Raw genomic sequence first — 142,518 nt, 5'->3', positions numbered from 1 at the left:
GAGGTGGCCGGGTGACTTAGGGGTCAAAGCACTGGGCTGCCATTGCTGAGCTTCTGGGTTTAAATTCAGGCAGCCACATCGAGTTGATGGTCTCATTCCAATCACCAATCACTGCACACAAAAAAAAACACTCATCATGGTTCGGCACTTAATTTTGCTAATTCCAGCTCTGAGAGTGAAACATTTGTTTGACTGTCATGCGAAGTAAAATTACTGTCAGTGGCAGAGTGGGAAAGTACTGCCCCCTACTTTGTGGTCTAGAAGGTTACTGGGCGGATATCTGAGGTATTTAAGTGGTACCTGCTTATGCGGGCTATTCTCTAACCATTAATTATTGCACATGTTTGAGATTGAGATAAAGGGTGACGTTGGCTAATGTATGAGTCAAATCAACAAGATGTACAAAATACCATACAGGAGTTCCATACATTTGATTGCAGTTATGAATGACGGGGCCTATGGGGCCGTCCATAAATGACGTCACGCACCTAGGGGAGGGGGAGGGGTCAGACATTTGTGACGATGTGTGACGAGGAGGGGGGGGGGGTGAGAAATGGGACGTCACATCAAAATGCGCAACTTTAAATAAATATAGACACGTTCTACTTAATGAAATAGACTTTTTTAATAAATGTTTTCTCCTACAACATCAGAGTGCAGCGCCACATTAAATACGCACTACAATGACAATAGTTTAAAGCGATTTGAAGCATGTTTTATTTTTGTGGGGGGGGGGGGCAGGGCTTTGTGACGTCATATTTGGGGGGGGGGTCTGACTTTTTGTGACGCCGTGTGATGAAGGGGGGGGGGGTCAAAAATCGTCCAAAATCGCGTGACGTCATTTATGGACGGCCCCCATAGCTTAAACCAAAAGGGGCACCTCCCACCTCCCCCCGCCCCAAACAAATGGTGGAAGAAACGGGAATTCAATTTATATTTGCTTGTACTGTACTTAATTTCGATTTGAAGCTTTCGTGACTGCAGAAATCCATACTCTTTGGTTCTTTCGGTAAAGTCACGTAGTTATTTTATTTCTAACTACGTGACTTTACTGTACTCAATTCTTTATATATAAAATCACCCATAATACAGGTTTGTTTTTGGGTTAGATCGCGTAAATATATAAATGCGTCGTTGAACCTGCCACCACCCAACACAGCCAATTAGTAAGGTTTGCCATGTAAACAGAACATGTCAATTCGTTACCGGTACAGCACATCGATGTGTTGGAAAGAAAAGCCACACCATTTACAAATTGGCATGTTCTGTTTACGTGACAAACCCTACTAATTGACCGTGTTGGGTGGTGGCGGGTTCAACAACACATTTATATATTTACACGATCTACGCCCCCCAAAAAACCTGTGTTATGGATGATATTGGTCGCGAAAGCCTACGTGTTAAACCAAATAAAATCATACTACAGTATTTGTAAATATTGCATCATTATTAAAACGTCAATATTCACATCTAGAAGTACAAGCAAACACCTTCGCTGTTGGTTTCATGATCAAACAAATGCTATTACGTATTTGAATGCAATAGCTTTGTGTGGCCTCTTATGTAACAAGCGCACCATTAAACCTATGTAAAACAAATACCATGTATGGGTTGTTTTTTGTGTACGTTTTATGTTTGGGAATGTAGGAAGATATTTTGCAACTTATTATTTTAGTTTGCCTCTGACAATTTCCAAAATACTCAAAAGTACGTATTCTTACGTGTCTCAGTGATGTATACACCTTGAAAATATACTTCACTTGGTATGATATAATAGAAGCACATGTTTCCATATGAAAAATCGCAATGCAAGGGAAAGTTCTTGTAAAATTAACAAAATAACCATAGCTTTTTTTTGTGGAAACTAACATGAAAGATAGCACAATGTTTTTCTTCTGATATTTTTAGGATACCCATTTTTTTAAACGCTGGACACGGGCACTTTACAGAGACGACGATGAAGTAAACTAAAGATCACGTGGGTTCACTGTACAGAGCAGTTGCCATGCACATGAACAGCAGCTACACCATCCATTTACATTGCATAATATGTAAACATAAACAGTATATCTGTACATTAATGGAATCGCATGGCGAATTCCTCCTGTAACTCGCTGTAAGCCACGTCGCTGATAATAATGAATGTCCGCCGATTTATTTGGTCTAATATGCTGTGCCGCAGGTGACAGGTTCTGCTATCCCCCCCATATCACCGCAAATTATTGAATTTCTGCTGGATTCAAATAGTTGCTCGTACATAGTGGCTTGAATTATTTACCAAACTGCCATTATAGCGATGACGTGTAAGTGATTGCTATGCTTTGCCTCAGCACAAGGAAATACACAAACTGAATCCGTGAAGACACATGGGTTGATAGAAAAGCACCACGTGTCAACGTACATACAATGATTGTCAGTACAGTCGTATGATTTTAACTGACGTAAGATGTGCCACAATAAAAAAAAACCAGACACCATTACTGACAGGTTTGTCAGACTTCAGATACTTTATTGGCAATTTTAAGTTGTCAAAATACAGCATTGTGCACCTTTGTATGCCATAATTATGTTACTAAAGAATTTAAATACTTTTTTTTCTAATCAACCGAAAACATATCCTCTCCGCACAAAGGAACAATGTGGCCAGCACCACTTTTGGCCACGTTTGTCTCCTTGTTTTCTGATGCTAACACACCACATGCGATACTCATTTTAGGCTGAGTAAACCTATTGGAAGCCCAAGACAGTTAGATATACGGTAGTAAACATCACTGGCGTTCAATAATTAAATTCAGATTGCTGGAATCACAGCACAGTGTGATATCATAGCACTGCCTACTAATTTAAAGCTATTTCATGCACAGTACTTTGCATATGTATAAAGACAACGAATAATAAAAGTGCTTTCGAAGTTTTCGTGACTGCAGCAATTACTCTTTGGTTCTTTCGGTAAAGTCACGTAGAAATAAATAAAATATTAATAGAATACGACGTTTCGATTGCAACACAAGCAACCATCATCAGGTACAAATGAATGAGACACACAAGCAGAGTGAGACACACACATGTGTGCCTATGTGTGTGTCTCTGTCTCTGTGTCTCTGTCTGCTTGTGTGTCTGTCTGTGTGTCTCCGTGTCTATGTTTTGTCTCTCTCTCAAATTTAGCAATCTTTGGAAGAACGTAATCAACCAGGTGGGGGTGTTGACTGTTGTGTTGGCCGACTCTCTGTGTTGTATTGCATTGTATTTCCAAGTTTACTAGGTTTGTTTTCTCATTCATTTGTACCTGATGATGGTTGCTTGTCTTGCAATCGAAACGTCGTATTATATTATTATTTATTTTTCTTTCTACGTGACTTTACCAAAAGAACCAAAGAGTACAACGAATAATGTAATTTTTTTAAAATATATATTTTAATCTACTGGGAAGATAGTAATATATTTTGGCAAACAGGATTAACTTTTATAATTCTATTATGATAGGACCATGGTCAGTTGCATAAAACACCTCTTTGCCATTTAAAGTGGGATTGAGAAAACATCAAATGCATTTTATTCAGTTGGCTACTGGTATTTTACATTTTTTAATGCGCTATAAGTCTGCAATAGTGCTGGTGCTCTTCAAGGTTGGCTATCCCCATCCACCATTAGCTTTCTATAAGACTACAGGAATGGGGAAAAGCTTTTGGGCTGAAACATGTATTAATTCCTGATATCTTGATCATTTTTTTTCGTTCAGTTTTTACTTACCGGAAATTTCTATCAGATGGACGATAAATACTGTTTAGATACGAGGAGATATTCTAGATATTTAACCCCTCATTAAATGTTGTCCAAAGTGCCTCATTGCTCAAATGAGCAATGAGGCACTAGTCATCTCTGTCAGTGGCTCTGCGTCAATGATGGAAATATAACGTTATCAAGGTGGGGTTAAGTCTCCTCGATAAAATTAATCACATGCAGACTATCCACAAAGTGAAACTAATCTGAATGACCGCAGGCATGGGTTGATTTGAAGTTGTGACCGTTTTGAGAATGATGTACTCTAACTACAGCATCAACGATTTATTCATTGTTTCATTAAGATTACAACCTAGTCCTGCTTTGTTACTTTTTTATCACACCAGCACAGGTGCTACTAAAAAATAAAAATAAATGTTTAAGGTGATAAACCATTTAATAACTGATAATTTCATGCAAATAATGTCCAGATTGAAGAACACAGCTTCGAGTCATTTATGGATTTCATAATAAAAAGCAACCAATGATATTGATTTATAATAAAGGTTTTTGGGTTAGATCGTGTAAGTAGAAATGTTTCGTAACCCTCCACCATCTGACACAGCCAGTAAGGTTTATCACGTAAACAATGCGCCAATTAGATATTGACTTAAAACGTTACGCTAAGAGATAATACAACCACCCTTTTCTTTAAATGGATTCTTGTCTTCAGGGACACCTTTAATAAGAGGGTCTTCTGCAGCATTTGCGTCCACATATTCCTTTATATCTTCAGCTGCTTTGGACACCTATGTTGAAAATAAGCAATACGGGCATGTTAGCGTTATTTCATTGCCAAGCAGAGCCTTTTCATTCGACAAATAAAAGGTAGCAAAGGTTTATTACCAGGAGCCGCTCAAGCTTAACCTCAATGTTAAGTTGTTCCACCTCCATCTGTGCAATATCTTTATCTGTTCTTTCTTCCATGATAAATGTATTGTTCCAGAAGATATTTGTGAACCAATCTGAGAGAAAACAAGCGTGAAAATTGTCCACAATTAATATTCATGCGCACAATAGTTATTCAAAACATAGATCATTTTCTCAATTACAAACTGCGACTTAATGAACACAGTTTACACAAATGAAAACCTTACATACCTCGTGATCACCTGTTCATGAAGAGTAATTCTTTACCATCCCGCACCCAGCAGTTCAGTGCAGGCTTTGTGCATGGCTCATCTTCGAGAATGCCCTCTCCCTGCTTCCGTGACTATTTGAAGGAGATAACTGTAATCCCCTTGATCTCTATCAATCCACTCATCAATTACCTAATTAGATGGAATAATTAATGGGTTGCAACAAAAGTACAAAATATAAACTCCATGAAATATTTTCAAAAGAAAATGTAGCTCTGTTGTTGTCTACGTGTGTTTTTTTGTTTTCATAGTTTAGCTTCAGCATCTGCGCTAATACATTGAATGCGTGGTGACTCTTCAACGTTTGGTCGATATTTACAAATATTCTGTCTACCATTGTCAAATCTAATTTTTCTCTCTGAAACAATGTTGTAGACATTTTGCTTGATGACAAATATGACCTACAAAAGGTGCGCTTTAACATTGCTCCTACGATGTTTCTGGGTTGTCCTAAGGACCCGAGAGATTACGGTAAGCCACTTTACCTCTTTGGATTGACAAAAGCTGATTTTTGCTTCCGTCAGAAGTTAATACCTATCGGTGGTTATACTGAGCCGTCAAAAATAGCCCAACAAGCCCTCTGTGTTGCACCACGATGTCTCCAAATACTGTATACATCGAAGGTATGTAGCTAAATAATATAATTGAACGACATGTCAAGAGCACAGCAAGCGAAGCATTGTGGCCTTCTAACCTACGAAGTTGTCTAAAAAGTACTATTCTAATTGACATAATAATTGATATGCTGATTAAAAATATATATTTCACTAATACCGTAACTTAAATATTCAGTTCTCATGAATGCCGAGTATATAAGAATACGTCTCTAAAACCACTTCTATTTGATGTATACTCTTTGGTTATTTCGGTAAAGTCACGTAGTTACAAATAAAATAAAATTGAAGCAAATCACGACGTTTCGATTGCAACACGAGCAATAGTCATCAGGTGTGACAACCACAGCAAGAAAAATTGCTGAAGTGGACGAGAGAGCTGCCGTGGCAAGAGGTCATCGCTGGCTGAACTGTCCACTGTAACATTTTACAAGGGGGGACGTGAGCTGCTCTAACCAGTTCCTGGACATGAAGCGAAACGTCAGACATCATGCTGAACAAAATACGGCACAACCTGAAAACACATCGTAGAGCTGTACAGCATAACTGATAATAATAATAATAAAAAGTTACGTACAGTACTAGTATGCTCCATATTTACAGAATACTGTGTTGGTCATACGTTTACCTCACACTGAATCAGTTCTCAAGATGCCACAAAACAGGGAAAGAAGATTTGGGAATATATTCTATACTTATTTTAAAAGCATTTATCAAATTGAAGGCATTCAACAAAGTATGCGTAACTGATGTTGGCATGGATTTTCTGATGTTTGATAAAATACATATAATTGAAATGTCTATGATTAATGCCACAGTTCTAAAGTTGTTACAATAATGTAACTCCTCAATCTTGATTTGAAGCTTTCGTGACTGCAGGAATCCATACTCTTTGGTTCTTTCGGTAAAGTGACGTTGGTAGAAAAATAATAGATCAAGACGATTGCTTGTGTGGAGATCGAAACGTCCTGACATTATTTTTTCTACCTACGTGACTACCTACCTTCCTCATATTTATACGGATAAGATCGTACAGTATCTTTCCAAGATTGGTTTAGATTCTAATCTCATAGGACTGGGAATGATTGTAACTTACCCGACCAAAACTGTTAACACAAATGTGCAAAAAACTGTATCACAAATATACATCTGAAATGAAAGTCCTTCCAATCCTCCTTGCCAATCCAGACCCAGCCCCTCACATCTGCTCTGCCAAATCTGCCCTGTGTTAAATCTATCCAGGTCTATTGTCCAATCACAGGACCAGAATGTAACAACAAATCCTGTTACTTTAGAGTTTAGAGCATGGATTAAGGACATCTATCATTAAACCACGACGCAGGCTCTGCACAGCATCTAGTTCTGCCAGTTTGATATGTTTCCTCATCCAGATTATCTTCCAACTGTTGTTTTAATTGCCTTTCTACTTTAATAGTTGTATTGGTTTTGTTGTAATAACAATTCCTCTCACCCACCGGGCAATATGAATTGTCACAATTCAGGGTCAAGATTTTGTTCAAGAATCAGTCATATTTTTCACCACTGAATTTCGATAACATACCTGATATGAAAAGCTATTTCTGGAATTTCAAGTGGACTTTTTACCCTTTCAAAAGTATCTATCTCACAAGCGCCATGATACCATTTTCCTGTTAGTCAAATGAAAATTATTACGTTCTCAGAGCCAGAGTTTAGCCAAATTAGGTTCAAAACCAAATGTAATGTTTGTCTTTTTGTGTAGTCATTGGTGACTGGGCTAAAACCATCAACTTGCTCCACGTGATAACATGACTTTCATCATCAGTAGCTGCCTGGATTCAAACCAAGGTCCTCGACCAGTGTTTTTTTTGGTCTTGCGTTTGGTAATGTGTTCAGGAGCTAAATGCCAATGTCGAGCGCTGCTAGCCATACGCGGGTTTCGGGAGAGAGTTCCCGCAGTTTTGCTATTCCTCCCTTAAAGGAGCGGAGATTACAGTGGTTTACCACCAAAATCCCAGACCAAATATTTAACTTGTCAGTACCACCTGAGGGTGGCATAACTTTTGTGGTTCCAATTTCCTGTTGTGGCCAACAACGATTAACCAATTGGTGGACTATAAATTCACTATTAACCGTACAAATAAATCGATACTACTAAGCATGTACCTTCGGTGGTTCCAATTTCTGCCTATGAACCATTGGTCACCTCATCACAAGTGGTTATGTCGACGTCTGCCGCGTCGACTCTTTTTTTCTACATAATTGCTGCTCACGTGAACACGTGTCCACTACTGGTAGTGTCTGGCTATCAGAGAGTTTTCCATTGCTCAGTGACCCAGTGGTCACAGCGAGAAGAGTCCACAGCGCTGCCAGGTCAGCGAGAGCAAAGCTTAAGCTGCATGGAACGAGACAGCAGCCTTCGTGAGCTGGACGCCGGCCGCGAGCTCCACGCCGGCGTCCAGCTTGCGGCCGGCGTGGAGCTCGCGGCCGGCGTCCAGCTCCACGCCGGCCGCGAGCTCCACGCCGGCGTCCAGCTCGACGCTGGCCGCGAGCTCCACGCCGGCCGCGAGCTCCACGCCGGCGTCCAGCTCGACGCCGGCCACGAGCTCCACGCCGGCCGCGAGCTCCACGCCGGCGTCCAGCTCGACGCCAGCCGCGAGCTCCACGCCGGCCGCGAGCTCCACGCCGGCGTCCAGCTCGACGCCGGCCACGAGCTCCACGCCGGCCACGAGCTCCACGCCGGCCGCGAGCTCGACGCCGGCCGCGAACTCGACACGGACCGGGAGCTCGACACGGGCCGGGAGCTCAACACGGGCTGTGAGTTCCACGTGTGCTCCACCCGGCTGTGAGCTCCACGCCGACCGTGAGCCCCACGCCAAGTGAGAGCTCCACGCCGGCTGTGAGCTTCACACAGGCTGGGAGGCTAAACACGGGCTGTGAGTTCCACGTGTGCTCCACATCGGCCGTGAGCTCCACACGGGCTCTGAGCTCCACTTCAGCTGTGTGCTCCACACGGGCTGTGAGCTCCATGCGCGCTGTGAGCTCCACGCAGGCCGTGAGCTTCTCGCGGGCTGAGCGCGTGATGCGTGCTCCATGTGCGCTCCACATCAGCTATGAGCTCCACGTCAGCTGTGAGCTCCACGCTCCACATCAGCTGTGAGCTCCACGTCAGCTGTGAGCTCCACGCTCCACATCAGCTGTGAGCTCCACGCTCCACATCAGCTGTGAGTTCCACATCAGCTGTGAGCTCCACGCTCCACGTCAGCTGTGAGCTCCACGTGCGCTCCACATCAGCTATGAGCTCCACGTCAGCTGTGAGCTCCACGCTCCACATCAGCTGTGAGCTCCACGCTCCACATCAGCTGTGAGCTCCACGTCAGCTGTGAGCTCCACGTGCGCTCCACATCAGCTATGAGCTCCACGTCAGCTGTGAGCTCCACGCTCCACATCAGCTGTGAGCTCCACGCTCGACATCAGCTGTGAGCTCCACATCAGCTGTGAGCTCCACGCTCCACGTCAGCTGTGAGCTCCACGCTCCACATCAGCTGTGAGCTCCACATCAGCTGTGAGCTCCACGCTCCACGTCAGCTGTTAGCTCCACGCTCCACATCAGCTGTGGGCTCCACATCAGCTGTGAGCTCCACGCTCCACATCAGCTGTGGGCTCCACATCAGCTGTGAGCTCCACGCTCCACATCAGCTGTGAGCTCCACATCAGCTGTGAGCTCCACGCTCCACGTCAGCTGTGAGCTCCACGCTCCACATCAGCTGTGGGCTCCACATCAGCTGTGAGCTCCACGCTCCACATCAGCTGTGGGCTCCACATCAGCTGTGAGCTCCACGCTCCACATCAGCTGTCAGCTCCACATCAGCTGTGAGCTCCACGCTCCACATCAGCTGTCAGCTCCACATCAGCTGTGGGCTCCACATCAGCTGTGAGCTCGGCGCGAGCCGTGAGCGCGCCACGCGTGCTCCACGTGCGCTCCACATCAGCTGTTGAGCCACCACGTGACTCTGCGTCAGCCAACCGCGTCGCGCCTGCTCAAGGTCACGCCCGCGACGTGGACGCCACTTCGTTCCGGCGGAGACATCGCGGCGCCTGCGCCTGGGCCTCCTCCTCCTCGTCCCCAGCCTGCGACCCGCAGTCATCGCCATCCACGCCGGGCCTTCCCGGTCTATCGCTCTCGCCCTGCTCTATCCCGTCCGTGCTGCGAAGGCGCTCCACGGCGGTCTCCGTCAAACGCCGATCTGCGCCTCTGCCCGGGTCGACTCGCGGCTGCTTTAGATCCTCCGATCCTCCTCATCATCATCACCGTCGTCTCGCGCAGTTTGCTCCGCGTTCTGCTCCGTTTCTCTCCCCCCTCCTCCTCTCTCCCAGCCAGCCAGCCAGCCCGCTCCCATCTCTTGCCCTAGTCTCTCGATTCTCTTGCCCTGGACTCCGCTCTCGTGTCTAGCCTCCGCTCTCGTCTCTCGTCTGACCAGCGCCTCGGCCGCGTGTGTCCGTGTCGTTCGTCCTCGCCGTCATGGTACGAGGCCGTGGGCCGGGGCCCTCGGGTGCATGAGACTCTGCTTGCTTCTACTGCTGCTTGTTCTCCTCTAACGGGCGGTGGTGGTGGTGGCTCTTTCATCAAGCGCAGCCCTGAGGAGTTTAACCTCACAGCTGTGAAGCGTAAACGCCATCTGGCTGTCGCTAGTTGTTGTTGTTGAGTTTGCCGTTTGTGGCTGATTGTGTTTTTTTTGTTCCCTTACACACAGCGCCGTGTGGTTTACGTTTAACACTTAACGCACGGTTGACACGCGCGTGATTGATGGCTGAGCATCGCGAAATAAAAAAAAAGAATTAACACCCAACAAACATCCTGTTGTTGCTGTCAATGCTTGTGACAGGTGAATTCGTGCCCGAGTTCGCATGGGGTGTGTGTGTGTGGGTTGTTGTATCTATGAGCGAGCCGTGATTGTCCCTGGGATTTAATTCACCTTGTCGCATGCGAATTTCGCGAACGCTGGCAACTTTGCACACGCGACTTTACCATATCCGCTGGCAACTTTGCACTCCACGTTCAGATGATAATCGTTGCGACGGTGATGACTTTGGATCGCATAAAGTCACCGTCGTTTGCGTTACAGAAAGTAGGTGGCTGACCTTTACAGAGTGTGCTAAGAGCTCCGGTATTCCCACATGGCTGCTTCTGGTGTCCTTCCAAATGCAAAACTACTCGAATTGGCCGTTCGTCCGAAGTTCGGGTCCGTATGTAGTCATGATCATGAAGAGTGAGGCTTTTGTGTGGCAAAGGCTTGAAAACTATTTTGTATATACTGAGATGTCCAGGACATTAAGCTCACGCGAAGCAGGTATGAGATCTTGGCAGAGGCTAGAAAGCTTACTGAGCCTACTCGTTTAAATGTAAGTATTTGCAGACAATAAAATGTGTGTTTTTCGTGGGTCTTGCTTTGTCTTAAGACCGTTATATTCCTATAACACCACACATAAGCTGTTATTTTCGCGGAAGTCATGTTCACTGACAAGAAATCCTCCGATCTCATTCCAGAATATCACGCAGATGTTACGCGTGACCATTGAATTTTTTTTTACGTTGAATGAAGACGATCAAATTTTAAACATAAGTCCACGTGACTTTAGAGATCGTTGCAAAAAAGTTGCACTGTTCGTCAAGTGTCTTGAAGCTTGCATGTTAATGCCAATGCGCATGTTGTGTTATGTAATGCATTGTGTAGAATGTAATAGCATAAGTAGTGTAATGTTTGCAATAAAAAATTGTAACAGTCTGTTAAATTGGAGATAAAGCCAACATTGTACCTTTTTACATCTGTCAGTGGGTTTTGAGGTAAATGACTTACAGAGTATGGCATGGGAGCATGGCCCCTCACCTCTCATGGTGGTGACTACGCATGTTATGCAGTGCCCTGTGGATTTCTGGTGAGTGTCGGATCACAGCATCTATGTGATGGTCAGGACATCAGGGTTCATCATTTTGATACCACTGCAAATGTGTCCACATGCCATTAAAACCACCCATGTTCGAATTGTATTGCAAGTGTGGCGTTCAAATGAAAGTATAATTGGACACAGTATTTTCTATCGGAATGTGGGACATTAAACAATGAGCGGATTAACACCAACATTGAACAAATGTACGCCTGATTGTCTTCAAGTTTTAAAAAATATATCAACTGTTTCTTTATAAAGGACACTATACTTTGGCCAATGAGCACAGGCTGTAAAGCTCACGAATTTGAAGGTTATTTTTATGAAAAGGGAAAAAATAAGTCCTGACTGATAAAAAAAACAATACACGAGAAATCAGGAAGCCAGAGGAGAAATTATACCCTTTCATGCTAAGAGGTAATTATGTACATGGAACGTCTAAAATACCGCGGGCACAACTTGTGACCAGAGGGTAACGAGGCAATCCTGTGCTAATTAACTTTTAAACAGTGAATTAGTACGTGTCTACCTAGCGGTCTGAGTTCAATACACTACATACTTAAAGCGCATGCCATGCTGCAATGCCCACAACAGATTTTTTTGTTCACAAATCTGATTGCAAGATATAACAAAATATATAAAATAAGTGGGTTCACGTTTCCACACTGTAACGATACAAAGTTGTCAATTTGAAGTCAATAACGCGTGTACTATCCAGTTCCTGTGTTATCGTCTTTTAATTGTGCAGGTGCAAATTACAAAACGGGCTGATCCTGCGGAGTTAAAGGATGTGTTTTTAAAGGTAAGTTCATTCTTAATAGCTAATACAGAAACACATTGGGGTTTATATCCCATATGGCTTAATCAAATGCATGTATTAAGTCAAGTGATGACAAAGCAATACACAAGTCTTAAACGATTGTATGGCTTTTCATGTCTAACCATGATGTGGAAATTCCACGTTTATATAGTTTGTGTATATATCGTAGTTTCCATAATGTATGTTAACTTAATGTTTTTTTAATGGGTAGTTTTAAAAGCTACATTAACGTATATACAGCATATGTCTAAAACTAAATCACTTGAAATGCATATGATCCCAGCGGGCATCAAAAGCTAAGCAGCATTGTGCCTGGATAGTGCTTAGTTGGGTGACCACCATGCTTAAATAGGTGTGGGCAGTAGATGGCATGCAGAAAAATATATCTTTCAGTATTCAACGATACGGAGCAATGTGTTTGAACATCAATGTATCCTAAATACTACAGGTGTAATTTTCACATTTTAAAGGTGGTGTAAGCAAAAATCATCCACACTTTTTGAGTAATATGACAATTATTAATATAAAATGTTTATGCTGGTACATGTCATTACAGTACAGGACTATCCATTATTCAATTGAAAGTCTTTGAATCCCCAATAATTCTAAGTCACAGTCGTTTGATTACTATTGCCAAATAAAGACAGTTATTAGATTTGTTTGGCAATATTGTTTTACTTTTAATAGGTTACAAGGTAATACTGTATATGAACCTTTCAATAGATATTTTCCGTCTCCAATGTAGTATTCACTGTGTATACTTTACTCGTAAACGTGTACCCTTCATTATCCGAAAATGTATTGTCATTTATACATTTTTCATGTAATATGCTCACATTGTCGTGTGGAGTTTGCAAGCCAGAATAGGAATGGGGAATATTACATGAGCCCAGCTGACTTTGTGCAGAGATTTCTGAGCATGAGCACAGAGGCAACTGCCAATCCTTCTTGGATCAAGTTTTTGGCTGGTGTAGCAGACCATAACAAGGATGGGTAAGTGCTCTTCTTTGAATGATGTGGTTCCTGTATAGAGGCTTTTGTAACTGGATGTCAAATTGTGGATGTCAAATTGTGTATAACCGGAAAGGCTCTCCACTCAATTCGTCCAGCTTCGAGAGTGTTTTTCGTGAGAGACTTAGGGGCCATCCATTTAGGACGTAACGCAAAAATCTGTCAAAACTTGACCCCTCCCCTCCTCCCTGTACGCACGCGGACTTTTTACACCCCCACCTGAGTACGTACGCTTGACGCACCCCCCCCCCCGAATCCTATAGAGCGGCCGATATTTAATCCACGTAGAAACGATCAAGGATTAATAATATTAACGCGTTTAAGCAAACAGTCCACCGCCAGACAATCTAACTCATTTGAAGGCCAATGTAGACAAATAATTATCTAGGCTTCACCCCCCCCCCCCCCGTTCTCCTGCGTACGTACATTGTCAGTAGACCCCTCCCTCCCCATACGCAAGCGTACACATTTGGATTAACCCCCCTCCATGTGTACGTACTAAATGGATGGAGCCTTATTAACTAACTTAATTCCTTTTAAAATGTATTTATCTTGCCATCAGAACACTGTTGCTGAGAGCTGCATCTGGTGCTCCTTTAATGAAATAAAAAATGTTTTTTACACGACTAAAAAAACGTGATAAATGTCATATCAAACACGCACAATTAGGGTGAGGTGCACGTGATCAAAAAGGGCGCCCTATGAATTCACGTTAGGTATCTAACCTATGAAATGCAAAGATGGTGAGCAGCCAAAGTCGTAGCAGGTGTCCATTCTGGTGCCCATGCTCCCAGACTATATCTCATTATCGTCCATAGCAAAGGTTGCCCTCTGGCACTGTGTCTACAGCATGAAATGTAGGCGGTAGGCGGTGCACCACCCAATGTGATATTTTTAGAAAAAGGCCACAAAAGTCACGTTACATCTACAATAATTTAAAACGATAACTCCACAGGTCAAACCTCCTCTGTGCATTGGTAAAGCTATTGATAGTACATCTTAAACATTTGTGTAAATGAGAGGATGGATTATAACACAGGGAGACCCTGCTATGTTCCAGATTCAATTGGCCACAGCGCTTGTTCGTTCAAACAATAATGCACCGCAAAGTAAATCGAGGCAACGGAGGTAACAGCTATGAAAAACAATATCGGGGGTTATGTGTGCTACTCTAACGCATGAGATATATGTATTTGGTATTTATAGAATTTTACACATTTTTGTTTGGTTCTGAAGTGTCCTGCACACACAGCACACTGTGCATGATAAATTAACGATACATTTCTGCTTGCATAAGCATTAGATCTGGATGTTTCGTCCCTATTCCCAGCCAGTGTTCCAACAATTATTTAGCAACAGAGACACTCTGTAGCAGTGAAGCCAGTGTCACTTGCATTTCTCCGAACGATAACGACGCTGTACAACTTTTTTCATGTTAAGAGACCCTTGCCACGATTTTCATCACAGTCTGCCTCATTGTATCTTAACTCCATTCTGATAATGCATCTTAGCCTATTCTACAGCTTTGACTACATGTGCAGACACTCTCTCCCAGTACACAACTTGCAAAGCCCCTAAGCTGTATCTGCCCCGATACTGAACCTCACTGCTTCTCAGCTTGCTCCTCATACGAAAAACCTCAAGTAAAGTCAATGGTACTCAAAGGAAAATGCAACCTTCTCACTCATATTTGTATCACCTTTGTGCGATCTTCTCTGTTTTATTAATGTTATTATTTCCCTTGTCATCTCTCATGTGACTATCCTCTTCCCTCAGGAATCAGTCGTATTTCCGTTGGTATGAATATTTGCATACCAGACATTTGGGGGTCTGTTCCTTTAATAATCCAGTGGCAATCTAGAACAATACGGCTTAAATTTGTATATAGACTGGAAACCTCCCGATGCAATGCTAGGTTTACTAATCCTTCTACAAATGTGTAATCCACTTATCATTATGTGAAGAAAAAACAGGTAGACATTGTCTAATCTAGATCTCATTAAGAGGTCGAATAATCAAGGATGGCTTACTACACTTAGTATTTGCTTATATTACAGGACAGTATATCTATGGGGTTGTCAATAGTGATCTACGATGATTGGAGTGTTTGCTTCAGCTATGCTTAATATCTAAATTTTAGAAATAAGAAAAGATCTTGGCAAAAAATACTTCATCAACCTTAATCATTTCATTACCAGACGTTTCGACGCCAGCAACCAATCTTGAAACCTTTAATTCCTCCCACAATTAATATAATCATCTTAGGTATTCCATTCCTAATAATGTCTATTATGGTTGAACATATGAATATCATTACGGAGAAAGCGATTGGAATCTAGTTTATGATTAGAGTAAACAATTGATATGTCTCAATCGTTTCTTCCAGGTTGATCTCCTTCCAAGAATTTGTGGCATTTGAGTCGGTGCTTTGTGCACCAGACGCAATGTTCATTGTAGCCTTCCAGTTGTTCGATAGGTCTGGACATGGACAAGTTACATTTGGTGAGATTTACAGGGTCTACGGGCACTCTAACAACTGAATGTGACGTTCTACATTTGAAGCTTTCGTGACTGCAAGGATCCATATTCTTTGGCTCTTTCGGTAAAGTCACGTATTTTTTTATGTTATTTTTATTTTATTATTTTTTCACCAACGTGACTTTACCGAAAGAACCAAAGAATATGAATGTGACGTCTTGGGCCTGTGTCTTGCGGTGGATGTGCTCTTCAATTACTATAAATAAGAAATATTAATGATTCTAATTTATATATACATAGTAATGTTTTGTTATATTGGTGATTGCTCGTATGGCCAGTGAGTTTGATATTGAAGTAAATGACATTTTAATTGAGGGTCAATGAAATACAATTTTGGATATATATCTCTCTAGCATCTAAATGTGACCGCATCTCAAGACACTGCACAGTAACAGTTGAATATGTATTTGATTGAGGGAGATAGGCAGTCATAGGCAGAGGGAAAAAATGGAGGCCCTGAGCCTGAACTTAACAGGGACAAGGAATAACAGCAATGATGGCTGGGGGAATGGAGTTCCAGACTGTCGAGGCTGCAGAGGAGTTAAGGCAGTTATACCACGTGGTCCATGAGTTTTTCCCTCTTTCATACTGCGAAGGGCATAGTTTACTTATTCAAGTGCGACATGTGTGATATCTGCATAACATTCCTCCACTTATATTTATTCTATACCATGAGTTATGGTCCCATCTTTCTCCCAAAGGGCTACTATTTGTGAATTGCTAATCGTCAACCTCGTTTTTTGCTGCTTTCATGCTCCCATTTCATTCCATGAGATCTGCATTCAAAACGATGAAATCAAGACACAGATGAGAATGGGTTGGAGTGATTATGGAATCTGAACTTGATCTTCCGAAGCTAAATGCCTTTGTGTCTAAAGCAGAAAGTCTATAATCGATTACGAGATAAGGATCAGAAAAATGTACACTGAGGGAGAATATATAATAAAAGCTGTAGCATGGATAAATACATGCTTGCAATTAGACAGAGAGAGAGAAAGAGGGACACATCTATTGGAGAACATATTGAGGTTTAAGACGTAACTTTGACTGTCAATAAAGTTGGCTTGGGCAGGAGACGTCGCGAGGCGCGATGATGATAGCCTGATAGCCAGCGGATGAGACTCACCATGGAATGTTAGGTAAAGGAGGGAACATGTCTGAAGAGACATCTGCTGCAGAGATGGAGTGGTTAAAATTAGATCGTTTTGCAGGAGCTAGGTGGATTGTTGCATAGTGGAATCGTGAGAACTGTTTTTGTGTTTAGTTTGTTGCCCTTTGCCCGAACCTCCGATTAACACGGTTGGCTACGTACGATGCGAAAGAAGTTCAACATACTTACATAGATGGATTACAGTAGTGGATTGATTACGGCTGATGATGCTGTATGTATGTTGAACTTCTTTCACACCATTTGTAGCCAACCATGCTAATTGTAGGTGTGGATGTTGAGGAGCGAGAGGAAGAGAGGGCTAAACTACAGTGTATCCTGGGGATAACGAGTTACAGTGTATACGTTATGTTTACCAATGTGTTTTGATAGTAACTATAACATTACTATTGGGTTACCAAAATTTGGAAATTATAGATGCAAATGTGTTTATTTAAAAGCATGTTTATGATTGCTGAAAAGTCTGAATCCACGTATGCTAAAATGTAGTGTTTGTGTGGTTTTTATGATCAGAAAATGTCAAGGAAATCTTTAGCCAGACCACCATCCACCAGCATATCCCATTTAATTGGGAATGTGAATTTATCCAGCTGCACTTTGGCAGCAGCCATAAGAAAAGTATGAATTATGATGAGTTCACACAATTTTTACAGGTATGATGTTTCATTTAATTCTTTATATTAGAATAATATGATCTCATTAAGTGTTTTGCCCATTATATTTTGACGAAACAGTATTAATAAGAAACGTGTATTTCTATTCGTATCCATTATTAAAATTTAGTCCACACTTTGTTCTATTTTCAAATCTGATATTGGTAGACAATTTGATATGAAACATAATAATTTATAATACATTTTCATAAATTGCAATAATTACACATTACGTGAAATATTTCATTCGCATGCTGTTGACAAAAGTACACTTGCCAAATTGTCCATTTTAGTTCCAATATTTAGAAAATACTTTTACTGGCAACACAAGATTTAGGCCTTTGATGTGTCATGCTCGTATTATGTTACTCGCGGCTGTGCCATATGCGCCTTGGCAGGAGTTGCAGCTGGAGCATGCACGCCAGGCCTTTTCTGTCAAGGACACCGACAAATCAGGCACCATCGCTGCTCTGGACTTCCGGGATATCATGGTCACCATTCGGCCACACATGCTCACATCCTTCGTGGAGGAAAACCTCGTTGCTGTCAGTTCTCTCAAATGTGTACACTTAGCATAACACCCTTTAGACGTACACAGTATCTACCACCACATATAAAACATCATCAGTTCACAACCTGTACATAATTAGTTTTGTCGGATGATTAACATTTGTTGTCCTTCCCACGCACCTCCGATTAGCACGGTTGGCTACGTACGGTGTGAAAGACGTTCAATACACACATACACTTCTATTTTAAATTTAAATCAATTCTTGATCGATACACAAAATCCCACCGAATGCTGCACCCCCCCCCCCCCCACCACCCGAGAGAGAAATTTCCACATTGAAAGCGTATGTGTCAATCCATTGTTTGAGCAGGGCCTCCCCATGCCGTGTGGCTAATGGGGCGTGTTTGGCCATACTTCAGGGAACATCCGAGAAGGTGCTGGGCAGTGCTGGCCTCACTAAACCAGTGACTGGACATTTGATATACACGGTTCACAGCCTCTGTGGCAGGAGCACACGTGGCCCTGTTATGTGACTTCGTCTGTCGCGAGCAGGCAGAGGCAAGGCATGTCGAGAGGCCAGGCTCGTTTTGAGGCTCGCAACCAAAAATCATCTTGGCCTTAACGCAAGACTTGACCTCTGATAACCACCTGCGTAGTTTATGTATTTACATATACATGCAGGTTTTGTGTCAAGTCCTAGGCTATGCATGTGTGTATGATAAAAGCATGCTGTGGGTGACACATGTGGGATATGTATTGTTTAATGACCCATGTATGTGTTCACAAATTTGGTACAACAACAATAACAAACTCTAGCAGTTAGCATTCTATACAGCATCATTAAACATGAAAGAAAGTAGGACATTGTGTGCAGTCCTTTGTTCTTAAAAAGGTATTGTCACATTCACTGTACTATTCAGTACAACAGGTTTAATATATCACATTTTGCCAAATTATCCAAACCACAAAAAAATCTCATTACACTGCAGTCGTAAAAGCTGCATATTAACTTCAAGAATGCATTAAAAAGATAATCAAATGCTGATGACACCTTGCACCCGAATGAATTAATCATCTAAAAGTACCCACCATCACACTTCACTATCAGGATGGAGATTATCTGTAAACCTCAATATTTCCTGAAGAAGACCAGTCTGCCAAAATAATGAAATCTTTATTTCCGCTCGGTGGCAATATATAATAACCCGTTATTAAATACCGTGACAGAATAACTGACAAATACAGTTGCTTAACTCATTTAGATATTCACAAGATAAAGTAGTGGTCTCAGCAAAAGGAATTTAACAATTTCTCTACCCACTCAGGAATTTCAATGGAGATGAGTACCACACAATGATCATTTGACTATGAGGACACTTGAATTTGACCTAATGTTGATACATTAATTGAGTGTATGTATGTACTTTGCTGCCTTCTGCCAGGCTGTTGGAGGCTTAAAAGCTCACAGAGTGAGCTTTGCTTTCTTCAACGCCTTCAATTCCCTACTCAACAACATGGAGCTGGTTCAGAAGATATACAGCACATTGGCAGGCTCTCGCATTGACGTGGAAGTTACAAAAGGTTTGCTTACGCATGGGGAGGGGCTGTGGATTTATCAGTAGAAGGAATGTGGGTTGAGATGGATGTGTGACAGTGACTTCCACAGTTCTTATTTAGTACTATAATGAGCCAAGAATGTCTGTGTGTCCCGTGCGTGACGTCACTCCACGTCGGCCAGCCCCCCTCATTAATAATTATGAACAGGTGATGTCACTCCACATCGAACAGCCCCCCTCATTAATAATCATTATAAGGTGACGTCCTCCAAATGGACACCCCCCTTCATTAATAATAATTAGCGGGTGACGTCACTCCACATGGGGGGGGGGGGCGAGGCGCCTCCTCCCCCCTCCTCGGCGTCAACTGACAACCCTCACGACATCACGTGATCTACGTAACGCTGTTGTTGAGACATCAAAGTAAAAAGGACGTCATGATGAACAAGGGATTATAACCTTAAAATTAAATAAGTCTGTGTCACCGCGGCATTACAAACTGCACACGCATTGATGCAATAAATATATCACGTCGCGGTCTGATTTTCGCTTGCAAGTTTCAGATTTACCGCAATACACCCGTCCTTGGACGGGCAAAAGGTTGGTTAACTATAATGATGTCCAAGTACGGTTTTACAAGTTGGGCTGTGCACTGATTTTGCCACACACTATTGTAGGCATCTTAAATTCCTTAATTCCTGAAGATGCCTGCAGTAGTGCGTGGTATAAGCTTCAGAAAAGACATTATGAACAAGAAGATGATCTCAGAAATCCGCATTTCGGTTTTAAATGTCATACTGTATACATATATCCAAGTTTAGAAATGATAGAATAATCTTTTTTTTTTAATGCTGTGCACCCCATTATAAAGTTTAACGTGTTTTATTTGTTTAGTTGTGAATGTTTACAAAATTATAGAGTTTAGCGTGTTGTATTTGCATAGTTGTGAATGTTTACAACTAGATTAAATCATACCAAAACATGTGGGAGGATGGCATGCAGAAAGCAATTGCTGTTGCGCGAATCTTCCACGACACTTTTCTTTAGTGAACCTCTCACCGAATTGTCAAACCAGCCAAATAAGGATAACTAAATGGCTCACGGTGCTAAAGGAAACCATAAAAAATATTCACAAATAAAATGCATCGTGGATTTATGTCATAAATGAGGCTTAATGAGAGCATTTTAAAGCCCTAAATTCTGACAATTTGTTTTTATACACCAAAGATTTGGCAACTCGAACGAGTAACCAAATGAGATGATGTACTATAATGGATTGTTTATGTCCCCATTTCAGAGGAGTTCATGCTTGCAGCACAGCGGTTTGGGCAGATTACACCGATTGAAGTGGACATTTTGTTCCATCTTGCTGATTTGCATGAGCGCAGAGGGTGAGTTTATATTTTCAATATTCACAGTTGTGCAAATACGGCTTTTTTTCTTCGCAGTTTTTCATGCAAGCTTCGTACATACTGTTTCAGCGTACTGTTTTATTCTAGGCAAAACATGTTAATGTTGAGGTAAGCATTGAAACAGAAATTCCAAGTACAGTACTCCATTTTCATTACCCTGACTTAGGAATTTCAGGATGTGTTCAAGAGAAATGCTCAGTGATAAAAAGAATTGTATTCCATCGTGTCTTGTAGACTTTAACTAAGTAGTATGCCCTGCAGGCAGGAATACACAATTTGACATCCAGTTACAACGTGTTAACCGTGAACAAATACCACACATTCATAACTGATCGCTTGTGGCCAGTTTGACACTCCTGTAAATAATACATAGGGCATAGATCATGATGTGAATTCGTTTTGAAAGATCTGGAAGAGATGTTTCATTAAAAAAGCTATAGTGGTTTTATTATAAATAGTTTCTCTTTTAAAACCAATCAGAATGTGTTTGTTTGTTTTACAAGTAGGGTATTGCAACGTGTCGTGGCTGCATGTTGCCGTGTCCGCGTGCAGGCGATTGTCTCTGATCGATATTGAACGGATTGCCCCTCTCGAGGAGGGAGCGCTGCCCTACCACCTTGCTGAGAAACAACGGCAGGTGTGGCGTCACGTGCACCCGATCATGAGGACATTCTTATTATTGCGTGTGGCCAATGGCGAGGCCTGCCTGCCTGCCACGAGATGGCTTCAGGAGAGGGTTTGTGTTGCTAGTTCTTCTCCGTTGAAGGAGCATAGACTACAGTCGTTTACTCCATGGTCCAGATATTGGGTTGCATGGCCACAAAAAAATAAATGCCCACAATCTTGTGGCTTGTCTTTAATTTTCCATCTATGAAGGAGATGCGCACATTAGCCCCTTGATGTTCTTGTCACGGTTGATGGTACACCGTGTAATGAGGCTATTGAATTACACAATCGCATTTACCCCAATGCAGCAAGGTCAGAACTTGCTCAAGTGATTTCAAAGGAAAATATTAACAACACTGAGTATTTTTCTTCGCATTTTCTCGGAAAATATTTCAAATCATCATACGCCTAGGACCAGGTTTTTTTCTTTGCCATGCATTTGTTTACAGGAACTGAATAGCCCCCTTTGAAATTAAACGTAATTAGTGTTGAACTTTTTGGTTGTATTTACATTAAAATCCAAACTTAGGTGTAATCCGCGAAAGTGTTTGAGGTAATTTAATTACTGCAATAACTACACCCAGAAGTTAATCTGAACTCAAAATAATTTTAATTTGCAAATATGCAAATATTACATATTTATTGTTAATTGATGACAGAAGCATCTATAAAATAAAATCCAATAAAAGTATTTATTAAAAAAAAATTACTTAGTCGAGTTGGACTGAAGCATTAATTATTGAAAACATTTTTCACTTTTCATCAAACTGTTTTTTTTATTTTTAGATATAAATTATTTTTGTCGATAAACTAGATTGCATATTTAAATACACTTAACATTAATATAAATATTCCTGGTTCTTTCGGTAAAGTCACGTTGAAGGGAAACAATAAATAATGTTTATATATATTTTATTGTTTCCCTTCAACGTGACTTTACCGAAAGAAGCAAGAATATGAATCACTGCATTCACGAAAGCTTTAAATCAAAAAATAATATTTTTATTATAATATTTTTATTATTTCATTGTTTCCCTTCTACGTGACTTTACCGAAAGAACCAAGAATATGAATCCCCACAGTCACGAAAGCTTTTAATGCAAATTAATATAAATGTGTTATTATTTACGAGCAGCACATATATATTTAAAAAACATACCCAATTAAAATACAGCAGGGATTTCCCAAATCCATTCCTGGCGCCACCACAATTATGTGCATTATTTTCACTTTAATCAACATCTACTTAAATGCAAAGTGAGTTAATATACCGGTGATGTTGTGAGTGGTAAAGATGGAAACCAGCATAGTGGCGGCACGAGGAAGACATTTAAAACATATTCAGTGCGAAGTTAGTCATGTTTTTCCTCTAAACTTTACCACCCTTCAGGATATGCTGACAATGTGTAAATTGTAACTTTTTAAAAATGTGATTTAGATGTGCAATATCTACATGGCATATTGGAGAAGTAACCACTTTAGTTGACCCATCTCAACCTTATATTGCCAGCAACTTGGTGGGGACTTGAGCCGACCCATTCTTTTGCAAGTCGGAGAATCGGCCTACAGGTTCATGCTGGGCGCTGTTGCAGGAGGTAAGTCAAAGTTTAGGAGGTAAGTACTTTAAGTCAAAACGTATCCACAATTACACAATAGCACTGTACACTACACATAGTGCTATTAACAGTGCTTCAGATTTATTCATAACAAACAGCAGAGTGCAACACCACAAATTACGAGACACATTACAATGCATGCAGTGAAACACAAATGTACATTTTCCAGTTAAGGCGAATCTCTTCCGACATTGCAATACATTTCTGCTTCATAGTGTTTTCTTCAACAAGTGAGAGAAACATAACAATTAACAATTTATTAACACCTTTTGATTGTGTATGTATTGTGTAAGTATATGCGCAAACAACGTAAGTATAACCAAAAATGTTGGTCTTAAAAAGCCAACAATCACAATGGGCCTAATTTGACTTATGATCAATCTCTATACATCATTATACACAGAAACACCAATTAGAAAGTGGGATTAAAAAAATCCTTGTAAGTTTTGTTTTATAATTGTAATGTTCCAATCTGGTAGCGTGCATAACAACATAATCCTTTAGACGTGTGTGTGTGTGTGATGCCATCATTGATCATCAACAGCAGGCAGATTACACTGCTCTAGAGTTGGTGCCGTCTGCCTGCTATAGAGTACAAGTCACACCACACAAATGTCAGCTGACGTCCCTCCTTGTTTGGTCGAGCTAAAATAAAACCGCAGAGACTGTGGCACACAAAGCATCACAGACAATATAGCAACATGGACATGAGGTATGTCTCAGTGGTAAAAAAAGGTGCGGGTAGTGATAAAACAGATAAGTAAATCAATGTCTCCTGGTATCTTAATTGACTCACACTCGATCATAATGGGTGGGTGCAATTGCGGTTTAAGTGCTTAGGCATCTAAAGAAAATGTATGGGATCGGTTCACTATACTACCCAAGCTAATGGGTAATCATCAATAGATTCGTGAGTGATATTCCTTCGCTCTGCCTCTAAATCTTTTCAGCACTGGGTGCCACTGCAGTGTACCCCATCGACCTGGTAAAGACGCGCATGCAAAACCAACGCTCGTCGCTCATCGGTGAGCTGATGTACAAAAACAGCTTCGACTGCTTCAAGAAGGTGGTGCGCTACGAGGGGATAATCGGTCTCTACAGGGGTAAGCACTCCGCGGGACAAGTTCAGATGCAACCCACAAGGCGAAAGAAAATGATAAACAACTTCGCATTTGGTCACTTTTGATTCCTGAAGGTGGTGGCGTCCCCTTGATTTAGTTAAGGGGTGTATTTTTTTATATATATGCAGCAAACATTTAGCAGTTTAACCTTCAAATAAAATAACACAAACTGTCAGCATTTGACATTTTCGTTTTGCCGAACTGGGAAGGTGTGAAGTGAATACGAATGAGTAGCCGTTGGTTTTCACACCTGATGATGACCGTTTGTGTTATAGTCGAAACGTCGTGAGAATTTAATTGTTTTATATATATTTATTATTTTATTGTTTCCCTTCAACGTGACTTTACCGAAAGAGCTAAGAATATGAATTACTGCAGTCACGAAAGCTTTAAATCAAAATTTAGTGTACGTAGTTTTACTCTTGTTGTTGATGTAACTTTCTGACCCGCCCCTACTGGAAATCTGTGAAAAAGAACTTCATATATTATTGGATTTTTGCAGGATAAATAAAGATCCTGATTCAAGTCTGATAACGTGGCAGAGGCTCTCATCACTTAGGAATAAAAAAACAATGCATAAAGATTAACATTATTTTCAGAAACTATATTTTTTCCTCAAAACACCAGTGGAGCTGATTTTTTTTAGGAATATACAGTATGCCTTAGTTTCAAACTATAGCCAACCAAAGATATTGCCATTTCAGTAACAAGCACTGAAATGTATTGCATAGATCTTTCTCATGACAGCAGCATAAGAGATTACGATGTTCAAATGATCACAACGCTTGTGCTCACACACTGATGATGTTCTTATATCAATAGGTTATCTGTTTATTTCCTACCGTTTTCTATACAGGACTTCTCCCTCAGCTTATCGGTGTGGCTCCAGAAAAAGCCATAAAACTCACTGTATGTACATCATTTAACAACTATGAATCTACTCACCACTTATGCTTTTTATTTATTTAATTGTTATACATTAAAAAAATAGATTGCTTGCAAACCACTTCACAGAAATGTAGTAAAATGCTGAATGCACAGTGAGTTGTGGTTTCCTTTAAAATATATTGACACAATGTGGATACAAATTAAACGAGGATGATAATTGAATAACAAGACCATTATTTTTGTGCAGGTAAATGACTTAGTACGTGACAAGTTCACCAAGCGTGATGGATCCATTCACGGATTTGCAGAAATATTATCTGGAGCATGTGTAAGTTTGTGCACAGAGATTGCTGTATACAAGTCTACTTTTAGAACTACTTTTTGTGTTAAGTTTGTCGTCCTTCCCCCGCACCTTGCGATGAGCACGGTTGGCTACCCACGGTGCTCAAGAAGTTCAACATACGCACATACAGATGCAATTGTGCCCAAACCACTGAACAGCCCAAGCAATAGTACACAGTTTTCTTAGTTGGTTTTCTGCAAGACATAAACACATCGGCTTCAAAAAGAGATATCACAAAATCACACAATCTGGCAGCGCTGCCCACTAGTTGGTGGCCCACGCAAGTTGAACATTACACAGACTGGCGATGTAATGTTCATGTCATTTCCTGTGATGATCCTGCAGGCTGGGGGCTCTCAGGTCATATTCACCAATCCCCTGGAGATTGTCAAGATCCGACTACAGGTGGCAGGAGAGATCACCACTGGTCCCCGAGTCAGCGCGCTCACTGTGATGCGAGACCTCGGATTCCTAGGCCTCTATAAGGTCAGGAACCGCCTCCACCTACACTGTACTGGCATGTCCCTGAATCATTAACGCCTAATCTGTGTATTTTTTTTATATAGTTGTGCTCGGTAGATATGTTCATATGTCGAATAAACATAGCAGACATCTCTAGTGTATGCTACTATGGGTGAACATACTAAGAATTTATTTTTTGTCACTGTTCTACGTAGGGTAAACGGCAGTCTTCTCTCTCTTGAGCCGATGGATCACTGCCACTCCGAGTTCTGCTATACCTCTCTGTTGTTTTTGACACCAACGATCAATCCATCTCCCCTGAGAATCTATGTAACTATGAGCCATCTCCAGCACAAATCCCTCATGGTTCTACTCCTACCTCTCGGACTGTGCATTCTGCACTCCCCCATACGAGGTCTGTTTTCCACCGCCGTGTTACCCACAAGGCTCTCTCCTTGGCTCCCTGTTTTTTTTTTCAACGTAACTTCTCTCTGGCAAAATCATCTTTGCTCATAATCCTGATCATTATGTTTATATTGATGACACCCAGCTCTGCATTGCCGTTTCCACCGTGAACCCAACCTCTCTGTCCACTTCACATCCTCGCTTCACATTTGTCACCGTTGCCTAAACATCTAAACGTTGCCAAAACAGTACTGTACTCATTAGTCTTCCTTACTTCCAGAAAATACTCCACTTTAAGTGAGTGCCTCCTAAACATTTGCATTGCACGAGCGAAGATTGTGCGAAGCCTTGGAGTTGTCACTGATCTAATTGTTCCCACATATTTAAATGCTGCGCAGCATCTACTGCATTCACCATCTCCTTACCCCTGCTGCTGCGGAAATTGTCATCCATGACTTCATTACATCCTGATGAGGCTATTGCAATTATCTCCTCTACAGCCTCCCCAATTCCCTCATCTCCAAAATGCGAATAACCCAAACTGCCTCTGCCAGACGTCTCCCTCACCTGTAAACGTTACAAGATCACATAAATGCTCCGATCCATCCATTATCTCCTAATCCATTCCACAAATCAATATCACACTCATCAAAATTCTCCATGGATTTGCTCTTGCCTGCTTCTCTCCTCTTATCTCACTCTACTCCCCTCTGCACATTCTCCACTCCAGCAACCAAGGTTTTCTATTGAAGCCCCTAGTCAACCTTCGCTCAGTGGGAGGTCAATCATTCTCCTCTGCTGGCCCCATTGTCTGCAACTCCCTTCCCTGAGCGATCCATACTGTCGACTTCCTGCACAATCCGATGATTCAGTGTTTATATAATATAAACGTTCACTTTCTGTACAGCACCTGAATATATGGTCACATTTATATGCTATGGAAATATAAATAGTATTCTAATTGTATTGTATTGAACACTATATATATACACACACGAGTCATGTTAAATACGATGAACAAATTATGATTTTAAGATTATTGCCCTGAATGTATTCTTACCTGCAAAATCAATAATGTATTAATATAACTAACATCTTTTTTCCATATTCAAAGTACAGTAATATAACAAACTAAAAAATAATATTTTACATCGATTGGCGAGGTGACGCCTCTTGTCCATAAATTGTCATAATTGCTAGGAAACCAATTGATCCTTGATCCATCTTCCTGCTCTATGGTGTTTAAAATAGCAATGTTTGTGCCACTTAAACAATACCTTGTTTTATTCCAATGCTATTTAAAACAAATTTAGAGAGTACTGTGTTCGTTTTTCACTTAAAAATCTGAGTTTCTACACGGGTAAAAAAAATACATTTATTTATGACACACTAGTCAAAATGTCCAGTATTTGGTGGATCCTGTGTTAACGTTGCACTTTTGTGGAATCCCTCACTCGCAGGGTGCCAAAGCCTGCTTCTTACGAGACATCCCATTCTCAGCCATCTACTTCCCCACTTATGCACACACCAAAAAGATGCTGGCTGACAAGGACGGGCGAGTTGGTCCTCTCCAGCTCCTTACTGCCGGAGCCATTGCAGGTGCTTCCACAGCAGATACTATAAGAGTAAAAATAATGATAATCATAATAAAATAAACAAAAAAGGAATTTCTGAAAAAGAAAAGTTGATATCCACATAATGCAGTGAACACATGGAATGTGGGAGTTTAATGTAAATCATATTTACCACTTAAATAAACCAATCGAGCTTTGACACAGGGGGTTTCTTTTATAGATTTCAAATGTTTGTTTTCTTAGAATGGGGTGGTAAGGCGAATTTAAAATTTCACTGAGATTAAATATCTCGACGGTTCGGCAGACTCGCCTTCTTTAGAAAATATTGAACTCTACGGAGCATCATACATATACTTAGTCGCTGAGCTTGCTTAATAGGTGCTGTAGGATCAATAATGCATTATCGATAATAATGCATTATTAATCTCTGCAGATTTTCATGTTTCCCGAGAGCTAGTCAGCCAAAACGTTGAGATCTTCCTTTTCTCTCAATAACAGTATATTTTTTTAAAAATCCGTCAACATTTTAAAATTACCTGTTATTTTATGTATGAGGGCATGACACCTTTATTCAAAATGAACATTACAAATGTATATACTTTTACTTTCATTATATCAGGAAAGATGACGCAGTAACAGATTATAAATTAAGGCAAAGAGTATTCACTTAGTGGTCAGTTTAAATGTGAGTAGTTATAGAATAAGCGGTCTTGGTTGTGAACAGATAACACAAAACATCAGTAAAGCTTAACGCCGGGTCCCCAGTTTTGGCATGGTTGTACTTTGGAATGTAGGAATGCCAGCGGCATCCCTAGTCACTCCAGCCGATGTGATCAAGACACGGCTACAAGTGGCGGCACGGGCTGGACAGACAACCTACAATGGCGTCTTCGACTGCTTCCGTAAGATCTTGCACGAGGAGGGCTGGCGCGCATTATGGAAGGGAGCTGGAGGTAATCCTACCATGCATCAATAAGTCACCATTGTAATCATCACCACCACGAGCCTTTTCACTTATTACCATATGCTTCATTGTATGAGTGTTTTACTTTTCGTCGATTTTAGCAATATGCCAAAATAATCAGATGGATGATATTAAGGGGTCTACTCTCCTAAAACAGTAGTGTGTCTATAATGTGCTGATGTCTTTGTATAATTAAGCTAATTAAATAGTCTAAGCAAAAATAAGTTTCAGCTCTTTATTCAGAAAACAAATATTTGTTTTCAATATATACTCGAAAGCATTGTATTATCTCAAAGTAAAATACCAGGCATTAGATTCTGGAAAAGACCAATGACGATCAATAACCATTGTGCCTAGCCTTTGCAGATTGTAAAAAAGCATTTAACTCAGTAGAAATTTATGCCGTCATCCAAGCTCTAACAAGCCAAGGCCTAACAAGCCAAGGGATAGAAAATATATATTTTAAAAAAGCACAAAAACTTAACAAAAATGGAACAGCTACACAAAGAATGACTTGGAGTACCAAAAGAGATTTCAGAAGGGGAGTCAGACAAGGTGACGCACTTTCACCAAATAAATTTACAGCGACATGCGAACATATTTTCCAAAAAGTTAATTGCAGAAACAAAAGCTTAAATATTAACGTAGAAAATAACAACCATCTCAGATTTCCCAATAACAGTCATTATCATATCCAATGGAAATAAACTGCAGGAAATGTTCAAACTTTATAAAGAAGGCTACAATGTTGGGATTATGATAACGACGAGCAAAACGATGCTCATGCCAAACAAATTCGCTAAACAACTGGAGATGTTTCTTGAGAGGGACAGTAACTGGAAAACACATGCATAACCCAGGACAGAGATTGAAGGCAGACTGGAGTCAAACTGATGAAACAGAGGCAGCCAAGAGAAGGTTGGAACATTTTTCGGAAGATGAACTTGACAATGAAAAGTAACAAAACAATTTGCCTCATGAGTAAACTGTTTTAATTCGTGCATATTACCTTCTGTGACATAAAGCTTAGAAAGATGGTCATAAAACATGGACAAAGAATGAAAAAAACATGGAGAGTTGCTTGGAATTTTAATGAGAGATAAAGAGGAAAACATGGATAAGAGAACATACGTGGCTGAAATACAACATTGAAACTTGTTAAAAAAAAACTAAGTGTGATTGGGCAGAACACTTCATTATAAAGGTTGATGGCCAATGATCAAGTATAATGACAGTATGCAGCCAAAGATGGAGCAAATAAATCAGCTCATGGGCTAATTGCAATTGTAGCCAGTGTCGCTTACCTGTGAAAAATTGCAAAATCATGAATTGGCAAATGCTTGGGGTGGCCTTCATCCAGCAGTGGATTGATCTCATTGTTGAAAATGATAATGAGCATTAAAACATCTGACCGAATCACCTTTTGGTTAGAATACACGATTCAAACATTGGCAGTAGCTTAATTCATATCATCGGCATAGCCCATGATTCATTTGGGATATATAAAATATATGCTACTTTGTAGGGAAGTTGACAGTGATTGTTCTAAGGAGGGACTGACACCATCCATAGGACTCTTGCAGTTGCACTCCTGCCTCAAAGCTACCAACAGAGATACGTAAGCACTGCCCTGCATTTCTTTGAAAAATTGAGACTTTAACGATGAAAAATATTTCTGTTAACCAAGTGTGTTTCCCTCCTGCTTAGCACGTGTGTTTCGATCATCACCTCAATTTGGTGTAACCCTCGTTTCATATGAGCTGCTGCAGAGATGGTTGTACGTTGACTTTGGAGGAATGTAAGTAAACGATATGTAAATCACGACATTACGGTTGACTAAGTTTATACATACATGCATGTTGTGTGTCCTTGAGGTTTATTTATTTTTATAATCCCCCAAAACAGTTACGCTTAAGTCAATGCCACCATTTTTTGGTTGCCATGTGCTGTAATTGCATTTTCATCATGAAAATATTGGTACCCATTCACAAGGCGCGTTTTTAATGATTGTGATGACAGAATAATGCTTTGAATGGACCCACCAATATAATCACACACTCTAGACCAACTAAATACTTTGTTGATTTATATGCACCCTTCGTACAGCATTCGTTGCATGCCTTTTCACGTGCCACTTTTAATTATGAAAATGTTGGTACCTGATCATAATATTTATGAGACAGTTTTTTTTTAATGATTGTCATGACAGATTCATGCTTTGAATGGACCCACAATTACAATCACATACTCTAGACCAACTAAACGCTTCGTTGATTTACATGCACCCTCCATACAGCGTTCGCTTAATGACTTTTTACGTGCCACTTTCCCCATTTGCAGCAAGCCAGTGGGCTCTGAACCCACACCCAAGTCACGGATTTCGAACCTTCCTCCACCTGATCCAAATCACATTGGCGGATATCGGTTGGCTAACGTCACCTTCGCTGGCATTGAAAGCAAGTTTGGCCTCTACCTGCCCAAGTTTCAAGCAAACACCCCAACGCTGTCTGCTGCTCATACACTTAAGCAGTAGATCTTTTTCAGGTATGAAATACAGTAATACAATGGTGCCACATTTTCAATTATTGCGAATTGCTTTCAGATGTATAGTTCTCGCAGTGCTGGTTCACACTCGGCTAATTCGTACAATACGTAACTACGTAGCGAGAACGATTTTTGTTTAAACTGCATTTTTGTTTGTGGGGGTGGGGGGGGGGAAATCAGAATGCCCACAAGAAAAATCCACGCATAGGTGACCAAAATTCAAAGTCTGCAAAGATAAGTTGGAATCCTACTTGCTGTATCGCCTCTTACAGGCAACTCAGTGTCCTTGCTTTGGGCACGCCATACAAATGATCTCGGTACAATCCACCAACACAGTGTGGGTTGGTGGATTACGACCACACGTATCACCACACTCGTCCTAACATACAGAGGGATAGGGCCACGTGTTTCGTTGGGATGTGACTTGACCGTGCTGGGTAGGGGTTTTGGTTTGGTTCAGGTTCCAACACATCTTCAACTGTATACAGCCGGTTGTTTAATGTTGATTATAAAAACGTATTTAATTGCTATATGTGATAAGTCCTCATAGCTCTTAACATGCAGAGCCTAATATGCATTTCGAAATGGTGGTATTGTTCATGGTGTTGTATTGATCTTAACATCTTAAAGATGAATATATATAGAATAATGCAGCAGTAGAACTCCAAAAATCCTCGATGAAAACTCACATATTTTATGATTGTCTCCCCCGTGAATTACAGGAGTTCCTGTGAACTGCAGAGGCGCTGTGATGTTTAGGTTTTGTGGTTAATTGGAAGACACATTTTTGGAGTTCTACTGGAACTCAATCCATCATTCTCTTAATGTGATAACTATATTATCTATAGTATCCAGAGAATGTTCAAATAATTTTGGCATTAAAAATACCGAATTGCAACTGTGCTTTGTGGTATTACAACCACGCAGAGGGATGTGTTGTTCACGATCCCCTTGTTGCCTGCTACTGTTTAGCAACTCTAGAGTGCTGTCCGTGCTGCATCACAGGTAGCATGCAGTTAAAATAAACAAAGGAAACAACAACAACAACAATGAAAACTCCATATTCACAAATAACACTGCGGCATTAAAAGGAAAAAAAATAGGCGACGTTTTGGGCAATGGCCCTTCTTCATTGCATATAAACGAAAGGCAACAAACAGGTATGTTGGGCTAGTGTGGAATATGGCTCTTATAGATTTTGTGGGAGCTTCGTAAATGTTCTATCAACAAATTACCTGTGACCATATCTCAATATAACATTGTGAAAGAGTTCCGCCGCATTTAAAATTACTTTTTATTCCAGAACTTCATGTAGGAACTATTTAACGAAAGCTTGGAAGTACATTTATGAATACGAGTGCGCGATACATTACTCATGTATGTGGAACTTAATAATAGGGAGGTCTAATGATGTAGATGCTCACCCCGAGCCCTCATTACTTTGATAGTGCATTGTCTTTGAGCTGTACGCCTTTTGGCGTCATCTGGTCGAGCACCAATTGGGTCGAGGCTCAAAAGAAAGCCGTCCCTTGGTGTGGACCAATCAGTTTCAAGGACAATGCATATATTATCATAGTATGTTTTTTGTTTGCATTTTGACTGCAGGTATTGTGGTTAAAGCAGACATGAATCCTTGTAAAAAGGTTTCAATTTTGTTGCCAGAAAAAAGGGGAAAACCCCTATTGTTATATTTTGGTACTGGCAAAGGAGGTCCAATGATATGTGGAACTTCTTTGGCATCGTACGTAGCCAACCGTGCTAATCGGACACCAAACTAAACACATAAAGCAGTTCTATAGAAATTAGTTTTCAATCCACAAGATTTAAAAGTGCATAGCTCCAGTGGCTTCCGAATATCGGAGGAAAGAGCGTTCAAGACGCACGCAAAAGCACGTCTTTGTTCGATGGCGAGCCAAAAGCCACTGCGAGGATGACTGGAGTTTGCGTGATAAATATGGGATATGTCTTCTCTTTAAGCCCCCCGAATTGACATTTCTTGTTCAATAGAATCACTCTCTTCCTTTTACTGATCCCCAGTATTCAAATCACGATCCCTCTATTTAGAACAGCAGTGACGCGTTCGTTGATTGTTGCAGATCTTTGCAGTTACCGCGGGTAAAATATGTTCCGTCTGAGTCACAGTGGATGTTGAAGTTCCCGTGACGTCAATCGAACAATAATTGGTTCATTGTTTGCTGGCGTCGTGGGCCATCTTTTACAAATGTTTAAAATTACTCGCAAAATTACTTCACGGGGAAACGCATAGCAATTGTCGCCTCCTAGTGCAAAAACGTAGCAAGACCCTCCTGAGAAGTCGAGACTCAGTGAGGCTTTCCTGGGAAAACATGCGTACAATATAAAGACCACGTCATATTTACCCAGTAAACATGGAATGTTGTAAAAACATTGGACCACCGTTGATCCAACGGTTCGAACCACATGCCAACGTTGGCCCAACTTTGACTATTTACTGGGTCGTAGCTTCATAGATCCAAATTATCCCGTAATTGTAATCACATGGACGCAATATAATAGTATTTTGTGACAATGGTATAATGGTTAATTTAGCATCTTAGGTGCACATAGAAAGATTAATAACATTACTCTCTTTTATAAGACTACAATTGGTACGTTGTATGATCTAGGATGACTGTGACAATATTTTAACATCATTATTCAACTTGAACCTGTCATACAATGTAATGAGAAAGTGCTTTTAAAGTAACTTTGTCTTAAAATCAGACAATATGGGTTAAAAAATAAAAATATCCTGTCGTATCCAGTTATAGAAGGATCACTTATTTATTAGTGTTGAAATGTATGGCATTATATAATTATCAGATGAAAACAGCTAATTATGAAGGACAGGTTACATGACGAGTTTTATCTACATCGCTTGTCTTCTAAAATTCTGCATGCTCAGCATTGTGTGTTTTGCTGTGGATATTCTTATGGCCATAAAGTGTATTTGTTGCAGTGGTTAAAATACAATTAAATGTGAAAGGTTATTGGGCATCTGTAAATTCAAGGTGCATCATTCATTTGCGCTCTGTTGTGTGTGTGCACTTTCAAAGGGTGTTGAATAACAAGTCGGTTTCAAAAGTGCTGTGTGTGCATCAGCTAATGTGCTTTGCTTTAATGCACCTGCTTCTCTTATCCACATATACGTCACTACTTATATTATATTGTGACAATACAAAATAAGATCGCACACAAAAAACACAACGCAAAATAAACTCATCATTTGACACCAACGAAGCCTTTTTTCAGATTTTATAAATATTGTTTTAATTGCCCACGTGTGTTTGTTGTACATGTTGAAAGCGAATTGTCTTAACTGTTAAGTTTAACAAATCTTGATTGGGTAGCTCGATTAATATGTAACCATTTGTGAAAAATGAAAATTATATATAATCTACAAATAAACCCCTATAAACTGCATTTCAAGTCAAGTATAGAGGAAATAGTTGAAGTCGTTGAGTCGAATCGGTTTGAAGGCATGGATAAGGAGCGCAGCTGCAAAATGATTGTTTATTATGTGGGAGATGCAGAGCAAGAGACACTTGACTTTGGCTTCATATATACTTCGCTGCCACAATTATGCGCGAAAGTCAAAAGTGTGTGGTAACCTTAAATGGCGCAGACGAAGGCTGCGTCACAAGCACCTCGTAACCTAACGTGTTCATTCCCCGTGTTGTTTCTTTAATCCAATTGTATATATATAAAACGAATTCGTAGGCCCATTTGAGCAAGAGATGACATGCAGCACACATCCAATGTCCTCAACACGGTTAACTTGCCAAGGTCTGTAACCAAGATTAAGAGGAGGATGCAACTCGAGTGAAGCGTCTTATCCGTAATCCTCTTATCCAGGAAATCTCTTCATTTTATTATCTGTGGCAGCCAGGGAAACTATGATGTTCTCACAATCAACGAATCCTTTTAATTAGCAGATTATTTTGCGCAATAAGATATTACTTAATTTACATCCCACAAAAAAAATCGTACAGCTCTGTGTGTATGTGCTGCTGGATGTAGACCTCTTTATGCCATTGCGGGTCATGGAGGGGGGAGGTTATTTGACCATACCTCACCACGCTGGTCAGTGCTGGGCACTATCGATGTGTGAGCATCAATGTACAGCCAGACAACGGCGTTTGCTGGCCACCCCTCTGCTGTCCACAACACAGCCCTGTAGCCTATGACGCCTGCTATGGGGCCGTCCATAAATGACGTCACGCACCTGGGGGGGGTCAGAAATTTGTGACGATGTGTGACGAGAGGGGGGGGGGGGGTTTGAGAAATGTGACGTCACATCAAAATGCACAACTTTAAATAAATATAGACACGTTCTACTTAATTAAATAGACTTTTTAATAAATGTTTTCTCCTACAACATCAGAGTGCAGCGCCACATTAAATACGCACTACAATGACAATAGTTTAAAGCAGAGCTTTGTGACGTCATATTATATTTGAGGGGGGGGGGTCTGACTTTTTGTGACGCCATGTGACGAAGGGGGGGGGGGGGTTAAAAAAATCGTCCAAAATCGCGTGACGTCATTTATGGACGACCCCTATGCAGGTGTGTGGAGCTGCCATCTATCGAGGCTCAGCCCAGCACCGTTTCCGAGGTCTGGCGGGATCGGGCGCATTCCGGCTGATTATAAATGGCTGAAACAATTGTACATTTGGCTCGTTAAACGCTTGTACGCGTGACAATTTTATTGATTTGGCTTACGTGGGGTGGCGGAGGGTGTTCACGACACAACATTGTGGTCCGACGACGACGATGATGATGATGTGGCCCTTAAACCCAAACATCAATTGCGGATCATATTACTGGCGGCGGGAGATCCTACGCGTTAGAATAACTTTTGAATGCTAAGAGAAGTAACGAGGGCTTTGGGCTTGACACGTCGCTTCGAAGGAATTGCGGATGGTGTGCGAGGAGGCACTCGTTTGAGTTGGGTGCCAAAGGACGAGGCCCTCCATCCCGCGGAGATGGAGCGATGGATCATTGCTAGCTCGCAGCGGGCGCTGCGTCAATTGTTGCATCGTGAGACTCTGAAGAAAGGCGGAGATATGCAGCAGCGGACGACAGATCGATGGATCATTGCTGATGTGGTTATGATGGATACACTTGGCGTGTCGTGGTTTATTCCACCACCGCCAGAAGGTGGCAGCACGGTATTTTATTTGTCACCAAAAAGTTGAAAATGTAAGTGGAACCAACTCCCCGGTCCCCTTGATTGATCATCGCCAATCGGTCAGCGGAGTCTCAACTTAAAATAAAGACAAATAATCCACTACTGTTCAAAAATATTAGCTTCACATTTGGCGAATTACTTTGAAATCCATTGGTTAAGGGCGCCTCGTAAATCTAAATTATTATAATTGTATACACATGGGTAGGTGAAGGTTTCACCTCCAATCCAACAACGCCCGTGACACGGCGTGGGGTGTAGCCATCATCCAGCAGTGGATTGACAAAGGCCTGTAAAGTATTACTTGCTGTCAACAAGTACCCTATTGCAAAGTGGTTTTCGCGCAGTGGTTAGCGCACTGCGCTATGAGCTAAGTGACATGGGCCACGGCTAACATCAGTGGGGACTGATATATCAACTGATTAAAACAACCCACATGACCGACGCAGTGAGATGGCGTGGGCAGATGCCCTTCATCCAGCAGTGGATGTAAAAATGTATATACCATGCTAGGTGAGGAGGGCGTGTGGGTGGAGGTTAGGGCGTGTGGGTGGAGGTGAGGTAGTTGTGGGTGGAGGTGAGGTAGTTGTGGGTGGAGGTGAGGGAGTGTGGGTGTAGGTGAGGTAGTTGTGGGTGGAAGTGAGGTAGGCGTGGGTGGAAGGTGATGAGGTGTGGGTGATGGGGTGTGGGTGGATGACATGAGGGAGCCACCCTTGCCTCAGGGATCTCACGCTAGGACCTTATTGGCTGGAGCAGCTCTTGTCTTTCCCGTCCATTATTTACTAATTACAGCTCATGCATTATTTCGTTTTAATTAGTGAATGCCTAGATCACCCTTATAGCCAGGCAGATCGGCAAAATGAAGGGGATAAAAGTGATTTCACATACATTTGGAAGTTTGCTTCACGGTGAGCTCTGATGAAGATGAGACCCAGAAGCTCTAGGCTGAGAATTGTGTGCCAGTACTGGAATGTTGGGCTCTTGCTGCTAATGTCTTGTCTCCAAACCTCTTTGGCTTCATTTGTGTGGGGCTGCTCCGTGCAAGAGAAGGCATCCTGCTGGAGCTTGGCCAAGGCCGAAGCACAAATTTGGTGTTGCTTGCCTTGTTCTGGTGAGCTGGGAGCTGCGATGAAATGAATCTGCTGTGCCTGAGGAGGCAATGCCTGCCTGTGTTGATGCAGTGGTCCAACCTGATTCCTCCAGGTAGTCTCCAACTGTATTCCACATGGCCATTTCAATGTGGAGACCACCAAATATGACGACATACTTGTCCTCCCCATGTGTCTGAGGCAAATTCCAGTGAATGTACTTTGCTAGGCCATACAGCGGCGCATCCACGGCCATAAGAGGAATTTAGCGAGGGTTTGGAAATTGTGTGGCTTGACGTTGAACATCTATGCCATGATTGACCATGGTGGATGTTGCTGCCTTTTCATAGAAGAGTGGCAAGAGTTGCGTGAGAGCTGCTTGCTTATCCTCCAAGTTAGTCATTTTGCAGAGATGCATGGTAGGCTGATCATGCTACATTGTCGCATTTTTTCAATTTCCTTTTCTTTATAAGTTCGAGTGCCCTTGCTACCACTAGGTCTACACCAATTGTCTCTGTTGCATTGACAAGTTTCGGCACCACTACTGTGGTTTCCCTGAGAGCAACAGCTAGCGATGAATGGCACTTCGTTGTGTCTGCAGAATGAAGTATAATTGCCTCTTGGCAATGTCCCATGTTCGACTTGGTTGGAGACTGCCTGTGCCATGGAATGAACCTTTAACCATAGTGCTTGAAGGGTTGTGATTCAGATTGGTCAAGGCACCAACAGTGAAGAGACCTTGACGTAGCTGAGAAGGCTACACAACACTTTCTTTCTCAGTATAGAGACAGACTGCAGTTTCCAACTGATTATCAAGCTGCAAGATTCGGTCATAGCTGACACTATGAGTTGTGTTATCAGGTTCTTTGATCGCGTTAAGTGTGTTAACATTCAGTCCAATGTCAAGTATTTCAGTAATTTTATAGAGACAAAATCATATTTTTACAATTGTTTTGCTTACATATGTGGCCATGACCATTGTGTGGTAATATTTGCAACACTGTTAATGTTGTACCCTTTCGTCACCTTCATGTGAATGTTTTGTTTACCAAAACAGGTTTTTTTGCGAATTTTAACAGTGTGGAATGAACAAAAATCATATTTTGGCTCGTAAAAAATGTCCTAATGACTTGTATTCGTGGATTCTAGTAAAAAACTTAAAGCATTTCCGATGAAGATCATCTAAGAAATATTATGCTTTTATCCACTCTGTCCCCATTTCATCAAAATCCGACCCTAAGCTGCCTGACTATTGTGCACCCAATCTTGTTAGATCTTAGAGGCTAAGCAGATTTGAGCCTGGATTATGCTTGGATGGATGACTGCTGGGTATTACTACGTGTTGCTGGAAGGTGGCCGGGAGACGGCAGTACACTACTGGGTCCAAGTCTACATATTGATTCAATAGGCTGGCGCTTTCTGCAAACTGAATCTGTGTGGAGCTTTGACAATAGCCCCATTGTATGCCTATGTTTTCATTCCAAAAACCTACAGTGAGGGAAAAAGTATTTGATCCCCTGCTGATTTTGTACGTTTGCCCACTGACAAAGAAATGATTAGCCTATAATTTTAATGGTAGGTTTATTTGAACAGTGAGAGAGAATAACAACAAAAAAATCCAGAAAAACGCGCCAAAAATGTTATAAATGGATTTGCATTTTAATGAGGGAAATAAGTATTTGACCCCCTCTCAATCAGAAAGATTTCTGGCTCCCAGGTGTCTTTTATACAGGTAACGAGCTGAGATTAGGAGCACGCTGTTAAAGGGACTGCTCCTAATCTCAGCTTGTTACCTGTATAAAAGGCACCTGTCCACAGAAGCAATCAATCAATCAGATTCCAAACTCTCCACCATGGCCAAGACCAAAGAGTTCTCCAAGGATGTCAGGGACAAGATTTTAGACCTACACGAGGCTAGAATGGGCTACAAGACCATTGCCAAGCAGCTTGGTGAGAAGGTGACAACAGTTGGTGCGATTATTCGCAAATGGACGAAAAACAAAAGAACTGTCAATCTCCCTCGGCCTGGGGCTCCATGCAAGATCTCACCTCGTGGAGTTGCAATGATCATGAGAACGGTGAGGAATGAGCCCAGAACTACACGGGAGAATCTTGTCAATGATCTCAAGGCAGCTGGGACCATAGTCACCAAGAAAACAATTGGTAACACACTACGCTCTGAAGGACTGAAATCCTGCAGCGCTCACAAGGTCCCCCTGCTCAATAAAGCAGATATACATGCCCGTCTGAAGTTTGCCAATGAACATCTGAATGATTCAGAGGACAACTGGGTGAAAGTGTTGTGGTCAGATGAGACCAAAATGGAGCTCGTTGGCATCAACTCAACTCGCCATGTTTGTAGGAGGGGGAATGCTGCCTATGACCCCAAGAACATCATCCCCACCGTCAAACATGGAGGTGGAAACATTATGCTTTGGGGGTGTTTTGCTGCTAAGGGGACAGGACAACTTCACCGCATCAAAGGGACGATGGACGGGGCCATGTACCGTCAAATCTTGGGTGAGAACCTCCTTCCCTCAGCCAGGGCATTGAAAATGGGTCGTGGATGGGTATTCCAGCATGACAATGACCCAAAACACACGGCCAAGGCAACAAAGGAGTGGCTCAAGAAGAAGCACATTAAGGTCCTGGAGTGGCTTAGCCAGTCTCCAGACCTTGATCCCATAGAAAATCTGTGGAGGGAGCTGAAGGTTCGAGTTGCCAAACATCAGCCTCGAAACCTTAATGACTTGGAGAAGATCTGCAAAGAGGAGTGGGACAAAATCCCTCCTGAGATGTGTGCTAACCTGGTGGCCAACTACAAGAAACGTCTGACCTCTGTGATTGCCAACAAGGGTTTTTGCCACCAAGTACCTAGTCATGTTTTGCAGAGGGGTCAAATACTTATTTCCCTCATTAAAATGCAAATCAATTTATAACATTTTTGACATGCGTTTTTCTGGATGTTTTTGTTGTTATTCTGTCTCTCACTGTTCAAATAAACCTACCATTAAAATTATAGACTGATCATTTCTTTGTCAGTGGGCAAACGCACAAAATCAGCAGGGGATCAAATACTTTTTCCCTCACTGTACCAACTAGATTGACGAAATATCCCACTGCGGGACCCTCCTGAAAACGAATATTAAGTCTCACGCTTTTCTGGATAAACAACATTTACATGTTCTTGGTTCTTTCGGTAAAGTCACGTAGAAGGGAAACAATAAAATAATTTAAAAATTATAATCATAATAAAAAATATAATATTTTATATTCGTAATAAAAATATAATATTTAATATTTTTATTATTTTTTAATTATTTTATTGTTTCCCTTCTACGTGACTTTACCGAAAGAACCAAGAATATGAATCCCTGAGTCACGAAAGCTTTAAATAAAAATTTAACATTTACCTGAGCAACGAAATACAGTACTGTACGTTGATACAGGTTTATGGTGTTGGATTTGATGCAAACTTAAAAACGTTCTCTTTTGGTTTATACCAAGACCTCATCATGAGCTATTTCATTTGAGCTCCAAGGATCCTAAGGAACTGCTGCACCTTCGTGAAAATTAAACATTTCCGTCACTTGAACCAGTGATGTATTTACCCTCATTACGAAGCATGTACTGTATTGTGAAAATTCCTGTACAGTCTTTACATTTTTAGTGAACATCTTATAGTTCAAAATAGCAATACGTCGTAGATCATTAATGTAATAAGGGTCACAGTTTCTCAAAAGTGTGTGTGTGTGTGCGCTGCTGTGCTGTTTGTTCTCCATGTCCGTTCATTGAGTGCATTCACCAGAGACAAAGCAAGGCGTGATAATGGTGCAAAACTTAATACAGCATTCCATTACTCATTTTCATTTTTAATCACACACATTTTTGATCATTGAAATATGTTTTATTAAACTAAACAAAATAAGAATATTTTTTTATTGAAAAAGATGGGTTCTTAAGTAAAAGGAAAAATATTGCATGTATTGATCCCCTGAATGCTGTTGCATATCAAAGTAACACACGGAAACGTGATCAACAGGGCAATGGTGGGGAGATGGAAACAGGTGTTAGCAAGGACACACAAGAGATGGTACATGAAAGTCGTACACATAGCCCGCACAATAACAAGAGCCACTGAAGGTGAACGCCAGAGACCTGGAGGGGGGATACCAACTCCAGCTCACCATCCAAAACCAGTGTCCAACGCAACCTCACCAACCACACTGATCATGTCACCCATGTTCAGAACGGTCCCACAGCTCCAGTGGCATAGCGTTGTTGTCATGGGCCCTGATATAAGGAATAACATGTGGGCCCCCTTATCCAATCCCCCCCCCCCCCTTCCCTTTTGATCTCTCTGTCTTCGGAGCACATTGTCTGGGCCCCGTGGAGTTGCACCACCTGCACACTCGATACCTCCTCCACTCCACAGATCGAAAAATGGCACAATTAGAGCCCAGCCCTATGGACCGCAACATAATCCTCTGGGATTCAAGTTCTTAATTATATATACGCTAACCAAGTATACGATTTGTGTATTCATGTGGATGTATAAATATCTATCCTAGTGTGTGTCTACATAAATTATATGTGCACACTTGAATGCATTTAGAACGAAGTACCGTACAGTAATTAAATACTTTACATCAATTTGTCAATCCGATATTGGAAAGGGAGGCCTCCCCATGCCGTGCTGGTTATGGGGATGTGTGCGACTATACTTCACCACGCTGGTCGATGCGGTTTCGTGAAGGACGGTGCACAGCCACTGATGTGCCTACGTGACTGAAAAAAACAAAGAGTATGGATTCCTGCAGTCACGAAAGCTTCAAATCAAGATTAAGTTTCACTCATTTGAGCAAGCACAGCGCCAAAAATCTGGGATTATTGTTTCACGTCCAGCTGTCAACCTGATAGTTCTTGCTCAGCTGGTTTCGTATCTGGAGGCTAAAACCTCAGTCCAGCCAATCAGACTTTGCCACAGCTCGGCCTGTACCCGCACGATGATGTGGGGCCGACCAGCGATATTTCATCATTTATCAATCACCACACCCAATACCCCAATTTTTCAAGCAAAGATAATAATAATAAAAAAACCCCACCTCATTGAAATCCATACTTCGAGGTTATAAATGTGCAAGAATTTGTGTTAAACGAAATTATTATTTAAAATGTACTTTTAATATAAGCTATATAGGGCATTGTTGTTCTCGTATGAGTTTCGAATCATCTGACAAGCTCTGGCATACCTTGGAGGCTGCCTCGTCTCTGCACGCCATTGGGGGCTTAATCGACTTGGCACGTACATATGCTCACATGCTGGAACACGAATGTACATTGCTAAAGGTGCTTGTCAGGACCTTTAATAAAGAAGGTACCATGTTTGCGAGACCTGCAGTACTACAGTTAATCAATTCTAAACCATGTCTGTCTGATACATTGGGGAACAGCAGCGCAGCACAGAGACAAAGGGCACTTCTCCAGATGCCTGCCTGAAGATGCTCATCTCTACCTAACCCTTTTATCAATCAACTACTTGATGCAGACCTCTACACGCCATGCTGCTCGTGAGGGTCATTTTACCAATGCTGGTTGGTGAAGACATGGCAGCATAGAAGCACTGTTCAGCAAATGATTTTGAAACACTTTCCTCTGCAACCCACAACATAGCACAGCGCTGCAGATGCCTATGACAACCTGCTTGTGCGTGGTGGTCTCTCACCCAAGTGCTATTCAGGCGAAAAGCTGCTTTGCTTCTGAAATCTGACGAGATCAAATGCATGTTGGGTGAATTCGGAAATACAATGATGGAAATTACGACTTTATCAAGCTCATATTTGCAAGAGCACTTGGTGTAAGCCACAGCCTAATAGTGCTTTAAACACGTCAACACATCTCAAAGCAAGAGCCTTCTGACTCAATGAATCTGTGTATTCGACTAATAATGGGTGGTCCTTGCTATTTTAATTCCACACACGTATGTCAGTGCTTCTCTGCACACATTTCATCCTTTGTTTCATTTTTTGTCAATGTCTACATTTGTTATCCATGTGGCAAAGCTGTCATTGTGCACAGATTGGAAACTTTCCTCCTCAGGCACAATGTTTTGCTGATTTTCGTGATCGAATTTCGTTTTTGTCAAAGCACAAATGGTGTTATTGTTTGTCTCTTGCATTAGTTTGTGTTCCTCCAATCTTGTAATTTTTATTGGAAAATTTGTTGAATGGACTTTTTGTTTTACTTGGGATTCCATTAAAAGACAGAAAAAGTCACATGATCAGGAGTCGTAATGTTGTTGTTAAGTAATATAATTTTGCTGGGACAGAACACATCATACCAATAAATAATGGCTGCTGGATGAGACTTTTATTGACGTGGCAGCCAAAGGAGAGCATGCACCCAAGAGGACATCCACTGCTGTAATAGTTATGAGATCAGTTTTGTGCGCAGGAGCTAGATGGATTGTGGCACTGTAGGACTATGAAGGATGGCGACCGCGTGAGGAGGCCTTCATCCAGCAGCATATTGCTCTTGGATGGTGATGAAGATAATGCATTATAAAATTGGTTACCAATGTAACAAAAAATGTGGGTACAGCTCATCAGTCGGTGCAAACCATGCAACGTCAATGTCAACATTGCATAAGCACACACAAACTCACGACATTCAGTAGCATGCCCAGTTGATGTTTTAAGTCACACGCTGGTTTGAAAATCTAGTGGCACGTGGAATAATGGACCCCTCTGGGTCCCTCGAGCCGCAGGCAGCAATATTGAGGGAGTATCCCAGAACTTGAGCAGGCATAAGCCTCGCGTTAGGGCTCGCCCGTGCCAGTTTCCCACAGTCATCAATTTATGGCACGAGGCCTCCAGCAGCTGTTCGACTTAAACCCATGGGTGTCTGAATTAATATGCTCGAAAAGTCCCACTAAAAGTTTAATTTTGATTTGGGTGAATTGATTGGCAAGGTGCTTTATTACGACTTTGGAAGCATTTTGTTCATTTGGCGGTTAGCACGGTTGGCTACGTACAGTGCAAATGGAATTCAACATGCATACATACGTTGGGGCCGACGCCAGTGGATAAGTGACACTGATAATGCCAAAGTAAAGGTGTATTTCTGACTCGTTCTCCCCAGCATCACGAGACAATAGACGGGAGGCTTCGAGTTTAATTTTTACTTCGGAACATTGGTATGAAAGTTCTTTTAAAAAGCAATTTCTGATAATTGCATTCGCAAGTCATGTTATGCACACTTGACTAGAAATCCAGAGGTCGCCGCTTTGGTCTCCTGGTATGACAAGTGAAAGAATGGGCCAATTACTAATATACCCCTGGCCTCCCTCCACCTAGAAGTATAATAGGGTACATCAAAGTTAGTCCATTGACAAGGTTACACGTGGTGGAGTAAAGTGTGGATAGTCCCAACTCGTCCGAGACGTCTGAAATAGGGTAAATACCTTCTGGAAAAACTGTCTTGAACTCCCTCGAGTATAGGCGCTTCTGCCAGCGGTGGCATAATCAAGCAACTGCAGGGCTAAATCTTTACCTTTTTAATGTACCCGATCAATTGTAAATATTTGCTCTTGTGGGACAGTTGGCCATTGCTGGAGGTGTGGAGCTGTGCAGTGAGCCACTGACCACACCATAAGTCTAGCTCCCTGGTGATGTGTGCTCAAACAGGTTTTTGTTTTTTAGATTAACAAAATATAAAGTGGCATTTCAGATACAGTGAACACAAAGCAGACCTAAAACACGGTAGGACCAACACCTCGGCCGTGGAAGATCATTGTTATAATTCAGTAGGCTCACATGACATTGACTTTTCCAAGACAGAGGTTCTTTGTAAGCCATCTGGCTACCATGAGAGATTCGTTCATGAGGCTATCCACATATACAAACAGAGAGACAATTTCAACCGAGAAGATGGATTCTGGCTTAGCAATCATTGGAAGGATGTGATAAACCATTTTGGGTCTTAATTGATTGTTCACGCTTATGGTGGCTTTCAGACCGCATCCATTATTTTCGTCTCCCCCCTCCCCTTTTCCGAACATAGATGGACTCGTCCATCTGAATAACTGCCAAATCGCTCTCCGTGGTGCTAACCTTAAAAAAACCGCCACTTTTTTCAAATTTTCTTGCTGTGGTTTTCACACCTGATGATGATTGCTTGTGTTGCAGTCGAAACGTCGTGAGAATTGTATTGTTTTATATTTTTATTTTTTAAAATAATGTAGTGCAGAGATGAAAATTATTAACATAAAAGGTCAATCGTTGATGTATTTACAATCGATAAACGCAGGCATGTCCTTAGACATAATTAAATACATGGCTGATTTTTCTTGCCATCGCTTTTTAAAATGACAACTTTAATGTTTTCTGAGAAGTCATGGCATTATAATTTCCCATACGATGCCCAGAGCAGGACTGTAGATGCTTTCACATTATGAAAATTAAATCACATCACGACTTTTATGTTGAACCCCAATATTTACAGATATTTTCAGGTGACCAAATATTATGATTAGCTTTTTGGATAAAATCCAAGTTGTCATAAGCGCTAAACCATGACTCAACCAAGTAACCCCAAGTGGTTTCACTCAGGGGGGAAACGCCCAATTGGCAGCTTGTCATTTTGCATTTCATATCTTATCTTCGCAAACACTCTGCTTCCCGCAATAATTACAAATCCCTTCACATTCAACCAATGGTTCCAGTGTGTATGCCTGAGCACAGGCAGGTGTAATCACCAAACCCTTTGCAGTATTCCTTAAGCCAGGGCTGGACCGTACCCCTGAGTTCAGTGTTCATTGACGTGCCATCCAATTCGTCCCGCACCTCCGATTAGCACGGTTGGCTAAATGCGAAGAGAGTTCAGCATGCATACATACACATGTCCCAAGCACTAGGTACGGTTAATAATATTCACACATCATATTCCTCATTATTACCATGAGCCATGGTCAATCCACTAAAAGATGACGGTCAGCCGACACCATACCTCAGGGTCCTGCGACACCACTGCCCGTCTGGCAACTGCACACGAGATGATGTCATGTCGCCTAACCTCCCGTGGCCACCTTCCCTGTGGCTGCCACTCAACCTGTCTCGTTCGTCGGCCATCATCCCTTCTCCGCCCTGTCCTGCCCAAGCCCAGTCTCCGACTCTATATTGTTCTCCGATGCACGTCTTCCTCTGTCTCTCGGCGGACAGCCGTTCCTAAAATGCCTGTTTGTGTACCTTCCGGATTTTTTTTTAATCAGTGTCCACGTTTCTAATTTGAGGTCACAGCTGGCATCACGGATGGATTTCTTCAGTCACATTAGTTGTGTTGCTTTTCGCAATCACAGTTAAAAAAAAGAAACACCCAATGCTGCTCAAATGGTTCCCTCTTTAGATTGTATAGTCCAGTATTAATCCAGGTCACTTGCAAATGAGTCTCATCCTGGTCTCTTGAGTTATCACCTGGTTAAACAAAAGAAACTTGAAACTAACCAGCAGCCAGCCTGTAGGCTCGGGGGTAATGCATCTTGCAGCATGATACCGACACCGACTCTACCCATCTCCTCAACAGCCGCTAAGCAGTTTCACATTGTGTGCAGGGATAGTATTGGCAAAACCTGACCCCATTAATACTTATTCAGTGTGATTCTATTTAAATGTACTGTATCTGCGTACTTTTGTACGGCAACACGTTGCTGGACCGTACAGCATTAACGTTCAAGTCATACCACTAGGAGGCATGACATGCCAACCTGATTCATCACTGCAGTACTGTCGTTCCATTAGAATTCGGTCAAAGCATAAATGCAGTTGGTCGTTCATGTAATTCTTTCACAGATTATTACAGCCTGCAGTATTCCATTTTTTTTTATTATACTATAACAGGGAACCTACGTTTCAGCATAAAATGTAAACGTATATATTTTCAAGCCTTGCCAACTTTTATGAATGCACATATCAATTAACTACGCGAGTACATCAAATGTCAGCTTGGGCAATCGTTTGTTTTTAAATCTGGAGATACGGTACATACTTGAAGCCCTCGGCAAACGTAGCGAACACAAATGAAATTGTAAAAACCACAACTTTGCAGTGACTTGAGGCAGAACAGCAGCCCCAAACCGGTGAGACGAAGGCCGCGAGCAGGCACCCACTGACGATTCGGCAGCCCGACAGCTCCCGTCACGCATGCATTTGATGTGGGAGTACACAACTGGATGAACTCGCTGGCCGAGCCAGCCCTGGCCACAAATCATTGCAATAAGGAAACAAATATATAAAAGTAAAAATTTCTGATTTTGACAAATCATTCACTAAAGTTTAGAATTTGTTCGAGCATTCACGTACATTTGTGCATGACATTTGAGGCTGGTGTTTTGTTGTATATCATGTTCACGTGCATTGTACCTCTGGGCTTTTTAAATACATCCCAACAATCGTGTTTGTCAGACGATGCATTGACACGTAATCACGTCCTTCTAGTCCCTCGGCCATTTGGGCTGTTGGGGCATGATTGTTGCCTTAACTGACATCTCCTTGCAGCAGTCTCTCCATTCCTCTCCGTGCGTTGCTGCCTCTCAACCGCGATAGCTTCCATCTTGTCCAGTGTTTGATGTCCAGTCCACACCACGGTCTTCCTCTTCCCCTAGCCCCTTCACGTGTTCCATCCTCCACTAAAAATATGTAGCTTTTCATTTGTAGTGTAATTGATGAACACTGCATTTTAGAATGCAAATCATGGAACCATTTTTAATATGAAAACTCCCACAAGACATGGAATATTGGTCGATATTTTAATAGTTTTTTTAAATATTAAAAGTAAACCATCTTGCAAAAAAATAACGTTGGCGTTGGATTTAAATAATCAACATTACCTGAACCTGTTTCTGAGAAGAACCCCTGAGAACTAACATGAATGCTTGAAGAATACCTTCATCTATTTGCAGTTAAAAACCTGAAAAAAACAATCGTACTCGTGAACAATATAAAATATCTAAACAAAGTTATACAACTGAAACTCTACAAGATACAATACATCTATTATTGATTAATTAAGCTAAAGCCACAAGAAACTATTTTGCAGCTGGTCCATTGATGCACCCAACAATCCAGAGTTCCAGAACAATATCCCCATGTGTTGCGCTTAATTTCTGCATCTTCAACTAGACCTGGTATTATGCTGGTGAAAAGACTTCCATCAACTCGCACTGCCTAAAGCAGAATATTCAGTGATAATGGAAACAGCTTATGAAAGTTAAACACAACAAACACCAGACACATTCCAATGCAATATAGCAGAGCAAAATGTTACACTGGTCAAACAAATTGGCAAAAACAATAACCAAATGGAAATTAAAAGTTTCATTTTTTTTAAACAAACGTATGCTCTGCCATCTGAGTTAGTTCAATGGTGCCATATGCAGGTAAAGACAAGATATATCTTCAGTGGCATTGTGTTGCTCATATTCAAGGTTATCCCGAGTCTCCGTCACCGCTAGAGCTACCATTTTGCATCTCTCTTCCCGTTGCCTCTCCCCTCCTCCCTGAGTTGGCAGCTTCGCCTTTAGTTTCCTTTCCTTCCACCCTTTTGAAATTAGTTTTCTCAGCTCTTTTCTTTTTGCCTCCTTTCACCTCCTTCTGCTCTTTCTTCTCCTCCTCCAGTGAAGGTGCTGCCTCTGTGGGAGGAGATCAGGAAGACAGCATGAGAATAGCCAGAACAGCTCAGCTAACAGCATACTTTTCCTGCCAGTAGCCTGTCACCACCATTATGTCCATGGCTAAAACAATGGGGGCTGGGCTGTTCTGTTTAACCATTGAGCACGTAAATGTGCTTTAATCATACAAGTAATTACCACAACATAAAATGATGGGCATGTAATTACATGGATTTGGACGATAAATTTAATTGGTACTAAAACTGTAACATCTTTGTGATGTAATCAAATAACTCAATGATGAAATAAACAAACTTAAAATAACTCAACATTCAATTACAAAGTATTCATGAGCAGCTTTAATTAAAAGCATACCTGGTGTTGAAAAATAGCTATTATAATACGTGTCAATCCACTGCTGTGTGAAGGCCTCCCCCAACCCATTATCAGTCATGGAGATTGTTTGATCAAATTGCTGCAAAGTGAGGGTTGATGAAAGGGGCGGCAAAACCAGTTCAGATGTCACTCGTTAGCGGTGTTGGCAAGGGCTGCAAATGAAACTGCACTTGCCAGGTACACACCAGGCTAAGCAAACCACTGCATGCCACTGTTCTCCCTAAGTCGATTTGGACCTGACTAAAACTATTTCGTATGCAGTACATGCAACAAAAAAAATGAAAGTGCGACCATGGTTTTTTTCCCCCATACAGAAAAAAATAGTGCAAAATGTGGTTCGGGAAAAGTGAATGTATAACTTACTATTTGTAACTATTAACTATTTTTATTTTACGAGGTAAGGCCTACTGAGCTATACAGCTCTTCTTTAGAAGCGACCTGGCCACAAATTATAGCTCAACGAAGTGGCCTATCACGTGGAAATTTATCGCAGCCAAAAACTCTATAACGCGTGTTTCTAAATGTAGCGGGAAAAACCGGAGGACCCGGAGAGAAATGTACTTGACCACGGGGAGAACATGCAAACTCTAAATATACAGGCGTCATGGTCTGGATCTAACCCACCAACCCCAGCCCCCCGCTATGTAGTGTACGCACTTGTCTGCTGCTCCTTGACGCTCTCCACCGCCACTTCGGCCACGGCCTCATTGGGGGACTCGGGAGGCGTCACCTTCCCCGTTGTGGAGCCTGTGGAGGAGGGGCTCTCCTCCATCTCTTGGGCAGGCAGTTTCTCTCCCTCTCCCACGTCGGTCTCCATCTCCTCTTCTGCGGCGGCTTCGGGTGTATCTCCGTTGACCGCCTAAACACACGTAAATATACGCAAGGTGCAAAAATTCAGCTTCGTCAGAAATTGCCTACAGCAATTAAACTGTGAGAAGTTTGACTGGACTCTGTGACAAACGCCGAAGATCGCGAAAAGTGGAAAGCATCTGTCATGGACATCATATCTAAGTGATGAGGATGACACTAGGTAATTAGAGAGACAATTAATTGGACTATGGTGACAATGATTAAGGTGATGGTATTTGACAGCTTACTGGTGCATCATCGGGCTTTGCTGCAGATTTTTCCACGGCAGCAAGTGCCGCGCTCGCTGCAGCCGCTGCAGCCTTAGCTGTAACTGCTGCAGCTGCTGCGGCCTTAGCTGCAGCCTCCTCTCTCTGCTGCTGCCGCAGGGCCTCCATCTCTGCCAGGATCCGCTCCAGATCCACCTCCACCTTCATGCCACACAGCTGAGGAGCAAACAACACCGACAACAATGCAACAGATTATGCGCGTGTGGGAGGCACATGCTTTGGCGACAAAATATTTATAATTCTTTTAAAATAACAAAAATATATACAAGTGCACTTGCCCTTTTCATTTCGCTGTTGAATGTTGATGTGTTTTCCAGAAATTTTCTCTTTTTCTCGAGGTGGCGTTCCTCAATCTGAAGAAGCTCTGCTTCCAATTTCCTCTGCAACAAACAAGATGGGACCCAGTTAATCTCTAGAAAGTCATTCAACCCATCAATCATGCCGATGCATTTGACCCAATGCATAGAGCAGCCGTGTGTAACCATTTTCGAGCCCGTGGCCAATATTGATAATCTCCTAGGATTGCCAATATTGATGAACGTGACGGCATGTTATCGGACGCAGCATCATATTCGAGAATGCAGCGCCACGAGGGAGATTCCCAGTGGGTATAGTTCAGAGGAATTGCGGAAAACAGCCCGCGCTCATTGTACTCAAGGGCTGGATAAAATCATGGCCCACGAGCGAACAAGCGACGCTGCTGTCGGGAGGGGCCTCACCTGGTGCACGGTGAGCGAGTCCACCTGGCGCTTGAGAACCTGCATCCGTCCGGTGGTCACCACCACGCGCACATCTGGGACCACGACCTCGCTGAGGACCTCATTGATGAGGCGGTGGTTCCGCTGAAAGCGCGAAGCCCCTAGGTGCTTTAAGGAGGATCCATCATCATGATCTGCGGAGACAAATCGGACAACACTGGTGATACATGTCACTTCATGAGAAAATAACAATACAAATAAGACGTCCAGCCTTTTGCCAATCCACTGCTGGATGGAGGTCTTACCACGCCATTTTGAGTGTGGGGTTGTTTGAACAAGCCTTACCACATTAGTCAGCGTGGGGTTGGTTGCAGTGGTGGAGGGGTTACTGCTCCACCCTAAAATATTAAACTATTATTCCTCTAGCACTGCACAGCAAAATTATGTGTTGGTGTTCTCAGCCATCCAAACCTCAGGTGACATGATCTAGGATCACAGCCAAGATTATGTTTTGAGTCCACATTTATGAATAGGTTTAAAGTGGGAATGTACTACAGAGTATGTGACTAGATGCTGACTCAGTTGTCAGAACCATGACTAACGTTAGGATCTGGGAAAGGTCTGGATTCACAGCAAGGCGTGTACCGTCTGGGTCATCGGCAGGCTGGATGCTGACATATGGGTCCACCTTCTCCATACGCTGCCTCTGTCGACTTTCCTCCTCCTGTGCCGCTTCCGCACGCGTCTTCGCGTTGATGTAGGCCAGGTATGTTGGTGAGGTGTGGTACGCCTTCATCAAGTCATTATACTCTATCTGAAAACAGCAAAACACACTTCATCAGGCGGCTCTCTAACCTGGTTATAAATAGAGTATTATTATTATCGTTATCGTCAATGCCATGTCAGAGATCTCTGCCAGAACAGTGAATTAGTCAACTGTTACAATAGCATGTTTTACATATTTCACCGCCATATGCAATTGAACATTCTTGATAATACAACCCGGGTCCCACTGGATGTATTATTTATTAACCATGCTATCCCATTGGAACTAAGGAGACTGGGCTCTTTATGGGAATCACTGAGATGCATCACTAAGCTGTGTCCACCCAGGAGCAGAGAGACATATTTGTTTACCTTTTCCGCTTCGTAGTCATTCAGATATTCCTGCTTGTCCTCCTCACTTAAGTCGCGCCACATGCTGCCGATGATTTTCCCAATCTCCCAGAGCTTCAGGTCAGGGTTGGCTGCTTTAACCTGATCCCAAACCTAAAAGAATCGACGAAGGAATTCATGTGACTCCATGAGCCATCGCAGCACTCTGCATGTGCCCGCAGCACGAGCTCAAGTTACCTGCAGCATGTACATTAGTTTTGTGGCAAAACATCAAGTGTGCAAAGTTATGCTGCGTCACTGTAGATGAGTACCAACCTTTCTGCTGTACCGCATGTAAGGCATGAGGGGCTTGTCTGGAGCCTTTGGGGCTTTTGGGACATTGATACCGCTGGCCTTGAAGAGATAAAAAAAACCCAAGAGAATAACATTTGCATAACTTTTGTTAACACAATCCATTAAACTGTATATGGCCGAAGCAGCAACTATAGAACACTTAAAAACACAATTGGTGAGAAATGTGAATTAATTTGCTTTAAGTTGTAACTTTTTGCACAAAAGCAGGGCTCTTTCCCATCCAGGCTGTAAGCATACCATGGATCTTGCATTGCTTCCTGCATTTCCTCCCAGCTTGTAGTTGTTATAAGCCAAGTGGCTGTAAATGTTGATGCCCACATATCCTGGTGTGCTCGCAGCTTGCTGTAAGAAAACAACACAAAGCCATTATTTCAAAAGGAAAAGGTAATATTGACAAAATCGCCACAGCTCTCCATTCAACCAAACACATGGGCGCAGGTGTGAGAAATTGGCCAAATTGATTGACCAAAGGTGCGGTTCTTTTGGCGCGCTCCTAAGGCAGCATCGGGTGAGCATTTATGCTTACCGATAGCGTCGAGACACCCGGGGCAGGAGAGGAAGCATACGGGATGCGCCCTGTGTGAACATGAAGACATAGTGTCACTTTTGCAACAGAAAATCTTACGTCAAACAGGCGGAACTTTCATTAGTGCATTTTTTTAGAAGTAAGAAAACAAAGTTCCTACTTGTAGTTCCTGTTTGTTCCTTAAAGCTCTTACATGAGATAATAAAAACTGATTTAACCAAAAATTCAGGAAAATAAATATCTCCTGTAGATGGGCTATAAATAGGATTGTTGGAGAAATAATTGTAATCTGGTTTCACATTAAATGTAGTCAACTGAGCGGAACTAAACGGTTTAACGTGTTCATGTAAAACTGTTAAGGCAGGCACAGCTGACATTTCAGAGGTTTATTATTTAGGTGCCGAGGCCACCCGAGGCAAAGTCTGCTGTAACTTTATTCAGAGCCCGTTACATATTAATCGGAAATGGAATCACAGTACTGTAGTTTATCCAGTTCAATTTCTGTGTTTTCGATGCCAATTCATACATCAGAATTTCTGTGCAAGGGGTGAAGAGATAATGCAGTTGACTCATCCACAACTCCTGTTACCCTTGGTCAAAATCTAACTGCACAGAGATTGCTTCTCCTGTTTTGCGTGATGTTTCACAGGAAAATTAGTCACCACCGGGAATTGGGAGACAAATTACTCCAAATTAATTTATCAAAGTAGACTAAAAATTCTACTGCTGTGGCTATTTAGCAGATAAGAAGATGTACGTGCCAAATTCTTGCAGATATCTGCATTTATCTGCAGCCTCCCAATGTGGATTATTGATGACTGCGGTGATGCTGTTGAAGACGAACACGAATCGAACGGCAAATGTATATTATCCGCGTACATTCACGGCTAGACAAGTGGGTCATGTTATCAGGGATCAATCCTCGCGTAAGATGATGTAGCCATAATAGCGGCAAATTGCTTTTAATCATGTTTATACGATCCGTGGCCACCCACCCCAACCCCAACTAACATATCACCACGAATGAGGAATTTACTGTATTAGCAACTTTGGTAGAGGTTTACACGGAAAATAAAATCTGAGCAGGCGACCCCCATGAATTGAGGGGAGGTTTGGATGAGAATAAGAAGCAGCTATAAAGTCTGCTTACTGGACATATTGTGGAATCCCCCTTTCTGCGATGAAAGGCACTAATCTTCGTCTTCTTTCAATTTCCACGAATCTGGATTATAAAAAAGACAAGAAAACCAATCACAGAGGCAGTAGTTGTACACTGAAAAACATCAACAAATAAGGTCAGCACAGCAGACATGTCACAGTTCAGCTGCCTTTTATTTATGGGCCAAAGTAAAACAAACTCCACACTTCCCTGAGCACGTGTATTTAAGCATTTAAATAGTAAACATTAAGGGCTGACCACTAAAACCATATGCGTATGTGTGTACATATATATTAAATTGTTAAATAATTAGCTATACCATTTATCATCAGCTGTGTTCTATCTACTGCTGGATGAAAATCTCCCCCAAGCCGTTGATATTTTATGGTCTCACGATGAAATTATCCATCTTGAGCCTGTACAAGAACCAATGCAATCACTCCATCTCCGTGGTGGACTACCTCCCTCTTGATGTTATTTGTCGACCAATGAACACCATCCCCTCTAGCCAAATTTACTTGCAGGTGTCGCGAAAGCCTACACGTTAAACTTGCAGATGTCACGAAAGCCTACGTGTTAAACTTGCAGATACACCATTGGAACCTCCTTTGCCAGTAGCAAAATATGATAATTGTTTTTTTACCCCTTTTATCTGGCAACAAAACTGACACCTTTTTCAATGCAAACATGACTCCTTGTAAAAAAATTTTTTAATCAATTATCAAACTTGCAGATGTTATATGATCTATGTGTTACTCTTCCTGTCAGTGTAATTCCATGCATGCACCTCTCCATGTCCTTTGTGCAATTTCAGCTTTTGCTCAATTTTCTTTGGCAATGTACATGTTTCTGTTAAAAATGCCACAAGCAAAGAATATACATTTCGATTTAAAGAATATTATTGCGTTATTTTATTTTATCAATATATTATTTTATTCTCATTCTACGTGACTATACCGAAAGAACCAATTAGAATATACACTAATTAAAAACATCTTTTTTTACGCCGCTATAGTGCAGTTATTGAGACCGACCGGAATGAAAACGATGAACTGGAGATTTGGATGAGAGCAGGTTGGTGTGCTTTTAAAAAACTTAAATTTCAAAATGAAAAGCTGCACTAAGAACCCGACGAACTCCGTCTTGGCAAGTGATATCGCAAACGGGGTCCTATCTTCCCTCACTTAACGCACACTGACCAGATTTAAGTATGGTTCAAAAGCCCCATAAACGGCATGGCGTGGGAAGACCTTCATCCATTGTTGGATTCAGAAGGGATGGAATATATTGGTACGAAACCAACATAGCAACAAGTGCCAATTTAGGGAGAATAATTGGCCATTTAGAGATAACAATTGGTGTGGGGTCCCAAAACACTGACCAGGGTGATACCACTTGCTATCCGAGCAAGCCAACTTTACATGCAGCAAATTGTTTCCCAAATCCGCATACATTTAAACGTCAATGGAACAAACAATTGAGACGATGAGATGGAGAGATGGACAAGATTAACTCTGTGGATACCAAGATAAGGCAAAAAAGAGACACAGGACGACATAGCAGTAATAAGAAGTGCCTGAGATGAAATAAAAGAATCTGGCCACTGTGGGACTTGATTTAACTCTGAAAAGGAATGGGAAGAAATAGGGGAAGGCGGAGCCCAGAGCAGTGGGAAGTTACGGACTGACGACAGCCCCTAAACAATGAGGGCTGTGGAGGGGACCTGGCGTTTGAGAGAGGGCACACACACACCCCCTATGGGAGATGAGCTGCGAATCAGAGGGCCTTTTGACCAGAGGTGCTTGACCTTTCCACAAACACACCCCTCACCATCCACGCCTGGCTTTGCATAACGGTACACGCGTGTCTGTGTCTACGGTAAAGGCAAGCGCAGTGTCCTTGTTTTTCAATCAATCCACAACGCTGGACGAGGGCCTCCCCCACGCTTTATGGGCGGCGAGATACCATACTTCACCACGCTAGTCAATGCGAGGTTGTTTGAACGTGTGTGGAGTGCGGTGTGTACTCCGTATGGAATTATCATATCACTTCTGTATCATCATCCACAGCGTGACCGCTGCAAAACTCCTTTCTCCCATCAAAATCCGTACTGTCGACCGACTTACTCCCTGGCCCCCGGCCATGCCCACGCTCAAGTTCTTCCGATGGCCCCGTTTCTCTCTCCAAATAAATAGGCGCACTCACTCTCTCTCTGTGCGACTTCTGGAGACGCGGCCGCATTGAGAAGCGATATAAACCCGCGCCGTGCTGCAACTTAAGACACGGACATTAAGTTCGCAGATGGGGGGGGGGAGGTCCCAACAACACACAGCGATGGTGGTGGCAAGACCACGGGCGAACACAACTTCTTCCTCATCAACCCCGACCCCTCCCCTCCCCCCCCTGCTGCTCTCGTCTCACCGACGCAACAATCACGAACATGACGACGGCCCCAACAACAACAACGAACCCAACAACAACAAAAACAAACAAACAAGTCCCACGTTTCCGCGCCGCTCACCGCTTCGTCCTTTGTTCTCCGCTGCCGGGGCCGCTCATTCATTCACGGTGCGAACGATCTGACGTCACAGTGCGTGATGACGTCACGAGCGCGAAACCTCCCCTTGTGCCGTACGAAAGATAATCTACGCGTGACGCAATCGCGTTGGCGTCGTGACGTGCTATTGGGGGAGGCGGGTGGAACCGCACAGGAAGAGGCCGACCTCAAGCGCGCGTTACGCCTCGCGGCCCGCGTGCGTGATGTCACGACGCAACATCGCACGTGCGTGCTGACGTCACGACGCACGCCCTCGCGGCGCGCGTGCGTCGTGATGTCACGACGCAACATCGAGCGTGCGTGCTGACGCCACGACGCACGTCCTCGCCGAGCGTGATGACGGCGGCCGTGGGGGGTGACGTCAGGACCGCGTGGTTCGCGACTTCCAGAAAGGAGTCACGTGACCTTCGAGCGACTTTTATTGCGAATTATCCTGACGCCTTACATTTTAATTAATTAAAAATACTAGAAAAATATATATTCGAAGTTTTAACTTAAATACACGCCAGTTATGTTGTGCACAGGAAGTGGATATTGCAAGGTAAGCAGGCGCCACGAACGAGCACGACGCCCGCAACTTACTGCATGCATCCTCTTTATCTCTTACACCTTCATGAGTGCTGTTTGTTGCTGACCGCTTGGCTGTTTTTGGACCTTGAGAGCCTCTGCTCACCGATCCGTGACATTAAAAATTAAACGCGCACCACATACAAAGGAGCGGTAAAGAGGCCATCATTTCGATTCCGTATCACGATTAAAATAAAGGATTGATTCTAGTTCTGCCGTGCCGTGCGTCTTAACCTTATTCTGATCATCGTCCTTAATGTGTACAACTTTCATGCAGGATTTTACGTAATGCAGTGCGTTTTATTTGAAGCGCACGGCCTCCCGTCGTGTGTGAGCGCTCGGATCGACAACGCCTCTCTGGGAACCTCGAGTAACGATGCGTAAACGACAATGCCGCGACAATAATCGATTCGTCTATACCGCCTTCGCGTGTTTTTTGCTTCTTTCTGATCGAACAGCTGCAGACAAACGACTGCATATAACATTTTTGCACTATTGCCAAATATTAATGTAATCGCACGGGAAATGTTTTGTGAAGGAGTCGGATACCAATGAATCGATTTTACCGGCCGAATCGATTCTCGCCAAAAAAAAACCTCGGGCCCGGATTTGGCGCCAAAGCGAGAGCGGCGCTTGGGAACTCGACGCCTCGAGTCAACATTAACATTATTATCATTATCATCAACGATATCAACACTCACGATCACAATCAACCGAAACAATAGTTCAACTATTTAAAAAAAACAAATCTGCGTCACGTCACGCACGGCAGCATTCGGCCGCGGTAAATAACCTGCTCCCGGCACGGTAACGTCGAATGGACCCGACTCTTGGTCAGATGTAGAAGAGGGGGTCCTTCTTTTAAAACGAAGTCTAGTACGCGACTTCACCGTTTTACTTCACCGTTTAACGCTTCACCCTGCATCATACTGCCGGTTGGTAAGCGCTTTTTTTAAAAAAAAATTCCGCCGAGTTTTAATTGAGGGGATGTGAGGATGAGCCCCGTCACGGTAACGTGGAGTTTAACGCAAGCGTATCGGGACCGACAACCGAAATGACATTGCCCATCATTTCATGTTGATTACAGAGACAGGAGAAGTGATGTGTTGCGGTCAGGACGATTTATGTAATTATATTTGTCTCGCAACTGGCGGTGGCCAGTATGTGGAATCATACCACTGGATTCGTGGATCTATCTGTAGTTCTAGATTTAAAGCTATCTGTAGTTGCTTCTAGTGTTACCGCATCAGATGTGTGGTGGGGTTTTCTCCCGGCACTTCGAATTTCTTGCGGCACTGATATATTTTAGCATTTGGCCAAATATATATAAAAAAAGTGCAATACAGTATACCCTTGTGAAAACTTAACCAAGACTTCGAGCTCTCCCTGTGTCCATCAAGGACATTAATCATGATTGTTGTGTCGTCGTCTTTGTAGGTCCGCAATTCGTGCTGGCCACTGCTTCTTAGTTGATGTGTCCAGGGCCTTGTATACGGGATTTTACTGTATTTATGTTGTATGGGATTTAAATGCTGCCCCACGGCAGCAGTTGTTATGCTTCGTATTACAAACCATCTGTTTTGAGCCATATCAGCCTAGATGTCTGTTTTAAAATTGTTACTACTCGTGAAACGATACCAATCATGTTAATTGCAAGGCGTTGTTCCTTGATAAAGGTCAATCTCTTGACTGGGGATGAGGCAGGGAAATCAATAATTGTGAGTTACCTAATTGTTATTCTTGTACTAGAATGCTGAATGGGAGGTTAATTTAATATATGAAATGTTTTTTTGTAATTTGGTAGAAAATAATGTAAACCTTTGCATGAATATTCTATCCTTATTTTTCCTTGTATTAAGATTTGACTTGATGAGGGAGGATGACAAAACGCAGTGCTGAGAAGCTATTTGTAAAGTTTGTTGAAGACAATGAAAATGAATCAAAATATTTCAAAGAAGCTTATGAGGTAAGGTCAAAATAATATACAGTCAACATGCTCATCGCCATTTAACTTGCAGTTTTTACTGTCAGCATCCAGGTTTATGTTAATGAGCGCCTGTTCTACTTAATAGAAAATCTGCAAAATTCAGTCGGAGTCGTTACTGCAGCGAGTGGATGCGGCGAAGGTGCTGACATTGAAGGAGAAGGATAGGTCACTCTATGTGTGCGACCCCTTCCATGGAGTCGCCTTTGACCACCTTGTCAAAGTAAGCAGCTTCACCGATCCCACCCAGTGCTGTCCATCAAACACCTCACTTTTTCCCTAACAAGAGTACGGGGAAGCATTAAAGTGAAGGATGAGGGCAATAAATGGATACTAGACATATAACAATTCACCTGTTCAATTTGTGGCCATAATTTGATTAAAAAAAATTGTTTGTGATTGTGGTGCTTGTACAATCCATAGTTATATGTATGTATGTTCAACTTTTTGCACACCGTATGTAGTCAACTGCTAATTGCGGGGGCAGGACAAAAAACCAAACACAAAAGGCAGTTCTAAAGAAAGCAATGAAAAAAAACCTCATAGTTGCATTAATCTATGCAACCAGTAGTTGTATGAACATATTATCTACAATAAAATATTCTTAGGTGTATGGAGAGTATAATTGATTTACATTGATGAATAATTACATTACTAGCAGGTTAATATGCAAATGTATTGTTTATTTGAGAGTTTATGATATAAACAATTTGAATGTGTGCCTTGCCCCCCCCCCCCCATTTGTCCCTTCTTCCACCACAACTCTCAACCATTTCCATTCCCACCGACTGCTGCTCAAAGATGGGGTGCCGAGTGGTGGGGCCACAAGTGGTGCTGTTCTGCTTGGACAGGGAGCGCTGCGTTCCAAAGGCTGAGCACCCTGTGTATAACATGGCTCTTGCAGACGCAGTACTGTCCTGCACCAACCTTGACAAGGATGTCCGTGTATGTCATGTTCTTGTGCACTAATATTAGCGTTGACAAACGTCATATTCATATATCTATGTGTGTGCATATATGTGTGAGATATTACAATTCACAAAGACATACGTATTAAAGGGGGAATAGTTATGTTCGAGGAAGATTTTTGGAAATGCTTTTTTATATTTTTTATTAAATCGCAAAGACCAAATAGTGTTTGTGGAGCAAAAAGATCCTTCCATCTGAAGGAGTGTTATGGGTTAATGGCATCGCAGAAACAAGAGGGATGTTGATGTAAAGATGCCTTCTTTCACAAATGGATAGACAATTGTGGATAATGAAATCAAGTGGAATGGATTACTCCTCTGCAGTCCCATAGCAATGAGGTGTTCTTGCAGCACGGAATGGAAGGAGTGTGCCGGTGATTATTAAAGCAACAGAGCAGTGTCATAAATCTTGATTTAAAGCTTTCGTGACTGCAGGAATTCATATTCTTTGGGTCTTTCGGTAAAGCCACGTAGATAGTTTCAAAGAAAATAACAAAAAACTACGACATTTCGATCGCAACACAAGCGGTCGTCATCAGGAAAAGGGGGTTAGCTTCTGAAGGCAAACTGTTTTGAAATGGGTGTAGCCCAAATGTCAGCAGCATGGGCAGGGCAGCTAATGTTAATGTAATTGGTGGGCGGCGACCGCGACGGTGGTGGGTTTTCCATCAATTAATGGGCTGCCAGGTAAAAATTAGCATGTTAATGTAAGATCGGTGAGCGGTTTCCACGGCGAGCGCGCTGAGGTGGCTATGTTAATGTGAGAGATTAGCATGTTAATGTAAGATCCCTGCGATCACTTGTGTTGCGATCGAAATGTAGTTTTTTTCTTTAATCCTATCTATATGACTTTACCGAGAGATCCAAAGAATAGAGCAGTGTCATATTTGGTATTTTAACAGTTGAAAATATTTTATAGAGGCTTAGGTGAATTTCAGATATTGAATGCACAAACCATGTGCTGCCGATTGTATTGTACATCCAGGAGGAAATGCACAGGCTGATAGGGCTGATGGGAGGCCGGGTGCTGAGGGACTTCACAAGTGCCGTCACCCACCTGGTGGCTGGGGAGGTTGGCAGCAAGAAGTACTTGGTGGCTGCCAGTCTGAAGAAGCCCATAATGCTTGTCTCCTGGATCACCACTTGCTGGGAAGCTTCCCAGGAGAGGTGGGCCACTGGATTTTATATTAGTGTAACAGCAACATGTACAAACAACTGTGTTAATCAATAGCTGGGTGTGATTAAATTAACATGCCAGGCCATAATCTGGTAATTACATTTTTAAATCATAATTATATTACCAATATGATTTGTATTTTATATACTTGTTCAACTTTAATATATTGGACGCAATTCAAGTGTTGATTTAAACCTGACCTAGGTATTTTAGCATTATGGAACCAAACATTTGCATCAATATGTAAAATTAGTTTATATCTGCCAAGCATGTGTAAGCGCAATTCACATATTGGCTGGCTGGAACACTTGACAGAAGCTGCTGGAGGCATCTTTGTGATCCACCACTTACTAAGTCAGATTCACATCTGCCAAGTTAAGACCAGTGGATCAATTGAAGTTTTAAAAGTATCTCCATGCCAAAATGGGCATTCCTTGGCTAGAATGATGAAACAATACTTTGTCATAGATTTCATAATCTCATAGAAACAGACCATGGCACCATTAAAATATATAAGCATATGCAAAACTTTCCTTTAAGGACACTGAGACAAGAGGCTTTCCTGTATTATTACTATTTTGTTACGTGAAACCATGGTGGTCAGGTATTAAAATGCCTTATTAAGCACATGCCGCATCCAAACATGGCTGGCCCCACCTTGATGGACAGTTTGCACGAAGAAATGCTAATGTAACAGTGTCAATGTTGTCTAGCACATAATCCCTAATTTGATGGAGCCACAGCAGATCTGTGATGGGATCAAAGTCTGATCTAATTTGGAGTGATGAATAGGACTGAGCAGGATTTGTGGGACACACCAACTTTGTGCCAAGCGTTTTTTTTTATTGGTCCGCCAGAAGCAGTGAATTGCATGCATTGTGTGTTAAACAGTGATTGGGGAAGCATTTGAAAATTCAAAATTCTTGTGAAAGAGATTTTCAGATGCTTATGCCATTGGTGTGTACTTGTTGCAGACAAATCTGGCAGCCCTAACCTCAACACGACTGTTTGTGTTCCTGGGCTACGTGTCCTTGTGTCTCAGGATGGTGTGCGGTACGGACAATGAGTGGCTAGAGAAGCACATGTGTCCACCACTGCAGGGCTGCATGCTGAGTGTAACGGGGCTAAGCACCCAGGAGAGACGGGACATCCAGCGCCTCGTAACCAAGCATGGTGGCACCTACTCTGGAGAACTCAAGATGAACGAGTGCACGCACCTCATCGTGCACAAGCCACATGGTTCGTAATGCATTTGTATTCTTTGAGAATTTTTTTATTTCATGCTGTTTGGAGACATGAAGAGGATTGCATTATTTTTAGGGCATACACACGTTATAGACATTATCTTAATAGAAGTAATTGGGCTTGGGCAGGACATATAGCTAGAAGGGATAATGGGCAGCAGTGGAGATGAATGATGGAGAGGCAGACAGAAGGAGGAACATGCCCGAAAGGATATCACCATGATTTCAGCTTGTGTGCTGGAGCCGGATGGATAAGAGATGACAGTTTGGGCAGACTTCCTTCATTGTCCTGGTGATGGTTGATGATGACGATCACAAATGCAGAGCTTTGCCTTGAAACCCAAGGATTAATTAAAGGTCTTTGTTGAGCATTTTTTCCTCTCCTTGCTTGCAGGGCAAAAGTATGAATTTGCACGCAAGTGGAACGTGGCGTGCGTGACGGTGCAGTGGCTGCACGACAGTGTGGAGCGGGGAGCGTGCCAGGACGAGAGTCTCTACTCCGTGCTGCCACTCGATGACATAGAGGGGGGGCCCCAGGAGCCGAGCACCTCCACACCCTCCCCCTCACGCGGCCGCCCTGGCTGTAAGGATCAACTATAATTGCATTTTGCTGTGGGTTGCTTTCATCATGGGCAAAATGCCAGGCACAGTGGCTGATGTAGTGTACTTTCACCTTAATCATGTGCATGTAATATGATTATGCTGCGGTGCTCCTGAAGTAAAGGGTGATTAACTTGTGATACCAATTGATTTCTAAAGAAGTGTTCATTCGCACATAATATGGTAAAAGGTAGTGGTGTAGCCCAACGAGAGCTTGTTCATATCACCACTGCTGGGAGAAGGGCCTTCTTTAAAGGGAGCTTGAGAGCCATTCTAGGGGGTACTTTGGCCTTTTCTTTCACGTTAGCCAGACGTACCCAGACTTTTTCCTGCCACAACCTGCCCATTGACTAACTGAAGTGTACCTATTTATTTAACGTCGTGGACTGAGGCAGAAGGATTTAAGAAACGTGTCCATTATTTCAACAATTGTTCATGAAGCCTGTCTTTGCCAGGCAAAAGTTTTCAAGAAATATAATAATTAACCTGATATGAATTTTTTACAGTTTTTATCGACAATCAAACGCTAACAACTGCTCCAAAATGTTGTATTTTTCCGCAAAAACAATTTGTTGACGACTTGATTCAACTTATATCTTTTACCATTTTCGAATTATTGAGATTTGACCATCATAAAATGCGTTTTTTTTGTTGTTAAAAACCGCTTTAATCTGAAATATCTCAAAAACAATAAATGATAGAAAAATAGTTCTCACTTTAATTGTATTTGCTGTTTAATGCTTTATCAAAGAAAAAAACGCAATCTTATATTTTGAACGGTTTCTGAATGACATGCACAAACATTTATGTGGCACTTAAAATCGAGATTTGAAGGCCTTAAAATGAAAAATGTTGGATTTTTAGTTGTTTTCTGTTAGTCCTAAAAGCTACTTAGGTATAAAATTTAGCTTTATTTATACAGATGCCACAGCATTACCGTCACTTGACGGTAATGCTGTAATGCTTAGATCATAAATCCAGTGAACTTCAAAGTATAACGGACCATTCATTTTACTTCTTGCAGCCTGTGCCATGTCAAACGTAAGCAGCATCTCGAACATAAGCATGAGTCGCATCAACGAGACGGTCTCCACCACATCCATGGCCACACGGTTGGAGGTGATGGCAATGGGGGCTCGGGCCGAGGTGGACGAGCTGGATTCCCTGGACCCTGCACATCTGTATGGCCTTGACTCTTTATTGGATGGCTGCAAGGTGAACATCATCGCTGCCAATTGCCGTTTTTCTGTAACGAGCTGACGGATGTTAAGATAATATATTGAAATTAGAGCTGACTTTGGTGTGTATGTAGTTGTGGTTTCCTGGTAAGGCTCTAATTTGGATTATGGGTTGTCACCAGCTTAGGTGTATGTTTGAGGTTAAGGTGATGATTATTTTAGTGAATTCAAATTAAGAGAAGGGATTAGTGGTGAAAAGTTAGTTTAGTATTTCAGAATTACATTAGTAATGGCATTTTAACCAGAATGAATTACCTTAAGCGTTTTAAACTTGCATGAACTCGTCTATAGAATCGAGAGCAACTTGCGTTAATTCCAGAGAAACTTACAACTTGATGGTCTGGATTATTTATGGTCGCATTTAGTTTGTTTTCTTGCTGGCACAGATCTTTGTGTGCGGGTTTTCTGGGAAACGTCTGGAGAAGCTGCGGAGGCTGGTAAACCTCGGTGGAGGAGTACGCTACAACCAGAACAGTGCAGATGTGACTCACATCATCGTCGGGGACCGTGGCCGGGAGCGGGATCTGACTCTTGTGCAGGAGAACTCCATGTATGTATCATACCGTACTCGGCAGGGCCGCAGCACCACGCAATCGTCTATCAAATGACTCAACTCACTTTAATTATAATGATCTTTATATGTGGTTTTTCGCATTAAAATTAATATTTGTGAACCTAATATATATTTTGTTTGCACATGTGCATGTACAGCCCTTTTGGTCGAACATGTTATGTATATCGTTTGTTGTTGGATTTGAATCACAGTTCCTATGATCACTTTTACATTGTTTTTGTGGCTTTATTTTGGTGATTTTGCGGACGGTCTGGCCATGTTTGTTTGTTGTAGTACAGAGTTGGCCTGATAACTTTAATCTACATTTTTTATGGTTGTTGAAATGCGGTGTGTTTTCTGGAAGACTTTGCTGTTTTTTCCATGATTTTTTCTGTTGCGTGTAGTCACTTTAAGATGCTTCTTGTTCATGTTTTTGTTATGTTGCGGTTGCACCCGAGTCAAGAGCCGCATGGCTCACAGGGTTATACCTAATAAATGAAACTGAACTGCAGGATGAGGACCTCTCCATGCCATGTTGGTTTATATTTGACCATACTTGACCACAATGGTCATTGACAGTTGGTGAAGAATAGGGAGCATTGACGTTGGAGGATAAAATTACAATCCAACGATGTATTTTATTGCACCGACTACCATAAAGCTCAGTAGCCTATGCATTGTAGTTGCCCAACCAAACACTATGCAAGCTCTACCCTGCCTACCTTCTGAGATCTTACAAGATAGGATGCATCGCGGAATATTTTTGTTTTAAGCTACGTTTGCTTTGTGTAGACTTATAACATAGTCACTATTTACTTTTGCGACATATAAATACTTGTAAGCTGTATAATGTTAATTTTACTTGAAAAACTCTACGATTACATGTTTCTGTGCAGGCGTAACGTCGTGACGGCCAAGTGGCTTGTAGACTGCTTCACCCAGCGCCGCCTACTACCAACCGAGCTGTACCTTCATCCCGACTACACGGCCCCAGAGGAGATCCTCCTGCAGGCCCCTTTGGCCCCCGTAGCCAGTGCCCCGAGTCAGCAGAGAGTGCCGCCCCTCACTGCGCAGGGCCCTGCAGGGCGAGGCCGTGGAATCCGCAGCAATGCCGGTGACGGGATGGAACGGACAGATGATGAGCTCATGTTGCAATATTCACAGTCAAGTACGTGATGCAGCATTTAAGTTACATACCCTATGTTTTTATTAACTGGTAATAGTTGGTCAATGAGTCATTTAAAAGTGAGCTCTGTCTCCTGATTATAGCATATAAGTCAACAACAAACAATAATGTACCATTTTGTTAACATCACTATTTTCATATTTGCTTGACTATTTTAGGAGACAATTTCATGGAATGTTTTCTGACTTCACAAGAGTGGCTTACAAATATTTTTGCAGTGGATATCCTTACACAATAGTATTTTTTGTTTTGGCTTTTATGCGTGCATCATTGCTTGTTTATCAGCCAAGAAAATGCTTTCGAATACCTTTTGTGTTATATCCTCAAGCAGCAGATGGCATGGTCAGCAGAAATGCAACAGACAGAACGTACACGGAAGAATCTCACACCAATACAACAATCATCAACGCGATGCCTTCCACAAGACTTTTGGCGAGCATGGCCACCAAGGGCGACTCGACGCTGTGCGAGGACTCAGGTGCCGGTATTTTCAGCGGCAAGCGGTTTGCGGTGGTGGGGTTCTCTGCAGACGAGGAGTCCGAGCTGGCACTGCTGGTGAGCGAGCACGGCGGGAAGATGCTGCCAAAAAATTCTCGCGCCGTGGCCCACTACGCCGTGGTGCCTCTGCTGGGCTGCGAGGTGGAGAACACTGTGCACGAGGTCGTCACCAACACATGGCTGGCAAGTCCCCATGACCCTTCTTCATTGGTTCCTTTACTCATGTTGAGGGCTCGGTCAACCAAACTGACTCTATTGTTTCATCCATACTTTGTTCAACCACCATGCTGCAGATCAAAACGTAGCTTTCTGCCTCTCCGCACACTATAAAACTGCTGGATTTGGTATTCCCTCTCGTCTCTTTTTCAGGATTCTTATGACCTTACTTCAATAAACGTATTAATGCTCATCTATTACACCTCCAATAGTCATGGTTTTCTGGCTGCTTTGCATTTTGGGCCATGGGGTCTGTGGTCAGCAACCAAGATAAATAACCAAGCGCCCTCTAAACCTTCAACGAGTGTGCCCAGTTTTGGCGTCAGCAGCACAAACACACTTAGCAGACTGACGTGGAAGCACACATTGGCATTGGTGTGTGTATTACGGGTAATTTGCTAAATTGTCTTTACTAGGCCTAGAATTATTTACCCGCTCCCTCTTCTGATGCATTTGTTGTTGGGTAAAACATATCTAATTTAGTGAATGAATCATTGCAAGTCTAATGTGCAGCAAATTTAATTATTAAAACGACATTTGTCCCTTTTCACCTATGCACTTTAGTGTTACATTCATTCCACACATGAAATGGCTAAATATTGTGTACAGTACAGTCTGTGATGGAGTTGGTAAAAGTAACATGGACAAAGTTTAGATTTAAAAATTGTTATCTTGCAACTCAACGTGCAAAAGGTTATGAAACAATTCAGCAAGGCTTTGTAACAGTATCAGGATGGTTATTACATTTATGTAGTGATGAAAGTCGGTTTATGTAATCTGGCTACAAGGCATGTATGTATCTGCTCCTGTCATGATTTGTTAATTATACATTTGGATCACAATTAGATTCAAAAATGGATTTTGTTTTTCGTTATGGTGACAGTAATACCTCTGGAGTGACTGTAGGGTTTGTGTGAAATTATATGCAACTTACAAATAAAAAAATCATGTTTCAGTCGTGAGCTTAAGAGTTTAGTTTAATCAAATAATGTATGCATCGTCTCTACATTCCAAATTTTTATTTTGTAGTTGTCTTGCCTGCAAGCCCTTCATGAGACTTGCATCTGTGTGCGCAATGTCTGATGACAGGTGATGTGCGTGGAGCAGCAAAAGTTGCTGGAGCTCAATTCCAACCCTCTGTTCACGCCTGTGCCCGTGCTGGAGGGACACTACCCACTGTCCGCCTGCGTCCTGTCAATCAGTCAGTTCACAGGGACTGAACGTGACTCTCTCATCTTCCTGGCTGAAAGACTTGGGGCAAGGTATTATGAATTCTGGATGCAAATGTACTGTGCTAACACTTATAATTGGAGGATGGTTGGATGAATGAAGGCTGTTTGGGGACCATATGACAGGAGCCATCTTCTTGTATAACTTTTGTTGAAATGTGTCACACATCACTAAAGCCATCGAGTTGTACATAAATGACATACATGAAACTAATATATTGAGAAATCATAGATAAAACTACATTTTAATTCAAAACCTCTCCACGTCACTCACCAATCTAAATATGATTATTATATCGTTTAACGTTTCCCTGATATACTCTCTCAACAAAGCTTTAACAATATTCAAACACTATTGAGAAGAAAGTAAGAGGGTCATTAACAATCTGTGGGCTATCTATAAATAGGTCACCCTGTAATAATTTCTTGTTGCTATATGTCTATGCAAGTGATTTTTTTAAGCACCGACTTTTGTGCCATGGCGTAGGGTACAGGAGTTTTTTGTGCGCAAGGCTAATCCCAAGAAGAACATGCATGCGAGCACACACCTCCTGGTGCGAGAGGCCAGCGGCTGCAAGTTTGAGGCAGCGATCAAGTGGGATCTACCAGCAGTGGGCGTGGGTTGGCTGCTTGAGTCGGCTCGCAAGGGATGTCGCGCCAAGGAGCACAGGCACACTGTGCGGCTCGGTGAGGGCTCACGCGTGTACACACAGCCATTGGCATTCACTGGAAAGTTTCACTGCCCTGATTTTTTTGTTAGTTTTATTCCGATTGTGCTATTGGAATCATGTCATGAGATGATGTATCTATTCGGTTCTCTGACAGAGCAGTGGCAGCCATTTGGGTGAGTGGCCCACAAAAGTGGATTTCATCAAGCCAGCTACCTCTGAGATCAATTTAAATTACCTCTGTTCCACATAATAGGAGACAGCACTTTCCCACCTGCTCTGATGATACTGAAGTTATTTTCATGACGGTCAAGTTTTTAATCCTCTTTCTGAAATTTAGCAGCCAAACTTAATCTGATTGTTTTTTTGTTTGCAGTCATTGGTAACTGGCCTAAGTTACCACTGCCCTTGAAAACCCAGTTAATCACAGGCACCTTTCTGGATTCTAACCCAGGACTTAGCTTTCTGAGCCAATTGACCACCTGGATTTTCTTTATGAAACAAACTCAGCTCCTTATTAAATTTAATAAACTAGGCATGTGATGTCATTTTTATGGTTGTACGAGTCATGTTTCTAAAATACGCAAATGAATTGCTAACCAAGTTTTGTTTGTGGCTAATATTACCAAGTTTACGTGAATTGAAATTACAGTTATATATTGCAGTACAGTGAGGGAAAAAAGTATTTGATCCCCTGCTGATTTTGTACGTTTGCCCACTGACAAAGAAATGATCAGTCTATAATTTTAATGGTAGGTTTATTTGAACAGTGAGAGACAGAATAACAACAAAAAAGTCCAGAAAAAACGCATGTCAAAAATGTTATAAATTGATTTGCATTTTAATGAGGGAAATAAGTATTTGACCACTCTGCAAAACATGACTTAGTACTTGGTGGCAAAACCTTTGTTGGCAATCACAGAGGTCAGACGTTTCTTGTAATTGGCCACCAGGTTTGCACACATCTCAGGAGGGATTTTGTCCCACTCCTCTTTGCAGATCTTCTACAAGTCATTAAGGTTTCGAGGCTGACGTTTGGCAACTCGAACCTTCAGCTCCCTCCACAGATTTTCTATGGGATTAAGGTCTGGAGACTGGCTAGGCCACTCCAGGACCTTAATGTGCTTCTTCTTGAGCCACTCCTTTGTTGCCTTGGCCGTGTCTTTTGGGTCATTGTCATGCTGGATACCCATCCACGACCCATTTTCAATGCCCTGGCTGAGGGAAGGAGGTTCTCACCCAAGATTTGACGGTACATGGCCCCATCCATCGTCCCTTTGATGCGGTGAAGTTGTCCTGTCCCCTTAGCAGAAAAACACCCCCAAAGCATAATGTTTCCACCTCCATGTTTGACGGTGGGGATGGTGTTCTTGGGGTCATAGGCAGCATTCCTCCTCCTCTAAACACGGCGAGTTGAGTTGATGCCAAAGAGCTCCATTTTTGTCTCATCTGACCACAACACTTTCACCCAGTTGTCCTCTGAATCATTCAGATGTTCATTGGCAAACTTCAGACGGGCATGTATATGTGCTTTCTTGAGCAGGGGGACCTTGCGGGCGCTGCAGGATTTCAGTCCTTCACGGCGTAGTGTGTTACCAATTGTTTTCTTGGTGACTATGGTCCCAGCTGCCTTGAGATCATTGACAAGATCCTCCCGTGTAGTTCTGGGCTGATTCCTCACCATTCTCATGATCATTGCAACTCCACGAGGTGAGATCTTGCATGGAGCCCCAGGCCGAGGGAGATTGACAATTCTTTTGTGTTTCTTCCATTTGCAAATAATCACACCGACTATTGTCACCTTCTCACCAAGCTGCTTGGCAATGGTCTTGTAGCCCATTCCAACCTTGTGTAGGTCTACAATCTTGTCCCTGACATCCTTGGAGAGCTCTTCAGTCTGGGCCATGGTGGAGAGTTTGGAATCTGATTGATTGATTGCTTCTGTGGACAGGTGTCTTTTATACAGGTAACAAGCTGAGATTAGGAGCACTCCCTTTAAGAGTGTGCTCCTAATCTCAGCTCATTACCTGTGTAAAAGACACCTGGGAGCTAGAAATCTTTCTGATTGAGAGGAGGTCAAATACTTATTTCCCTCATTAAAATGCAAATCAATTTATAACATTTTTGACATGCGTTTTTCTGAATTTTCTTGTTGTTATTCTGTCTCTCACTGTTCAAATAAGCCTACCATTAAAATTATAGACTGATCATTTCTTTGTCAGTGGCCAAACGTACAAAATCAGCAGGGGATCACATACTTTTTTTCCCTCACTGTAGTTAATTTGATACAAGGCATTTTTTGCCATTGTATGGCAGGAAAAAAAATACCAAAGTGTCTTCTATTTTCTGACAGAAACAAGAGACAACGGTTTCTGTTTGCACATTTAAAGTGTTTTAAACATTCAATGATGACTAATTATTTGCCTCTTTACGTGTATATTTCTTATGTATATATATGTTCACACAGCCCAAACCACAGAGCCTGGTACGCCAGTCAGTGCTGGCCAGAGCCGTGAACAGGAGATGCCCAATGCTGCACCGGTGGTAGACGCAGCACACACACCCACAGATTCATCGCTCGCACTGGAGTCCAAGTTTGTGACGCCACTGGACTTTAATCGTTTTCGAAGCAAAACTTTCCACAACGTACTAGCAGCGGAGAGGGATGGCACAGCATCATCTGAGGTAAATCATTTTGATTTCTCAGAATAAACAATGTTCTTTACAAATGTCAGATAATGTTAAAAATTCTCTAAGCTCGTACAACATTTTTTTTTATATCAAATGTTTTTACGTAAGTTAAATCTGTATTATGCTTTGTTTTCCTGTCCAAATTTTATATTTTCTAGCATCTAGGGTAATGTTATCTACACTTTTAAAATGTATTGATGGGCCACACGCTGGCGAAAACCCTGCACCCGTATCTACGTCTGGCATAGACACCAAGAAAATAGCTATTCTCACACATTATGGTCGGTCGCCGTCGTCGCGAAATTTTACATTTATATCCGTGTGAGTAAACAGGTGCAATTATTGGGCGGTAAGCATGTTGGCAGCCTCATCATGTGTGAATGCATGCGTACATGCACATGTCCATTTGTGCTGTCAAGGCAGCGGCCGCGATGGATCCGAAGGTGGGTGCAGTTGTCGGCAAGGCTGCCTCAGATAAGGACACTGCTCGGAAAGTGGCAGGCGGTGGCAGTGGGTCAGAGGCTCCCCAGGACACACCCTCCAAATTCCTCTGTCGAGACAAACTCATCAAGCCCTGCTTTGATGTGAAGGTACAAATGGATGGGTGTGTATGCATTCACCGGGGAAACATCTGCTCAATAAATTAGAGACATTCTATATTGTGCCAACAGACGTAACATGGCATTATGTTTACTTACCTATATATGACCCGACAAGTAGTTGTAACTAAATTTGTGGCGTGTGTGATAAACATTGTGATGATAAATGCATACAATGCATTTTTTACATTCACTATTGCTTAATTATGTTTATATATGTTTTCGTATAAAACTAGCCTTAAAATTATATTCATATCCTTACAATCTGAGGCAGCAGACATTATATGCCTTTTACATAATGTTCCATGAGAGCCGGTTCATCTTTGGCATGGATATGAATTGAGTAGTTACTTAAATCCATGAGAGGTTCATAGACTTAGATGCACATACAAACATTTGGAGAAGATTCCAAACTGGAGTGTTAACAAATTACCCAGTGTAATGAGAAACAGAAAGCTATGTTTCAACATTCTGTAACTCTGGCTGGACTAGGATGCTGGTAACGCGTTTAAACTCATCTGGGGGTTTTCATTTTTTTAAATCACCAAACTCACTTACACCTCCATTTTACAACCATTCAGTTGCATCATCTATTGGCTTGCTGTAAAGTCTGACTAGCTGCTAAAACAAAATCAATAAAATAAAACAATATCGTAAATATGAGTCCTATATACTCTATAAACCATATCTTAAACATTTAATGCACTTCGTGTGTTTATAATGCTAGATATATGTACTTACAGTTTGTATTGCTGCACTTTACCCATCCTTGAGGTTTGTTGATGCCGTGCGAGAAATAAAACAAAAACCGGGGGGACAGTAAGAAATACAAAAGGAACATGCTAGACACAGAAAGCAAGAGAGGTAGGGCAATAGAGAGGATGGGTTACACACAGCTGCAGGATGCACGGCTATGTGCAGTGCATGCACTGCAGCCTCGTGCTGTAGGTGGTAGTGGAGGCTAACTCGAATTATTTAAATATTTCGCCATCATTGGTTCGGCTAAATGTGAAATGTTTCTAGTCAAGGCCTGGCAAGCCAGGGTTTACAGTGTTAATAAAAACATGGATGGCAAAGGAGGAGGTGGGTGGTGGGATGGTCCAGTGGACAATTACTGATAAGATGCTCTCTTAGCTTTATCACAATTAATATTCAAGGACACTTGCAATTAGAGCCTAGATATGGCAATGTAATTTTTGGGGCTTTAATGCAGGGTCTGATGGATGTAGTTTGTGGCTCCCATCAGGACTCGCTCAAGGCCTTGGAGTCACCTGAGGGCGGGCAGGGTGCAGCTGACCGCTCGGCCAGCGGCACACCCCTGTCTCAGCTCTTCCGCAACAACCTCAACGTGGCCCTGGCCAACAGCACCCGGCCCGTAGACCCCGCCAGCCCCGTGTTGCCCAAGGCCGTGCAACGTGAGCAGGTATAAATTTTGATTTAAAGCTTTCGTGACTGCAGCAATTCATATTCTTAGCTCTTTCGGTAAAGTCACGTTGAAGGGAAACAATAAAATAATAAAATATATATAAAAACAAAAAAATTCTCACGACGTTTAGACCATAACACAAACGGTCGTCATCAGGTGTGTCGGTTTGCATAAATTTATTTTTAAACGGTGTATTTATTTATTTATAAAACGTCAGCGCCACGCGCAGCGATTTGTCAGTTTATTTAGAAGGACTAGGCCATCTATGTTCTGAAAAGAGGAGGGGGGAGACGGAAAATTAATGTATGCTGTCTGAAAGCCACTGTAAGCGTGAACAATCAATTAAGACCTGAAATGGTTTATCAAATCTTTCCAATGATTGCTAAGCCAGAATCCATCTTCTCGGTTGAAATTGTCTCTGTGCTTGTATATGTGTATAGCCTCATGAACGAATCTCTCATGGTAGCCAGATGGCTTACAAAGAACCTCTGTCTTGGAAAAGTCAATGTCATGTGAGCCTATTGAATTATAACAATGATCTGCCACGGCCGAGGTGTTGGTCCTACCGTGTTTAAGGTCTGCTTTGTGTTCACGAATGCGGTCCGAGACATGGCGTTTGGTTTCTCCAATGTAACTACTACCACAGAGGCAACTTAGTTTGTAGACACCAGGGTACTGTATGTCCGGAATCACATCTTTTACAGATGTGTAGTGTTGTAAGGACGAGCAGACTTCTTTAGGAGGCACACTCTGTTTATTGTATTATTTCCTTATACAACGCTTAACACACACAGAGGGATATTCGGTCCCCTCACCCAATACCCTAGGGAGGTACAGCCTCCGGACCTGGCGGGACTCACACATCTACCGCTAACCTCCTTGATACCTAAGGAGGCACAACCTCTGGACCTGGCGGGACTCACACGTCTACCGCTATCCTAGTCCTCCGGCTAGGACCTAGGGGAGGCTATCTGACCCACCGCTGGCCCGGTGGGTCCTGATCACTGGGTATGCCGAGCCTTAGCCCTTAGAAGGGCTGGGAGGCTGGTCCAGGGTCCTAGCTAGGCTTCAGCCCAGTCTTCTATCTTCGTGCAGGGAGAGAACTCCCCGAGGTCCGTTGGGTCACCTGTCTTATACTCCTTCGTGGCCAGGTAGAACCAATCATACATTCCCACGTGGAACCGTCTGATTGGTTCGTACCAAACCCTGGCCACGATTCGTTTCACCTCGACTGACCCCAACCGTTGTACCCAGGGGTAATGCTGCACTGCCCTGGTGGCAATGCAGGTTACACAACAGCACGTAGTTAACACCTCTACAGATGGAACCAGATCACGGATTTTATGTAATGTGTTGAAACGGACCTGGATCTTGTGTTTATTCAAGATTTTGGAGATCTTTTTTGTGATCCCCGCAATGTAGGGTAAAGTGGTGGTTTTGAAAGGCTCCTCAAGAGGGTCCTTCTTCATGGTTTGAGTGATAGCTTTGCGGATTGTATAGTCGGAGTAACCATTAGCCTTAAGAGCTTGGTGTACGTGCTTGAGTTCACTGCCTATGTGTTCCTGTTCGGATATGCATTGGGCTCTATGATACAGAGTCTTGATGAGAGAATTCTTCTGTGATGGATGGTGGTGGGAATCCGGTTTCAGATAAGCATCCGTATGGGTAGCTTTCCTGTAGACAGAGTGGCTCATTGAACCATCAGGTCTCTTTTTAATTAGGACATCCAAAAAAGGTAGCTTGCCATCTTTTTCGACTTCCATGGTAAATCTGATGGCTGGGTGTATGGAATTGATGTGGTCGAAGAATTGATCTAGAGCAGGCCGGCCATGTGGCCAGATGACAAAAGTGTCATCCACGTACCTCTTCCATAAGGTTGGGCGCAGAGTGGCAGTCTGGATGGCGTCAGTCTCAAATTTCTCCATGAAAATGTTAGCTATAACCGGAGATAGGGGGGAGCCCATTGGGGTGCCCTCAGTTTGTTTGTAGAAAGTTCCATTCCAAGTGAAGTATGTATTGGTTAAACAGTGTCTCACCAGGGGGGGTACCTCAGTGTTTAGTCCTTGATGAACCAAGTCTTCAATGATTGCGATGATGTCAGGTACAGGAACCTTGGTGAATAAGGAAATTACATCAAAACTGACAAGCAGGTCGTCTGCGGTACAAAATTCTACTCACCTGGTATCGACAATCAAGGGTATTTCCCTGTCCCCAGACGACCTGCTTGTCAGTTTTGATGTAGTTTCCTTATTCACCAAGGTTCCTGTACCTGACACCATCGCAATCATTGAAGACTTGGTTCATCAAGGACTAAACACTGAGGTACCCCCCCTGGTGAGACACTGTTTAACCAATACATACTTCACTTGGAATGGAACTTTCTACAAACAAACTGAGGGCACCCCAATGGGCTCCCCCCTATCTCCGGTTATAGCTAACATTTTCATGGAGAAATTTGAGACTGACGCCATCCAGACTGCCACTCTGCGCCCAACCTTATGGAAGAGGTACGTGGATGACACTTTTGTCATCTGGCCACATGGCCGGCCTGCTCTAGACCAATTCTTCGACCACATCAATTCCATACACCCAGCCATCAGATTTACCATGGAAGTCGAAAAAGATGGCAAGCTACCTTTTTTGGATGTCCTAATTAAAAAGAGACCTGATGGTTCAATGAGCCACTTATCATAGAGCCCAATGCATATCCGACCAGGAACACATAGGCAGTGAACTCAAGCACGTACACCAAGCTCTTAAGGCTAATGGTTACTCTGACTATACAATCCGCAAAGCTATCACTCAAACCATGAAGAAGGACCCTCTTGAGGAGCCTTTCAAAACCATCACTTTACCCTACATTGCGGGGATCACAAAAAAGATCTCCAAAATCTTGAATAAACACAAGATCCAGGTCCGTTTCAACACATTACATAAAATCCGTGATCTGGTTCCGTCTGTAAAAGATGTGATTCCGGACATACAGTACCCTGGTGTCTACAAACTAAGTTGCCTCTGTGGTAGTAGTTACATTGGAGAAACCAATCGCCATGTCTCGGACCGCATTCGTGAACACAAAGCAGACCTTAAACACGGTAGGACCAACACCTCAGCCGTGGCAGATCATTGTTATAATTCAGTAGGCTCACATGACATTGACTTTTCCAAGACAGAGGTTCTTTGTAAGCCATCTGGCTACCATGAGAGATTCGTTCATGACGCTATCCACATATAGAAGCACAGAGACAATTTCAACCGAGAAGATGGATTCTGGCTTAGCAATCATTGGAAAGATTTGATAAACCATTTCAGGTCTTAATTGATTGTTCACGCTTACAGTGGCTTTCAGACAGCATACATTAATTTTTCGTCTCCCCCCTCCTCTTTTCAGAACATAGATGGCCTAGTCCTTCTAAATAAACTGACAAATCGCTGCGCGTGGCGCTGACGTTTTTTAAATAAATAAATAAACCGCTTACAAATAATTACTTTTATGCAATCCGGCACACCTGATGACGACCGTTTGTGTTATGGTCGAAACGTCGTGAGAATTTTTTTTGTTTTTTATATATATTTTATTATTTTATTGTTTCCCTTCAACGTGACTTTACCGAAAGAGCTAAGAAAATGTGAGCAGGTATGTTATATTTTTTTCTTTTATCATCATGGTTGCTCAGCACAGGACCAAAGGCCTAAGTATAGTTTTTAACCACTGAATCGATTGCATGTTACATACCTAGATCCAAGAGAGGGTTCCATTGGATAATGTGGTGACCTAATAAAATGCGGATAATTTTAGGTGGAACAGTGGTTTATTTAACACAGGGGCTGTTTTTAATATTTTAATTCAAAAAAGAACTCGTGGCATGTTTTTACATTGTTTATACACCTCAATGGCCCCATTTAATAAACATCCTATTATAAAGTGTAGACGCTTGCATGTATTGAGTTTTATAAATGAGGTAAACATACTTAGTTTAATTTTGATTTAAAGTTTTCGTGACTGCAGGGATTCATATTCTTGGTTATTTCGGTAAAGTCAAGAATATACTTAGTTTAAGTTTGAGCATTCCAAGTATTTCAATGTGAATGGCTGTGGCATAAGGAGTTATCTGCGGGCTTGTGGTTTACATTGCAGTGTCTGAGGATAACCACTTTTACGTAAAATAATATGTTGGGTAACATTTTAAAATACACGAATATATTAAATTTTAAACTTTACTTCATATCTTTTCTCATTTTCTATTTTTGAACAAGCTGTGCTTTGCATGTAGCAACTCCTGCCTCGCAATACAATTGCCGAAATTCAAGTTTGCCGTGTGAGCCTGCAGCTCATTTGTAAGCCTATATCGCTGTCGATTGCGCGTAGTCACGCTTAGCTTAAATAGCTGTCATTTATTTCCACTATTGATGTGAATGAGTTTTTAGCTATTTACGTCTTATACTTGAGGTGACCATACCAACAGTAGCGCATTCACCGCTTGTGTTCCGGCATTACGGTAAAAATTAGCCTAGTTTGAAAATGTTACCTGAAAATTACTCAATTGGAATATACATAGCAAGCATCATCCCCCACTAAAAAAACTTAGCAGGGCCCTGCTGGAAAAGAGTCTTGAGGCTCTGTGAGGCTTTATTTTCTTTGGGTAAGCAAACAAAAATAATACAATGCAAATAGGTGACATGATGTCAAAACCACTTTTCTTATATACTTTTAAAGTGATGGTAAACCCCTTGAAGCTTTTAATCAAATATTTAGATGATTGAATTAGTTGAAACTGTTTTATACCGAATTTATAAGTACCACAAATGAACATTTTATTCTTTTAAGTTTCATTTATTAGGTATAGCCCTGTGAGCCATGCGGCTCTTGAGTCTGGTGCAACCGCAACAAACAATATGAACAGAGATCATCTTAAAGCGATGACGCACAACAGAAACATCCTTGATAAACCAGCAAATCTTCCACAAAAAAAACACCGTGTGACAGTGCTGTGTGCAAAAATCTCAGTGTGATGCAAGTCAAACAATAACATCCATAAGACAATTTAGATTAAAGTTATCAGGCCAACTCCGCACTTCCGCAAGAAACATGGCTTGACCATATGTTTTCGAAATCACCAAAATAAAGCTATAAAAACAATGTAACAACAGTAACCATAGGAACTGTGATTCAAATTCTTAATTAAATGCATCTAAAAAGAGTATTTTAAATACACCCTAAAATGAGCAAACCATAGTATGTACACTTTATAGACAAGTAAATACCTGTATACATCATTGTAGAATTTCAGGCTAATAAATCAAGAATGCACGGAGTGTTATGTAGTGTTCTCCCTCTGGGCAAGTGTGCTGTTCATCGTGTGCTTGCCTACCCTAATTGGTTTTGGAAAAGTCCTTCTGTTTTCTATATCTTTGCTTTTAACTGTGGGCTTTCCTCCCCACAATACCATCCCTCCTCCCCTTTCAGACACACCACACACTTTCTCAAAAAACACTTAACTGGCAGTGTGGGAAAGCCAATGTGTCACCTTTTTGGCTCCCGATGCAAGGGTTTGCCATCTTTATAAGGTCATTCTGCACACAATTGCATGTGGTCATTGCATTTGTTTCCCACAATACTACTCCAATGCCAATTTACAAGTTGCAGCATTTCTAAATGTAGAGCGTCATCTACAACTCTAAAGCACAAAACAACGTGGTTATTGCACTGTATTCACTTTAATCCTTTGCTGATCGCTAAACAAGCCCCTCTTTACAGTATGTACCTTTGTTTACAGCAGTATTTGTTATCATCAGGTTGGATGATGGGATGCTGATTCATGTTTGTTATTTCAAGCTTGGAGATTTGCATCATTGACCATAATGCACTGTGCAGTGTAAAACTTTCTAAAATGTTCGTAAACCTTACTATCTGAAACATTTTTGGTGGCTAGGTGTGCACTGCATAGCCTCTAGCAGCATGATTCATTGCCCTATGCAGCTTTGCTAGAACCTCCAATGGCTTAGCATGGTGCACATCACCCCACCTGCATGCCGCACCCACCCTACCATAGTTTCCCACATTAAAAACGCCCCCCCCCCCCTCAATGGCCCCCTTCTCCTCAAAACCCCTCCCGTCAATCTCTGTGGTTTTGAGTCACAGCACTGTACCGCCTGCTTCCCACCGCACACCTCTGTACTTCCCCCCCCTCACCTGCTATCCCTCCACCCACCAGAACCGACATGAGACAGAAGCAAGACCAGGCTGGAAAATTGCCTGTTTTTCTGTTGTCAAGCCCTGAGGCCCATCATAACAGTGGTTTGGGCATCGGTGGAAATACCCGGTTGCATAGCAGGTTGTAGCAGGCTCTCTCGAACTACAGAAAGCGATTAAAGAAAAATATTAGGATGTTTCCAGCTTGTAGGTGTATGCTATCATTTGTGGTGCAATGCTGTCTTCTGTATTTCTGACAACATTTGCATATCTTAATTTCTAAGTCGTGCACCCTTTTATTTAGTTTCTCACAATGCCATTGTTTTCATATACTGGTAACCACACTTTCACTACAATTTCTGAATTGGTCAGCACGTTATGTTCACTAGCCCCATCGTAATTTTTTTTGCGGTCAAAAATGTAGCATTTTTAAACATCATTCAGTAATTGCACCTACCGTTTAAATATCCAATAAAGGGAGGCACCCTTGTGTAACTGCAAGATACACACGTCCAATGTTTTGTAGACGAAATATTAAAGGTGTACATAGATGCCTCTAAAATGAAGGGTTGGGGCATAAGGGGTTTTTAAAGGGGTTGCGGGTCTTAAAGGTGCTTATCGCAGCATGGCTGATGGCCTTGCATCTCATTGTGTAATGAGCTTTCGAGGAGCCACCCAATGCAGATGGGAGCGGTGCCCTCCATGAGAGCCATGGTGGCTTCATAGATTAGTAGCCACATGCTAGCGAGGGATCTGAAGGGTGGCCCACCTGATTTGCACCAGCTAAGTTTATTAGCCATCGCAAGGCTGCCTCCACTGAGGCAACCTATACAAACAGCCTTCGGGAGGGGCGTGCTCTCCTCTGTTTGGTCGACTGTAGGTGTTGTCAGGCCATACACAGATGGATGTATGTATGCCTTGGCAGCCCCGACGAGGTTCCCTCCTTCTCGGAAACATGGCTATACTGTAGTTGGGGTTTATATTTCCTCTGCACATATTTGTCCGGCTAGCTGAGGCTTTACTGTATACATATAAAAACAATCATATACCCAACAATAATATCTGTCACATTTATGAACATTGGCATCCCTAATGTGCTAAACTATGCACTTGTTTCTTTAAAATGAGCTTGGTTATAGGTGATTGATGCATTGATGCTTAAACTGCAAAATATTATTTGTGCTTGGAACGAATGGGAGTATGGTGTTGTAATCCACTGCCTGCTTTATACACGATTGTCATTTGAGCTCGCTTTGAAGAAATGTTTACGTGTGATTTTCAGAATTTGAGATGCCTGGACATGAAGTGTTTACTTTAAGTTTTGGCAGTTTGTATAGACATAACTGTAAATTATATACAGGTTTGTCTGGTTTATACCTCTTAAAATGTAGTGCTTGGTCTTTTATGGTATTAAAGGTACACTTCCAACACGTTAATTTTCATGAAACTGTTTAATAGAATTAGTAATTCATGAAAATCAATGTTGTGCACACCATACTTTCGTTTTGTAACTTTAGCTTTTTGTTAGGTGTTTTTCTTTTAATGCCTATTTTTGCTGTAAAAAAATTGTCATTCAAAGCATGCAATGGTTTAAATGAGTACTACTTTTGTTTATTTCTCCAGAAAGAAACCACAAGCATTTTATCAGGAGTGGTGATATGCGTGAGCAAGAAGCTTAGCAAGAGACAGGCAGAGCTGAACAGCATCGCTGCCTCGCTGGGAGCGGAGTATCGGTGCGCGCATCTACGTGCCATAGACACGCGTACTAGTCGCATGCACCCATGGACCTGTATATTTTATTCGTAGATTACACGGAAAAGTCTGCTTGCAATTACTTTGTGCTTGGGTTAAGAGGTGTGGACTTGAAGGTGAGGAATTTATCTTTGTGGATGGTCCCGAGCATTGATGATTAACTTCAGCAAAGTACACAATCTTTCAAATAACACCCACTGTCTATATGGGCGCTATGTAACCTACTATGATCAATTCGCACATCAATGCTCTCAATATAAACAGACCTTGGAAGCTAAGCAGGAGTGAGCTTGCATAGTGCTGGGATATGTGACCACCGCATACAGCAGGTGTTTATGGGCTGCTGAGAACAGTGCAGTAAAATTCATTGTACTATACTATGCTTCAACATGTATGCTGCTCACATTCACCAACCTGCACTGACCAGTGTGGTGAAATATGGTCATGTAACCTCACGACTTATGCAGCATGTGGAGGATTGAGAAGAGAACTGTACATATACATATAAACCAAATTGCATTGGGCAGATTTTGTCCATATGCTGAAACTTCAACGTAAGCAAGACCTTGGCTGAGCTGCACTCTGAAAGGCTGTGATCTCTGAAAGGCAGAGTAATCCTATAAACCTCTCGGTTCCAGAAAGTTAGTGACAGCTCCCTCTAGGGAGTTGAACTAGTCAAAGTGAGGTTGTTCGTAACCTCCAAGGTGTTTGGGCTCTGTTTAAAATTTATATTGATGGGCACGTTGGTTGAGCGACCTCTAAATTCCTACTATAGTGCATCTTTCTCCACCCTTGCCATAAATGTGTTTTTGTTAATATGGGTTCTCAGATGTCAGGGGCGTTAGTATTAAACACATTCATGTTGTGGGTGTTTCAATGCATTCCAAGCAATGAGTGGTAGGCTTAAAATGAGCTATCCAAGGTTTCAATAAACGCTCTTGAACAATTGATTTGGTATTTTAAATTTGCATGACAAGCCCCAATGCCCAATCGGTACATTTGTCTTGCGTTTGTTCATTAAGGTGCACCTATCTTAGGGGTGCTTGAGAAATAATTATGGTACCTATCATCACTGCTTATATCATGACAGCAAAGTACATAACTAAAATAATTGAATTCACAAGTGTCTTACTGAGACAGACCAACTAAAAGTCTGCAATTGGGGGTCTTGCTAAATCAATACAGCTTATAAATTGTTGCTCCGTAATGCAAACATTCTTGTTGCAAATATAATTTAAATTAAATGGACGTTTATTGCTGAATAGCCATGTCTGGTAGCAAGCCTATGGGCACAGCAGGTACTCACGACCAAAAGGTAAAACATCTAGGCCGCCTCACAAAGTGGCGATGTTTGTGTGCACATTAACAATATTTCATGTAATGTGTTACCCACCTCCAGGTGGAGCTTTGATGAGGAAGTGACGCATTTCGTCTATCAGGGCCGAGCTAACGACAACTCGCAGGAGTACCGTGTCGTGCGTGATCGTGGCATCCACGTCGTGTCCGAGCACTGGCTACACGCTGTACGTTCCTACAATACTGACACGACAAAACACAGCAACGCCTATGTTACCTTTCCCGCATACAAGGCAACATTCTCATTTTAAAATGGCTGAAACGTCACCTTGGATTTTCTCCTTTGTATTTCTAGCTTGTTTTCAACAGCATTCACCAGCACATACATTTAACAGAATACATTTGAGCACCATTATTAGCATCGGTCATGGTTAGTAAAAAAAAAATACTTTCAGTTTTTTTTTGTGAATATGATTTTCAAGGACCAACCTTTGCTGGGGATGTCATGTTCTAAATGACGTGAGCCGAAACTTGGTAGTGAGTACGCACTTCTGTAATTACGTGGCTGTCTGTGCTGTTTGTGTAGTGTGCTCAGGAGCAGAAGCACGTGGCTGAGACTCTGTACCCACACTCCTACAACCCCAGCCTGAGCCTGGACCTGAGTGCAGTGCAGCAGCCACAGCGTGTGACACGTACCTTGCGGCGGCATCCCGGCTCATGCGCTGTCAACAGCCAGGTGATGCCACCAGTCTAAATGTACTTACAGAGGCAGATTTCCTGACTGTCTATGACCAAATCACTTGTACTATCAGATCGCAAAAGCTAAGCAGGTTTAAACCTGGATAATCATTTAATGGACGATTACTATGCATGACTGGTTGTGATAGGCAGCAGGGCTATGTCGTGGGCAACAGTGTACAGTACAAAAACATCCTTTGTACTGTACTTATATGCTTCCACTTCGATGCACCCCACCTTCACAAACCAGCATGGTAAGATATAGTCAAGTAACCCCCATTACCAACATGGCATGGGGAAGCTCTCATCCAGCTGTGCATTGACAGGTAGCCTAATTAGTGTTCTCATTGAGCCTGTATCACCACTATTGTACAAGATCACCCATCCTGAATAGATATTTTCCTTGTGATGGCATAAATTGGATGAGTACGAAGGAGCTTTATGATGCGTTAATTGTGGGGTCCCCACCATTGACAGAAATACAGTTGCATTGTGATCACAGGTTCTGTATAAGCATAGTTTTTTTCAGCTTATTTATTTTGGTATAGCCCTGTGAGCCATTCTGCTCTTGAATCGGGTGCAACCACAACAAACAAAAAAACAAAAACACGAACAAGAAAACATCTTAAAGTGACTATGTGACTGCAAACAGAAAATCCATGAAAAAAAGCAGCAAAATATTCCTGAAAGAAGCACCATACACCAACGCTGTGTGCAAAAAATCCCAGTGGGATGCAAGTCAAACAACAACAACAATCACAAGAAAACTTATCATCATCAGTCTAACTCCGTACTACAACAAAACAAACATGTCCAAACCAAAAAACTTTTCGAAATCACCAAAAAATAAAGCCATAATTGCAACGTAACAGTGATCATAGGGACTGTGACCGAATTTTTACAATAAACTACATAAATAACATGTAACACCAAATCCTAGAGCCATAGTTGGCTGCATGAGTTACTCCACAACAACAGAAGCATCAGTCGGAGTTAAAGCTTGTGTGTGTGGTGCTTTGTTTTCGCCTTAGGACCTGGACACAGAAGAGGAGGATGAATATATAGCCCAGCATGGAAAACATTCCAACCAGCAATATGAGCAGAGTAAAGATACAATTATAGGAAAAAATGGTGAGTACAGTGGGGAAGAAAAAAAATACATATAAAAATGTGGTAAATAATTTTATTGGAATATTGTAAGTCCAATGTATTGTATTGATTAAAATTAGCTTCTTAAAAAGCCTTTGTAATGAGCACTCATCAGCATGTCATAATAGACCACATTGTGCCCTGGCAGATGCGCTGGCGACGCTGGAGTTGCGGGAGAACTTGCAGCAACAGCTCCAGGAGATCATGATGGCAACGAAGGCAGGAGCAATTGGCCCCAGCCGTCTGGGCACCAACTCCCCGCAGCCTCAGCAAGACACAAGCAGCGGGGCAATGCGCTCAGGACGGATCAGCCGCAGTCGAACCTGGGACAACGTGAGGTAAGTTGTTGGCTCCTCAATTCCTTCCCGCACATTTTGGATCCAGGGTTCTGGGCATGAATTGCACACGCTGTGAACCACGTGCTGTAAGATGAAGCACAACACAGCTGCAGAGTGAATCTTGGTTTCAACCGGCCACTTCACCGCATCACAGGCAGAGCCAAGCATAAAATGCCCAGCAAATTCACTTTATATGGTCTTTACTTGTGCACTTATTATGATCTTATGTTGAATCATGAAAAAGCTCCTGTTCCATTTGGCTACCAGCTTTCTTGACCCATTTGGCTGCGGTCAAGCTGTGGATGTTGGCAAACGATCACTGCTGGCTGAGCTGCCTCATTATTTGCGAGCTCAGCATGCTTTGCTTCCCCCTGGCGCACGCCGTAGGTCGTCTCCTGCACCTCTGGACACGCACTCTGAGCAGTCGCAGGGCGACCAGATCACGTGGGATGACCCCACGGCTCGGGAGGAGCGTGCCCGCCTAGCAACTCAGCTGCATTGTGGAGCCATGAACTCCACACCCGGCCCGACTTCTGGGCCGCCTCCTGACCCCATTCCTACATCCAGCACAGCCAAGCAGCAGCCTCCCCTTGTCCAGCCTGCGCTCGCGAACGGTACCCGCTGTTTTCTGCCAAAATTTTTTTATTCAGAAATGATTGTTTCTTGAATTGTGAAGCCAAGTTTTATTGTATTTTTTAGTGTATTGCTCAACACAGCACCATGATGTGAAGTATTAGACTACAAGTTAAAAAAGTAAGCACGTGGCAAACAGTAAAATGTCATGCTCATTGCTGTGAGATGTCTGTCTTAGATACATAAGCCATATGTTGTTTCTGAATGTTTGGATTAAAATCATAGTCATTAAGAATTATTTTAAAGTATTAAAGCTTTCGTGACTGCATAAAATTACTCATTGGTTTTTTCGGTAAAGTCACGTATGTAGAAATACAATAAAATTATATTAAAACAAAAAACAATCACGACGTTTCGATCACAACGCAAGCGATCTTTATCAGGTGTCAAGAACAAATCACGGAGGTAAATACAACAAAAAGATGAGAGACGAGAATTCAACAAACCTGAAAAAACATTATGTGAAGCACATCCAGTCAGGCCAACAACACAGTTAGACACTTCCTGGCGGACCACGAATTTCAGAAGAGTGTTAAATTTCGTGTTCAACCTTTGGATTGCACATACCAGCATAGATAGAATGAAAAATACGAGGTACACAGTCAGTAGAAATACATATACAAGTCCACCAAGAGGTAAGGAGGGAGGAAAGACGGACAGGGAGGCAGAGAGGGGGGGGGGGGCGGAGGGATGAACAGAAGCTTAAATAGGAAATACGGTTGGAGGGGGGGAGGGGCCAGAGCTAGAGCGGCAGCTCAAACACGCACATCTTACACATACAAAACGGCAGCTCAAAAAAGGACCACCTCTTGTAAATACAAAACGGCAGCTCAAAAAATGACCACCTCTTGTAAATACAAAACGGCAGCTCAAAAAGGGCACATCTTACACATAATTACAACGGTAACTTCCCCGTAGATGTGTGATAATAAAGTATTAAAGCTTTCGTGACTGCATAAAGTTACTCATTGTTTTTTTTTGTAAAATCACGACGTTTCGATCACAACGCAAGCGATCTTCATCAGGTGTCAAGAACAAATCACGGAGGTAAATACAACAAAAAGGTGAGAGACGAGAATTCAACAAACCTGAAAAAACATTATGTGAAGCACATCCAGTCAGGCCAACAACACAGACACTTCCTGTCCATGTAACGTGTATTTAAAAGTCCATTAATGAATTATAAACCAGTAAGAGCTCCTTGAGACCAAATTTTGGCAGGGGAAACTTGGACATAAATATGAATACAACAATGCCAGTAATAAATAGAAACACACTTTATATCAACAATAAATTGTAAATAAAACTATACATTTGCACAGTGAAATATTGTTTAAGGCAATGCAGGGAAAACAAAGCAAACTTTAAAGAAAGGTGAGCAGTCTGAATTCTTAATGCTCATTAAGTTCATGTTTGTGTGTGTGGGTAATGGACTCAGTGGAGAAGAGCAAGCAGGAGGTTCCTGAGCAGGCAGTGAAGCTGCCTGCCGGCCCGGACTCCACGCCACAGGCACCAAGCATCGCCTTCCCACTCGCAAACCCTCCTGTGGCGCCACAACCTCCAGAGACGGTGCCACACATGGCAGCTGCATAACAGAACTCTGTCTACGCTCACTTATATTTTTAGGGGATCAGTGGCACAGTGGTTAGTGCATTGTGGTATGAGCCTGGCGACCTGATTTTCATTTCCAAGCCAGTGGTGAGTGATATCTGAACCGGTCCTGTATCCACCCCTTCATCAACCTGCACTTACCAACGTGGTGAAGTATGGTTAATTAACCCACATTACCAACATGGCACGGGGATTCCTTAGTCGAGCAAAAGATTGACAGATTATTTATTACCTTACATTTAATATCTTGAAAAACGAATTCTCTACTCACATTGACCTCTGAATAATCTTTTATTTGACAATCATATTTTTAATATAATGTAGATTTGAATTATGTAAAGCATAAAAGCAGTTCATTTACCACATGTATGGTTTTGTGCTGTTGGTAAAATACAGAAAGGTGTGTGTAATGCTCACAACTTTTTTTCCCCGTTTCATGACAGGAGAGTGGTGGGCATGAGGGTGATGCCATTCAGCCCCATCGTTACTTCCAGCTTTCTTCCATGAGTGCCCAGGAGCGCATTGACTACTTGCAGCTCATAGAGCAGCTTGGTAAGACTGCACCTGAGTGTCAATTCTGCTAGAATTGTCAGGTCTATTTACATGTGTATATTTAAGGCACTGTTGTGTAGAAGGCCAACAATGTTGGATATGGCTGGGGTGACTACACAGCACAACGTTTGTATCGTACTTTGAATAGTTTATTGCAATTGGGAACATGTTCACTCAAATATCTGTCAAAGTACAGGACCTCGGTAAATTAAGGTCAAAGCAATTACTTGTGGCTATATCCCCATGGAAAAATGGCTACATTTCCTAGAAGTTATATTTTTATTAATTTCATTGAAATGTAAGCCAGTTGCATTTCATGGAAATGATTATGCTGTCATCTAAATCCCATGTCTGTGCATTCAATGAAACTAAAAGTGGAATGGTTAGGTAGCGAACCTATTACATCAATATTACTTTGCAAATGTTGGCTTCATCACTCTTCACTGGATTTAAATACTCAATACAAGTATAGGTCCCCCTTCCCTTCTAGCCGTCTTGAAGGCATTGACACATAGCAAATGTATCATTATCACATTACAAGCTTGGAATTTAAACGTATGTTCCAGCCTGTACTTAAGTTGTTGCCGTGGAGACTGAGATCATTGATCATTGTTCAGTCGCCTGGTTGTTGATGGCATTATTCGTAATTTCTCACTTAACAGAGTGGACTGCGTGATGGCTTCCATCTTTCAAGCCTGTACTAAAAAAGGAATTCGGAGAAGAAAAGCTACAATTGCATTATGTTTATTTTCTAAATAAATAAGACTAAAACATAAGTTTAAATACCAAGCTTGTACTGTGCACTTGGCTTATGTGTACACTGTGCTTTCTGCTTTCATCTCTGCTGTTATTGAATTTGTCCTTTACATTTTTTTTAAATGCCATAGCATAAAAAATTAGTGTTATAGCAATACTGTTTAAAGTTGTTGCAATCATTGACAGATCATTGACAGATCTTTTGAAGAATTGCTTTGAGCATTAATATATTTTGTCGAAGAATGTATCACTTGCTGCTGGTAAAAACTTCATAACCTCTCCCCCTTCTCGTGTGGAAGGTGGAGTGGTGCTGGATAAGCAGTACTTCGACCCAAGCTGCAGCCATATCATCGTAGGAAACCCTCTGCGCAATGAGAAGTACCTGGCGTCAATGGCAGCTGGGAAGTGGGTGCTACACAAATCCTACTTGGAAGCGTGCCGAGCCATGGGCCGCTTTGTGCAGGTGTGCAGTTGTGGATGGGAGGGAGGGCGGTGAGGTGGGCAGGTGTGCATGGGAGGGTAGCAAGATGGGCAGGCGTGGGTGGGAGTTAGGAGAGGTAAGTAGGTTTGGCTGGAAAGGAGACAAAGTGGAGGGTGTGGTTGGGTGGGCATTGAGGTGGGTGTGTATGGGTGGGAGGCAAGATGGGCAGATTTGGATGGAAGGGAGATGAGGTGGGTAGGTGTTGGGTGGGAGGGAGGTGAGGTGCAGGTTTGTGTGGGAAGAAGTTGTGTGGGTGTTAGTGGGAAGGAAGGAGGTGAGGGAGTCTGGGTGGGAAGGTGAGGTGTGTAGGTGTGGGAGGGTGAGCAGATTTGCGTGGGAAGGAGTTTTGTGAGTGTTGGTGGGAAGGAAGGAGGTGAGGGTGTCAGTGGGTGGAAAGGAGGTAAGGTGGTGGGGGGGAGTAGCAGGAAAATGAGTGGGTATTCTGATTGCCACAGCCCACTCATGTCATGTAATCGCACCCTTGTGCTATCGGACTTGGTCATTATTCAAGCTTGGCAGGTCCTTCGCCAACACTGAATTAGTAAGGAAGTTATTTTTTCCAAGCACTTGAGAGCTATGTGTGTGAGGGTTATGTGGACAACAATATGTTCATATTCACAGAAAATGTTCATGTCTGGCATTTCCCTTCATGTGCGCAAAGCAACAGCAAGCATGGACGAGAGCCAACATACATCCTTTATATAAGTGGGGCCTGTCCCTCGGTAGTACAATTTCCAGTGTGGTTTGGTATGTAAATACGACAAGGTGAATTGAAATTGTCTTTTATTTTCATTGGAGAATGGCTAAGCAGAATGTGGCTACTGCTCTACTGATTGCTCCTTACCAATGAATTGACAAATATGTATTACTTAAGAATTGTGCTCTCTCCGATTTGAATGCCGATAATTATCTGAATTGAGTCTGCTTTGTTAGGCCCTGCACCATGGCAGCTCCACAATTGATAAACATTGACCAAATTGTGGTGGGTGATGCGATGTGCCGTGGAGCAGGAGGAGGAGTATGAGTGGGGTAGCAGCCACATCCTGGATGCCCTAGCCAACCTCACCACCCAGCAGCGCCGCCTCGCTACAGCTGCCATGCGTTGGCGTAAAAAGCTACAACTTCAGCGACGGCAGGAGCCTGGAGCCCAGGTGCTGCAACCGCAACCACCATGGCTTCTACGGCCACCACTGATCACAAACACAACCGTCACCACCAAGATGATCACACTACCAAAATTGCCATGGTCATAGCCACCACTACTACTACCACCACGATCTTGACAACAATCACCAGAGCCATCACTACCACCACCTTGACTCAAACCACTACTACTTCAACCATGATTGTAACCGTCACGTCCTAACCACCAACACTACAACCACCACCGTCATCTCCTTCATTACCTGTCTGTGAAAAATTATTGCCACTACCATTGGATCTAGGAAGCAGCCTAGATCTTGCATTGCTTATGCAGAGTAATAAAAATACAACAGGGTGCACAAAACTTCATTGCTGTCCAAGCTGAATTGAAATGTTATGTTGCTCTGATGTGCATTATGTATGGTTATCCTATACTTTCCATTTTGTAGAGTACAGTATTGCATATTATTTGTCATCTTAGTTTTGCCCTTCGAGAGGTCTTTAATAAAAGTGTCATTGTCACCTCATGACTGCTCTTGGCATGTAAAATACCATTCCACTTGCATTTCTGTAAAATGCATTCCTGTGTGGGCTGCTTTATTAGTTGTTTTGTTTGGCCATAAATAACACTACATTCACAAAGCCATGCATTGATTGATCATGATTTGGCACATCAATTGATACTAGATGAAACATGCCACTGTGTGTTGTAGGTCGGTGCGTTCGGTGGCTGGAAGGTGATCCTGAATATTGAACAGAGCAAAGAGTCAGGCTTCAGGAGGCTACTGCAGTCGGGAGGCGCAGAGGTATGAAACCGTGAACTTTATGCATTGAATCCAAACAGCCTTGTCAAAGCAAAGTATGTTGAATTATTCCATGCAATTGCATGTTTATCAAAGCGGTGATTAAATAAAGCCTTACATCCTGAAGCAATATGTTGATAACCAAGGATTGGTGGACACCGCTCTATGCCGAGGCACAGTGGAGACGGCAACAATAAAAATATATTATTAAAAAGTGGCATCCGAGTAGAAGTCCCTGATCATATCACCTGTAATGCACCTGAGATTATCAGATCTCAGAAGCAAAGCAGGGTTGTGCCAGGATAGTGCTTGGATGCATGACCACCATTCACAGCAAGTTGCTCTCTGGCAGTGCATAAACATCATCCTTTAATACAAGTAATTTAGTACATTTGGTATTCCTGCCATTACAGTACAAACCTATCAGGAAGGTGATATATTTACACATAGACTGCAGTAGTTTACAGGAGGAGGTGATGTTGCTTTGTATAATCTGAATTGAGTAATTTGCAGCTAATTTTCCATTTGGCAAAGTTAACTATGACGCTCGCAAGCAATGGCCTCATTTAGAATGACATCCCAGCATATTTAACGTCCACTTTGAAGCAGTGTCTATTTTGCAGTTAATACAACTGCAGTTATAACTAGGGCCACCTGCAGGGTTCGAACTACAAACCTCTGCAACAAGCAGCTGGGCCATTTCACCGACCTGTACTTATATGGCTCCACATCCTGGGCTCCGCCAACCTGCACTGACCAGTATGGTGCAGTATCGCCAAATAACTCCCATGACCCGCATAGCGTGGGGAGGCCCACACCCAAGCAGCTCATGGGTTTGATGCCGATCCTGATGCCTGTTGTATATTTTGAGTTTGCATGTTTTCCGTTTGGATGTTTCTCCGGATCCTCCCGATTTTTCCCTCCACATTTAGAAACATGCGTTTAAAAGTATTTGGCTGCTTTAAATTTCCACGTGATAAGCCACTTCGTTGAGCCAGCATTTGTGGCCAGGTCACGAATGAAAAAGAGCTATATATCTCAGTTGGTGTTACCTCGTAAAATAAAATGAAAATTAAATGTCTGTATATTTACATCTGAACAGTGGGAGCTGATTGTTGCATGTGGCAGGTGCTGTCGAGCGGTGAGGCCCAGGCACTAGAAGAGGCCACACATCTGTTTGTGGACGTGGCGCGATTGCGGTCGGAGGAGGTCCGCACTGGGCTGCTGCAGGCCGCGGCACAACATGTGCACTGCCTACGTCCCGAGTACATCGCTGACTTCCTCATTATGGCACGTGCCACACTCTTGGCCAATGTCACGTTCCGAGGAGAAATCCCAGATGGGTTGTTACTTTGATTAAGAGAAATATATTGATTCACGGTTGTGAAATTAAATTGTATTATTGCAAACCAAACACCTGGCCTCACATGCCTATCTCATACCTACTATAATCACCCAGGAATGTCTGTCCTTAACGCTCGTGACGTCACTCCACATCGACCAGCCCCCCTCATTAAGTCATGAGCAGGTGACGTCCTCCAAATGGACACTCCCCCCACCCCTCATTAATATTCATGAGCTGGTAACGTCACTCAATATGTAATACTCCCCCCCCTCACTAATAATCATGCACAAGTGACGTCACTCCCAATCGACCAGCCCCCCTCATTAATAATGAGTAGGCGACGTCCTCCAAATGAACACCTCCCCCATTATTATTACCTTACTATGAGCCAAGAATGTCTGTGTGCAACACTCGTGACGTCACTCCACGTCGACCATCCCCCCTAATTAATAATCATGAACAGGTTACGTGCTCCACATGGACCCCCCCCCCTCATTAGTAATAATGAGCAGGTGACGTCACTCCACATCGAACAGCTACCCTCATTAATAATCATAAGGTGACGTCCTCAAAATGGACACCCCCCCATTCATAATAATTAGTGCCTGACGTCACTCCACATGGCAGGCCAAGGCGCCTCCTCCCCCCTCCTCAGCGTCAACTTACAACCCTCACTACAAAGGCAGAACCCTCACGTCACGCGATCTCCTTAACGTTATTTAGACGTCAAAGTAAAAAGGACGTCATGATGAACAAGGGATTATAACCTGAAAATGAAATAGGTCTGTGTCACCGCGCCCTTACAAATTGCACACGCATTAATGCAATGAATATCACGTCGCGGACTGCTTTTCTCTTGCAAGTTTCAGATTTACTGAAATACACCCGTCCTTGGGTGGGCAAAAGGCTAGTTAGTTTATATTTGTATTGATAAACATGTATTTCCAATATGAGAAGATGTTACAAGGAATCATGTCTGCATTAACCACAATAATTGTGGTCAGAATGCAAAAAAAAACATACTCTGACAATATATGCATTTTCTTTGGTTCTTTCGGTAAAGTCACGTAGAATGAGAATAAAATAATAAATTGATAAAATAACAATATTATTCTCACGACGTTTCGGCCACAACACAAGCGGCCTTCATCAGGTGAAGGGACGAGACTGTCTGGAGGACAGCGCTGTCCTCCAGACAGTCTCGTCCCTTCACCTGATGAGAATATTATTGTGTTATTTTATTTTATCAATTTATTATTTTATTCTCATTCTACGTGACTTTACCGAAAGAACCAAAGAAGATGAATCCTTTCAGTCACGAAAGCTTTAAATCGAAATATATGCATTGTCTTTGAAACTGATTGGTCCACACCAGAGACAGCTTTCTTCGTCTCAAACGGTGTTAGACCAAAGGACGCCTTTTGGTGTTTTAACAACTTAACACCTGTTTTGTTGCCAGAAAAAAGGGGAAAACCTATTCTCATATTTTGGTACTGGCAAAGGAGGTCCCATGATGTATTTCCAATGTTCATTTCTACTTTATGCTTGGTTTGCAATAAAACATTTTCATTTTTAGTAGATCTGAACAACAGAAATAAACAAATAGCTATGTGATGGCCACCCAAACCATATCGATTGAGGGAGTTGTTTGGCTATACTTCACCATGCTGTTCAGTGCAGGTTGCAAAAGGAGGACCTGGGACCAGATCAGATATTCCCGTGGCTGGGAATAGTTGAGTTTATAAAGTAGTGTGCTATACACTGCATCACCACTAAACCCCAATTCTCTATACTCATAGTTATATTCGTGTACTATAGAATGAACATCTGTCATTAAAATGCATTTTTAAATCGATGCATTTCAAAACGAAAAGGTAAACTTATGCCACTATAATTTAAAAAATATATATTGTTATGCTGTTTTTGTTGTGTGCAGGATTCCCCACCCAATCTGGAGCAGTATTACATCCCAGATGGGCCAGCACTACAAGCAGGCGAGGAATCTGGCCCCTCCACTGCCCGAAAACGAAAAGCCACAGATTCAGCATTGAAAGAAAAACGATCTCGACTCCAATGAACCCATCGCCCTCTAGTTCTTAACTGTTTCACTGTGATTCTGTTTCTGTTAACATTGTATTAAAAGAACAGCATTGTCTTGTTTAGGCAAACAACATAAACATTGATTTGTTGTCGAAATGTAGTTATCCATATTAAATATGCAGCTTATAACTACTCTATATCTTCTGTCTGGAAGTCATGCAATGTATTGTACAGGTAAACTAATGATTTTAAAACTGTGTTTTTATTGTTTAATAAATGTAATTTTATGGCACGTAAAATGTGTTCCCAATATTGTTTTCAGAATAATAGTTGAGCTCTGCTGAAATTAAGGCCATTTTGTTGTAGTTCCCACTGTGGGTGTTGGCCACACATGATATGAGACTGCTTTATACGAATGTAATCAGATAACATGGGGCCATACACAACGCGTCACCGCATTCACCTCCCAGCTCCTGCCCTTCGTGTCCCTCACGGCGAGCCGTATGGCCAGCTCGTTACGCAGTCCCAACCCCTGGAGGTGACAGCCTGCTGCAGCCATGAGAACACCAGCCTCCCCCTCATTCTCCAGCCAGCAGATACTCCCGATTTGGAGAATCTGCCCTACTGGCTCAGCCTCTGGGAAGCAAGTCGCTTGTCCAAACAGCTACAGCAAGCGTTCCTGCACCAGGCACGAAGGGAGTCTTGGCCCAGTCTCCCCACGGTAATTGTTGCAGTCAGCTGTCTTCCCCAGATCCAGTTTGGGGGTACAGAGCCCGATCATAATGCAAGTCACTGCGTGGAGCTCCTTGGCATATCCTCCCCACCGGCCTTCAGCAGTTTGACTGTGATGCTGCACACACCAGCCACCTTTCGCCGCTTCAGCTTCCCTACCACTCTCCAAACCTTGTCTAGAGATGGAGCGGCTCCAAAATCAGGGGATTGGTGGCCTTTGACGCAGCATCAGGCACATCTGGCTTCACAACCGGAGAGGAGGCAGCGAGGATCTGCTCAAAGTACATTCTGCAGGAGCTTCCAGCAGGTGCCCACAAGAACGTGATCTATCTCTGCATTGCTGGCATTCGAGATCTATGTCCAGCAATGTAGGTCAGGCCTTTGGAACAACGACCCCTCAGCTCCCCATCCACTGGGGTACAGCTGTAATAGCTGGGCTAAGGGGGAAGCAAGAACCCACTGCATCCCTGGCCACTGGTCCTGCAGGTCTTCGTCAGAGCATTAGTGGGGAGAGTCCTTTCACATGGCTCGGTCACAACCCACGCCATGGATGGTGGTATTAGTTTGTGTTTTAAGATATGAAAACAAGTCAGGTGGCTCACGAGAAGGCTATCATCTTCCACCCAGGAGACCAAAACTTCCTGTATGAGGTTGTAAGTGGCCGATTGAATGTTACAACAATTGTGTGTGAACTATTCCATTAAAATGTGACTGAATATCCCATAATGACATTTCAATGATGCTTTGAACCATCTAATTACTGATTCTTGCAAATTTGCAGTGTTGTGGACACCCTGATGCTGTGATGTTAATGTTTAATTTTGTGCCTGTTTTCACATTCTCTTTCCACCCTCTCACTCCGACACCACATGCACCTTTTCTGCCACTTCACGAAATATGCCGGATTCTGTTGACAACACATAGTTTCTTGACATAACATTTGGCATATAATTTATAGTTGTGTGCATTACATTGCAAATGTAGTGTTTAAATTTAATCCTTAGTGCTTGTATATGAAATATTTGGGTATTGTTTTTAAAAGTTTAAGGTTGCAAATGCAATAAATAAAACATTTTTTTTAAATGTCCCCTCGTGTATAATATGTACAGCTAATGTTCATAAGCTTTCGCGACCAATATTCATAATAAAGGTTTTTGGGTTAGATCGCGTAAGTATAAATGTGTCGTAACCCTCCACACACGACACAGGCAGTAAGGTTTGTCAAGTAAACAACGCGCCAATTAGTTACTTATTCAGCCCACCGGTGTAAAGTTACAACATTTGCCAGATTATGTTCGATGTAATTACCAGCGAAACGTGGTGGAGGGTTACGACACATTTATATTTCCGCGATCTAACCCAAAAACTGTCTGGTGTGGACCAATCCATTTAAAAGACAATGCATATATTATCAGAGTATGTTTTTTTTATTTGCATTCTGACCACAAGTATTGTGGTAATGCAGACATGATTCCTTGTTAAAGGTTTCAGTTTGGTGTTCTAACATCTTAACACTTGTTTTTGCCAGAAAAAAGGGGAAAACCTATTCTCATATTTTGGTACTGGCAAAGGAGGTCCCATGATGTAACGTATTGTATTTCTTTGCCCTCGCATCTATGATCCCCACCTTCGAAAATCCGCACTGACCATTGTGGTGGGTCAATTAACCCCTAGGGCAAAGGGATGCCCTCATTTAGCAGTGGATTGACAAAAATATCTTTACGTGTCTTGAGAGACCCCCAATTGTTTATTAACAACCACTAGGAATACACTTAAAGAGTAATTAGTAACGTCGATTATGTTGTGATACGTACATGATTTCGTGGCGATGAGCTACCAAAAAAACAAAGACCCCCCCGTATAGCCTTAACAGTCTGTTGAGGCAAGTGCTGTTAGCGAGCACCAATGAAGGCCGACATGTCACACAAGGAGGTGGGTGGCCACACCACGCCCGGCCGCCTTTGTCTTTTTAGTGACGATGCTTACCCATCCTCACTGGGTGGCCGGTTTGTAAGCGTAGCGCGCAAACCGCTCAAATGTGGCGCCACGGTGGTGAGATGTTCACTACCTTGCCCTGGTATACAGGTCGTGGGTACAACCCCCACCCCTGGGCGCCTGTATATTTGGAGTTTGCGTGTCTCTCTCCGCGTAGTCGCGTGGATTTTTCTCCGGGTCCTCCGGTTTTTCCCCTCCACGTTTAGAATCAACATCTCGCGTTTGGATGATTTGGCCGCGAGAAATGTCCACACGATAAGCCACTTTGTTGGGCTATCATTTGTGGCCAGGTCGCTTCTGATAAAGAGCTACATACCTTAGCTGGCTTTGCCTGGTAAGATAAAAAAATAGTTGATGTATATATATTTTTATTATCTTACCTTTCCTACACTTTACACACCCATCGTGCGTTTATTGTTGTAACGTTGAACGGTTTAGCTCAATGAGCTCACCACCTCCGGTTGTGTCACACCCACGTGCGTGCCCACACTTCCGGGTCCGTACTTCCGGGTTCCTCCCCGTAGCCCCCTCCCCCTCCGAGCCGAAGCGGGAGCGAGTTTAATGCTCAAGCCGAGCGACAGTTCATAACACCGTTTATAACAACGAATTGGAATAGTAATAACAACAACAACACAGCGACATCATGATCCTCTTAGAAATCAACAACAGAATTATCGAGGAGACGCTGACTCTAAAGTTTGACAATGCGCTGGCCGGGTAGGTGCGGAGCGAGCGGCGCGGCCTAGTTGCTTCGGTCCCAGGCCTCTGGCCGCGGCGAACGTTTAAAACCCACACAATCTTATTTTAAAACCCTCTCGCGTTTGAGTGTAAAAAAAAAACATACTCTGCGCTTCGATTAAAACGACGTTTAAGCACTACACGGCGAGATGCGATGTATCTGATACGAGTTGGTTGTGTGCGTCGTTGATTACGGCCGTGTTGTTCTTAGGGCGTCGCCCCCACCCCACCCCCCCGTACCTTGGCCTAATCATGTGGATGTATGTTGTTTATTGCACTTTGAAATTTGTTGAATGCCACTGGGTGTTTTGTGTGTTTTTTTAACAGTTGCTATTAAAGCGATAAACCGCATGTTTTTCTTGATTTAGCACGGAGAGATGTGAGGAACTGGGGAGCGTATTTGTCAGGAAGCGAACGCAAATCGGAGATGGTTGTTATTGACCGTTATTAAGATGTGGGCAGGATATGCGCACACGGCCACAGTACAGGTGTAGTATTCTTGCTGCACGTGTTGGCAACGTACGGTGCGAACGAAGTTCATCATACGTTTAGTACTGTAATTCGTATATAAATAGTTTGTCCGCCTTGATGAGGGAGAAATTCTCATTAACGACCACGGTGTTGGGCGTACTCGGATTAACTACTATCTTTCGCCGGTGATGGTGCATTCAAGTTAAGTTTGTGCGTCAAACCACTGACATTTTACGTATATAAGCCGCTTTCTAAACATTGATGATTACATTTTAAAAACACGTATATTACGGAACAAATACACATTGAGACATTGATTTCAGAAAATTAAGTGTGCTTGGGCAGGACACATGGCTAGAAGGTTCAATGGGCAATGGATGAGACTGGTAATATATTTGCATCCAAAGGGAAAGACAACGTACCGGAATGTATGTCCACCGTGGAGAAAGAGGGATGAGACCGGTTCATATTCACGAGAGAGATGAATTGTGGCATCGCAGTCATGTGCGATGGCGATTACCATTACTCGTGATTATAATACTACACACGTCCTGGTATCTGTGTTGTCATCGTGTGTGTTGCTGTTATTTTCTGCATGTCTTGAGCGATGTAGCTGGATTGGGCTTGCTCCTGGCTCAACCTGCCTGTAGTTTGGTCATGAATTTGACCATGTTCAGTGTTGATCGTGCTCCAATGTGCTAGTGAACATTTATTGACTTAACGTGCATTCAAATGCACGAATGTGCTAATGGAGCCTGCATTGCCCCTTCAACATACTCTGCAGGCCTTTAGAATGCATTTTTATTTCACAGCACTCCTGCCAATTCTGTATCCGTATCCATTTCAAGGCATGCATTGATGTTATCATGCAGGCTGTGGTGTGAAATTAGTGTACCTTGATGACGAGCATGCATAAAACTGCTCTGGAAATAATTTGGCCCAGGAAGTTGTAAGTGGCCTCTGTGAGTGTGTGAACTTTTGCCTGATGATGCGAGCGATCTATTTTATTGAAATATGACTTGAAAAGCCCGTAATGATAGGAGTGAAATTTCAATGATGCTGCGAGTGAACTCATTGCTCTGTGATTCGTGCTGATGTGCAGTTGCACGGCCACCCCTGATGCTGTGATGTTAACATTCTTTTTGTGCCCCCACCTCTATCGCACATATCGTTTTTTCTGCCACTTCACAGAAATAAGCCAGATTCTGTTGACATCACATTTGCAGGTACTGTACTGTATGCAACGTTTCGTTAATCATAGTTCCGTAACCATACTACTTATTTAGGAATATATATTAATACAAAACAACACTGAGTTATTTTTTTGACAAAATTGTATTACCTGTTAACAATGACATTTGTTTTCACATAATTGAGAATTCGCATGATAATTGACACATTTTTTGTGCTGAGCAGTGATTTTATATGCAAGCCCTTGCAACCATTCCTGTTAAGAGTGTATTGTGTTAGAGCTGCTTTACCACCTGTGCCGTATCTCCACCAGACTTTGATGGAGTTCTCTACCACATATCCAACCCTGGTGGTGACAAGTCTAAAGTAATGGTCAGCATCTCCCTCAAGTTCTATGCTGAGCTGCAGAAATATGATGCTGACAAGGTGATGTGGCCACATTCGTTTCCGTAGTCGTGTTACCAGTTACTGCATGCATGGTAATACTGAATATAAATACAAAAAATGTTTGTTCCGTTTTATGCTTTGGTACTTATCAAAATGTAAGAAATTTGGAGGGTGTGAATTTTACTAGTTTTTGTTTACTGCTTTAAGACATGGTTGTCAACCAAGAAACAGGTTAAATATCTACACATTTCTCAAACATCTATGGAAATAATTATTTTAGAAGTCAAAGAAATATATGAAGGAATTAATACACAAGTAAACAAACAGATCACCGATGCTGTTAAGGCAAAATAAATTAAGTGCAAATGGGCAGTGACATGTCGAGAGAACAACGGACGAGATGGACGAAATTTGCTTTAAAGTGGCAACCAAGAGCAGGAAAAGAAGCAAGGGTAGACAGCTGAAGAGAAATCAAAGAATTCAGAAGCCACCACTGAACAAGAAAAAGTAAGGGAAGGAACCCATAGAATAAATTGGGGAGGCCTTTTCTCACTCGAGGGACATTACAGGCTAACAGCAACAACATATCAAAATGTACAAGGGTGAGCTCAAATACTTAGTTATTTATAAATCCACTATTTACTTCTTACAATTGTGAAGCTCTTATTTTCAATTTAATCTTTAATTTGCCAAACGTATGCTGTTGAAATGATTGCATTATCTGGTTATGTTTGATTCACTACTTCTTACAGCATTGCATTCTGATGCAAAAATATAAGAACATCCCATATAAGGGCATTGTTATCTGACTGCCAGCACATTGGATGATGACGCCCAGAACAGGAAACTCCCTTCCAGCAGTGGTCACGTTGTGGCTAAGAGGCCGGGAGCAGCGGCGATTGGGAGGAACTCCTTTGTGATTTTCATTGCAACCAATTTGCTGGTCTTGCTCTGACATCCTGTTGTGAGCAGAATACTTCAACTAAGTTTTCATGTACATATTATTCTTGATTATGTATTTTTGGTCCGTATGCTGGTGTTAATGTAACACATGTACAGTATTAATGTGCACATTTATGCACTTTGGGGAGTTTTTTATGTTTTGCAGCCTGTACAACATTCATGTCCTCTCAGCTTGGAAAATGTAAAAATCTGCACGGCTCAATGCACTTGAATCTGAATTAACTAATTTATTTTCCACATGTTCAACACAAAGGGGGTTATTCATTATGGATTGGAGCCTGTTACAGAGGAGCAGAGTGGCTAATCACAACTGCAGTGACAGTTTTTGGGCACTAAGGTCATGTTTCGGTGATATTCATTGACAAATGTATAAATAGAAAGAAATGACAGTACAGGTTCAAGGTGTTATTAAGGTTCACATTTTTTTTACCAAATGCGTGCGTCCACATATGTGTAACCCTGTGGGCATATAGCTATCTGGACACGGCAGTGCGTTCCATATAACCCGGTTTCTAATGTATGTTGAACTTCTTTCACACTGTACGTAGCCAACCGTGCTAATCGGAGGTGAACATTACCATTGGCCCTTGATATTTGACCCTGTGTTAGACTTCTAGGATGAGAGCTCCCCACATCGTGTGGATCATTAAAGGTTATTTGACCATGCTTCACCTCGCTGGTCAGTCAGCGTGGCTTGGTGAAAGCAGAGAGCATAAATGAGAGTATGGGAAGTGCTGTGCAACAATGTATATTTCTGCAATGCCTTCTGTTGCCAACCACAGCCCAACATCCACCTATGACAAACTGGTTGTGCATGCATGGTGGTCACACATCCAAGCACAATCCAGGCTTAATTTTGCTAAGCTTCTGAGATGTGATAACATCCGGCACATTCGTGTGATTTGGCCAAAGACCCGTAAGTATGACTCGGTCTTAAATAGGTACGTGGTGCATGCAGCATATGAGCAGCAATAATGGAGAGATACAAGAGTGGCCATGTGTGGTGCTGGTCATACCACTCCATTGGTGTATGCTGTGCCTCCACCTTTAATAGGTGCTCACTAACAGCCCTTGCCTTGATTGTAAGACTAACTGGGGGATCTTTTTGTTCTGCAGCTGCTGAAAAGGGAGTATGGCAGCTACTTGGTGGAGCCGGAATCGGGTGAGCTCAACCTGCATCCACCCGCGTGTTGCGCTCGCCACCACACTCGTAGAACTGTGACGACGGGATTGTTTTGGCATAAATAAACAAAACACAGCAGTGAAGCAGAAATAGAATGTTATGGGAAGCCCGAGCACTACTATGTTTACGTGAATATGTACATCCTCTTTTGTCAATCCACTGCTGAATGAGGGACTCTCCACACCGTGTGGATCATGGGGTTCTTTTTTTACCATACATCACCGCCACTGGTCGGTTCTGGTTGGTGAAGAAGGCAGGGAGTGCAGTAGAACAGCGGATATTGCTGCATTGCCCTCTTGACAACGTAGCCATGCAGCGGTGGATGACACCTATTCGTGATTGGTCGCCCATCCATACTCTATCCAGGCAAAACATCCCTGCTTAGCCTGAATAATCTAAACATACCTTTAGATTATTCAGATTATTTTGTTTCCCTAAATTTCCTCGTGAGAAGCCACTTTGTTGAGCTATCATTTGTCGCCAGGTCACTTCTGAAAAAGAGGCTTGCAGCTCAGTGGGTTTTATCTGGTAATATTAATTTTTTTAAGTGATTATCTTACCTTTCCTATATTTGGCACACCTATCATGTTTTTGTATTGTTTGTTGTAACTTTCTGACCTGCCCCCCTACTGTGAAAGAGAGCATTTATACCTCATCGGACTCCTCCAGTATAAATACATATTCTGATTCTGAGATCTAAATAGAAGGGGGGTGTGAATTCTGCGTAATTTGGTCATAGGTACTAGACACTGTATACATGCTGCACTACAGTGTACACCCTGCACAATTTCAGGTGGCGTTCCCAGAGCCACGTATGAGCATGGCACGTCCTTGTGGGGCACTCCAACACAAACCCTGATGACCAGCGTGACATTTAGATTAGTTTTCCACACACTAGTTTCCATGCACTTTGTTTTGTTGGTTATTATTGAACAGTATATAACTGTACTCTTTGGTTCTTTCGGTAAAGTCACGTAGTTAGTATATTGCTGATTCATTGATGGGATTTTTTTTCGCACATTTTGTATATAACATGTGTCATTTACCATTATTATAGTTGTGCCATTCCAAAAAACAATGTATAAAGGTGCGGCGTTTCAGTGGGTTGTAGCCTGAACCGCATACGTGCCTGTCATCCACCTTATAAATTACTTTTTGTGCCCTGCCTTAGCCCTGGGCTTACAACTGCCACACAGCATATATAGTAGTTGTTGGTAGATGCTGGGAAAATTCCTTTTTTATTCAGCTGAAAGCAAGCTAACCTTACTCATACCCTTAAACAGTGTTGCAAAGGAAAGTGCACTTTTGCTGTTTGCTGCAGTTAGCACCTTTGGCGTAAGTTTGTGAATGGCTTTAATGCACGTGTCGAAAACCAGCAGGACAATTACGGAACAGTGTGCACTGTTCACTATGTGCAGTGTAACTATGTGTAACTATGTGCAGTGTGTATGCCTACCAAATTAAACACAGGACTGTGGTTCATTGCCTTGGTGACCAGGGCAGATGTGATGACCATAACATAAGGGAGAGCAGTAGGTGGTACGATCAAGAATTCGCTCTGAGCAAGTGCTCTTTTACAAACTGGAAAATAATACTCTGGCTTGCTATGTTAAGGAGTCAATCATAGGCTTGTGTCAGGCTTTGATTTCGACAGGTTGCACAGCAGATATGTACATTAAGTTGCACAAATAGCATATGTCATAATTTGTGGTAGTCTTACTATTCTTAGGGTGAGTTGGGTACGTATCGTACGTTTCACCACTTAGATCTCTGCAATAATTTCTGCGAGTTAGGAACATTGCACAGCATTGGCTTAGTACTTAAAGTTAACTAAAGAAAATAGCAGAAATGAAAAATGCGTTGAAATTAAATTGCAGAAGGGAAACTTTTTCTTTCACCGATCCTCGTTTCCAAGCACAATGCAGTACTTTACAAGGTTCCTCGTTGGTAAAATAAAAAAAAGAACTTTCTGCGGAATCCCCATGTGTACCATTCATAGTCTACACGTTACTGCATAAATACATAATAGAAAAATGCTATCATTGGACATTACCAAATTAACACACAGTATCTTATATTACGTGTATTATGTGCTTATCAGGCTTGACATTTAATTGAAACACTGGATGAGAGGTGTTGCACTGCAATACTGCAATGTTTGCGCAGCCGTGCTGCTTTTAATGTGCCAGCATATGCCGCATGTCTCTACATGGTCTGTAGTACATTCTGGCCACATCTATGGAAGGTTTTTTTACTGAATACTCCAATTAAAAACCACATGTGTAAAAATGCCGGATGGGCTGGGATTTAATTTGAAATATCTATTCATTGACCGTTCATCTTCTCTCGTAAAATGCGGTCTATTATCTAAGAGGTCTGTCTGTGTTTGACAGACTTTAATCCGGCCAGTGGCAATTAGTCAACCAGGATGCATTAAACAGATTTTGTACTTAACCTCACTTGTCTACTCCAAACTCTCACTTTCGCTGTGCACTCTGGAAAACATTAAACATGAATGTGCCATGGATATAATCGTTTGAAAAATTGTTCGTTAGCGTTTTTTTAATGTTTTGGTAATGGCGTGTTGACGTGGCCATGGTGTGCTCAGGCTACAATGTGTCGCTGCTGTACGACCTGGACAACGTGTCGGCCAACAAGGCAGAGGACATCTCCCGTGCCGGCCTGCTCAAGAGGAACTGTTTCGCCTCCGTCTTCGAGAAGTACTTCGAGTTCCAGGAGAAGGGCATGGAGGGAGAGAATCGCGCCGTCATCCACTACCGCGATGACGAGACCATGTGCGTGCACTCGTAGGACAGCGTAAAACTGTGTTGCGTGCAATTTGTGGCATGGAACGGGTTGATACCTGGATTTTTTTGATAGACGCCTCATACAGTAGTCGTACAGGCACAAAAATACATTACCGCCATCAATGTGAAACTTGACCTGCCTTGCATCAAACTGCAATGTATGAATGAGTGGATTCCTTTAGAACTCGATTAAGAGCCTGCTGCAATTGTATTGCTTTTATGAGTAAGACCTGGGTAGTCGAGTTACCAGCGCCTCCTGCACGGCTCACGCTGACTTGAAGGACGATTGGTCTTTCGTGTCCTCCCAGGTACGTGGAGGCCAAGCGTGATCGTGTGACCGTCGTGTTCAGCACCGTGTTCAAGGATGACGACGATGTGGTCATAGGCAAGGTGTTCATGCAGGTGAGTGCAGGGCAAGCGCTCTTATTTTTACATACTTTTGAGTGTCTCGTGTGCATTTGAAGCATTGGTTTGTTCTGGGCAGCAGTGGTTTGCGATTTTTTTGTGTATGAAGGTCACTAAGTTAAGTTGCATTAGAATGCGCAAGTTCTTGAGAAACTTCATAAGATATACCGTACATACCAGGGAGGCATTTTTTTTGTTAAACTTAAGAAGCCGGGTGAAAATGCTAAGCGCTGTCTGTCACGGCTTGTGTTTTTTGATTGAAAGCGAGTGTTGCAAGAGTTTTATAACCATATTTGGAAGCGTGTGTTGTACAACTGAGAATGATGATGTGAAAAATGTTGCACGTTCAGTGTATGCGGCTGTGAGGCACACCCTGCCCAGGGCTAATGTATTCACCTCGCCTGGCAGCGCACACACCGGCTGTTGGTGAGAGAGCGCTTTGGCCCAAGCACCACGGCCGATCGCAGTGGTACACAAGCAGATAATTTAGTATAATGTTAACACGTGTCTCAGGTAAATTATGAAATTCAATAAATTCATGAGTAATTGTTCGTATATGGTAGTTTGTATCTCTGGTTTTTTTTTTGTTCCTGTGATGTCCTTGATGCCTATTTAAGATGTCATGTATGTTGGTTTGCACACCTGAAGACGACCGTTTGTGTTGTGGTCGAAACGTCGTGATAATTTTTATTGTTGTATATATATTTTATTATTTTGTTGTTTCCCTTCAACGTGACTTTACCGAAAGAACTAAGAATATGAATTACTGCAGTCACGAAAGCTTTAAATCAAAATGTCAGGTCAGGTTAACAAAGTTACTTCCTGGATTTTTAATCTGACTTCCTGGATCTTGCTGATGGTTGACATCGTGTAAAATAAAACATATCTACTCGCTAAATTTTGAACTTGCTGGTCAGCTGAAACAAAAAATCAATAGGCACATTTAAAGCTAGTAGACATGACAGTTTTTGTTTTGCTGTGTTTGGTGGTGGAGGGCCTTATCGACACAAAGTTGATCAGAACAATTGTGGCATAACTCAACAATCTTTTATGAAATAGAAAAAAATGAAAATAGCACAAGTCAAGTCTTGCTGATAAGGATGTCGGTAAGTTGGAAGGAGTTTTAGTAAAGTTATATTTGGGGAGTTTTGAGGTGTATAATTAAATGAATGTGATAACGATCCTTTTAGGAACTCGTTTTGAGCGCAGTTTATTACCCACCTTCGCTGACAGACAGGTATGTGCAGGACTCTCCTTCGTCGGCATGCGCCCCAGGGGCCCTTTGCAGGGCTTGGGTGTGCTCTCTGGGTTTGCCCATGTGGGCGGTGCAGTGGGCGTGTCCTCGTACAGCCCCCTTGCCGTGCATTCACCGGTACGTGCCCCTGCGTGTGTCCGTGCGCAGGAATTCAAGGAGGGGAGGCGTGCCAGCCAGACGGCCCCACAGGTGCTTTTCAACCACCGCGACCCTCCCTTGGAGCTCAAGGACACCGATGCTGCCGTGGGCGACAACATCGGCTACATCACCTTCGGTGAGCAACCCCCCGTCAAAGTGGTCGACCCACACAGCTGCAGGCCAACGTGGGCAGCACATGTGGTCGCCAGCGAGCACCAAGTAAATCCCACTGAGCCCACGTAACGCATTTGGGCTACAGCACCTTTTGATGAGGAGCCCCATCAGAGTGATTGGCGTGCGCAGCGTCGGCCCGGAATAATCGGTGGACACAAGTCACAGCCCAAAGTGAGCGCGCAAAGTGATCCCTGCATACAGTCCCACCCCAAAGTGAGCAGTGTACACATTCCCAGGCCAGGGTCATCAGTGCACACCACAAGTACAGTGAGGGAAAACAAAGTATTTGATCCCCTGTTGATTTTGTACGTTTGCCCACTGACAAAGAAATGATCAGTCTATAATTTTAATGGTAGGTTTATTTGAACAGTGAGAGACAGAATAGCAACAGCAAAAATCCAGAAAAACGCATGTCAAAAATGTTATAAATTGATTTGCATTTTAATGAGGGAAATAAGTATTTGACCCCTCTGCAAAACATGACTTAGTACTTGGTGGCAAAACCCTTGTTGGCAATCACAGAGGTCAGACGTTGCTTGTAGTTGGCCACCAGGTTTGCACACATCTCAGGAGGGATTTTGTCCCACTCCTCTTTGCAGATCTTCTCCAAGTCATTAAGGTTTCGAGGCTGACGTTTGGCAACTCGAACCTTCAGCTCCCTCCACAGATTTTATATGGGATTAAGGTCTGGAGACTGGCTAGGCCACTCCAGGACCTTAATGTGCTTCTTCTTGAGCCACTCCTTTGTTGCCTTGGCCATATGTTTTGGGTCATTGTCATGCTGGAATACCCATCCACGACCCATTTTCAATGCCCTGGCTGAGGGAAGGAGGTTCTCACCCAAGATTTTACGGTACATGGCCCCGTCCATCGTCCCTTTGATGCGGTGAAGTTGTCCTGTCCCCTTAGCAGAAAACACCCCCAAAGCATAATGTTTCCACCTCCATGTTTGACGGTGGGGATGGTGTTCTTGGGGTCATAGGCAGCATTCCTCCTTCTCCAAACACGGCGAGTTGAGTTGATGCCAAAGAGCTCCATTTTGGTCTCATCTGACAACAACACTTTCACCCAGTTGTCCTCTGAATCATTCAGATGTTCATTGACAAACTTCAGACGGGCATGTATATGTGCTTTCTTGAGCAGGGGGACCTTGCGGGCGCTGCAGGATTTCAGTCCTTCACGGCGTAGTGTGTTACCAATTGTTTTCTTGGTGACTATGGTCCCGACTGCCTTGAGATCATTGACAAAATCCTCCCGTGTAGTTCTGGGCTGATTCCTCACTGTTCTCATAATCATTGCAACTCCACGAGGTGAGATCTTGCATGGAGCCCCAGGCCGAGGGAGATTGACAGTTCTTTTGTGTTTCTTCCATTTGCGAATAATCGCACCAACTGTTGTCACCTTCTCACCAAGCTGCTTGGCAATGGTCTTGTAGCCCATTCCAGCCTTGTGTAGGTCTACAATATTGTTCCTGACATCCTTGGAAAGCTCTTTGGTCTTGGCCATGGTGGAGAGTTTGGAATCTGATTGATTGATTGCTTCTGTGGACAGGTGTCTTTTATACAGGTAACAAGCTGAGATTAGGAGCACTCCCTTTAAGAGTGTGCTCCTAATCTCAGCTCGTTACCTGTATAAAAGACACCTGGGAGCCAGAAATCTTTCTGATTGAGAGGGGGTCAAACACTTATTTCCCTCATTAAAATGCAAATCAATTTATAACATTTTTGACATGCGTTTTTCTGGATTTTGTTGTTATTCTGTCTTTCACTGTTCAAATAAACCTGGCATTAAAATGATAGACTGATAATTTCTTTGTCAGTGGGCAAACGTACAAAATCAGCAGGGGATCAAATACTTTTTTCCCTCACTATAACACATTTCTGCCCTTGCAGAGTTTTGAGTCACTGAAGACTGCAATTCTAGATTGCCCTGATCTAATGTGAGCATTGACATCAGTCTGCAACAAATTGATTTTAGTTTTGGGTTTCCAAACCTTAGAGAAATAAAATGTGGTTGGGGCATAACATCTGAAATCCTTTTATTCTGTTTTAACTGTTCACATCCATCTTGAAAATGTCCCACTGTGAACTATTCAGAGCATCTTGATGGTTCGTTTGCTGTCTGTGCCTCCACAATTTAGTAACTGTGGACAAACAAAGTTTTTCACTTTGACCTGTGTTGAAGGTGTGAGGGTACAGTATTATAAAAAGAGCAGTTTTTGGTTATTTGAGTTGATACCTGCCGTCCAGATGCCCCGGTGCTTCTATTGTAACAATCACAGACAGCACTGTGGTGTTAACATTGCTGCACTGAATTGACAGACGTTGTAAATTAATCTTTTCCTTTGCAAACCTGCAAAGTTTTAAATCCATCATGAGCACTGGCAGTTCTGCTTCATTCGTGACACTTATTACTGCAGTTTTACTGGAGCTGGTATTTTTTTTCCCAACTTTGCATTTCAACTGACCTTGCCATAACCGGTTATGTTGCCGGCAGTGCCTGAGCTTGCCTTGTTTAGTTGCCACACCACAGGGAGGGGCCTGGCTCGCCAGAAACCGAACTCGGTGATCGTGCACTTGACTCCACTGAATAAGGGAGTCGACTGTAGAACACAAAAAAAGTCTCAAAAATGTCAAAGAAAATAAGTTACCTTGTGTGTACAACACACAGCAGTCACCAACGCAACTGTGGCACAGTTTGCTTTTACCTTTGTCCCTTTGTGAATTGGAAGTTTGTGTTTTTAGTGTGGCGTTTGTAATGCGTTGTGCTTGCAGTGGCTCAGAGTATTGGGCCCACATCGCCAACATCCTTGGTTTCTAGTCTTGCATTTCAGTTTCCTCTGATGGCACAAAAAAGCATTGTGCATACTTTAAAAAAAATGTACAAACCAACAATTGATTACGTTAATTTCCTTCAAATGTTTACTTGCCATGTGATGTCATGTCTATGTATTGTAGGGATGTTTCAAAATGTGCTTCATGTTCTAGCTCGCCTTGGCTCAGGTGGGTGAAGTGGTGGATTAAAGTCTGTTGAGGGACTGGTTTATCCTGATGTATTTTGACAAATTGGGTTGAATGCTAAATGGTTGGTTCATGGCTTGCGTCTGTGCCTCCGTTGTGTCTGCAGTGCTGTTCCCGCGTCACACCAACGCCAAGGCCCGCGACAACACCATCAACCTGATACACACTTTCCGTGACTATCTGCACTACCACATCAAGTGCTCCAAGGTTCGCCTTCAGCATTTGCTTGCCGTGCACTATCAGCCTTTGTAGCTCGTCAATCGTGCCCTTGCACTTGATAATTGAACCTTACGGCGGTACCCCGGGTTACCATAGTACCCCGGCTCTTACACAATGTCCGTGATGCAGTCATTGTTTGTCTGTTGATGGTCGGCGATGCGGCAATCGACTCATCTCGACGAGCTGTACACGATGCACTATGGTGCATACGAGCGTTCAGGGTTTTAGCACAATCGTCCTCGCTGCGTTTCGACATCGCAGAGGAACACTGATTTCGGATTGATTGGTACCCCAGTCGCAGAGTGAACTACACCCCTGGGAAGAATAGTGTCCCAGAAATAAAATATTTAATTGCCTCGGCCATTTTGTATTATTTGGTACCCTGGGGTACCACCATAAGGATCAATTGAATTCCTGCTGCATGCAAGAGAAACTCGTTCAACTTGATGTAGCATTTTTTTTTACTAACACTTTTGTGAGGAATATGTTCCAACGCTTCCCCGCCTCGTGTAATTAAGAGTGTTGAATATGTTGTCAACACAAAGTATACTAATTATTTGAGGCATCCAAGAGTCGTAGTCATAAGTGAGTGCACTAATGGTTGCATTATCAAAAAATGCTTTTCTGACAACTTTGACAACACAGTGCAAGAGACTCATCGAAATGTATCAGTACAGTTAGAATGTCTTGGTTTTATGTAACTAGTTTGCATAAACTATGACAACTCAAAGCTATAATTTTTTATATTTGGCACAGTGATAAGACCCTTGGGAAAGTTCAGATTTACTGGCTGCATAACCAAAAGTTCACACTGGTTAGTGGTGCAAGGTAAAAAATAATGTAATTTTTATTTCATTTTGCTCACATTTATCATCTGTTTTGCAAGGATACCCATAGTTTCCGCAGCTCTCTGTGTGCTCTGGCTTTGAAGTGACTGAAACGGCAAAGTGACAGTTTAATGGCCGCAGGAGGTGTAGGTACGCCGATTTGACAGACATCCTTGATCATACTGTCAAAGGGAAATTAATGCAGGTGGTGCGGTTGTGAGAGGTATCGACGTGCTACGGCAGGCCGGGCAAACAGGGCCGTCCCGTAGGGGGTGGATGTTAGCCACGATTCTGCGCTCGGCTTCATGTTTGCACTCGCCCCATCCCACGTCGTCTCCCCTCTCTCCTCTCTCTCCCACGTCTCCCTTTACTCTGCCCCACCAGGCCTACATCCACACTCGCATGCGTGCCAAGACCTCCGACTTCCTGAAGGTTCTCAACCGCGCACGGCCTGATGCCGAGAAGAAGGAGATGAAGACCATGTCGTGAGTTTTGTGTTTTTTTGAGTACCCAGTCCAGACATCCCATTGTGTTTATCTCTGTAGTTTACAAGACGAGGGGCATATGAATCAAAGTCAAAGCAAAGCAGAGGGATGTTATAAGTGGTTTGGGGAGATGGGCCACGCTGTTGGAGGATGTTGCATTGTTGAAAACATTTTTTACATGTTCTTCTTCAAGAACTACTCAACGATGGCAGCTATACAAAAATAAAAAGAGATCCCACCAACAGCCTGGTTACCAAAACGAACAAAATAATCTCTGATTCAACAGCATTAATTGATGAGACCAAACAGTTCTCGTTGAAACCCTCTGCTGCCAGACCACCAAGATTATATGGCCTTCCAAAGATACACAAAGAAGATACACCCCTTCGTCCCATTGTCTCTACTATCAACTCCCCCACCTATAAACTGGCACGTTTTCTTGCTGATATACTGCGACCTTTCACTGGAAAAACCACCTCTGCGGCACTAAATTCTACTCACCTGGTATCGACAATCAAAGGCATTTCCCTGTCCCCAGACGACCTGCTTGTCAGTTTTGATGTGGTGTCCTTGTTCACCAAAGTCCTGGTACCTGACACCATCGCTATCATTGAAGACCTGGTTCATCAAGGACTGCACACTGATGTACCCCCCCTGGTGAGACATTGCTTAACCAACACATACTTCACCTGGAATGGAACTTGCTACAAACAAACTGAGGGCACCCCAATGGGCTCCCCCCTATCTCCGGTTGTAGCCAACGTATTCATGGAAAAATTTGAAACTGACGCCATCCAGACTGCCACTCTACGCCCGACCTTATGGAAGAGGTACGTGGATGACACCTTTGTCATCTGGCCACATGGCCAGCCTGCTCTAGACCAATTCCACGACCACATCAATTCCATACACCCAGCCATCAGATTTACCATGGAGGTCGAAAAAGATGGCAAACTACCCTTTTTGGATGTCTTAATTAAAAGGAGACATGATGGTTCAATGAGCCACTCTGTCTATAGGAAAGCTACCCATACAGATGCTTACTTGAAACCGGATTCCCACCACCATCCATCCCAGAAGAACTCCCTCATCAAGACTCTATACCATAGAGCCCAATGCATTTCTGACCAGGAACACATTACCAGTGAACTCAAGCACGCACACCAGGCTCTCAGGGCTAATGGTTACTCCGACTACACAATCCGCAAAGCCATCACTCCAGTCATGAAGAAGGATCCTCTTGTGGAGCCACTCAAAACCATCACCTTACCCTACATTGCAGGGGTCACTAAAAAGGTCTCCAAAATCCTGAATAAACACAAGATCCAGGTCCGATTCAACACAGTACATAAAATCCGTGATCTAGTTCCATCTGTAAAAGATGCTGTTCCAGACATACAGTACCCGGGCGTTTACAAACTAAAGTGCCTCTGTGGTAGTAGCTACATTGGAGAAACCAAACGACATATCTTGGACCGCATCCGCGAACATAAAGCAGACTTGAAACACGGTAGGACGAACTCCTCTGCCGTGGCAGATCACTGTTATAATTCAGTGGGCTCACATGACATTGACTTCTCCAAGACGGAGGTTCTTTGCAAACCAACCAGCTACCATGAGAGATTCGTTCATGAGGCCATTCACATATACAAGCACAGAGACAATTTCAATCGAGAAGATGGATTCTGGCTTAGTAACCATTGGAAAGATGTTTTAAACCATTTCCGTTCTTAATTAATTGTATTTTACGATGACCTTCAGACCGCAGCTCTTTCGCTGGCATTGACTCTTAATACCTCTCACACCACGGTTAATGGTATGGTTTACAACATGGAGTATAACAGCGCCTCGCAGCTGTCTCTCTCCCCCTCCTCTGTTCCGACCATGGATGAACTCGTCCGTCTGAACGGGACCCGTAGCTATCCGTGTTGCTAAAGTTGAGGGTAAGAATCCACCCATTTTTCGCCATATAGCATTGTGATATTTAACGACTTATTGTTGGTAGCTTAGCTGATTGGAGAATATAGAGTTTATTGATAACATTGAGGTAATTTATATTTTAGTATTTTTTATTGGTTCACTATATAGTATTCATTATATATTGTATTGTATACCCAGTTACTGTGAATAGCTCAGATGTGTAGGCCTTAACTTCAACAAAGCCATTTCTGTGACCAGTCACAAGCTAATCACTCAGTTATTTCAATGCTAAATTCGCCTAGTTATTACAATGCTAAATTCTCCTGTTTGATTTGTACTAGTTGCCTCGGTGAATGTATATGCTCTGACTTTAACATAGCTATTTCTGTGACCAGTTACAAGCTAATCACTCAGCTATTTCAATGCTAAATTCTATGCTAATTCCTTTGTCAAGGAGTGCCTCTGCGGATGTGTATACATTAACTTAGCTATTTCAATGCTAAATTCTATGCTAATTCCTTTGTCAAGGGGTGCCTTTGCGGATGTGTATGCTTTAACTTTAACATAGCCTTTTCTGTGACCAGTCACAAGCTAATCACTCAGCCATTTCAATGCTAAATTATATGCTAATTCCTTTGTCAAGGCGCTTTGTTTCTTCTCACACAGCTTAAAGGTCATGATCTCAGCGTGGCTTTCTCACTCCAGCGCTGTCCTCCAGACAGTCTCGTCCCCTTCACCTGATGAAGGCCGCTTGTGTTGTGGCCGAAACGTCGTGAGAATATTATTGCGTTATTTTAATTTATCAATTTATTATTTTATTCTCATTCTACGTGACTTTACCGAAAGAACCAAAGAAGAGGATACATACTCTTTGGTTCTTTCGGTAAAGTCACTTAGGTATAAAATAAAATAAATCGCGACGTTTCGGGTGCAACACAAGCGTCCGTCATCAGGTGGGAAAGCATGGCCTGCTGCTGAGGCAGACTGTTTTAAAATGTTTGAAATGGGTGTAGCCCAAGGGTCATGAAGAAGTGGCCGGGGCTAGTGATGTTAATGTGAGAGATTAGCATGATGTTAATGTGAGAAATTAGCATGTAACTGTAGAAAAGGAGGAGAGTGGCCTCCTCGACGAGGGAGTGCAACCCAACGGGTGCAATCCAAAGGGCCTGTGAGTATGAGAGTGCAATGCAAAGGACACGTGAGCATGGGAGAGCTCAGAGAGAGGCATAGAGAGACACAGCGAGTCGGAAATAACAGCTGACATAGGCAGGTAGGATAGAAACATCACAGTCAGTTAAGACTTTACCTGGTTAATAACGTCCTTCCAATGATTGCTCAGTTTGTACCCATCTTCTTGGTTGAAGTTGTCTGTGTTTATATATCTGGATGGCTTCATGAAGAAATCTCTGACTTTACCGAAAGAACCAAAGAGTATGAATTCTTGCAGTCACGAAAGCTTCAAATCAAGATTAAATAGGATACAAGCTGAAAAACATAAAAAGCATGGAGAGATGCAGGCTTCGAATTGAACAAGAGACAGAGAAACACATGAATCGGAGAACAACACACAAATCATAGACACATTGACTGTTCAGGAAAGTAAAGGGTGCTTGGGCAGAACATTTTGCTGGGAGAGATAATCACCCGTGACCCATGGATAACCTATAACGATGATTTTTAGAAAAATTATCCAACAACATCAGTTTGAATGTGCGCAAGTGACATTACCTTTTGTTTTTCAGCGGCAAGACATTTGCGACGCGCTAGCTGGGAGCCACGGGAGCAGCTGGGAGCTGACGGCGCAGCCACGCTGCACCAGCCTCAAAGACAGACACCTGCACATGTTGAACACATCTCGATAGATGCCACTCCTTTACCTTTCCCTTTATGAAATGTATCCAAATGTTCTTTTGTTCCTATAATTTTTTTTTATATTGTATGTCAATCATGTGCATGTAAATGGAAATCTATACAAAAACTTGATGCAATTTATTCCTGCCTGGTTTGTGTTTTCATTCTAATTTCTAAATGTGGGGAATTTGCTAATTTCTTAAGTGAGTTGATTTGGATTCGTCACAATTACACCGCCCCATCAAATGCTAATGCCAGGCCTTTGAATGACTTTCCACTTGTATTAACATTGACAGTAACGGTACTTGTGAACCAAAATTGCTCTCAAATAAAACCATTGTTAGCTCTTGTATGTTATTTTCTTACATGATATGTAAACTTATTAAACATAATATGAAATCAGAGCTCCTTTTATTTGGCAGCGACATTAAACTTAAGGGAAAGTAACATTTACTTGAATGGTAGATTATAAGATAAATAGTTATTCTCTTGATTTGAAGCTTTCATGACTGCAGGAATCCATACTCTCTGGTTCTTTCGGTAAAGTCACGTAGGTAGAAAAAATAATGAAAGAAACACGACGTTGGACGCTTGAGTCTTTACCCAAAGAAGCAGAGAGTATAGTTATTCTCTTGTGATTGCCATCTACCACCCTGAACATGGCCTCGCCACCTTCATCAAGCAAGGTCTAAAGGACTATCATCAGTGCGCTATGACCCCACCAATTAGTACGGTTGGCTACATACGGTGTGAAAGAAGTTCAACATATACATGGATAGAAGGCTGACCTTCAAGCCCCACAAAACAGATTTGTGAAAATACCAAATCAATGCCCCTACTACAGAAACTTGCATGAACGACCTGGGGTGCCTCAGCTGCTGTGCTGTGAGCTTTTGCCCTATCTTTGATATACTCTATCAAATTGTTGTGCTCCAGTCCGGTACGGGAGCCCGTACACAAAACTGATAGATGTATAAATAATACAATGTGCTTTTTAAGCAGAATATGGACAGCAATCCCATGACTCCCTGTTATGCTCAACATTCTGCTACCAAATATCTGCAGAGACATGCCAATCTCAAGGGAGTTTACACGTTATTTTGCAAACGACAACCTATCCATCAACCAAAACCTCAAGTATATACCTCGCCACTGCCAAAGTCCCAATCTCCCTTCTGGGATTATGTTATCGACATCCCAGAATCTCACCCAGACATTGAAGAATGCTGGCGAGCGGCGTGGAACAACGCAGATGCCTAGAATTAACACCTAATTCGAGACTCAAAACATCGCACTTCATGGCTTTGACATTCTTCAAAGACACTGGTGTAACATCAACCGCATCAGGACATCAACAAGTCAATGTGCACATCTTCACAAATGGAAATTAAAGGCAAGCCATGGTGTGATTGTCCATGCAATCCAAACTATGGACCATATAGTAAATCAATAACCTGTGCTTCAACGGAGGGGGAATAGCAGAGTGACACGAACTCGATCCCGAAATCCTCTCGGGGATAGCAGACCTCAACATTGGGATTTAATATATTACCATATACGTAATGTAAATATAAATTGAATGAACGATGAAATTTTGTGAAATTATATCTAACCAGACATGTAAAATGTTCGTGAGATACAAGGCCATGCTAGCTAGATCAGGTTACCCTAATTTTCAGCTTCTCGCATGTGACGTACATGGAGGTAAATTTATGGCCATAGCAATGCACCGACTTTGAGGGCCATCCATTGGTCGGTCAGTACGCACTTTCTCGGGCTAGATGTTGGCCGATGTCAACAGTAAATAGCCTCTAAATTCCTTAGCCGACCATGTCCTTAAATAAGCCCTGGAATGAACTTGTATGAGGCGCAATTGTCTTGGGGAGAGAGCAAGGGGTGGCTGAAATCTGACGAGTCACCTGATTACAGGCAGTGCGAATGTTTTTAAACCTTCTTTTGAGCCCCATCTCCCCTACCCTGCTGTTCTCCCTCCCAAACCATGAAGTGAACATTTATTTCGTAATTTTAGTCGTTTCAGAACTACGTTTGGATACAAATTATAAATGATCCATGTAGCATTTTTTTTTAAATATTAATATTTCGGTTGATCCTACTTTCAGATGGCTAGACAATTCCTTGATTAGAAAACCAACACTGAAAACTTACTGGGGGAGCATTTTAACACGCAAGCACAAAACCATAAATATTTTTGTATGGCAACTGTAATGTATATCTTGAAAATCACAAAATACGCGTCAGACGATTATATGTGAACATGTAATGCCGTGAATAGATTTTCCACCACTTCAAATAATGACTCAGACTGGTGGTGGATGACCAATCTCCTGGGATAGTGGCTTACCTTGCGGCAGACAAGTCGGAGACACAATCACTTTGTTCTCGAAGATTACATCTCATCACGGACAGGTTGGCAGCCCATTATCGTTTGAACTTGTTTCGACGCGTTTATAAAGTGATATAGATGCGTCATTGACTGTAAGTGAATGCATCAATAATTCGTGAAGTTAAATCCAAATTTTACTTTTGCGGTGTTTCAAGGTTGGATAACTTTGACCCAAGAAGCGTGTTTCATCCTAAATCTCTCTGTCACGATTAGCCCAACACTCAATCAACAAATCATATTATTTGTCAAAAATACTGTACTCTTGAAAAACATGAAGAGCGAAAATTTTAAAACGATATTACGTCCATAAAGTGATGAATTTGGTCATATAAACGTTTGTGGGAATTCGTCGTGGTTGTTACCGTACACGAACCTATTGTGCAGTGACGAGAATCATGATTCCTGATAGCAGTACCTGCACCAACGAACGGTCTATTGATACCAAACAGGATATGTGTATCTATTTTAGGGGCGTATCTGTGTTGTGCGTTTGCGCACAGTATGTATTTTCGGTTTTATCTATTCGTGCGTATGTGTTTTTGTGTGTCTGTCTATATTTGTGTGGGTGTATTTTATGTAATCGTGTCCCTATGTTAGTGTATGTCTATACTTTTGTGCGTGAATATATTAGTTTGTAATTGTCTCCATACTTATATGTGTTTGTGAAACGTGAATCAATTTTGCAAGAACATTCAGATGGGGCTCCTTACGATTCATGCTGGGTTTAACCAGGCTGGATTGTATGAGCATCTCACAGATTCCGTAAAAATCCGGACACAGTCCTATAAGTGAGCTCCTCCGGCAGGCAAGGCTGCTTGCGTTGGTTGGGTGATGTAGCCCGCATGCCCCAGCCACACTGCATGCCAAATCAACGTTCTGTTCGACTGGGTAGATACATTTAACCAGGGGGCGGCACGGGAAAAGAGAAGATACGGGCTGGTGCGGTACAAGAGGATTTGGAGCAAATTGGACTTGCCAATGAGTGGTACCAGAAGTCTCAATATCGACTTCTGTGGAGGAGACTCGCGAAAACACTGCTGGGCGGTGCCAGACTTGGTGCACTTTGACGCTACTGTGCAGTTGGAGAAAGTCACCTTCCAGCAACAACGGAGGGCGGAGGATCGACGCTCACAACAACAATCTGAGCGCCGGGTGACTAAAACGCAGCAAGCTCGCATAGTGGGGGGCCGCATGTGGTGCAGCTGTCAATCATCTCAGTCAACCCATAGCACCTGGGTCTCTCCCATGATCTTCTGCCAGCGAGCCTTCGACACTTCACTCGGCCTCAAGGTGCACCTGGCCTGGCACGAGTGCCGCACTTACATCATCGCCACTTTCGTGGCGAATGGCGGTTGTTGTGTGTCTGTGTGTATATATTTGTTGTGTATTTGTCTGCGTCCATGTGTTTAGGTGTGTCTGTGTAGGTGTCTGTATATGTATGTATATGCTTGTGTGTCTGTGTATACGCGTATCTGTATATATGTGTATGTATGTGTATATGCGTGTTTTTTCGTATATCCGTACATTTTATGCGCATCTCTGTTTGTCAGTATGTTTCCGTTACTTGTTTATACCTACAGTATATCTATAATAATGCTATATCTGTGTGTATTTGTCTGCGTCTGCATGTCGTCCGACACCTGACGTGTGTAATCGTACATCGAGTGATGTATTTGTGATTTAACTTCAGGGCACGCACGTTCCGCTCGGGGAGGATGTTATTCCGCCTGCGGTGAGGATGTCATCACCACCACCACTAAAATATAAACAACCCCCCGTGTAGCCTTAACACACTGTTGGGGCAAGTGCTGTTAGCGAGCACCTATGAAGACCGGCACGGCACACGAATGGGTGTGGTGTCCAGCACCACTCCCGACCGCCTTTGTCTCCCCAGAGGCGATGTTTACACACCGGTACTCATTTGAGGCTGAGACGACCTCGGGGGGAAGCCCAGGACCGGTTCACCATAATCGTCACCGGTGATGCTCGGCCGTGAGCGGGAAGCGAACTCGAGTCGCCGGGTTTGGAGCGCGGCACGCTAACCGTTACACCACCGCTCCCCACATCATCATCATCATCAACACCGTTCCCATCATCGTCATCATCACCACCGCTCTCCACATCATCATCACCACCGCTCCCCACATCATCACCATCACCACCATCATCACTGCCTGTCCATCACGCGGTGGAGTCCCAGGCGGGAGCCAATTGCGCGTGGTTCTCCGTGTGTCCAGGTGACGCGTGCGAGCGCGCAGGTCATCGCCGGGCTATATAAGCAACAAGCCCCGCGGGCTACGGGAGCCTGGTCGTCTCGCCTCGGGGACTTTGACCACGCGTGCCGCTCATCGCACGCAGCACATTGCAAACGCGCGCGTTCTCTGACCAGTTATCTCTGTTTTACGATTCATCCAAGAGCCCCGCACACGACGCAAGTCGTTCGCGGAGCAGGCGAAGCGTTAAAGCCATGAGCTCGCTAAGCGCCAGCTACGTCCAGCACATCGGGTCAAGCCACAGCCAGCACCAGCGCAGGAGGTGCCTCGTCAATCGCTCGTACGGCGCGGGTGGCGGCTGGTGTCCCTCCCTGCAGGGGCCCCGCACCCCGGTCGCCTTCGTGCCCCACGGAGGGACCTCCCGGGTGCGCTCGTGGGGGGTCCCTCCGGCCCCGCCACCGGGGATCGACCGCGGGGTGCTGCCCGTGCGCTTCCAGGAGAAGGAGCAGATCAAGAAGGTCAACGACCGCTTCGTCAGATTCATCGAGAAGGTGTCGGTGGGGGGTGGTGGGGGGAGCGGTGGTACATTGGTTAGCGCACTGCGCTGAATGTGACGATCTGTTGAGTTCGATTGGGAGGCATTAAATTATTTTAATGGTTTTATAATCGGATGATGATTTGGGGGTGGGGGTTTGCGGGGGGAATGGGGGGGGTGTGATGGATTTGTGGCGGAACCAGCAAGGGAGGTGGTAGTAGCGGACAGCTCGTGCGGGGTCTGTAGCATATGTTATAAAGGGGCCCTAAATACATTTAAAAATACATATTAAAACAAATGTTTTACTTGCACAATAAAGTAATTGTATTTTTTTCATTTGTTATGCAGCCAGATAATGGAACAAATCGCTAACCTTAAACGCCCAGTCGGTCGTAAAAGTTGAAGGCAGTATAGTACTGTAGTAATAGAGCAAGTGCAGAATCACTGAACCGGGATTAAAAAGTGCGGGGCCCGTAGCATTGCTACTTTTGCTCCGAGGATAATCCGGCACACTCTGCCACTACTGCTTTGTGCTCAGTGACACCGTTATTCGAGTGTCATTAGTAACCGACTGATGTTCATGTCATTCGGCCAATGTCTGGCTATCACTGGCCCGGAACTTGCCTGCAGTATTCTTTTTCATATTTACCTAGGTGCGCGCACTGCACACATGAAGTACTGTGCGCATATAAATGCAGTGTAATTATCCACCGCACATGTTAAGTGTAGACCGCATAGCTAACCGTATCGTTTTAGAAGTGGCACAGTGGTTAGTTAGCAAAATGTGCTGTGAACCCTCCCACCTGAGTTCGATTCCATTCCATGGCTAACATCGCTAGCGAGGGTTATCTGAATCGGTCCTGGGCTCCCTGCTTTATCAACCCGTGCTGACCAGTGTGGTGAAGTATGGTCACATAGCCCCCATGACTGACATTACATGGGGGCGCCAGTCTTCATCCAGAAGTGGATTGACACACGGCTCTATATTATGACATGCATTATGATGCATTATTATTTTATAGACATCTCCACCGATACAAAAGATATGAGACGTACAGTGAGGGAAAAAAGCATTTGATCCCCTGCTGATTTTGTACGTTTGCCCACTGATCAGTCTATAATTTTAATGGTAGGTTTATTTGAACAGTGAGAGACAGAATAACAACAACAAAATCCAGAAAAACGCATGTCAAAAATGTTAGAAATTGATTTGCATTTTAATGAGAGAAATAAGTATTTGACCCCTCTGCACCGTCAAACATGGAGGTGGAAACATTATGCTTTGGGGGTGTTTTCTGCTAAGGGGACAGGACAACTTCACCGCATCAAAGGGACGATGGACGGGGCCATGTACCGTCAAATCTTGGGTGAGAACCTCCTTCCAGCATGACAATGACCTAAAACACACGGCCAAGGCAACAAAGGAGTGGTTCAAGAAGAAGCACATTAAGGTCCTGGAGTGGCCTAGCCAGTCTCCAGACTTTGGATTTAAAGCTTTCGTGACTGCAATAATTCATATTCTTAGCTCTTTCGGTAAAGTCACGTTGAAGGGGAACAATAAAATAATAAAATGTTTTATATATATTTTATTTTATGTTTGATATATATTTTATTATTTTATTGTTCCCCTTCAACGTGACTTTACCGAAAGAGCTAAGATTATACAGTCTCCAGACCTTAATTCCATAGAAAATCTGTGGAGGGAGCTGAAGGTTCGAGTTGCTAAAAGTCAGCCTCGAAACCTTAATGACTTGGAGAAGATCTGCAAAGAGGAGTGGGACAAAATCCCTCCTGAGATGTGTGCAAACCTGGTGGCCAACTACAAGAAACGTCTGACCTCTAAGACTGCCAACAAGGGCTTTGCCACCAAGTACTAAGTCATGTTTTGCAGCGGGGTCAAATACTTATTTCCCTCATTAAAATGAAAATAAATTTATAACATTTTTGACATGCGTTTTTCTGGATTTTTTTGTTGTTATTCTGTCTCTCACTGTTCAAATACACCTACCATTAAAATTATAGACTTATCATTTATCTGTCAGTGGGCAAACGTATAAAATCAGCAGGGGATCAAATACGTTTTTCCTTCACTGTATGCACGTATCACGATTGTATGAATTGCATTAAATTCGTTTATTCACTGAAACGTTCCTTATATTATTACACTTTAACATCTTACCACTGCTCACCGAGATTCACACTGAGTCCCACCACAATAGCCAGTAGACATACTGATGTGCAGTCTTGTGTGACAACGTTGTGCTTTTGTTCGTACAACGGTGCATGGATGAAATGGGGATATTAACAGGAAACGGTACATCCTTGCAAAATTACGTAATTTTATTTTTGACTTTTTGGGGTTCTAAAAAACTTTGTCAGTACAAAAAAAAAGTGCCATGCCTTAAATTCGTCTTTTGCCGATGAATGCCATAATTACCTGACACGTAAGGGATCCCAGAACAACGGCAATGTGGGCCGAACAGAACTGCAGTCGATACATTCCAGCGAACTACGTGACACCTGCCGATGACCAAATCACTGTCAATGCGCCCCAGCTCGAGAGCTAAGTAGAGTTTGTATAGTCCTTAGATGGCTGGCCACCGTGTATCAAAAGGGTGTTCTAGGCTGCTGCGGGTTTATAATGTGAGCAGCAGATGGCATTGCAGCATCTATGTTCCAAATAGAAAAAAACAACAACCCCACACTCATCATGGGACCTCCTTTGCCAGTACCAAAATATGATCATAGGTTTTTCCCCTTTTTTCTGGCAACAAAACAGGTGTTAAGATGTTAAAACACCAAACTGAGACCTTTTACAAGGAATCATGTCTGCATTAACCACAATGCTTGTGGTCAAAATGCAAACAAAAAAGCATACTCTCATAATATATGCATTGTCTTTGAAATTGATTGGTGTTTGCATTCTGACCACAAGCATTGTGGTTAGTGCAAACATGATTCCTTGTAAAAAGGTTTAAGTTTGGTGTTTTAACATCTTAACACAACTGTTGTGTAGCCCCACTCTCACCAGTGTGATAAAGGATGTTCAAATGACCCCCACCCCACCGAGCCACGCAGCATTGGGAGTTCCTCATCTGGCCGTGGATGGAGAGAAGGGCTCTCTATACAGGTACACGGTCTATACCCACCCCACCCCTCAGAGCTCAGTCACCTGGGGGCAGTTCGAGGGGTCCTGAGGACCGGTGGCGATGCATGGAATGTGTGAATGCCGGTTTTCATTTGGCACGCATGCCATTGTCGCTTTCGAGCTGACAAGGACGTTTTAAAAAGTCCTTTATGACTACTTGAGCTATGCGCGACATGTGGGTGTTAAGTCCCTGGAGCCTCCACTCCCATCTCCACGATGTCTTATTAAAGAAAAAAGTTGTGCACAAATACAAATAGTACGAATTCAACATTAACCTCAATAATCCATACTCTTTGGTTATTTCGGTAAAGTCACCGAAATAACCAAAGAATATGGATTCCTGCAGTCACGAAAGCTTCAAATCAATAATACTTCATTAAGAGGAAACATATGATTGGCGATGTATCGGGAAATGGCCCTTCTTCATAGCAGAGTGATCTTCATCTCTCTACCATGAAGTCTGGCTTTGAAGACCCTCATTTCTCTGCTATGAAGTAGGGCCGTTTCCCAAAATGTTAACTATCACATACTGCACTGTATACCCTTTCCCTTTGAGGTCAGTTTTACTGAGTATTAAAACAACAGAGGGGCTTTCAGTAGAGCATAACTGGACGTTGTCGTGCCGACTTGAGAGTCTATAATCATGAAAGTAATCTGTGACTCAACTTGTTTTCCTGTCGGAGATGCAGTCCTGGAAACCATAATTTGGGCAATTGCCCATCTTGTGCTGCACTTTTTACCAGTGGTAAATATTAAATATTTAAAGAATATTAAAGAAACACTTTATGACTGACGAGTCCCTTCACGTGAATTTAAAATAAATATTGGATGTGGTTATTATGCACCCGCCTATAATCCACTCACTTTGAAGTGGGTGATCACGTGTCGCGCGGGAGACACCCATCTGCATTTGCAGCCAATCGCCTGTATGGAGCAGTGCAGCAAGTAGGTTTCTCAGCCTGTGTCGAGTTTTGAGTGTCAGCGCCTCCTTTTTCCGGAGTTTTCTCTTTGCGCTTCAGTTTCCTCCCAGGTGCATACATAAACCGGCCAAACATTCGAATTAAGGCCCTTGAGAAAATTAGGATTTCGACTCAGTGGAGCGTTCCAAGCTCATCATCATCATCAGCAGCAGGAATGGTGAATCCACTGCTGGATAAAGGCCTCCATCAAGACGCCTCCACCTCTTGGGGTCTCACGATGCAACAAACCACACAGTACCTGCACACGAACCGATTTCGTTGCTCCATCTCTTCGTAAATGTCCTGTAAAATGCATTCTATTCTCTGGCTATAGCTTTGTAGCTAAATATAAAACATATTTTCATAATAGAGGCTGGGCCGCAAGTTAGTTACCTGCCCCTGGTAGCCCTAATGTGAGAGGGTCCAGGACTGTAGAGAAGGGGCGAGGTGAAACAGTGTGTTATGGGTTACAGATCCAGGGCGTGGGCGAGTTGGGGGTTGCTCAGAAAAGGCTGAGGAGGCCTCAGAAGTGGCCTCATCTGGCAATTCGCCCTCGGACTTCAAAAACCTTCTTAAGCGGCCCTGGCTGTGGGCCATAAATTCGTACCCCACCCTGTCCCCTTAGTATCCTCTTTTCCATTGTGTCTCCCACCACAGGTGGGCATCCTGGAGCAGCAGAACAAAGTGCTGGAGGTGCAGTGGCTGCTCCTGCAGGATCGTGGAGCCAGGGGCTCCAAGGTTGAGGCGAGCGTGTTCTTCCAGAGCCAGATCCACGGTCTCCAGCGGCAGCTCGACACTCTGGAGCGCGACAAACAGCGGCGGCAGGGAGAGCTGCGGCTCACGCAGGGCCTCGTCGAGGACTTCAAGAACAAGTGCGCGTCGACGCGGCGGATGTGCAGGGATGTGTACAGCGATGCGCCTAGCCCCGTTAGGGGAGCAAGTAGTGTAGCGGTTAGCGCGCCGCGCTACGAACCCGGCGACCCGAGTTGAATTCCTGCTCACGGTCAACACCAGCGACGATTATCTGAACTGGTCCTGGGCCTCCCCTATGTCGATTCAACCTGAAATGAGGTCCTGGTGCGATTTGTAAACATTGCCACTGGGGAAACAAATGCGGTCGGGCGTCTTGCTGGCCACCCACCGCCTCCTGTGCCATACCGGCCTTCATAGCTGCTCGCTAGCAGCACTTGCCCCAACAGTTTGTTACAGGCTATACGGGGGATCTTTGTCTTTGTTTGTCTGGCACATTGGGGATCTTAAACGGAAATTATTTTTGAAGGCCATTTTATTCATAACCTCCGAATGAAATTGCAATAGAATGAGATGTATAGATAAGAGAGAGAGAGATGTAGCGAGATGAGAGAAATGCGGATAAAAGATCAATGTGGAGTGAGATTGGAGCGATACAGATGAGACAGAGATGTAGTGAAATTAAAGGGATGAAGACAGTGGCGTAACTCGATCATCAGCTCGGGGGATGCGGCAATCAGAAGGTGGGGCCCCAATGTGTTGAAAACATACCCTCATGGTGGTTGTCAAGAGCCATCCCTTGCCCCCACCCGAGTTATGCTACTGGATGTAGACGATACAAATATTAGAGTGAGATTAAGGAGAGACAGACAGGATAGGGACGTGAACGATTCATGCACTTTATCTTATTTAACTTTTATTCTGCGTGTAATTATTTAAAATTTAGCTGATATTTTATGCACCCCTATTCTCCATGCACATGGGGCCCCTTGAGTTACTCGGGGACTTAAGTGTTTGCATAGTTCGATGAATGCCTTGTGCCACCATTGCACACGTACATAGAGCCCGTGGGTCAACTCACGACTGGACGTTTGTCTCCCCACACGGTGCAGGCTGTGAGGGTTATTTCGACCACGGTAGCCACTACGCTACCGCTCCCCAGTGTAGCATTAACAACAACAACCGCCATTCGCCACAAGTGGCGGTGACGTCTCCACGGCGCTCGTGCCAGGCTATGTGCACTTTAAGGCCACGTAAAGTGTCGACAGCCCACTGGCAGGAGGTCACGGGACAAACCCAGGTGCCATGGGTTGACTGACTGAGATGACTGGCCGATGCACCATCTGTGCCCCCTACTATGCCAACGGTAGCACTAATGTCACACTATCACATACAGTGTAAACCTTTAACATTTTAAAAGTTGAGTTCCACGTATAAATTATGTTTCTGTTCTTTTAGGTACGAGGAAGACAAATCGATCCGCAACAAGGCAGAGAACGAGTTTGTTGCGGTGAAACAGGTGATGTTTATAACATTTCTGCTGAGATGTTCATCCTCTAAACACAATAATTCTGCGATTGGCCGAAAGCACAATCGCAGAATTATTCCAATAAACTCAACCAACAATGTCTGTCGTCTTTGGCAGGATTTCGACGACTCTTGCTTAGTGAAAGCTGAGCTGGAGGCTAGACTGGAAGGACTGAAAGATGAGATCAACTTTCTCAGAGGAATTTTTGAAAAGGTCAGGACCAATTACCTGGCCGCACCCATATATGTTTTTTTTTCCATTCACGGTGTGTAATATTAGAACACGGTACTCAGTCAGGCCGGGTTTTACCGCAGTCCCACGCCAGTGCCCTGAACGCGATCCCCACTCTCCATTTTAGGAGCTGCGTGACCTGGAGACGCAAATCAAGGACACCTTGGTGTCTGCGGGGGTGGACACTAGCCGCAGCATTGACGTGCAAGGGATGATCTCTGATGTCCACGCTCAGTACGAATTGATTGCTGCCAAGAGCCAGGCCGAAGCCAATGAATTCTACAGGAAGAAGGTAAACACATCGGCAGCAGCAGAAGCCACGGACGTGAAAGAGGATTTCGGCGAGGCAGCGACACCGCCCACTTATCTGCCTTAGTCCATCTGCCACGATCACTGAGAAGCGTCTCCCAAGCAGAATGTCAAGTGTCAAGACTTTTTTTTATTTCACATCGGCATACCCTCCCATCACGCCACCCTGACCAATACATTGCAATAAATTACTTTTCGCCACATTCATACTCAATCATCATTATTAATTGTGTCTGTGCTCTGCAGATTTGATTGAATTTTACAAAGCCTGCTGGTGTTGAAACTGCATCAAACCCAAACGATTTGCTTTGATTGAAATTAGATTTAAAAAACTAATCCGAGGTGGTGTCAGCTGTTCTTTAATGCTTAGTCAGATGAAGTGATGAAATGGTAAAAAAAGTATATTTTTATTATAATAAGTGTTTGTTATTGCTTATAAAATATGTCATCGAGTCTCAAGACTTTTTCAGGAGGTTTCTGCTCGATTGATTGGCAGAATGCGTCGAGACGGCGCAGACACGAGCTGCTTGCTTGTTTTATAGTACGACCTTCTCAGCCTCTCGGCCGATCCGACCGACCAGGAGATCCGCAGCAACAGGAACGAAATGAACAATCTGCACCGTCAGATCCAGCGCGTGAGAGGTGAAAGCGACGCTCTGAAGAAGCAGGTACGAGCTGCCTGCACTTCTATTTGAGCCACAGAATATTGTTTTCATATGTGCAGACACGGAATTTATTTTGTGTCAAGGTATTGATTTTAGCATTCAACAGGGTCCCATATTTTACATGGAACACTCTTGCCAATAACGTCTAATATTCTCACAGCATTTGATTTTGATGACGCTGATTTTACTGATGAGACCTAGCAGGTCAAAACCAATCTAGATATTTACTTGATTAACAAATGCTGCTCAATATGTTGGCCTGCAAATCCAGTAAGCCGATGGAATATATTTTTTTTTTAATGTGGAGCCACAGGGGTCTGCTTATTTTGTTTGTTGGAGGTGCTCACCCTCATTGCACTCCCTAATTTGAGCAGAGGCTAAGCAGAGGGTGAGCACCACCCACCACCTGCTTGACCACGATGCCGAGCGGTCCTGTGACTCCGGTTTGTGAATACACCAGCGCGCCAGCCTGCAGGCTGCCATCGCAGGGGCCGTGGATCGAGGCGGGCTCAGCGTCTGCGAGGCGAAGGAGAGAATCGCCCGCCTGGAGGAGGAGCTGCACAAGGACAAGCAGCAGAAGGTGCAGCGCGTGCGCGAGTACCAGGAGCTCATGAACGTCAAGCTGGCTCTGGACATCGAGATCGCCACCTACGGCAGGCTGCTTGAGGGAGAGGAATCCAGGTGGATGCCTCAGCATCTTGTACATCCGGCGCCTCCCTGCTGACCAACAACCTTGTCGTGTAGCTGTCGAGTGCACAGGCAGTGCAACTGCAGGCACAGCCAATTTCTCATTTGCTCTGCCCCGTTCCCTCCTATTCCTCGCCCACACCGCTCCGATAATAGCCTAAACAAAATACTCAAATTTTCCAAGCACGCAAAATTGCCATAGTTTTTCCTATGCCCATTGTCGGGTATCTTGGCTATCCTGCGGTCACATTCAGACAGCTGTGTCGAGATGTTCTTTTCGTTGCCTGGTACACATGAAGTTGTGGGTTCAATCCCAGCCCTGACGATGCATGTATAGTTGGAGTTCGCACGATTTCTCTCCCTGAGGTCGATTTTTCTCCAAGTCCTCCGGTTTTGCCCTCCACATTTAGAAACATGCATTTAGACTATTTGGCTGCTACTATAAAGTCACATGTGTGATAATATAAGCCACTTCGATAAACTATAATGTGTGTCTAGGTCTCCATTGAAAATAAAAAAGCGGTAAATAAAATTGTTTAGTTAATTGCCTAGTTTAGTTGATATGCTTTTATAATTGAAGTCTGTTGTAACTATTTGAAACTCGTTCATTTTACAGACTCGGGTGTGTCACATCGCAGAAGCAGCATTTCAGCCTCGGCTTTGGGAGTGACCTTGTCAACAAAGGTGAGGAGGAGAAGAAGAAGAAGGGCGGGTCCTGATTTAATTGCTCAAGCAAACAGGGGCGGCACTGCTTGGCACGTCTCGAAGCTGAACCTTTCATGTTTTAATAGACGTGCTCTATTAAAACTTAACAACAATTTAACCGTTTTTTTGGTATTTTATTAGGTAAGGCCTACTTAGCTATATAGACGCAACCTGGCCACAAACGATAGCTAAAAGAAGTGATTTATCACGTGGAAATTTATAGCAGCTAAATACTCGAATAGGCATATGCTCACTTGGACATGTGTACTGGTATTGCCGTTTTTTCAATCCGCCGCATGGGTCAGGGCCTCCGTATGCTGTGCGGGCCTTGGGGGTTCACCTAATTAACCACTCTGATCAGTGCAAGTAGTTAAAGGTGAGGAGCATAGACGCGGGTACATAGGAGTAGAGTACAACAATGGATTTGTTTTCCACTGCCCAACATGTTGACCTGCAGCTTATAACAACCTGTTTGTGAATGGTGGTCTATGCAGGCTCAACCTGCTTAGCTTTCGATATCTGACAGGATCGGTGCATTGCAGGGGATTTGGTAATAAGTTTATGCTCACTTAATCCCACATTAATATTATTAAAAGATGTGACCTGCGCATTCATGTGTGCAGAAGTAAAAATAATGAAACAATTTGTAACACGCACAGATCGTCTGACACAAACAAATTAATATTCGATCACAACTGGGACAGACCCAGAGTCACTTTTGTACGCTCATCAGAACAGATGTGCTGTTAGTTGCCTCTTGAAAGTGGAGGGAATTTGGATGAAATCAGCACATAGTGAATGTGTGTTGCGTGTGACACATAAGTCAGATCGCTCTCTGTGGTTTTTCTTGCCAAGAAATATATTTCTCAGAGCTATACTAAACAATACAATCGCAAACTGCGAAATTGAACTTCTGCTTTCGAGTTGTATCGTACAACTGTATTCAAACTCGCGTTTGTCCTCTTCACATCAGGTCACCACGGCAGTTCCCATGCCACGACGAATTTCGACAAGGCGATTAACTTGTACAAGCCTCCCAACAAAACAGTGGAGATCAGAACCACCGAGACCAGGAATGGTCGAATTCTTTACGAAAGTTCAGAGTTCATCCATGAGGTTATTGACTTTCCAGGGGACGCTGCTGTTGTGTGACAGTTAGCAAAGTGGACTTACATTTCTGAGGTCGACAGTTCCTTCTCCCGGCGCGGAAGTTTAATTTTTTTTTGCCAAATTTAGTTGAACCTCTGTCCACCCAGCAGTATAAATGGGCACCACAGTCATAATGAGAATCTGGATCTGTATTTATCCTCGAGAAATCCGATAAGCTATGAAGCTCTTTTTCACAAATGCCCAGTCAGAAAGCTACAGCAACAAACAATAGACGAAACGATCGGAGTGCAAAATAAATCACAAAAAAAAGTAAAATAGATCAAGTATATGAAGTTCAAATTGCCTATGTGCACCAATTCCCAAGCTTGGGAAAGGCAGCAAAGCAACAGCAAAAACAGTCCCAGACCGAACCAAGACAACACACACAGTCCTTCAATGAGTCGATCGGTCGGTCGCGTGTGCTGGGGTTGAAGTGTGGCCAGCTTGGAAGAAAGGGACGAATACCTTCTAATTGATCACGGCTCTCGAGAGCTCCCTTTTTCGTGGAAACCCATCTGACAGCAGTTGTTGCGAGCAAGCAATTGCAGGGCTGCCCCTTTATGTTTAATGACACCCTCATATCGAGGGAGAGTGAGCGATATAATGCACGCATTATCTCGGCAAGTGCGTTCTTGCAACGCAACTGATATAAATGTTTCAGTAAAGTATGTTTTTACAAGTGAAGTACAATCAACTGTATCGTTTTGTAGTGTACATATATTTACTTTGTTTCGGGTGAATGTAATGTATTTTCATTATATTAGGACAATCCCATTTACATGTTCTTTGGTTCTTTCGGTAAAGTCACGTAGAATGAGAATAAATTAATAAAATAACACAATAAAATTCTCACTTTACATGTGTTTATCTTTTCCTGTCAATTGTGTGCCTATCTGCATTTGGAAGTCGAAACGCTTGCAATATAAAGTTTACGTTATAACGACGGTGTGCTTCCACTGTGCTTTTTTGGGGGGGTTACATCTAAACATTGCAAAATTGATCACCTGTGAGATGAGACGAGTGCGAGACCGGCAGACTTTCACAAGACAACTCGAGAGGCATCGCAAAGCTCTCGGGTTATTGTGACATTTGTTACGATTATACTGGGCCGGTGATGAGCGTGTAACGAGCGTGCAATGATGACCACCACATGAACGAGGAGTTGCATCGCGGGACTGTAAGGAATGGTGGCGGCTTGAAGTGGCCTTCACCCTGCAGTGGTTTGATCATGGCTTGCGATGATGATATGCATAACTGCAGTTACATTTTGATTTAAAGCTTTCGTGACTACGGGATTCATATTCTTCGGTAAAGTCACTTAGAAGGGAAACAATAAAATAATAAAAATATAAAACAATAAAATTCTCACGACGTTTCGACTGCAACACAAGCAATCATCATCAGGTGTGAAACCCACAGCAATAACATTTGAAAAAAGTGGCGGTTATTTTTAACGTTAGCACCACGGAGAGCGATTTGACAGTTTGTTCAGATGGACGAGTCCATCTATGTTCGAAAAAGAGGAGGGGGGAGACGAAAAATAATGGATGTGGTCTGAAAGCCACCGTAAGCGTGAACAATCAATTAAGACCCGAAATGGTTTATCTAATCCTTCCAATGATTGCTAAGCCAGAATCCATCTTCTCGGTTGAAATTGTCTCTGTGTTTGTATATGTATATGTGGATAGCCTCATGAACGATGTATGTCCGGAATCACATCTTTTACATACAGTACCCTGGTGTCTACAAACTAAGTTGCTTCTGTGGTAGTAGTTACATTGGAGAAACCAAACGACATGTCTCGGACCGTATTCGTGAACACAAAGCAGACCTTAAACACGGTAAGACCAACACCTCGGCCGTGGCAGATCATGGTTATCATTCAGTAGCCTCACATGACATTGACTTCTCCAAGACAGAGGTTCTTTGCAAGCCATCTGGCTACCATGAGAGATTCGTTCATGAGGCTATCCACATATACAAACACAGAGACAATTTCAACTTAGAAGATGGATTCCGGCTTAGCAATTATTGGAAGGATTTGATAAACTATTTCGGGTCTTAATTGATTGTTCACGCTTATGGTGGCTTTCAGACAGCATCCATTATTTTCGCCTCCTCTTTTCCGAACATAGATGGACTCGTCCATCTGAATAACTGCAGTTACGTCTCTGAAAGTAACACATCTCCAAGCGTTAGAGTGTTTCATTTAAACAATTGTGACGCGTCAAATTGAAGCTAATTTCGTCCAAAATGTTAATTATAAGAACCTTAAAGCATGTATCTATGGGACCTTTTCACCAGTATAAAAATTATGAAAAAAATAGGTTTCATAGCCTATTCTGAAAACATTTCGAGATGAAGTTTTACTTTGACTACCACAGCTATTGATCTAGTAAACGACAGTTTATTACAATACTTCAGGACCTCATCACTATAATGCCACCGTGTTTGATGCTGTATCTGCTTTATAATTACTATAGCAAATTTAAATGAGTATTTTTCTAGATACAGCGTGGTATTTGATGATAATCTATATTTAACTTAATTTTTCTTTAAACATGTTATATTGCGATTATGATTTGCAATAAAAAAAAAATCCTATCTGTTATTGTTTATTATTGCTGCATTTTACTGTGACTTGTTTCGTTTGTCGGAGAAGCGCTGTTTTTGTTGTTGAAACCACAATTTAAGAGCTTCTTGGCTCACAGGGTACTTCAAAATAAACTGAACGGAACTAGCAGCGGCCACGATCAATCCACTGCTGGATGAAAGCCTGCCCGAGCCGTTGCCAATCCCTCGCTGTTCCGCAATGCAACAACCCATCTGACATCGTGCACGTGAGCTGATTTCATCACTCCATCTCCGCGGTGGGCATCCTCTCGGGTGTGTTCATTTTTTCCTTCAGCTGCCACGAAGTTGTCGTGAGTCTCGATGGCTGCCCATCGCATCCTCCAGCGACATGTCCTGCCAGGACCATTTTAATGCACGCACAATGAAGCCATAACATTGGCCCCACGAGGAGTTCCACTATGGGGGGACATCAAAGTTGCCTGCGTGTTCAATATTCAACAGACAAAAAACTCGAATGGTCCTCGGGCAACGACACCACGCTATGTATACACACACACCTATTATGCTTTGTTTACGACCTTGTGGCGTATAAACAATATATTTTGTAAATTTTTTATAACACTCGAAGAGGTAAATGCCACCCGTTGTATGTCTGGCAGCTGTTAGGGATTAGACGTGGCGCGCTTGCGTTAAAGACATTTCCTTGGGCACGTTCCACTTCAAAGTGCGGGAAAGTGTCACAGGTTTGAGTCTGGAGGGTCGTATGTATGTATGTTGAACTTCTTTCGCACCGTACGTAGTCAACCATACTTATCGGTGGAGATGTCAACCTAGTGGTGGCACTAGGCAGACACAAACTACAAAATAGCAAAAGGCCCCGAACCACCTCAAGGGGCCCTGGTATCATGATAAAATAGGAATGCGCCCAAAACAGCTCCAATTAACATCTTCATTAATCTCTCTCATCTCTATATTTTCTGCAGCTCACTTTTCTCATCTCGCTGTATCTCTATGTTTCATCTACCTCTCTCTCATATCACTACATTTATGTCTCATCCGTATCTCTTTCATAACCTCGTTACGTCTCATATCTTTTGTACACATTTCTATCTCTTGTGTACAGCTCTTCTATAGTCTCACTGCGAGGTTCTAATTTTAAAAGGGGACCCCGGGAATTAGTTCTGCTTTAGGGCATCCCAATGGGCCAGCAGACACCGCAGTGGCTACCTTAATGTTTAATAAACTGTGGCCAAGATACGCCGATCGAGACACACCATGACCACGTACCATGGCCGCTCCCTGTGTCTCTCCCTGCGGGCAAACAACCACACACGCGTGGGCTGAGAGGGAGTGCGAGACATGAGGAAACCCTGTGGGGCGATGCGTGGAGGAGGAGGAGGAGGTAGCGAATAAACCACGAGGAGGGAGTGTGCAGGGAGGTGTGCGGTTGCGTTGAGAACTCGTGAGCAATGTGTAGGTGGAGTTGTCTGCACGCCCGTGGAAGGGAGTGGAAGGGTGTTGAGTGTGTCAATGGTAGAGGGGCGGTTTGAGGATGGGTGAGGTTTTTTATGGGTGCAGGTGAGTGACTTTATGAAGTGGGATGTGAGGTTGCAGGGGTGGGTTGGGGTGCAGGTGAGTGACTTTGTGAAGTGGGATGCGAGGCTGCAGGGTGAGTTTGGGTGCAAGTGAGTGGCTTTGTGAAGTGGGATGTGAGGCTGCAGGCTTGGGTTGAGGTGCAGGTGAGTGGCTTTGTGAAGTGGGATGTGAGGCTGCAGGGGTGGGTTGGAGTGCAGGTGATGTGAGGCTGCAAGGGTGGGTTGGGTACAGGTGAGTGGCTTTGTGATGTGAGATGTGAGGCTGAAGGGGTGGGTTGTCAAATAGGTGGAAGGGTAGGGAGGAGTGTTCTGGCCGCGGACGAATAGTTTACTGAAGTAGTAATGCAAAGACACACGCCTGGCGTTTACGGAGACTTCCCCACAATGTGTACGCCCGCTTCTCATACAGGGTGCGTCCCGGTCGCGGCATTCGTTTGTTGATTGAAATTAACCCCAAAGTCGCATGCAAACTTCTGGGTGCGGGTGCCCGTTTCTTCCTCGTGCCTGCAAAAGCAGCATGCGGTAAAAGAAAATCAGTTGCGTAACATGCCTCCTGATGACGATCGCTCGTGTTGTGATCGAAACGTCGTAGTTTTTTGTTTATTTTATTTTCATTAATTTCAACCTATCTACGTGACTTTTGCCGAAAGACCCAAAGAATATGAATTCCTGCAGTCACGAAAGCTTTAAGTCAAGATTCGATGCTACTATTACTGCACCGTATTCTCCACGTTGTAAGACGCACTCCCAAATGGGTATGCGGCGCCAATACAATTGTACAAATCTGGTCACACACACGAGCACCTACCCGATTTGCAAGACACACCCAAACGTTTGTTTTAAAATATTGGTAACTAACTCGCGTCGCAGCGATCGGCGCTGCGAGTAAATGCACACGAGGAGTGGTGCCGTGTAATGTCGCTTGCGACATGAACATTCACAACGACAATGTCGACACAAAAAGGCGAATTGCTGATAGGTGGGGGGGGGGGGGAGCCTTTACCTAGCAGTGGATTGACCATGGTTGATGATCGCGATGATGGAGGCATATTCGACAGCCGTTTTTTTTTATGTCGATCACCGTCGCCCGTGCCCCTGACTGTGAACTTAGCAAGTTAATGACTCGGCACAAGGACTGACGTTCATAATTTATTGTACTCTGTGGTAAACTGGCAAATTCGAGTTGCTTAGCTACCGCGCTATACCATGACAGCACCTGAGTTCTATTCTTGACCTTGGTGTAGATGAGCGGTGAGTGATATATGAGCCGCTTCAAGAGCCCCTTTCATCAACCCGCGGTGACCAGCGTGAAGACGTACTGCCAAACAACTCCCATGATGCTCTCACCACGCGGAGACCTTCATCCAGCAGTGGATTACTGACATCATGTTAAACAACTCGCCGCGGTGGTCAGATGTTAACTACCTCGCCTGGTATGCAGGAGGTTTGTGGGTTCGATCCCGACCATGAAGCCTGCTGTATATTTGAAGTTTGCGTGCCTCTCTCCCCGTGTGGTCGCGTGGATTTTTCTCCGGGTCCTGCAGTTTTTCCCTCCACATTTAGAAACATGCGTTTAAAGCATTGGGCTGCTATACATTTCCACATGATAAGCCACTTCCTTTAGCTATCATTTGCTGCTAGGTTGCTTCTGAAAGAGAACTATATAGCTCAGTGGACCTTACCTGGCAAAATTAAAAAATATATATATCGTTTATTTAACAGCATCAACGTGAAGTGTCGCTGAACGTGGGTGCACAGCGCCTCCCGGGCAGACACAGCAGAAGACACGGCGCTGAACGCACTGCACACAATTCGCATGCGTTTAGAAATATCGAGTGTGCAGGCGGTGCAATTGCACCGCGGCCTATATGGGCTAATCATGATGGGAGAGGGGGGGGCAAATAAGGGGGCCTCACTGGCGCGTATGTAATAGACACCACGTAAGCGCTCTACACATGCCGTATTTCTGCGGTATGCGGAGTCGGAAAAACTCACGAGTCGCATTTCACTACACGTAGCCTCATGCACTGTCTGCACGCCTGTGCTGTCCACTGCCCAAGGTGCAGACATGGACGTGCGCCCTAGAGCTGGTGTCACGTGCTGCGCCGCAGCTGACACTCGACGGCAGAACTCAATCCTGAATTCGATTCCACTCAAAATCCCAGCGTAGGCAACTTGAACGTGACTTGCTCCACAGAGCTTAGGCGCACAGACACATCTTTGGAGGATTGGGCGTTTCCACCCCCCGCGCCCCTGTTGATTGTCTGCTGGGCTCACACCGCTCCGTGGCCATTGTTGGTTCTTTGCGTGCGATAATATGTATTATAATAAGTTCAATCTGTGTCATTTTTGCACGAAATCTCGCACAATTATCAAATGTTCACCGAGTGTGTATTCTTCACTCCCGCACATGATCTCTTTGTCAAAGCACGGTTTGCAGGAATCGTCGACACGTGCAATGGATGTGAGCACGTGCCGTACAGAGAGAGTAGCAGCTGTATCATTTGTGGCTCGTGCAGAGTCGAACACGCCCCAGGCAATGAAGCTGACACGTGTACGGTAGAGTGTGTAGTCTATACCAAACAATATACATACAGCATGCCGCTTTATTTTGCGTACCCTTGAATTAGAATAAATTTGAGAATAAGGAGATATTGTTTTTTATTGAGTGGCTGGTTTTGCTTTAGCAAGAATAATTACCGAACTTAAAAAAAATAACTTCCGATGGCAGTGGTGAAGAGCACAATTCAAAAATGTGTAACGTCATATAAGAAAAACATGTAAAGTGTTGGATATTTTTTCCAGAAAATACCGAAAAATCTGGACCATTGCCCAAAACGTTATCTGATAAAAAAAAATCTGAAAAACGCTGTGTTAATAAACGAAGGTGGTGAGGTTTTTTTTTGTTTAAGTTTCTGCTTTGACACGTTTGCCATGTTTTTTTTTCAGCACGTTACGAGTTGTTTGAATGCACGTCCCGTTGATCATCAAGCCCAGTGGTTTGCCTCGAGTAAAGCGGCTGTACGTCTCGACGAGACCAAGGCACTGGGTCGAGACGCGCGTGATCCAATGAGCGCCATCCACACAGCCCGGTGCCGAACCCTGACGCATTCACCTGTAGGGGAAAAGGAGGGGTCCAACCAATGAGAGAGTCCACGCCCGCGCTCGCGACTCGAGTGGCGTCCAGCCCAAGCGTTATATAAAGGGCGCACCGTTGGGGTGGAATTTTGGGCGCTGTCTGATCGCTGCCGACACCGCACCACTTTCTCCCTGCACACTCGGGACACGCATCCCACTCCGCACCACCAACCATGTCTTACAGCATAAAGTCCAGTGGTGTGTCCAGCGTGAGCCGCAGCCGCAGTTCTGGCGGCAGTTCCATCAGGATTGGTGGCGGTGGCGGTGGAAGGTCGGGAGGGTTCAGCAGCCATTCCCAAGGCTTCGGCAGTGGCGGAAGCCGCTCCCGCAGCAGCTTCAAGTCCGGCGGCAGCAGCTATGGTGGTGGTGGTGGTGGTGGATTCGGGGGGATCTCGGCGTCTTTCTCATCCCAGGTGGCAGCGGGGCCCCCGCCAGAGATCGACCGCAGCGTTCTGCCCGTGCGCAACCAGGAGAAGGAGCAGATCAAGGGTCTGAACGACCGCTTCGCCAACTTCATCGAGAAGGTGTGGGAGACGCGGTCTCGATTCATCACGTCGTCTCACGCTGAGCTCTCCGTGACTTGAGCGTTGACGTTCATCCGTCTGGCTGGCTGCAGAGTGACGGAAAGCTTTTGAGATCGCTGCATTAGCGAAACATGTTTTGCTAACTGGTGTTGCAAATGAAATTGTGATTCATTGCAAAATGTTTGCATTTTACAGTGATATTCACGTCCTCGTAGTAGCCTGTTGTCACGACAGTAAATTTGTATGGCAGACCTGCAACGTATCTCGGTCTTCGTTTTTCACGTTTTGTTTTAATTGTGGTAACGGGAAAAGTAAATATATATACTTAACACGAACTGTGACAGACACGCGGACAGTAACATAGAGACACGCAGACAAAGATGCCCCGTATCGCCTTAACAGACTAGCACGTAAGCTTTCGCTACCAATATAATCCGTAAAAAAACTCCTCTATTATGGATGCCTTAACAGACTGTTGGGGCAAGCGCTGTTAGCGAGCACCTATACACGCAAACAGCCACACGCACACACGCAAGTCACGCCGACGCACGCAAGCACGTCCATCGAGACGTGCCAAAAACGAGAGGGCACGTTCGCGCAGCGAGTTCCCACACCTGGAACACTGATCTCAGACGCGTCCTTCCCACCCGTACAGGTGCGCTTCCTGGAGCAGCAGAACAAGGTGCTGGAGGCTCAGTGGAGGGCCCTGCAGGAGCGTGGCAGCGGCGGCTCCAACCTGGACTCGCTCTTCGAAGCCTACATCAACGGGCTCAAGCAGCACCTGGACGGGCTCGGCAACGAGAAGCAGCGCCTTCAGGGCGAGCTGCAGCACATGCAGGGCGCTGTCGAAGACTTCAAGGCCAAGTGAGTGAAGGCGAACGAAGGGCGGTTCGTGGCCGTCACAGGGCAACGTAGCATGACGCTATGCTGAATGCGATGTATCTCACAGGACCGCATATCACGAGACCACAACATCATTGCATAAGACCACAGACATCTCACGATATCATGAAATAATCCCACAAGACCACAAAGACACCGAACAGATATCACAAAATAACATAAATTAATTTCGCCGTTACAATCGTTGTCAGATAGCAGAACTGTATATATTAAACTCATGTGTTGGACAGTAATCTTGCTCTGAAGAAGAGTCATTGCCTAAAACGTTGATGATGTGTTTTTTTACCGTGCGATTTCACACCAAGCCATTAAGTTTGATCTGTAGCTCTCGAGAAATGCAAACCAGTGGCTGCTAGGTACAGTATATACATATGCATGTGTATATACCGGGTATACAACACTGCCGGGCGTCAAGACGCCACTTGCGGCCATATTCAGACTCGGTTGACTCTGCTGGCACAAGCAGAGGAATTTGAAAACCCGTCGTGAGTTAATTATTTGCGATTAGTTGGGACCGAGACTGGACAAAGTGATCCTTATGTTCGCCTCCGGTGACCGTATCCGCTGTGGCGAATATAACATCACTACTGATATTGTCTGCCCAAATCACCTTACTCCAAACCTGCACCAGAGACACGTTGCACCAAATACGTCCCCTCAAGGCCTCTAACATCTGGGGGTGCAGATCTTTCCTGCATCCTCAGGTCATAGAGGCTACGATCGGTTGGAGCGACCGATATTTTCCCCGTGTAGCCCCCGCCTCCCCCGACTCTGGAACTCTATTCCACGAGATATCAGGATCTCTGAGTCTGTGGACATTTAAAAAAAAGTCCTAAAATTTATTTATACACTTCTGTTTGTTCACCTATAAATTAATTCAGAAAATGGCTTTGAGAATGTATTTTTTGTTAAATAAGTTATGCTTTATGCTGACTGTTTGCTACTCCGTCTTGTATAGCGCTTTGCCATCCTTGATGATAAGCGGCGCTTCATCAATGGAATTAGAATCACTATATTCATGCCATAAAATAAATACGCAGACAATACACCTCTTTTAAAATCCGTCCCTCTGCATATATATCTACACATCCTATCAGCCACACGGCCTTTCGGGAGTGATTTCTTTAAAATTATTGTGTTGTTATATCTTAAATTCCACGGGAACTTTATAAATGTAAAAACGTGAAAAGATACGTGAGGCACACGACATTTGCACCCACCCAGGTAACGTCCGGCAGTAGAATGGCCAAGATGGTATCGGTGCAAATACAATTAAAATACACAATCAGTGCAGAATATTGAACAGCACATACATAAAGTAAAACACTACGCTTCACGTAAAAGTGTAAATTAACAATACGTGGGCGACGGGCCCCTTTCATCGTTCGCGCGTCTCTCGGCGAGCCACACCTTGAGATCCACTTCAGAGCTGAAGGGCACGGGGAGGGAGAGACGGGGGGGGGGGGTGTTTGAAGCTGGGGTGTGGTCGGCCGTACCCCTGAGGCCGAGGCTCTCGCTTGCAGAGGAGGGGAGAATTAGGGCGTTTCCCCCCCGTCCCACCGTGCGCTCCCGCTCGAAGACGCCGTAGCGGACGAGTTTCCTCGGATCCAGGAGCCTTCAGGTCACCGTGGGTTGGATCCTGGATGGGTGTGGAAGTGCGGAGGCGCTTCAGGAGCGCGGAGGCTAATTTGGAGGCTGTATGGACTCCTCGCAAAAGCGGTCCTCTCGAATTTGACAAAAAACGTCTCACGCGCACATGACATCGCATCGCACATGAGATCGCATCGCACATGAGATCGTGCGATGCGATCTCATGTGCGCTGGAGTCGGCACAAATAAGCTGCCGCATTTGGTGAAAATACATATGGCAATTTACATCCCTTTGACAATCTATTGCCGAAGGTATTCCCGACGCTGTGTCGGCCATAGAGTTTGACGATACTTCACCACGCCGGTCAGTCCGAGTTGGTGTCGCCGGGTGCTGGAGGGTGGGGATTCACTTGCCACTGATGTTGGCCGTGGCCCGGTTTATGACTCAGTGCGCTGAGTTTGTTTGTGCATGTAGACTACACGTGTTTTATAATTTGGGGAAGATATCTCGGATAAGAGAATTTGCGGATAGGATTAAGGCAGATAAGAAGCGGTGAACTGTATATTAAATGCACGCATGAGATTATATTTCGGTCCATTTGTAGATACCCCACTAAAATAATGGGGATAAGTTATCGGGAAAACTACATTTGATTATGTCTCTTAAATGATCTCCCACCAATCTCACTCCACTCTAACGCTCTCCTAGGCAAGGTTATGGGAGCCAATGTTTTCACAGTGTTCACTCATTTGTTGAGGAACAAAAAAGGGAGGGTCATCAGAAATGAGTGGTGTATCTATAAATGAATCACTCAGTATGCCCTACACTTCGCGACGATCGTTAATTACGGTATTCTCCAATTTTGA

The 142,518-nt window shown here is 43.2% G+C and overlaps 7 protein-coding genes across 15 annotated transcripts in view; 5 read left to right on the top strand and 2 right to left on the bottom strand.

Annotated features, from left to right (window-relative positions):
• Positions 1–2,488: 2,488 nt before the first annotated feature.
• On the bottom strand, positions 2,489–5,581 carry LOC116938529 (guanine nucleotide-binding protein G(I)/G(S)/G(O) subunit gamma-T2-like). Of its 2 annotated transcripts, none has more exons than XM_032945707.2 (3): positions 4,893–5,581; positions 4,627–4,745; positions 2,489–4,529 (listed from the first exon to the last, which is right to left on the bottom strand). In XM_032945707.2, exons 2-3 carry the CDS (start codon positions 4,705–4,707, stop codon positions 4,404–4,406), a joined length of 207 nt encoding a protein of 68 aa, XP_032801598.1. In that variant the 5' UTR covers positions 4,708–4,745; positions 4,893–5,581; the 3' UTR covers positions 2,489–4,403. The 2 variants fall into 2 exon arrangements, with proteins under 2 accessions (XP_032801598.1, XP_032801597.1); XM_032945706.2 differs by having other exon boundaries at positions 4,882–5,510.
• Positions 5,582–9,529: 3,948 nt separating this feature from the next.
• Positions 9,530–34,964, top strand: LOC116938530 (electrogenic aspartate/glutamate antiporter SLC25A12, mitochondrial-like). Of its 3 annotated transcripts, none has more exons than XM_076059753.1 (18): positions 9,530–11,449; positions 12,207–12,260; positions 13,129–13,271; positions 15,676–15,791; positions 17,509–17,648; positions 18,047–18,193; positions 19,602–19,740; positions 21,013–21,106; positions 21,680–21,764; positions 23,304–23,388; positions 24,360–24,512; positions 25,387–25,439; positions 25,666–25,746; positions 26,107–26,247; positions 28,089–28,227; positions 28,997–29,155; positions 30,874–30,964; positions 31,507–34,964. In XM_076059753.1, the coding sequence occupies exons 1-18, from the start codon at positions 11,381–11,383 to the stop codon at positions 31,697–31,699; spliced, it is 2,082 nt and encodes a 693-aa protein (XP_075915868.1). In that variant the 5' UTR covers positions 9,530–11,380; the 3' UTR covers positions 31,700–34,964. The 3 variants fall into 3 exon arrangements, with proteins under 3 accessions (XP_075915868.1, XP_032801599.1, XP_032801600.1); XM_032945708.2 differs by having other exon boundaries at positions 9,531–10,037; XM_032945709.2 differs by having other exon boundaries at positions 9,531–12,260.
• Positions 34,965–48,792: 13,828 nt separating this feature from the next.
• Positions 48,793–58,323, bottom strand: SMARCE1 (SWI/SNF related BAF chromatin remodeling complex subunit E1). 2 transcript variants are annotated; one of them, XM_032945717.2, is made up of 12 exons: positions 58,192–58,323; positions 55,044–55,115; positions 53,894–53,943; positions 53,605–53,709; positions 53,329–53,406; positions 53,035–53,166; positions 52,543–52,711; positions 51,919–52,091; positions 51,478–51,579; positions 51,161–51,355; positions 50,721–50,922; positions 48,793–49,688 (listed from the first exon to the last, which is right to left on the bottom strand). In XM_032945717.2, the coding sequence occupies exons 2-12, from the start codon at positions 55,048–55,050 to the stop codon at positions 49,486–49,488; spliced, it is 1,416 nt and encodes a 471-aa protein (XP_032801608.1). In that variant the 5' UTR covers positions 55,051–55,115; positions 58,192–58,323; the 3' UTR covers positions 48,793–49,485. The 2 variants fall into 2 exon arrangements, with proteins under 2 accessions (XP_032801608.1, XP_032801607.1); XM_032945716.2 differs by lacking the exon at positions 58,192–58,323 and adding an exon at positions 57,574–57,723.
• On the top strand, positions 57,917–95,582 carry TOPBP1 (DNA topoisomerase II binding protein 1). Of its 5 annotated transcripts, none has more exons than XM_032945710.2 (29): positions 57,917–58,150; positions 60,036–60,142; positions 60,249–60,383; positions 60,962–61,105; positions 62,114–62,295; positions 63,348–63,544; positions 63,944–64,132; positions 65,174–65,364; positions 65,774–65,937; positions 66,837–67,108; positions 67,455–67,807; positions 68,930–69,102; positions 69,557–69,756; positions 72,205–72,422; positions 72,848–73,018; positions 74,274–74,450; positions 82,270–82,379; positions 83,798–83,921; positions 84,281–84,430; positions 85,464–85,563; positions 85,730–85,919; positions 86,307–86,533; positions 87,991–88,121; positions 88,607–88,715; positions 89,771–89,934; positions 90,963–91,103; positions 91,809–91,901; positions 93,027–93,188; positions 95,180–95,582. In XM_032945710.2, exons 2-29 carry the CDS (start codon positions 60,056–60,058, stop codon positions 95,318–95,320), a joined length of 4,695 nt encoding a protein of 1,564 aa, XP_032801601.1. In that variant the 5' UTR covers positions 57,917–58,150; positions 60,036–60,055; the 3' UTR covers positions 95,321–95,582. The 5 variants fall into 5 exon arrangements, with proteins under 5 accessions (XP_032801601.1, XP_032801606.1, XP_032801605.1 ...); XM_032945715.2 differs by having other exon boundaries at positions 57,919–58,150; positions 67,458–67,807; XM_032945714.1 differs by lacking the exon at positions 57,917–58,150 and adding an exon at positions 58,824–58,960.
• Positions 95,583–98,506: 2,924 nt separating this feature from the next.
• ARPC2 (actin related protein 2/3 complex subunit 2) lies at positions 98,507–116,394 on the top strand. The gene is made up of 10 exons (XM_032945718.2): positions 98,507–98,727; positions 100,411–100,445; positions 100,724–100,836; positions 102,877–102,922; positions 105,552–105,738; positions 106,059–106,152; positions 107,558–107,684; positions 110,849–110,949; positions 112,173–112,273; positions 115,936–116,394. The coding sequence occupies exons 1-10, from the start codon at positions 98,654–98,656 to the stop codon at positions 115,958–115,960; spliced, it is 903 nt and encodes a 300-aa protein (XP_032801609.1). The 5' UTR covers positions 98,507–98,653; the 3' UTR covers positions 115,961–116,394.
• A 125-nt stretch (positions 116,395–116,519) lies between these two features.
• On the top strand, positions 116,520–132,271 carry LOC116938535 (keratin, type II cytoskeletal 8-like). Its single transcript, XM_032945719.2, has 9 exons — positions 116,520–121,212; positions 125,961–126,175; positions 127,512–127,572; positions 127,699–127,794; positions 127,940–128,104; positions 128,664–128,789; positions 129,247–129,467; positions 130,090–130,157; positions 131,152–132,271. The coding sequence occupies exons 1-9, from the start codon at positions 120,916–120,918 to the stop codon at positions 131,328–131,330; spliced, it is 1,428 nt and encodes a 475-aa protein (XP_032801610.1). The 5' UTR covers positions 116,520–120,915; the 3' UTR covers positions 131,331–132,271.
• Positions 132,272–138,720: 6,449 nt separating this feature from the next.
• The window catches only part of LOC116938536 (keratin, type II cytoskeletal cochleal-like), a 10,618-nt gene continuing 6,820 nt past the window's right edge, over positions 138,721–142,518 (top strand). Inside the window, exons 1-2 of the mRNA XM_032945720.2 lie at positions 138,721–139,158; positions 139,814–140,022. Coding sequence (XP_032801611.1) covers positions 138,808–139,158; positions 139,814–140,022 — 560 coding nt within the window. The 5' untranslated portion in view covers positions 138,721–138,807. The remainder of the gene's footprint in view (positions 139,159–139,813; positions 140,023–142,518) is intronic.

Source organism: Petromyzon marinus, chromosome 4, assembly GCF_048934315.1.
Source record: "Petromyzon marinus isolate PM22_M1 ecotype Great Lakes invasive population chromosome 4, UKy_Petmar_22M1.pri1.0, whole genome shotgun sequence".
Taxonomy (NCBI): domain Eukaryota; kingdom Metazoa; phylum Chordata; class Hyperoartia; order Petromyzontiformes; family Petromyzontidae; genus Petromyzon; species Petromyzon marinus.
This window is presented reverse-complemented; position numbering and strand designations above follow the sequence as displayed.

Bases quoted from the DNA above. Each gene is read 5' to 3' on its own strand.
- LOC116938529 (XM_032945707.2), bottom strand. From the start codon at position 4,707: ATGGAAGAAAGAACAGATAAAGATATTGCACAGATGGAGGTGGAACAA. The intron at 4,530-4,626 runs GTAATAAACCTT...TTTTCAACATAG, and splicing joins TTAAGCTTGAGCGGCTCCTG to GTGTCCAAAGCAGCTGAAGA.
- LOC116938530 (XM_076059753.1), top strand. From the start codon at position 11,381: ATGGGAGCATGGCCCCTCACCTCTCATGGTGGTGACTACGCATGTTAT. The intron at 18,194-19,601 runs GTCAGTTCTCTC...GCCTTCTGCCAG, and splicing joins TGGAGGAAAACCTCGTTGCT to GCTGTTGGAGGCTTAAAAGC. The intron at 25,440-25,665 runs GTATGTACATCA...ATTTTTGTGCAG, and splicing joins AAAAAGCCATAAAACTCACT to GTAAATGACTTAGTACGTGA.
- SMARCE1 (XM_032945717.2), bottom strand. The intron at 52,712-53,034 runs GTAAACAAATAT...TGCTGTTTTCAG, and splicing joins ATGACTACGAAGCGGAAAAG to ATAGAGTATAATGACTTGAT. The intron at 51,356-51,477 runs GCAAGTGCACTT...TTTGCTCCTCAG, and splicing joins TCAACAGCGAAATGAAAAGG to CTGTGTGGCATGAAGGTGGA.
- TOPBP1 (XM_032945710.2), top strand. From the start codon at position 60,056: ATGACAAAACGCAGTGCTGAGAAGCTATTTGTAAAGTTTGTTGAAGAC. The intron at 84,431-85,463 runs GTGATGCCACCA...TTTTCGCCTTAG, and splicing joins CATGCGCTGTCAACAGCCAG to GACCTGGACACAGAAGAGGA. The intron at 91,902-93,026 runs GTATGAAACCGT...TGCATGTGGCAG, and splicing joins TGCAGTCGGGAGGCGCAGAG to GTGCTGTCGAGCGGTGAGGC.
- ARPC2 (XM_032945718.2), top strand. From the start codon at position 98,654: ATGATCCTCTTAGAAATCAACAACAGAATTATCGAGGAGACGCTGACT. The intron at 100,446-100,723 runs GTACTGTACTGT...TATCTCCACCAG, and splicing joins TGTTGACATCACATTTGCAG to ACTTTGATGGAGTTCTCTAC. The intron at 112,274-115,935 runs GTGAGTTTTGTG...TTTGTTTTTCAG, and splicing joins AAGGAGATGAAGACCATGTC to CGGCAAGACATTTGCGACGC.
- LOC116938535 (XM_032945719.2), top strand. From the start codon at position 120,916: ATGAGCTCGCTAAGCGCCAGCTACGTCCAGCACATCGGGTCAAGCCAC. The intron at 127,795-127,939 runs GTCAGGACCAAT...TCTCCATTTTAG, and splicing joins TCAGAGGAATTTTTGAAAAG to GAGCTGCGTGACCTGGAGAC. The intron at 129,468-130,089 runs GTGGATGCCTCA...TTCATTTTACAG, and splicing joins CTTGAGGGAGAGGAATCCAG to ACTCGGGTGTGTCACATCGC.